The following is a 144,179-nucleotide window of genomic DNA, read 5'->3' as shown; positions in this document are numbered from 1 at the left end:
TACCCAAAGAATACGAAAATGCTGATTCAAAGGGATACATGCACCCCAAATGTATAGCAGCACTTATAGCAGCACTAACAAAAATAGCTGAAATATGGAAAGAGCCCAAATGACCACCGACTGATGAATGGATAAAGAAGATATGGGGTGTGTGTGTGTGTGTGTGTGTGTGTGTGTGTGTGTGTGATGGAATACTACTCAGCAATCAAAAAGAATGAAATTTTGCCATTTCCAACGAAGTGGATGAAACTAGAGGGTAATACTGCTAAGCAATATAAGTTATAGAAAGACAAATATCATATGATTTCACTCATAAGGAATTTAAGAAACGTAACAGATGAACATAGGGGAAGGGAAGGAAAATTAAGATAAAAACAGAGAGGGAGGCAAACTATAAGAGTCTTAAATACAGAGAAGAAGCTGAGGTTTGCTGTAGGGGAGGTTGGTAGGGGGATGGGCTAAATGGGTGATGGGCATTAAGGAGGGCACTTGTTGGGATGAACACCGCGTATTATATGGAAGTGATGAATCACTGGGTTCTACTCCTGAAATCAATACTATACTGTATGTTAACTAACTTGAATTTAAATAAGTAAAATTTTAAAAAGTGAATAATTCCCTATAAATATACCCAAATACAATAAATTTCTTAAAATACTCAAGAACATACAGCTTTCCTCACTTTCCATCACTTTCAAAAAACAGCAAGATATTTAAGAAAGATGGAAGTTTAAAAATGAACCAGGAAAATTATATTTGCCTCAAAGTGAAAGGCTCAAAAATTTTTTAATTTCCTTATTAATAAAACAATTTTAATATATTAAAAGAAAAACTACAGAAGCCAGATATGAAATTCAATTCATAAAGTCATGATTTTTTAATCACAATAAAATGCTGCTCAGTGCTAGTTATTCATTACACATGCTATATTTTTTTCTGACCTTCCTAAATATTCTACTATGTGTGTCAGACTGTCTTTTCATTAGTCTTTTATTCTATTGTTTGTATACAAGACGAAATCTCCACAAAATCCATACAAAGAAACTTTCATCACTGTTCAAAAGGAAATATTAAATGGATATAGACTTAAAAAAAAATGCTACATTCCACTAGCTCTTGCATCATACCTGTCAGCAGATTTCTAGGACTTGGTATGGCTTTATAAAAATATATATCCCTAGTACAGACTCTTTAGGTACTTTTAATTCAGCATGGAGTATGGTTTCAGTGTAGCACCATAGTATTTATATTGTACTGGGTTCTTTATGACTTATCATTAACAAATGCAGAAATGTTCTAATCTATCCTTCAATTCAGTGAAGTCTATCACTCTATTGGTTATAGGACATTTCGCATGTTTACCACACGAGGCTAATGTCTCTGTAGAGAATAAGCAGAGAACACAGATTATTCCAATAGTTCAGATGAGATAATAAGGGCCTAAAGTAAAGCTAAATATAAACTGCCTGAAAGCCAGCACAGATGAAGATATAGGAAAACAGGTATTCTTATAAACTACTGTGGGAATATAAAATTAGTAGCCTCTCAAAATGAAAGTGCATGCATTATTTGATGGAGCAATCCTCCCACCACTAATATACACATTTACATGAAGATAGTACATGAAGATAGCAAGAAAGAATATAAATGTTACTAACGGGAAAATGAAAAAAAAAAAGTATTCTCTAGGCAGACAGTGAAATATAACAAAATAACACAAAAGAGGAAGTATAGCAAAATACCCAAAATATATTAATTCTTTTTAAAATTTTAAGAATATATTATGCTAATCCCATTGCTATATGTTTTTAAATAAATATTTTTGGTGCGTGCCTAAAACTTTTCTGGAAGAATATACAATAAAGTATTAACAGTTTCCCCTATAGAATTAAAATGTGGGTGAGCCATGGAAAGGGATTTCCTTCTTATTTTGCACTTTTCTGAAAAGTTTCAATTTACCAAGTACAAAAATTACATTTTGTTTTTTTTTTTTTTAAATGTTTTATTTATTTCCAGAAGAGAGAGAGAGAGAGAGACAGCGTGAGCAGGGGAGAGTCAGAGAGAGAGGGAGTCACAGACTGAAACAGGCTCCAGGCTCTGAGCTGGCAGTCAGCACAGAGCCTGACGCGGGGCTCGAACCCACGAACCGCGNCACAGACTGAAACAGGCTCCAGGCTCTGAGCTGGCAGTCAGCACAGAGCCCGACGCGGGGCTCGAACCCACGAACCGCGAGATCATGACCTAAGTGAAAGTCGGACGCCCAACCGACTAAGCCACCCAGGCGCCCCCAAAAATTACATTTTGAAGTAAAGTATAATTAAAAAATTAAGGAGCACCTGAGTGGTTCAATTGGTTAAGTGTCTAACTTCAGTTCAGGTCATGATCTTGTGGTTCTTGGGTTCAAGCCCCATGTCAGGCTCTGTGCTGAGAGCCTGGATCCTGCTTCAGATTCTGTGTGTGTCTCTCTGACCCATTCATGCCCTGTCTCTCTCTCTCAAAAAAAAAAAGAAAAAGAAAAAAACATCGAAAAAAAATTTTTTTAATTAAAAATGTGGCCAGAGAGATACAAACCTACACATTTAAGTTTTCATTCTCTGTAAAAGGAAGAAACAAAAAAATGTGTTGGATTACAGAAATCATTTGAGCAATTGCATCATGAAGACTTATCCTGAGAGAACTGAACAAAGGACAAAGAAGAACAGTAAGGAAGGACTGCCACGTGGCTTAGACGTTAGAAAGGCACCTGCTGGCTGAGCAGAGACAAAGGCATCCATAGAAGGATGATAAGTCTATACAAGACAAAAAATAGGAACATCAGAGAAGGAAAACTGAAGAACTCAAATCAGATAGATCCACACTAGAGATGTCATTTAAGGAAAAGTACTAAACCATATTAGCATTCTGAGGACAAATGTGATGGAGAGGATACCTCAGGAAAAAGATGTTCTTGGGACAACGTGAAGTCATTACCGGAGAGCCCAACAAAAGTCATACAGAAAGCCATGCTTGACTCTCTATTCACTGCATAGTCGGCAAGCATTTCGTCTAACAGTGGTGCCAAGAAAAGATAGGGGTGTCCTCCTTCAAGTCAATCTCAACAGAAACATACCCCCAAAACGGGAATCCCCAATCTTGACTGCACTTTGCAGTCCTGCCAGAGCCTTCTAAAATATGCATACTAAGTCAACTCCTAGAAATTTTTATTTATTTGGTGTGGGACGCAACCTAAGCATCTGGAAATTTCAAAGTTCCCCAAGAGATTCTTTTCCTTTAATATTTTGAAGTTTATTTATATTGAGAGAGAGAGAGTGTGTGTGCGAGCTCACGAGCAGGGAAGGGGCAGAGAGAGAGGGAGAGAGAGAATCCCTGACATGAGGTTCGACCTGAGCCAAAATCAAGACTTGGACACTTAACTAACTGAGCCACCCAGGTGCTCCTAAAGTTCCCCAAGAGAGTTTAATGTGCAACTGAAGTTGAGAACAACCACCCTAAGACAGCATACCTCTCACATTCACACAGTCATTTAAAAAACTTTCATATTTTAAGCTTGTCCTGCCTCTCAAGATACCCAGACTTTTAAATTTTAATAGAAATATATTTCAATCAGACTCTCCATTTTTTGTCCCACAATAATGACAGATTGCTTCATTGGTGGATCTCAGCAACAAGTATCTGGGGGGGATTCTCTCCTTTGTGTATCCCTCTCTCCTCTGACACTGGGCTTGGTCACAGGACTTGCATTGGCTAAGAGATAGGCAAACACTTATGCTTAGGGGCTTCTTCTCTTGGAAATCCTATCTTGGTACCCATCTGTCATGCTTGAAGTAAACCCAGCTGGAGAGGGAGCCCACATAGAAGAAAACTAAGAAGCCCCAGCTAAGCCCAGCTGAACACAGCTAGAATGAGCCTCAAATGTAACCATGTGGAACAAAGAGCCAACTAGTTAACCCCCAGGTTTGTGAGATAACAAAGAGTCATTGACTTACACCACTAAGTTTTAAGTGGTTTTTCAGCCAATAGATTATTAAAACATTTGCCACCTGGGACCTTTACAGTTGGTTCTTAAACAGTGCCTTATCTCCACCAGTATCCCCTCTGCAACATTTTATATGCCCAACTCTCATGCTTCCAAATTTCATCACCTTGTTTCTAATGCCTCTTATCTCTGTTCGTCTCCCTAGAATAGTGTTTCTCCAACTTTCAGAGATCTGGACTACTTAACAAATGTTCATCACACACAGATATCAACCTATTATTAAAAGAGTCATTAGAATTTTTAAGTAAATTTAGAGTTTAAAATAAACTAAAATAAAATAAAAGTTTTATACCAATGAGAGGTGATTTGCTAGTTTGCAGTATTTCACTACGGCATCTTTATCTGACATGAGCTAAAGGTCAGACTCCCCATCTATTCAGTTTATTTTCTTACTCATTTCATCTAAATTAGAAAGTCATTTTGTTATCACTAAAGGACATTAGAAATAACAGCAACTGGTTGGTTGGCTCTCAGAGTTCAGGATATTTGAAGCAAATGGAGATTGGAGAAATTTCTCATTCATATCTGCTTTCAGATGGTTGGAACACCTATCACAGTTAATGTGAAGCTGACCAGAGGGTTCCTTGGAGGCTTAGTCAGTTAAGTGTCTGACCTCAGCTCAGGTGATGATCTAGCGGTTTGTGAGTTCAAGCCCCACATGGGACTCTGTGCTGACAGCTCAGAGCCTGAAGCCTGCTTTGAATTCTCTGTCTCCTCTCTCTTTCCCCCTTCCCCCCTTGTGCTCATGTGTGAGCTCACTCTTGCTCTCTCTTAAAAATAAACATTTGAAATATAAATAAATAAAGTAAGGCTGGCCATTTCTTCCAACATGAAGTAATCTTTATATTCTGCTGCAGCATTTCTATCAATTTTTTAATAGGTCATCCAATTTTTTCATCTAAGTAAAGAAAACTGTCAACTAATGGAGAAAGGTGAATTTCTTGGTAGAAACCATCTGTAGCTAGTCTCCTTGAAACCACCAAAAACTTACCCTCCATGTTTACCACTGTGATAATGCAGGCATAATTTATTCAAGAAACTGAGTATCATAGAGAAATGCCAACCATGCAAGCCACTTGAAATAACATGAATAAATGAATCCTCTGCAGAGAAGAAATGTTTTTATTCTATGTTTCTGATAGAGCCCCCTTTTGCCACTAGGCAGCCAACCATCGTTCCTCATCAGGGAAGAAATCAGTCTTCTATGCTGTCCATCACACAAAGATATATACTCAGTGACTGAAACTCCATGCTAGTCACACTTTTCACTGCTTTCTTTATCCCTAATTCATAGCAGGAGGCATATTTTGAACAGCAACTGTCCATGAAGAGTGACAAAGAGGATGGACAAGTATCTGAGTAAAAGTCTTATTTATAAAGCAAAAGCCAGCCTTGCTATTTATAAAACAAAATGTCCTCCCTCAAAACTGTTTTTACTTTCTCTTGATTTCAGTGGATCCTAGTCCACCTTATTCTGTCTACATAAAAATCCCCAGTCTCTATCTTTTCCTTGTAGCACAGGATCTTAAGTAATAAATAATGCTAGATGGGTGTCTGGATGGCTCAGTTGGCTTAGCATCTGACTCTTGATTTCGGCTCAGGCTCTGGTCATGATCTCAGGGTCATGAGAAGGAGCCCTGTGTAGGGCTCCATACTCAGCATGGAGCCTGCTTAAGATTCTCTCTCTCTTCATCTCCCTCTGTCTTTCCCCTGCTTACATTGTATCTCAAACAACAACAAAAATAATGCTAGAAACAGTTCTGATAAACTGTTTTCTCAGAGAACAGAAGTTCTATGAAGGCAAGAGCTTCATCTCTTGTTCACTACCATATTTCCAATGTCTGAACCAATTCTCCACATGGCATGAGCTCTGAAAAATTATTTGCCAAGTGGAGGAATACATGTATTTTATATTTTCCGAATTGTTTCAGCCTCTACAGATCAGTTCTTTTGCCTCACTGTGAGGAAAGTGTTAGTATACAAACAATGAATGTTCTTTTGCACATTGATGGCCACTGATATGTAATCTATCATTTAACAAATAGATTTTTGCCAATAATTAATCTGCTTCCTCTCTATACACATTTGTCATAGTGTTTTGACTAGTTGGTAAGGTTCACTTGTGTCACAAAAAGCATTGAAATTTTCAATGATATTTCTAGGGTTTTAGCTTCTGTCTTCAGGAGGAAAGAAGATCATTAATTTCATATTGGAAAGACTTATTTTGGCAGTTTCATAACAGGTGGATGGAGTCAATGATCACCAGTCCAATAAAATCTGAATGCTAGATATTTTTTTTTACCATACTTCCTATTCACGTCTTATTATTCAGAAGTCTCTAGTAATTTATGACACCAGAAGAGTCCCTACCAATTTATTTAAGTTAAAATTCAGTGCTTGAAATGGAGTTTTGATGCTAATATTTTAATTCTATTTTTGTCATTTAATTAATCATTTTTGAGGCATCAACCTATTTTTGTATACATGGCAATTAAAATAACACAACGGGTAATGACATACTGAATATTGAAAAATGTAAATCATGTGCAAATAATATGTTTTAGGAAAGAACCTGCACCTTAACTGAGAAAATAAGAACCCAGTCTTCTAAACGTAGTAATATTTATATAGAGAGGCTAGTTGTTTTCCAATATACTGTCTCACTGTCAATAATAAAACCACCACTTTGGATTCATCACATAACCCTCCCCACCCCCAGATCAGAAGCACATTTTACATTTCCTTCTGAAGCTTAGTTTGGCCTTGCAGTTAAGTTCTGGTCAATAAGATGTAAGCCAAATGGTCATGTGTGACCTCTAAAACTCGTGCTTAAAGGAAAGGGGCATCTCCCTTTTGTCCTGGCTGGATGGAAAACAAACAAGGTGACATAGCATCCATTTTGGACCCTGAGGTGGAAAACAACCTGTTGAAACTGGCAGCAGCAGCAACAACAACAACAAAACAAAAATAAAGCTTGTCCCTAACACCACATATCATTGGCTACCTATGGATTTTCTTTTTAATATCTGAGAGAAATAAGCTACCAGCTTAAGTCTCTATTTTAGGATTTTCAGCTATTTGTGCCCAAATCAGTTTCTTTTAAATCAGAATTTTTTAAGTGTAATTGACACCCATTCCGCTAGTTTCGAGGGTACAACACAGTGATTCTACTTCAGTACACTTCGTGTTATGCTCACAAGTTGAGCTACATTTGTCACCAAATGACACATTTGCTGACCAGGTTCTTTATGTTGTGTCCTTTATTCTCGTGTCTTATTCATTCTCTAATTGGAAACTGCCATCTCCCACTCTGCTTCACCCACCAAATCAATTCTTAATTGATAATAAAACATTAAAAACATTAAAATAATGTAATGGTAATAATGACAATAGATAACATTTATATAATATATACTATGTGTCAGAACTTACTTATTCTAAATGCTTTAATGATACATCAATCCTCACAACAACCTTATAAATTAGGCCCCATATTTTATATATGAGGAAACTGAGGCACACAGAGGTTAGGCAACTTGCTCAAAATCACACAAAAACTGAGAGACAGTGCTTTTTAACACAGGAAAACTGGCTCCCGAGTGTCCTCTCTTAACTAGAATGGGTCCTATTGCCTCTCACAACTATTCATAGTTAAATATGCTATCCTGCCCGTCATAATTATTAGCATTTAAAATTTGTGAAATGTATGCGAACAAAGTTGTCTCCGTTTTTCTTTTCCTCCCCATCTGTCAAACCACCTGTGAAGTACTTGCTGGTCCCTCGTGGACCAGAGAAGTTCATGAACCCCACGGTGAGGTTCTCAAGTCATTTTACCCCTCAGTGGAATCGAAATGGTGTCGCAGTAGCATGGTTTTCCCAAATGCTATCCTCACAGCTGGAATCCTCGCAGGCAAGCAGAAAAAGCCACAGAAATTTCACAGATGCCCACATCAGCGTGGCCCCAAGTGCAACTGCAGGCTGAGGCTTGCTTTTGGCACATAAACCGAGCCTACTTAACCATCAATTATAGACTATGGGACAAAAGTTCTGCAAGAATGTTGATATTGGGTACTGTCTTCAAATGTCCAATGAATAACTCAGATTATATGTAACTGAACTTCATTCCTGACCACTGGATTGATTCCAGGGACTGATACTTAATGATATTGCCTATCTGATTTTGAATAAAGCATTTTATAGCATGCTGCTTCATGACAATAGAATCAAAGCCTGTTAGACTTGAAAGAGAAATTAGAAATGCACTTGAACCGAACCTTCTTCATTTTACAGATGAGAAGATCAAGGCATACAGAGATTTATTTGCTCCAAATCGCTTAGCTGTTGAGTGACATAGCTGGGACTAGGCTAAGGGTCTTCTGGTCAAGTATCAGTATTTAACTTGGGAGCTAAGTACACCACCCTTTCACAATTCTAAGCTGCAGATGCTCAAAATTTTCCTTAATAACAAGCGAACTAAAAATTCCTAAACATAAGTTAGAATTTGTTAGTATCTACATGCAGTATTCTCAGCTGTAAATACATAGAACTTTGTGACTCTTCATTTTTTTTTCTGCCTCTGATGACTTGTTTCTGTCAGACAGACAAATTTCCTTAATAATGAATCATTCATAATACCATTTAGTAGTAGAACATTTTCAACACATTTGGGACCACCTAGCTATAATGTAAAAGGAAAGCTAAAGAGATAGAAAATACAGTATTTCCAGCTTACAAAATATTAGGTAATAAAAATGTGATTAACTACATCTTTCAATGGCAATTTCTCACTTCCAGGAAGAATGAAAATCTCATTTAATGGTGATCGATTTACTCAAATATAAATACAAGCAAGTAAACAAGCCAAATGCCTGAAGATTTTAACAAAACTGTGTTTTATACCTCCCATACAGTATTTGGCTCAGAAACACTGAAAAGGACTACTGATTTTGCCTCAAAGTTACCCCCAAATGTACCAGTTTTCTAAGTATATGCATTTAGCAAGCAGACATTAACTTTTACTCTTCAAGCCAGTGTCAGAAGATGAAATATTCTTATAAAATTAGCCTTTTTGGTGCACTATGGAAGGTCTGAGATACTGTGCGGCATTGACCACTCTCCCAATAAAGTCTAGGAAGAATCCATGCTGCAACTAAAACCTCACAGGTGAGAACTATATGTAACTAAACAAGATAAAGTTGTTAATGGGGATGGGAAAGAGATCATTTTATGTAATTATTGCCATTCTGAAAGGCTTGGCAGTGATTTATGGATTCAGATGGCATGAAATGAGAAATTAAAGGATCAGAGTATAGGGATCACCAGAAGAAAGCAAGGTAGTCATTCTCAGACTTGAAGAAATTACACCATTGGAATGATGAATTTTGCTCTAAGCTTACTGGTATCTAAGGCAGAAATGAAAACAGGTTGGGTTACACAGTTCCAATTTTCTGATTAAGGAAAACATTCAAGTTTATAAAGACACCAATTTTTATTCATTTATTAAAAGGCAGAATTTATCAGATGTGTACTTGTATAATGTTGAATCAGTGGCTAAACAACAATTGCAGCAATAGGTAAATACTTAGAAGTGCTCATTATCTTCCACTTCATCACACACCCCACATCCATTACACCACTTAGTCATTTGAGAATTGTAAACAACCTCCATTTATAGAGGAGAAACTGGAATCACAAAGACAAAAAGATACTCCAATGGCACAGTTAAGAAGTGATATACTCAAAGCCACTGGTCCTAGCACCAAAATCCACACTAGTAAAGATAGTCTTTCTGAATATGGAACATTAGTATATTTTCTAAATGTTTTACATTGGATATAAGAGGGTGACCTTGTTGTAATAGTGATCACAATTATTTTAGATTCCAAAGCCTCTATTTTTAGGCACAACACTTCTCTGCCTAGCTGGCAAATATCTAATAAGACACACTAGCCACTGAATCAACAAAGTAGATACATGGTCCTTGACATCCTGGATCTGGCAGACAACATGTATAATGTAATATATGATAGAGAAGTACAATTCCAATAGATGGTTCTCCTATTGAGCCTGTATAACACATAACATTAAATTTTAAGAAAGTGATTATATCTCTCTAGGAATGTGATTTCAGATATTTTGCTCACTGGTACACTACTTTAATCTACATTAAAACATGGGGGGAAATCCAATAAATTGCCAACAAGGTCCATGTCACAGTTTCTCTCAATTTTCAACAACTTTGGCTAAATACTAGATTTTGGTCAATTCATAACTGACCAATTAAAATAGACACACTCAGCAAGTTTCCTTTGAAAATTTCTGGTTGTAGTTGATGATTTGTAAATCAGTAAAGAAAGTATGATGGAAATTCTGTTATAGAAGCAAAACTTCTATTACATTGGGGATGAAGGTGTGAAAAATTTGTCCATATCTGGAAGAACCTTGGAGGCCACCTCATGCCCACAGGTAAATTCCTCCTTTCTGCCCAAAAGGTAATACGGATTTACCTTGAAGTGAGGAGAAGCTTACATTTTTTTTAAAGTTTACTTATTTATCTTGAGAGACAGACAGACAGACAGACAGACAGGGGTAGAGAGAGGAGGAGACACAGAATCCCAAGCAGGATCCCAGCTGTCAGCCCAGAGCCCAATGCGGCATCTCAAACTCACAAATTGCGAGATCATGACCTGAAGTCAGATGCTTAACTGACTGAGCCACCCAGGCATCCCTGAGAAGCTTCCATTTAAGGGCCCCTCCTGCCAGTAACTTTTCCAGCGCGCTAGGGGGAATCCAATGCTTTCACTTAGGCAGAAGTACGTTTTTTCCTAAAGAACCCCCAAATTATGTATGCTTCAGATGCCACTAAACCTGACTATGGCCCTGCCTGCTTACCTTAGGAAGGAACCCTTTCAAACTTTGATCATCATAATTAGTCAAGACCCAAATGGCACACATCACTATACAAAGTAAGAAGCTACATCCACTTTTCTTCAGAAAGTTACTTCAGTATGAATCCCTTTCACTGCAATTCCCTTCCACCTCTTACTGACAGTTGGTAGCACTTTTAATCAAACTCACAGGATGACAGAAAAATGAATATTAACTTTTCCAGAGGCATACAATATAACCTTGTTTTTATGTGAAATCCAACTTTTGAAACATGGTAAGAACTGTCTCAGTACATCAGCTGTTTGCCTATGGTGAAGGAGTATGCCCAAAGATTTGTAAGAGTTCATCAAATTACACAATTTTAATCTTTCTCAATTCTTTTTTTAACAATTTCAATAAAGTTAAACAAAATCATCCAGCTGTAGATACTTGAAATGAGGGAATGAGTATTTATCTGCCCTTAGAAAAGCAAATTACGGGGGTACCTGGGTGGCTCAGTAGGTTAAGTGTCTGACTTCAGCTCAGATCAGAATATCCTGGTTTGGGAGTTCAAGCCCCGTGTCGGGTTCTGTGCTGACAGCTCAGAGCCTGCAGTATGCCTCAGATTCTGAGTCTCTGTCTTTCTCTGTCCCCACCCCTGCTCATGCACTGTCTCTCAAAAATAAACAAACATTTTAAAAAAGCTTTAAAGAAAAGCAAATTACTAAAGATAGTCCCCCCTTTTTTACTAGAAAGTTAGATGATACTGTGACTATTTTAAAGAAATAAACTATTTCTTCAGAATCACATCTTCGAGGACCATCTTTCAACTCTTAGCTTTAAAATGATAATGCTTAGATTTACAAATAATACCTGAAAAAGTTTAGTTATTGAGAGGTAGAAAATTCTTATTTAAGTCTTGTACTACCAAATAAAACACTAACATCAGAAACTTTTTCAAAGCTACATTTATTAGCTCCTCTATGGGTATCATAGTGGAGCCATCCTTTGAAAATAGTTCCATATCAAATCTCTTTTCCTTTCACACATTTCAACCCAATTAGAGACAAGAGAGATGAGTGTTAACAAGACAGTTAATTTTAGAAAATATATGCAAAAAAGCCAAATGTTTTTAATTACTTTAATGTTTACCACATGTAGAACTTTATCTTATTAGGCATTAAAACAATATCTAAAAAGGAAAAATCAGAGCCATCAGCAGTCTGTATGAGGTGATCAGCTGGACACAAATTAATATTTATGTTCAGAAACTTCCTCTATGAATTATCAGGTAATTGTGTAGAGAGTATTACATTAGAACTTTCTTAAGCAGTTAACCCACATGCTTTTATCAGGTAAATATGTGAGGTTCTTACAGATGTTCTGGTTATTCACTAAACCATATCAAGAGCCAGGGAAAAATACAATTCAGATATCTTTGTTCTTTGTTTAAAACATGTTTTCCAGAGTGGCTTTATTTTTGGAATAGAGAAGAGATAAAGCCTACTTCTTGATGTCATTAAACTTTAATTGATGGGTTGCAAGATAAGGAAACATAAATCCCAACAATGAACCAACTATTTGACAATTTATATTCTCCATGAACATAGAATCTTTCCCAAAATGCAATCTATTAAGAATATTTGAGAGACCTCTTTTATTGTGATATCTCCTGAAGAGAAAACCATAAAACATTTCTTAGAGCTCAATGCTATACACTGAAAGTGGATAGCACACCAAATATATTCTCCTAGACCAAAAACCTAGACCAAAAATTAATACAAGAGGTCCATTACATGGGAGAAAAAGTCATTAAAATGAGCTATTTCAATGCCCTTAGAAACCATGTCTCTTAAACATTGAATTAGTTGAGAAATTATTCATTTTATATTCAAATGGCCCTCAATGGGGGCCTATCATTCCAAACATAGAGGCTGGAATCTTTGCACTTTCATACTTCAGATAATTAATACATCAGTTTTGGGGAAAACAAAAATTCCCCCCGAAATCATAGAATTTCAATTAATTATGAATTTAACACAGGTTATACGAAATTTATATTTGATATCATCAGTAATAAAGAGGTTGGTTCAAGAACACAAAAGCATAAGCATGATTATCAAGGCTGCTAGAAACAAATGATCCTTCCCAACAAAACAAAAAAAATCCTATCAGATCTATCTTTGGATCCACTCTGAATCATTAGCTTGCTAGGGAGGACATGCGTATATGAAAAACAAGGAAATTTCTGAAAAAAAAAAAAAAAAAAAACAACAATATAAGGCTTTCTTCTAATTTATATTTGTGAAAATTAATACAGGGAAACCTCACTAAAGCGGAGGAGAGACAGTAAAAGAGGAGCCTTGCCAATCAATGTCAATTATAGGAAGATTTGTCAATTAAAAACCCTAACAGAATAATCATCAACGGGAAAGAATAATCAGTTAAAAGCCTCAACAAGAAGAAATGTACACTGAATTTCTACAACAAATAGACTATCCCTGCAACTCAGCCCATAAGAAACCATCATTACCTAAGCCATCATTACCCTAAACCACTATTACCCTTGCTTTTCTCCAATGGACTTGCATTCAGAACAACCACTCTCCATAAAATAATATTCCTCTCCTGTGTTTGTTGGATTTGCCCATGATTTTGCCCTACCTTGCATATCTCCACCTGTAATTCTCTGCTATTCCAGAATAAGCCCATTTTGCTGGTAAAATAATTGGCTGATTTTTAAAGTTAACAGACTGTTAACAATATTTTGAAATTATCACCCAATATAATTTTATTTCCTGTCTGGAGAGCAGTGGCTCCCAAAGTGTGGACTCTGACCAGCAGCACCACATTAAAGACTTGTTAAAAATGCCAGGGTTCCTGGGTGGCTCAGTTGGTTGAGCATCTGACTTCGGCTCGGGTCATGATCTCATGGTTCGTGTGTTCGAGCCCCGCATCGGGCTCTGTGCTGACAGTTAGCTCAGAGCCTGGAGGCTGCTTCGGATTCTGTGTCACCCTCTCCCTCTTGACCCTCCCCTGCTCACACTGGCGTGCGCACGCTCTCTCTGTCTCTCAGAAATAAATAAAACATTAAAAAAGGCAATTTGTCAGGGGCATCTGGGTAGCTTAGTTGGGTATGCATCCAACTCTTAGTTTTGGCTCATATCATGATCTCATGGTTCTTGTGACTGAGCCCCACATCAGGCTCTGCACTGACAGCATGGAGCCTGCTTGGGACTCTCTCCCTCTGCCCCTTCCCTGCTTGCTCTCTCTCAAAATACACATTTAAAAAATGCCATTGTCAGGCTCCACTCCAGATCCAGACTCATTCAAAAAGTACTCAAACAGAGAAGGGAAAAAAAAAAAAAAAAAAGAAGTTTCCATTGCCATCCCACAGACTTAATATCCTCCACTTACCTTTACACAGGCTGCCTTAGTGAATATGGGATGTTCTCAGTCCTAAATCTGGCTCTGCAAAGAGTTGAACTCTTAGCCCAAAAAACTGCAGCAGCTGATTTCCAAAACTCAGACCACTGCACTCAGATCCATCTTACTGCTGCTCCCAGGCTGAAGTTCTTGCTATTTTGCTGTGACATTTTCTACTCATCTTCAGCTGCCAATGTTTAAAGTTTGGCTTGTAAGTGTATTTGCATTCTGATTCTTCTTTAATTCAGCACTGTATTCGGTCACATTGTTTTAAACCTCATGGAAGTGGTTTTACTTTGCTTACATTGGCAGATATCATAAGAACTCAAAATGCACTGCTCTTTTTTTCTGAAGAGTGTTCTTGAGGATGCTGTTTATCACGTTACACAGGGCCTGTCATCCCCTGTAGTGAGAGTAGTATTCTTCTGAGGGACTAGTTTATCTATCAACCCAGAGTGTTAGATAACATGGTTTTCCTTCAGTCTTTGCTCTTAAAATGTTAAAAGGCAAATTGTATAGCCTCAGCCTAGTAAATGTGCTAAAACTAATACCATGAGTTTCTATACAAACCCACCCTTGATGTTATTTTTTTCTAATTTTTTACTTATTACACTTTTACTTCTCATTTTTTTAAATCCTGATTTATTTCATGATTTTTTCGTTACTTATAAATCCTTCTTCAGAACAAAGAAACACAGAAATAAAGGAATGGAGAACAAAGCATAAAAGGAAGGAGTTGGGGGTAAAAGTCTCAGGGGAGATTCCAGAAGTAAACAGTGCTTGGATTGACAGTCGACATACCTCAGTTTAAATGCCATCTCCAGGATTTACCAGCTGTATCATCTTGGACATTTTACTTGTGTTGGCTCAACTCTTTTCAAGAATAAAATAAAAATGACAGTATCTACCTTGCAGTGTTACTATAATCATTAAAAATAAACATTTGCAAATTTGGTAACGATGCCCAGCACAGAATAAGCAATCATGAAATGGTAGCTATTGTTATTAATGTCCATGTGGACAGCCCACTTAAAAGCCCAATATTGAAGTTCCCTACCCTTTCCCAAAGGAGTTGAGAATCACTGTAAAAATGACTGCCCATAACCTGGACCTTAGCATTTCCCAGAATGGGTTTACCTCGACCATCATCAATTCTGAAATTCTATCTTCCAAATCTCTATCATTGAGTGTGAGCTAAGACCACTGAGAACCTCAAGTTCTTAAAGCTCTCCTGTTCCTCAATGTTTCTGCCCCTTGATGTTTCATTTCCTTCCCTACTCAGACTAGACCCCACAACTAAGCACTTTTACTCTCTCACTTGCCAACTATCTTTATTTGGCCTCTTTTTCCTCTGTCCTGCTACATCTGATTCAACAGTCCCACCCTGGATGAGTCAATCACCTGCTCTCCTCACTCCTGAAAAGAAAATGCTGAATTCTGGGGAGAATAGAGAAGTACCTCTTGGTCCAAATACTGGAATTAAGAGCTTCAGTCTCACCTCAGAAATCTCTTAATGTACTCATTGTTCTATTTTGCACCTCAGTTACCATGAAGCTCACCATTTTTGTATAGGCCCCTTCCTTCTCCTATCACTCTTAGTTGCCATCCTCACCTGCATTCAGGAAATAAGTGTGTCAGTTCCAAAAGCTGACATGATAGTCACATGAAACCCCTTGGTCTAGAGAACAATTGGTCTCTTCTGCTCAAGGCAAAAGCTACATCTGACTAGCCCTGAACTTGTTTCTTCTTGGATCCTCTTGGACTCTGTTTCTGCCATTAAACCCTCCATTTCATTCATATTCTTTCCACTGCTTCCTCCCACAGCTTCTCATTCCTCACTGATTAAAAACATTCACTTGTCTCTCCCATCCTGAAAAACAAGACCTTATAATTTGAAAATGAAATTAATAATAGGGAAAATATGACACAAAACTCAGAAAAGGTCTGTAGCAATTAAAATCGCGAACCTCAGGTTTTCATTGTGGGACTCAGCTTGAGTCAGAGCAGACAGGACCTCTGAGAAGAAGGCGGCTACTGAGGGCCCACCTTGTGGTCTGTTGTGAACCCCATTTCCTATCTCCACTGCATCAGGTGCAAGGGAAAATATAATTCAAGTTGAGCCAATCTTAGTAACTCTTCTGTGATACAAAAAAAATCTTAGTTCAGTCAGACCTAGTCTTAAGAAAGTAGATAATGTTGCCTTTCAATTACTCTGGTTTACTCATCTTTGCCTAATCAACTGCAAGGTGAAGAAAAGATGGAGCAGACATATGGGTTGAGAAAGGGAGAGAACCTGGCTTCCTGAGAACTTACCTTCGCAAGGTCTGGGCTTACCACTGCTTCCTCCTGGGTTCTGTTAGACTCGGTAACCAAGTTTTGCTTAAAATAGTCTTAGTGGATTGTTATTACTACCAAACACAAAGTCAACAGCACTTTGCAGCAAAAGAAACTAGGACTTCTCCCTGTGTTGCCCCATCCACACTACCTTCTGAAATGCAACCCTGTCCACTGAGTAGGGGTTAATGGGAGTGGAAGAGACCTGGAAATGGCCTGAGATTACCTTAGGTGATAACTCAGTAGTGTGAGACCCGTGGGAGTAATTAAGAATGAGCATACCATGGAAAGCAGAAATGTGAGGATATTAAGGAAAGAATAACTTGAAATGCCACTTAGGAAGCTACGGGGAGCCGCAATTAGGAAAGTCAGGAACTCAAATGAGTCTGCTATTTTAAAAAATCTGTTGGAAGCACCTGGGTGGCTCAGTTGGTTAAGCATCCAACTCTTGGTACGGGTTCACACTTTAGGCTCTGCACTGACAGAGCCTCTTTCTCACTCTCAAAATAAATAAACAAACTTAAAAAAAAAAACTTTTTAAAAAAAGTCTGGTGAAGTTCTTGCCATTTTTTAAAAAAGCCACTAAAGCAATATAAGTTTTTTTTTTCTTCCATGTGCACATGATGGGAAACGTTAGCAGTTAAATGCCATAGTATACAAGAGTTTTAAACAGCACATTTTTCAAGACATGCACATGCAATCTATCCTAGGGTAGAGATTGCTTTAAATTCTTTCCATTTAAGGGGCACCTTAAAGTGCCCCTTAATTTAAGTGGCTCAGTTGTTTAAGCATCCAACTCCTTTTTTTCTTAATTTTTTTTAATGTTTTATTTCTGAGAGAGAGAGAGAGAGAGAGAGAGAGAGAGACAGCATGAGCAGGTGAGGGTCAGAGAGAGAGGGAGACACAGAATCTGAAATAGGCTCCAGGCTCTGAACTGGCTGTCAGCACAGAGACTGATGCAGGGCTCGAACTCACGAACCATGAGATCATGACCTAAGCCGAAGTTGGACGTTTAACCGACTGAGCCACCTAGGCACCCCTAGACATCCAACTCTTGATTTCAGTGCACATCATGATCTCACAGCTCATGGGACTGAGCCCTGCATAAATTTTAAGAATTTAAAAAAAGAGAGATCAATATTTAGCTACAAAAATAAAATACTAAAATCAACTTAGAGCAGTAGCATAAATAATCTTTACATGCCCCTTTCTAACATAGAAGCGCTCTCAAAAAAAGCTTACACTAAATTAACATACCCAACATACATGTGTTCAACCATTATTTAGTGGGCACTTAGTATGAGTACATATACCAAACCTAAAGACAATATTTTTATTTTTTTAATGTTTATATATTTTTGAGGGAGAGAGGATGGGAGGGGAAGAGCAAAAGCATGCACGCAAGTGGGAGAGGTTAGAGAGGGAGACACAGAATCTAAAGCAGGCTCCAGGCTATTAGCTGTCAGCACAGAATCGAAAGGGGGACTTGAACCTCTGAACTGTGAGATCATGACCTGAGCCAAAGTTGGACACTTAATCAACTGAGCCACCCAGGTTCCTCTAAAGACAACATTTTTAAAGGCTATATTGAAATTTTGAATACATTATTTTTCCAAAAATATCAACCGAGAAATCTAAAACAGAGTTAATTTACTCAAAGCCACATTGCTTCCCAAGCGACTACTAAACAGGAAGTGTGTATTTCCAATAGGATGAAATCTAAGAAGCTTTTTGAAAGGAAACAATGTAAATGAAATCCCTTTAACTTAATGAAACCATGCTCAGCTCAAGAAAGCAACTGATGCCTTTGGACACCACCTCTGTATCTAATTTGACAGCAGGAACACACCATCATCTACATATTACAGGACTACAATGTATCCTACTTATTGTATCTTTATCATACTGTGTAGAACACAGTTTCATAATCACATTAGTGGTGATGAAGATCACAGTAATGATAATTGTGCCATCATTCAAAAATGCTATCTTATTTTACTGTAGGAATGAGTTTATACAGAGTTAAAAGCAAAGGTAGTTCTTGACCATCTGGAGATTAAGCCAACCATGGAAAGAAGTTCATCCTTATGCTGGAAGGGAACAAACCTCACCAAAACCGTAGAGCAGAGCTCACCATTCCCTCTTTTCCCACTTAGTCATCACCCTGATGATGTTCTCAGCCGAGCTCCCAGTACAATTTATATACTTAGATTCTGCCCATCTCTTTCTCCTCACCTTCTTCCCACTCCTGGTCTGTCAATCTCCAGCTCCACCCTAGTCTACTTCTGTCTTCATTATCTTATGATTTTCTTTATTTCTAACTCAAAATCAGGAGACAACAATGGCAAAGTGGTCTCTTTTTTTAACAAACAAAAGAAAAATATATGTTGATGTGTATATACACATACACCTATCGCATGTAATAAATGGTTATCGCATGTAACCATTTAAAATGATACACTAAACGGTGTTATGTAGATAATAAATAATACTGATGCAGGATAAGAAAGTGAAACTGGTGCTAAACGCTAACGTCTTAATGAAATTCTTAGACAGTAGTTCTTAAACTTTGCATGAGTATCCCCTGCCTGGACTGTTAAACCTAGTTTGCTGGAGCCCAAACCCAGAGCTTTTGAGTAAGCAGGCCTATGGGTGAGGCCAAAGAACACGCATCTGTAACAAGTTCCCAGCTAATACTGATGCTGTTGGGTCCAGGGGCCACACTGAGAACCTCTGGGCTTTGAGTGGTGGCATCACTTAATCCTTTTGTTCTAGCTCCGAGTTTCACTAAATCCTTGAAAAACTGCTTTGAGAAAAACTCAATATGTAATAAGTAGAAAGATGTTGGGAGGAAGACCAGGATTCTCTGAAGCCAGAGAGCCTGTGTCCTCATTGGTACAACCCCCTAAAAGGACTTCACATTCTATCTGCTAGGTGTCAACAAACAAAATGTAAAAGCCATGATGGTAAAGACTAACAGCGCAAAAATAAAAAAAACAAGAGGTGGTATTTCTTATAAGGGTGGCAGAAATGGAAGGCAAACCCAGAATTTTCAAGACTTTTCTCCTCAAATTAGTAACAAAAAAGAAAGTCTTAATAAATAATATTGGGAGAATATGGGGCTCTAAGTGGAAACATGGCGCTTCAAATGTGAGAAAATACTGATTAACGAACAAAGAGTGTATCATCAGTTTTGTGACAGGAACCATACTGAACTAGTTGCTAGAAGACATTTCTGTTGATTCAAGTCCCAGGAAGACTTAGGTGAAGTCCTAATTTTCTGAGGTCTGGCACAGGAGTAAAGACTGAACTAGCCATCATCAGATCTCACTTTTAGGTAACAAGAAAGAGTTATGCTTTCTCTTCTGTGCAAAAGCCAAGAACAGGGGCAAGAGTAGGTAATTTTATAAAATACTGATTTATCTTTTTTCTATTATATCACTACCTCATAATGCTTTCCATTCTCCTATTTCCGAAAGTTGTTACCTAGCTTCTCTACAAAATTCTACCAGTTCATTGGTGATAAGACAGGAATATAGCAAAACCTGCCATATTTAATCATGCTGTAATCTTCTTAAAGTTAAAAAAAACTATGCATTATTCAAATTAATGCCAATTATTTTGAAAGTAAAAATGCAACATAGCTATGAATTATATAATATATATTTTCCATCCATCCAAGAGTCTCAATTTTATGATACAGAAGTCATAGTTGCTTTTTCTCTAGAGATAAAACCATAACTTATAATATCTGAACACGCTTTAAGATAGTTATGCAAAATGCCAACTACCAAATATGGAAAATTTTGGAACATGTGTAATTTAAAATAAGAGTTTTAGATGAACACTCAGTTGTGCTGAGAGCTTTCAGCTGACATATAAGAAAACTGACCACCCTGAGGTTACCATAATATGAGGAAGCTCAAAACATGTGCAGAGTCATATGAGTCACTCTGGTTGACAATCCCAGCTGAGCCCAGCCTTTGAGTTCTCTCAACCCAGATGAGAGTTGAGGCCTCTAGATGGTAACAGGACTTGACCAACTCCTGGCTGTTGAAGTCATCCCAGCTGAGGCCACAGATATTGTGAAGTAGAGACAGGGCATCCCTGCTGTGCCCTGCCTGAACTCCTGAACCACCAAATCCATGAGCGTAATAAAATGGTTTTAGTGTTCTACTATTATGGTTGAGCTGGCCTATCAGCAGAATAGGTATCTGGAGCAGGCTAGCCATAAAGTTATTGGTGGACTGGATCTGATACAGAGCTATTTGAAAAGAAATATGGAAAATACAGAAGGAATTAAAATTCAGGAAACACATCTGAAATTAACACAAAGCACTACAGAAAAAGCATTGTATATACTTGTATATATATCCATTATAACTGTTGCTTTTTCTTTAAGTGTTACAATGACAAAATAGAGAAGCTCCCTTCTCTTAAAAAGCAATGCCTGCCCTCTTACATAGCATTAAAACCAAAAGCTCTTGTAATTACAATATCTATTTCTCTATTACAAATAGATAAAACAGACATAATTCATCATTACAAAAAATATTTTGTCTACTAGAAATCAAAGTGGAAATTCTTAAGCAAAATTCTAAGAGCGGTCCCAACGATACTCACTCTTGCAAATCTTCCCTATTTTAGCATTGGTGAGAATCTGTATCTGATGGCATATCATCCCCATAATTATGTTATGGTAGATGATTATGCCATAGTTGACCTTAAGATACAGATTCCTGGGGAGCCATATCTAATTACACCAGAACATTAAAAGGTGAGTTTTCTCTTGATGGTAGCACAGGAGGAAATGAGAGAGAGAGTATAATAAAAATTTGATGTTCCTGGTCTGTACACAGACAGTACAGGTGGACTCCAGGAACAGAAACTACCCTGATGGCCAGCCAATAAGGACATAAGGACCTCAGAACTAGAATCCCCCTGAACTGAATTCTGCCCAGAGAGCATTGCAGAAAGAACCCACCAACCTATCTTGACCCCTTGATTTTGGCCTTCTGAGACCCTAAGCTAAGTCTACCTGGAGTGCTGTGCTATAGAACTATGAGCTAATGAACTGATCTTGTTTTAAGCAGCTGAGTTTGTACTAAGTTGTCACAAAGCAATTATCAATCTAATGCATTAGCCTGGGACTTTTAATCTCTGTCTCAGAGAAAATCAGAGGTACAATTTTCAGCCTTTATTTTAACTAGCTATCTTTAATTTAAAAATAAACTTATAGTACTCAAAGATTTCCACTCTATGAAGAAATATAACTCTTTACTATTAACTATGGGTTTGATGAGGACAAGAAGGAGGTTTCTTCTTCAATGGTCATATTGACTTCCATGGTTGTATCTCTTCAGAACTAAAAGTTTCAGGGTTTCTTGAGGTACACTAGTTTTCTATCTATCCATCCAAACTATGTTTCTGAAAAGGAGACTATAAACCTTTTTATCTTTGTATCAAAAACTTTTAAGCATGTAGAAAAGAGTAAAATTAATGATCATATGCCCTCCACCTGGACTGTATGATTCTGTCCCAGTTGCTTTATCTACATGTGGGTTATGTCACTCCTTTTATTTCTGAACCAAAGTTTAAGACAACATGACACTACACTATGCTTTTCCTAAAAAGTAGAACATTCTCGTCATAACCACAACACTATTGTCACACCAAAAATTCAACAAAAAATTCAATAAAATATTGTATCTTATGGCCCATTCCATGTTTTCAAAATTTCCCACTTGCCCTAAAATGTCTTTTGTAACTTTCTTCCGAATCAGAATCCACTCAAGTTTCACACATTCCATTTGATGGTTTGTTTTGACTCTCCAGATCTAGAACAGTTCCCCCCAGGAAGGCTGGGGTTGTTTGTCGTTGTTGTTTGTTTCTGATATAACTCTTTGAAGAGTCCAATCCAACTGTGTTGTAGAATGTCCTACATCTGGAATTTAGCCAACTACTTGTGGTGTCATTAAACTTGTTCCTCTATCCCTCATATTTCCCACAAATTGAAAATTAGATTTAAGTTGGGTTTAGAGTCTAGTTAAGCCATTTGAGGAAGAACCTCCATTGGGATGTACACATCAAGAAGCTCACAGTACCAGGTTGTCCACGGCTGCTGCTGGGAATTTTGATAACAGGCATGGATACCATAGGAAACGCACATTTTACCCAATAAAAGTAGTCAACACTACTATATTATCTTTGTAAATGTCTTCTTCTCCAATAATGTCCCCAAATGGTATTGGCAGGCCTGAGGATCCTTGAATCAACTGCCACTTTAGGAATTTTTAAATGGTAATCTTATGAATCCTTTAATTCCTCCTAAATTTATGACTTGGCAGACTACTAAAGGGTAGTAGGAGACTAGGGTTTTTTCACACTTTTTTTCATAGCACTATGGTCTTACTTTTGAAGAGCTCTAATTAAGAATAATTTATAGACAATAAAATTCACCTATTTCAGTGGTGAAGTTTGAGTTTTGACAAATGTATATAGTTGTGCAACTATCACCACAGTCAAGATATAAAACATTTCTACAACTCAAAGAGTTCCCTCTTGCTCCTTTGCAGTTAATTCCTTCACTCCACCTCCATAAACCACTGATCTAATTTGTAAGATTACAGTTTTGCCCTTTTAGAATTTCATTTAATACAATCATATTATAGTGTGCAGTCTTTGATGTCTGGCTTCTTTCACTTTGCAAAATGCTTCTGAGATTCATTCATGCTTCTGCATATAAAAATAGTTCCAATTTATTGAGGAGAATTTCATTGTGCGGATATAGCACAATTTGTTGGTTGTTTCCAGTCTAGGTCTATTATGAATAAAGTTGCTTGAACACTTACATACAAGTATTTGTGTAAAGATATATTTATTCTGGGTGTACCTTAAGAATGGAATGGCTGAGCAAACCTACGTTTAACTTAAGAAAATGTCAAACTGTTTTCCAAAAAGACTGTACCCTTCAACGGCACCTGGGTGGCTCATTTGGTTGAGCTTCTGGCTCTTGACTTTGGCTCAGGTCATATCTCATGGTTTGTGGGATTGAGCCCTGCATCGGGCTCTGCAATGACAGTGTTAAGCCTACTTGGGATTCTCTCTCTCTCTGCCCCTCCCTGCTTGTGCATGCATGTCCTCCCTTCCCTCCCCCATCCCCCAAAAGAATAAACCCAAAAGAAATGATTGTACCATTCTGAATTACAACCAACAACATAAGAGTTCTAGTTTTGCACCCTTGCCAATATTAGCTAATTTCACTTTTTTTTTAATTTTAGCTTTTTCACTAGATATTGTCAGATCAATGTGGTTTTAATTTTTCATTTCTAATGACCAGAGATAAGGCACACCTTTTCATGTGCTTATTTGCTCTTTGCTCTTTGTACATCTTTGGTGATATGTTTATTCAAATCTTTTGTCCATTTTTTAAACAGGGTGACTTCTTGTATTAAATCATTAGAGTTATTTGTATATGCTAGATACACATCCTTTATCAAATATATGTTTTGCAAATATTCTCTCCTAGTCTGTGGCTTCCCTTATCACTTTATTATTAGTGTCTTTTGAAGAACTAAAGTTTCCCATTTTGATAAATCCAATTTATATTTTTCTTTTATGATTCAAAGGTTATATATAGAAATCTTTGTTTAACCTAAAATTGAAAATATTTCTCCAATGCTTTCTTGTAGAAATTTTATAAATCTATAATCCCTATTAAATACATTTTTGCATATAGATGGAGATTTTTTTGCATATAAATATGCAATTTTACCAAAAGTATTTATTGGCAAGACTCCTTTTCCCCATTTAATTACCAGAGTGGGTACCTTTGTCAAAACTTGACATATAAAAATGATATACTTCTGAATTCAACTCATTGATCTGTTTTTCTATCCTAATGTGAACACATTTTTTTTTTTTTTTAACTTAAGTCACTTTAGAGGAAGCTTATTCTTGAAATTAGGTAATGTAAGTTTACATTTCTTGTTCTAAACTGCTTTCACCATCCTAGGTATTTATATTTCTGTATAAATTTTACTGCCACTGGGGCTCCTGAGTGTCTCAGTTAAGTGGTCGACTTTGGCTCAGGTCATGATCTCACAGTTCGTGAGTTCAAGCCCCATGTCGGGCTCTGTGCTGACAGCTCAGAACCTGGAGCCTGCTTCGGATTCTGTGTCTCCCTCTCTCTTTGCCTCTCTCCAGCTCATGCTCTGTCTCCCTCTTTCAAAAAAAATTTTTTTAAATAAATGAAATTTTACCATCAGCTTATCAATGCCTACAAAAACAAAAGGGGGGAAACCTCTTGGTTTTTGTTGGGATTGCACTGAGTCTATAAAAAGTCAATTGAGAAAGAGTACTATTTTTGTATATTTATTTTATTTTTTGAGAGACAGAGCACAAGTGGGGGAGGGACAGAGAGAGAGGGAGAGACAGAATCAGAAACAGGGTCCAGGGTCCGAGTTGTCAGCACAGAATCTGACGAGCTCAAACCACGAGATCATGACCTGAGGCAAAGTCGGACACTTAACCAACTGAGCCACCAAGTCACCCCAGAGAGTACCATTTTAATGACACAGCAGTCTTCATTGTTTCAAGTCAGCCTTTTGTTTGTCAACAATCTTATGTACTTTGCACTTTACAGATCTTGCACATACTTTGCCACACTTATCTCTAAAATTTTCATGTTGCTGATATAAGTGGTTTTGTTGCCTTATCACTATGTATTTCACTTTCTCAATCCTTTTTATTCAATATTTTACAATCTGTTATAGTCTATTCTCTTCTTTTCAGGCTCACAAATCCAAAATCTCCCCAGGGTAAGCCCTGTCCAGCTGGCTCCTGATTCCTTCTGAGGTGACTTCACTGTCTTGAGGGTCTTCTAGGTTAAGGACACAACAAGAGTCACCAAGCCTGCCTGTCTCTGTGCTGTGTGAATTCCTTCAACATCTTGAATGTTTAACAAACACTAATTAAAATAAAAAAAATAAAAAATAAAAAAACCTGTGACAGGCACCACAATGGCAGGTGCCCTGGTAGGAATGGAACGGACACTTGAGGGAAGGTCATGGTTAATGTGCCATTTGTCCCATCACTGCCATGTCAGGACAGAAAGGCAGAAATTCAGGTGATATTGGAGAACCTTTGTATTATATCAGGCATTTTTATCCAATATTCTACCCTCAAAATAAATCTCACAGGTTTCCAAAGATGACTATCTAAATACTAAGATTTACCTGGTTCAAAAACCTATAGGGGCGCCTGGGTGGCTCAGTCAGTTAAGTATTCGACTTCGGCTCAGGTCATGATCTCATGGTTCATGGGTTCGAGCCCCGCGTCAGGCTCTGTGCTGACAGTTAGCTCAGAGCCTGGAGCCTGTTTCAGATTCTGTATCTCTCTCTCTCTCTGACCCTCCCCTGCTCATGCTGTCTCTATCTCTCTCTCAGAAATAAATAAAACATTAAAAAAAAACCAACCTATAATTTAGATAGGTCACTCAACCCTCAATGTAAAAAAGAAGGTTTTACATAAGCCAAATGCATTCTAACACTTCTACTAATTGCTTAAATCCGCAAAAGTCTCCAGAGGAGGAGAAAATTTTAAAAATCCTCCTTTCTTTTTTGTAACTAGAGGTATCGCAATAAATTAATGGTCTCTTATCAATAGTTTCCTTTCCCACATCAGAGTATGAGGCCATGGAGAATGTTCAGAGAAAATCACGGCAAGAGCAAACTGATGCCATCTGCCCTCCCACTGCCCCCTTGAGACCCTAATCTTGTTACCAACGTTTTGCCAAATAGGTCCTGAAAGTGATCCTCTGTCTAGAAATGAAGGTCAGGTTTCTGAGACCCATCCCTTCTCCTTTGCACATATGCTTGTGGGTGGCAATGGATTCATGTATGTACAATAAGAAAGGTAGTGTTTTCCTGACTTTTTATCAAGTTACACATTGCTAAACATGACAACTTCATTTCTTTATTTTGCAAATCATTTTTTTTAAAAGACACATATTTTTTATGTTCAAAAGAAGATGGAGAGTTAGGGTAAGTTAGCTGGCTTATAGAAAACAAGCAACCTCACTACAAGCGAAGACTGCAAAGGAGAACTTGCTGGTTCAACATAGTCTAGTCCTATGAAAAAGAGAAGGGAAGTAAGTTTGGAAAAATGAAAAGGGTGTCACAGAATTCAGGTCATTCACCTACAGTGCTCAAAGCTAAGGAAGTAGTGCAGGGGGACCTGGGTGGCTCAGTCAGTTAAGTGTCCAACTTCAGCTCAGGTCACGATCTCAGGGTCCGTGGTTTCCAGCCTTGCATTGGCTTCTGTGCTGACAGCTCAGAGCCTGGAGCCTGCTTCAGATTCTGTTTCTCCCTCTCTCTCTGCCCCTCCCCCACTAACATTCTCTCCCTTTCTCTCAAAAAGCAAAATTAAATGTTAAAATTTTTTAAAAAGAAAATGAAAGTAGTGGAGCAGAAGTGCAACCCAGTCTGGTCAGAACAGGTTCTAAGTGGACTACACTATCCAATAACTCAAAACCAAATGTAGTTTTCGGCTTGATCACACACATTTGTATATTTAACTTCAATTTAAATCATTTAATTGTATTCAACTTTAACCCAAAGAGCTCCAAGTTTTACTTGGTTAAATATTTCACCCACATTTCTCATGACTGCATCCTGCACTCAGGTAATTCACAGGTGATTCTATTATGATGCACCCTGAAGAGTTCTGCCCAATACAGTCCTCTACTAATCTAGGGAAAAGTCATCTCCTGCATCCGTATTTTGTGACAACAGATAAACTCCAAAGTGGGTCTAAATTGCTTTTACATAATTTGGGGGCAAATATTAAAACTTAATAATTTATAAGCCTTCTATCACTGATTCATAATTCATATAAGGAACGTTCTTTTGTTAGTAAAATGTAATCTAACTTTGTTTTGATTTTAATCACAGACAGTGGTAGACAATAAAGGAACACAGGTTATTGCAAGACTGAAGAGCCAATAAATCTTTTGATTTGTCTTAAAATAGACAAATTGCGTAAGTGGTGATAAAGCATTGTAAACCAAGTTTTGGAATCCACAATGAAGTAAGAGTCCTAAAGCAGTATAACCACCATTCATGTCTTCACTGGGTGAGAACCAAGCGTTAATTGTTTATTATTATTTTGCTACAAGCAATAGTAAAAACAAAAATGGCAAAACAAAACTAGGAAGACCTTTCCATAACTACAGGGAGAGATGGATGGTCAGAGCTTACAAAGCACCGTATTTGCAACCAACCTTCACCCTCCAGAATACGTGGAGGTGTGTCAACTAACTTGTCGGCCTCCTCTTACACTTCCAATTTCTTAGAATTCCATTTCTCTTTTCAAGCTGTTGCTACTAAAATCGGGACAAAGACTGATCTGTGGTCAAACACATTCTCTGCTAAACAAGTCCACAAATCCCAAAGAAAGAAAAATCACAGCGGAGAGAATTTGCCATCCTCTGTAGCACCAGATGGCATAGATAAAGGGACATCGTGCACTCCAACTCAACAAAGAGGTAGTTTTATCAATGTCGTTTACACATGCCCCAAAGGTGCACAATTCACGCTAATGTGGAGATTCTTCAGTGACAGCTGAGACTGAAATATTCCATCTGTGTTTAATACAGAGATTACATCCTTTATTCTCCGATGAGAGCCTTTCAGAGGATCACTATGCAATTTTTTTCTTCTGAAAGACAACAGCCTTCCACTATTTTTTTTTTTTTTTTTTTTTTGCCTTGCATCTGTTTGCAAGATCACTTTTGGGACAATCATAGAAGTTGAAGGAAGAAAGATAACTACCCTCCCGTCTTGAGTTTTAACATCAGTTAGAAGAGCCTTGCAAATCCAACAGTAATTTTGCTACGTATGGCAAAATGCTAGGGTACAGGAAACCTGCTTACTAAGCAGTTGAACTATGCTGTAGAAATTAGCCATTTAAAACCCAAAGCATGGTCAACATTTAGATATAGATATGTATATACATATATCCTTATGTATACTTGTATATGTGTGTGTATATATAGATACATATTTATGTATACATACACACACACACACACACACAGTCTAATTGGAAAGAGAAATAAAAAGAGAATCTGTAAAACAGGAAAAAAACAAAAGAGGAATCGATTAGAGAGGCCAGGACCCTATAGATACCAATTTGGTTTTTCAATTTATTTATACTTTCAGAGTGGAAAACAACACAAACAAAAAATAAAAGATTAATAGTTAACCCAAGGGGTTAAATTGTTCAAAGTAAATAAGAATGTTGGTCATTGTGAGATTATAAAATATATCATATAAGAGGGTATTCTAGTGGTTTTTAAAAATGTGACGACAGCATTTATCAAATGGCTAAACAGTGCTCCACTACATGATACAGCAATGCATCTTTCATCCTCTGGGGTTCATAATTTAATAGTAACCAAAGAGGATAATTTAAGAAACAAAGTTGTAATACCTACATTATTGATATTGTAGCATTTTGTGATTTGGGGAGGTCTGCTAGTCATGACATTTAAAGACCATACAAAATCACACCTTAACCATCTGTGAGATAGACCATCATTTGCAGGTTTCTGAATGAGAGTATTATCATTACGGGAATGAGAGCGCCTAGGGAATGAACCAGTTAATGACTCCAGAAGCACAATTTGCCTCTTCTCATTGACAAAGTAGGCAAGAGTCCAAGAAACATGGTGAGAGTTTACAAGTCTCTAAGTTCTTTACCCTGAAAGACCTAGTTCTGAAAGAAACATCAGGATCAATGTAGGAAAAACCTGGCAACCAAAGGAGCCAAGTGCTTCATTTTTATATTTCAATGATCCATGAAGACTGGCAAACAGTAGTCACGAACACACAGTTGCATGACTATTTAAAACCCAATTAAAACTTTCAGCCAAGCGGATTATTTTGCATCATCATCAGAGAATGTTCATGAAAGGCTCTGTGTCAGGCTTTACCTGAACTGTATGGGATGCAACCTAGCCCCATGTCCAACAAGATTCTTAACACCTTTTAAATCCCAGACCCTATATTCAACCTGCCAATCTTTTCTGAAATAACAGAGAATATCTCTTTTCCTCTTTAAAGGTACCAGCAGCACCCACCACCACCTTCTAGAACCCATTCTAAGTACTGAGCGATGTGGTCTTCAGAATCAGTTTTCCCTTTCCCAATATCTTCTCTCTCATTTTCTTCAGAAGTTCCTTTCATCCTGCCTTTGTTATCAAACGAGTTAAAAAGAAAGCAACTCATAAAGCAGAATGATCTTAAGAGTAAAGATAACCTCCCTTCAACAACCAGTTCAGCTACTCTCTATTTCCATGGTCTGTGCAACTCACACCTTGAAACAATAAAATGGGGATAACAGTAACAATTCTGCTCTTATCTAATAGGATCTTCAAGAGGATAAGAGGAAAAAGCACATACAAAACATTCTTTGCAAGTTGTGGAGTACAAATATGTAATATATAGTGAACCCTTTACAAGACCAAGATCATTCCAACAAATATCCAACTTCTCCTTTATATTTCACAGCTAAACTTCTCAAGCTTTTTTGTTTTTGAATTGCACACATGGACTACCTCGGCCTTAACACCTCTTACTCTGTTAAAGCAAGCCCTTCGGGCCCTCACCACAGCCTGGGGGCCAACTCCACAAGCAATTGTGCAGGTCCTTCCTAGGTCTTCCATCCCCGTTCCCGTTCTGCCATCTGTCTCCCCTAACCTCTTCTGAGTTTCCATCTCCTTGATCACTGTAATAATCAAGTTATGCTAGTCACTTACCCGAAAACTCTCTGGTACTAAGTTGAGAACAAACGGCACACAAACGGATAAAGATATCCCACAGATAATCCTTGTGTCTGTTTGCTGTGGTAAAATTATAGAAAAACCATGACTGAAAATAGGGGACCCATCTATATTTAGAAACCAATTCATCCACATGGAGTTTCCTATATAACTAACTGCTTTAGGGATTCTGGACAGAGTTTAAGTTTATGGAGTTTCAAGCATGCCTGAGGAAGCCTATTAAAAAATTGAGCCTTGACCCTTAATAAATGCTTAGGTGTGGTCATTTAAATGGAATGAAGGATACAAACACCAAAGCAAAGAGACAAAAACAAAGTGAGGGGTAAGAAAAAATACTGAATACCAAGGGCTGCCTTACTTACCTACCTACCTGGCTAGTCAGGGCCCATCAGCTAGGACAAAGTCTCCTATTCTGACCTAATGATCTCCTCATTTTAGAATACTTCCTGTCACTACAGCCCCTGATGAACTTTTCACATTGTCAGAGGAGTTTCAGTGAATTCTAAGTGCAGAAACCGGAATAGCAGGACGAGGGGGTGAAGTGAGATCATCATGTTCTCCTTTAAACAACTCATTTAAGAACTTGCCTAAGGAGAGAGAGAGAGGACTAGGGAATTGCAGAGAAAAAAAAAGCGAGGAGGAATCACAGGAAGATTTGGTTTGTTATTCACTTGGTTTTAAGAACACAGAACTGAGTTGAGTCAGTACAGTAGAGAGGGTGAAAACAGGAGACAGAGTGGCTGATGAAGCTAAAATGACTGGAGGTAGAAGGAAGGAAATGAGATTGAAAAAGCAAATGGGAGAATTGGTCTTGCATAGGAAAAGCAATTTCAAGTCTCAAGGGCAGAAATTAATAATTTCTTAAACAATAAGGTGAGGAACTGAGAAAGTTTATTCAAGCCTCAAGGCCTTTGATTTTTTTTCTATAAAGCAATGAGAAAGATGATAAACTGAGAGTTAAGAGGGCAGAGACAGGGTTGGGGCTTAACAAGCATAGTGAGGTTTTAAAACCACAACCAAAGAAATAGAGGGAGGAAGCCAAGTGAAAACACTCAGTTTGGTGATTTTTCTCCAGGAGTGCTCAGCAGCTGCTGGTGACAACAGCAAAAGCAGATGACATCACCATGATTTTATTCTCACAGTATACCAGCCATTCATCCCATAGGGCTGCCATCTTGAACATGTGTGAGATCAGGGATGAATGAGGATGAACCAGCAGCTGAGTTGGTAATCCATTTTAAGTGATGCTATTTGTGATGGCTCAACAACCCTTCACAGTCAAGGTCAAATTCACATCAAAATTGCATCACTTTCCATAATACAAGGCATATTCCTTACCTGCCAACATTTCCAACACTAGTAGGAAAAGGAACTTAAACATCTCTTCCCTCTTACTGAGCGAAGGTCCCACAGACAGTAAAGAACTCCCTATGTGGACAGTGTGGCAAAGCAACTGAAGCGTGGCCCACAGCTCTCACAGTACTCAATCTGTCTGTTAGTTAATGTTAACAGCCACTGTTTGTATAGGCCGCCACTGTGGCATTCTGCTGAGCCTCCTGGTTGGCATGACATTTTTCTTCCAACTGAGCTAGTCCATCTCTGATCTGCTGTGTCAACATGCTCTGCCAGCTACTGTCAGTTCCCAGATGCCAGTGGCTATGTGACACCCATGGGGATGTCAGAACTGTCCTTGAAACACTGTTACCTCCCTCAAGTTTATAGAGTTGGCAAAGGGGGAATTTCTTTGGTTTTCTGGTGTCTTCTTTGAAATTATCATTGGGCTATCCTAATAAGAGAAGCCTACGGCTTACTAAATACTGGACAAATAACATTCCAGAGCTCCACACTCATGTTTATGCCTGGCTGCCTGAATACATAAAATATGTAGAGATTTCGCAGACTCTCAACTAACATCCTGAAGGCCAGTGGATATTAAATCAAATGGCAACATTATGGAGGAAAAAAAAAGGTAGGTCTTCAGACTTAACCATAGTTCCAAGGTATTTTTTTTAATCTTAAAATGTTGCAAACTATGAATTCAAATGATTAGAAGTAATATGTAGCAAATTAAGCAGATTATAGCAGTTAAAATAAGTAAAATCACATTTTTTTCTATGATGTTTACTAAATTGAGAACATTAAAATACATTTGCATATCTGTGTTCAAGGTTCTTAGTCTCTTGCTTTTCCCAGGTTAAAAAAAAAAAAAATTCACCTCTTTCTCAGAGAATTCCTTATTCTTTAATATTCTTAAATGTGTCTGCCAAACTACCTCTTTATGCCCCACAAAAAGTTCCCTCTCCTGATTAAGTAAAATTTTGAAATACCCAGAGTTCAAATGAAAGAGGGAAACTTCTAGTAAGAAAACCTAGATTTGTCTATATTTCTTCATATTCAATTTCCTCATATTCAATCTCTATTTTTAAATGTATTTCTGGGGCACCTGGGTGGCTCAGTCAGTTGGGTGTCCAACTCTTGATATCAGCTCAGGTCATGATCTCACAGTTCCTGGGATCAAACCCCAAGGTGGGTGGGCTCTGCACTGACAGCCTGGAGCCTGCTTGGGAGCCTCTCCCTCTCTCTCTGCCTCTCCCCTGCTTGCACATGCGCTCTCTCTTACAAAATAAATATATAAACGTTAAAACAAATAAATGAATGTATTCACCACTACACTCAGTATAGAGATTTCAATCACTTGGGAGTTATTCAGGATAGTATGTCACTTTCCCAATTTTCAATTTCCCCTCCCCCTTGTCCTGCCTGGCAGCCCAGTCAAATTCTATTATAAATAGATGGATCTGTCTTAGCTTCCTTAATTTTTTTAACTTCTTCTTCTTGTGCTCATCCACACCCATCCTATAGCACACATGGCCTCTATTACTTCTTTGGGCACATGACCAGACCTCTAAGCATACCCTATCTTTACCATAAGATCATGAACTCCTTGAATGCAAAGATAGTATTTTCTACTAATTTGGATCTCCTGCTATTCCCCTTCCACATAGTCACTCCATAAATAATTAATAAACTGAATATCAAAGGGCCACCTCTCCAAGTAATGCAGCCTGCCTATTATTCAAACCAAAATGTTGCTGATAATCAGAGGGAATTCCTGGAAGGGAATTTTAACTATCCACCAATGACAGAGGTCACACCAAAAACAGTGAAAAGCAAATTTATACTGAATAAAAAAGCAATAATTTAATAGTGAGGGAATACCTGGATGAATGACACAAATAATTAATTCTTAAGTGCATTCTTGCGATGAATACATTACTGAGTATTGCTCCATGTGGGGCATGAAAGCCACGAAAGATTTCACTATGAATCAACCGTAAGACTGGGGGACATTATATTTTTTAACATTATATTACTTATTTGCCTGTATTTTCTAAGGAAACTGCAAGTTGAAATGCAAAAGCCAAGCTAAAAATTACAACTTTGTTTAGCCAACAATACATAAGAAAAAGGCATGATTGTCGATCAAACTTTCCTTAATGAAAGTAGCTATAGCTACTGCTCTTTTAAGGTGAATGGAGACAGAGCGTAATGGAAAGTACTTTAGAATGCCAAACGTAATATCAAGGCTTCCAGTACAAGAAGCACATAAGGGGTTTCTGACCACGAAGAGAATATAATGAGACAGTATTACGCAAAGGCATTAGCCATAAAATTGGTATTTGTAAGAATAACAGTTTCCGTGTTCTTGTTTTGTGTCCAGAAGGCATACAAAAAATCAGAATCAGCAAATGTATTACCTGCATAGGGAAAAAATATCCCTATTTCTTGCCAGAAAAAAATTGAAATCTGTGCTCAGGTCATATAAGTAATTAGGTTAGAGCAACACGTCAATCACAACATGCTGCCCTCCCTCAAAACTCCTACTATCAAACCTTTCATTTACTGCCACCATGCCCACTTTCTCCTACAAATTACCATGACCTTTATCATTCCACCATCCTGTTCTGCACCCCGGATTCTCAACCCCTTTCTAGCAAATGACGTATCACACTGCCCTCTCCTCTATTTCTGATTTCCAGCCCATCTGCAATTACAAGAAGTCACTACTTTTGATTTCCCTTAAAAGAAGAAACTGGCTTTAAACTCTGAGATTCTGAATGCTAAACATGGAACAGAGGAATTCCCTTCAGAACACGTAGTGAAGCATTTAAAAAAATGTTTATTGTCTTCTGACTAGTGTTATAGAGAATAATAAAAAATCCAACAAACCAAATGGTAAAATCTTCCTTTTTGTCCTTTGACAAATCTGCAAGAATACAGATAAATGTCTTTGGTTAACTGAGAAACGTAATCAAGCTAAATTTTTTTCACAAATTACAAAATGTATGTATTGTGGCTAAAAGAAATGTCAACTAATTCAGAGAAATTTATCAATTCTCCATAAATATATCATTCTTATTTTAAATTTAATACATTTATTGAACATAAAATGAAGTGAATCATTATCAGTCGCTAAGTCACCCTAAAACCTGCCTATACTTAACTATGTTTAAAAAAATATCCTTAAAAAAAGGGGGGGCCTGGGTGGCTTAGTTAAGCATCCAATTATGGCTCAGGTAATGATCTCGAGTTCATGAGTCTGAGCCCCGCATCGGGCTCCGTGTTGACAGCTCAGAGCCTGGAGCCTGCTTCAGATTCTGTCTTCCTCTCTCTCTGTCTGTCCCCACTCATGTTTGGTCTCTCTGTTTCAAAAATAAATAAACATTTAAAAAAATGAATTTATGGGGCACCTGGGTGGCTCAGTCCATTAAGTGTCCGACTTCAGCTCAGGTCATGATCTCACAGTCTGTAAGTTCAAGCCTTGCAGGCTCTGTGCTGACAGCTCAAAGCCTGGAGTCTACTTCAGATTTTGTGTCTCCCTCTCTTTTTCTCTCTCTCTCTCTCTGCCCCTCCCCCACTCGCGTCCTCTCTCAAAAGGAAACATTAAGAAAAATTTTTAATTTTTAAATATGAATTTATAACAACTCTTTCAAAATATTAGAGTAGCTGATTCAGGAGTATTTTCCTACATATTTAGAAGTGGCCAACTGGTTGTATATGGAATATCTACTAATCATTTCCTGGAAATAGGTAAAGTGTCACAGCATTGGCATTTATAAAACTTACGTCTCTATTGCTAACTTCTGATGAAACAACCACCCCGTCTATGCTAATTCCTGACCACTGTCTTTGACACACCACTTTTAGCCAAAGGAAACAGCAGGAGGCAGAGGGTGGGGTGGGAGTGAAATGCAGATACCACAGGCTGTTACTCTTCAAATAACCAAAGGGGCAGAGGGACAGCCCCCCTCCAGTATTCAGAAGAGCTCTCTCCAGAGCTCTACACAATGAAAATGCCCTGTAAACATGTTATTTGAGGATTTTAAACATTCACAAAAGTCCTGATATTTCCCCATCCTAATTAACAAGGATCAAAAAATATTACTATTTGAAGTCAATAAAAGAGATTAATTACAGTACCTCTTCATTTCTGGAGCATTTACCAGCCTTCAGGTGTCTTCTCAGTAGTCTAGCATTTGAGACAAAGTCTCTAATAGTGTCAGCTTCCATAAAAGGAATGCATTTGACCAATGGGTACGTGGTAACCAAACTGTGATTATTCTGAGAAATATCTAAGGGTCTTAATTTTAATTTAAATGACAGCAAGCAAGCCAATACAGTACAATAGTACTCTCATCCGCAAAGTTGCCACTTCCAAAGCACTGGACAACCACATATTACCAGATAGACAATCTCATCCCAAGACACAAGATGTCTAACTTATATCTAAAGATACAAGACATCTTTAGAAATGTTACATCATTATAAAGTCGCGCCAAATTCCATTTCATAGAATAATGTATTGACCAACCAAGCAGAAGAGTTACCTTTCTACCAAGTAATTAATTCAATCTGTAAAGTCGATATTTGTCAATAAAAAGCTGAATTTAAAAAAAACCCACGATTGAAAGAAAGCTTAATTCAGTCTAGTTTATAAAAACTGAAGAAAATAACAATATGTCAAATATTTCTTATTTGTGGTTTCCCACTGACAGTGATATAATTGAAATCAATAGCATTTTTGTCTTAAGGACAGAGCACTAATGATTACTTAACAAAGGTATTACTTATTCTGCATTTATTCACTGGGTGGGTCTGTGCCAGGCACTACAGTTATCAATACAATGTCATACAGGTTACAGAGCTCCTCTGATACAGACGTAGCTCCTGATGAATGGGACACAAAGTGGAGAGCCACAAATTTCACAAAATCACTGTTAAAAACACCCACAATTTGTAAACTTATTCCACTGAAGTTCATCCACAAGTAGACTTCTACAAGCATCACTGAAAAATATCAAATTGAGTATACTAACTTGGGAATACTAAAGTACCACATATACTTTTACTAAAAGGGATACTTACTGTCTATTAATATATCTTTTATTGCTTTGTTTTTACCAAGTTTCTTTATACATTTTTTTCAACAGAATGAATTTTGAGGAACAGGAGTCACTGAGAAAAAAGGTGTGTCTTCTAAATGTGCCCCGGTGTCAACTCTACTTAATATATAAATACAGTGCCATAAAATTGAGGTCAGAATTTGTAATTAAGTGGCTCTTAATCCGTATTCAATTTAGAAACATGGGAACTTTAGCTGACATTTCAATAAAGCATCAAGCTTTCTGTGTGGATCTGTGAAAACCTAGTCCACTTTCCTAAACGGCAACGACTGGTAGAGCTGCTGCTTTAAAGAAGCCCCTCCACTTGGGAGGATCTGACCCCTTCTACTGATTATACTCTTCCGGGCCTCAGTCTGCCCCTCCTGTAGGCACTCAGTGTGGCACCATCCCCATGTTCCTTATGCTAAGAGACCTCACTCCATCCGTGTTTCTTCTCTACCAGTTGACCTTAGAGCATTATAGTGAGTGTTTCAAACTGTAATTCACAGGTCAAACACTAGTCATCTACAATATCTACCTTCTTTTCAGTAATAAAACCAAGCTTTAGCTGCCCACTTCCTGCATCTAGAGCTATGTTTTCTAGCCTCCCTTACAACTAGGAAAGGTCTTATCACTGAATCCTGTCCACAGATTCAGTAGGTTTGGGATGGTATTAATTCTCAGAGACTACGTTATAATCTGAGATAATGCCCAGGATGGTTTTTTGGTTTTCTTTTTAAGCTCCCTAGATGAATCTCATGTGTGGACAAGATTAAGAAACACTGCTAAAGCATGGTAGAGTAGTGAGAAAGACCTCTGGGTGCAGATGTGCTTGGTTTCCAGTCCCCAAATCACCTTCAGCTCTGACGACTTCTACATGAGATAGAAAAAACTTTATACTTTGTTTAAGCCACTATTGTATGGTCTCTGGAAAAGCAGTTAAACTCAGAACCTAACTGATGTAACAGGCATCGTTGACAACCCTCCTGGTCAGCCCTGAAACCTCAGGATACTAAGCTGAAGTTCTTGTACCTATTGCTTGCTGACAAAACCCAACTTTGCATGGTCTGATCAAGATCTCTTGACAAATGACTTTTTATTTTTCCCTTTTGCTTTTGTCTTCTGCTTCAAGAGCCTGCTGAAAAAACAAGACATCAATTTCTTCTTTTTCCAATCATGAACCCTCTGATTCTTTTCCCATATATTGTAAATTATTTAATGTTCTCCTTTCTCCCACTGATTGATAACTTCCAGTGTTATTTGAATGTTAAATAATAAGTAGGTTTTACCTTGATTCGAGTATTTTAGTGTTATCTGATCACATATTGATTTTTAAAAGGCCCAACACCACCATCATACCATTCAAATTTGGGCGGATCACAGACTAAAAAAAGAAAAAGTTACAGTTAAGACTATGAAAGCTACATGGTAGCCTGTGGCAAGAGCAGCAGGAATTCCCACGTGGCAATGACCCTGATGTGGCTTCCATTTGTTCTCATATGACTCCAAGTAAGTGATGTGATCCAATACGTGAATATTTTCATTGCTTCACAGTAACTTAAAATTTTAAGAATACCAATTATCACGGTAGCATAACTAATCCAAACACCAGTTAATCTACTACTAAATAAAAGGGTTAACTGTATTCTCATGTGACCTTTATAAGAATCCTGTAAAAGCAGGCAGCATGTTTAATTGCCTCTTGCAGATACTGACAAAGAAAACTTTAAAAAGGAAGTCACTTCAAGAGGCAAACACTTAAAAATTTTAGTTCTACAGAAAAAAGCAGAGAAACAGAATATAAATGGACACATTTTTCCTGGAATTTATTCACAACTAAAGAATAGCATTTAAATAATTGGAGTTCCTTATTCTTATATATTCTCACAACAGAGTCTTGGGTAGTTACTTATTTCCTAAGGGGTAAAAAGTATTTACCTAACTCAGAAGTACATGAAAAATGATTGTGTAGATCATCCTGAAATTCATGGTTATAAAAAAAAGACATAAGTAATATTAATTATGGTTCTTATTTAATTATTATTTTAATGTAATTGAAAATAAGGAGTTAAAAGAAAGTTTGGAACTATCTGAAAACTGTGTCAAAGGCAAAATGAAATAGCCAGACTAGAACATGTGGTTAAATTTTGCATATTTTCATCAAAATTACAAGTTTTTAAGTAAAAACACATCACTTCACATTACAGTGAATTAAATTAGCAGTTAATTTACACTTTAAAGATATCTACTATTAAGATGATCAAAGATTTTCATCACTCATATTTTCTGTCTATTCAAATATCAGCTTTAATTTCAAAAATGAAAAGACCAGCATTTGAAGGTACTTGGCCCTAATTCCTCAGCTCTTTGCTAATTCACTAGGTTTTGAAAACATACCTCAGTCTACAAATACTACACATTAGCCTTGTTTGCCATGAATAATTACTCCATAATAACCAATGTAACAAAATACTTTCAACCAAACTAATCCACAAGATGTGCTTTGGAAAAGATTCATCAGAAGCATGTCTTTATAAAATGAGGTCAGATAATAAGTAGGAAGTTCAAGAGAATCATAAAATACAATAATACACATATTCTATTTTCAAAATCCCAGGGAATAATCTGTTTTGGTTAATTGGCTATTGTGTCCCTGCTGGATTATCAATTCTCCCCAAATATATTTTATTCATGGTTGTAAATTCTACCAAATGTATCTTGAAAAGCATCAGAGCTGTACAAGTGTTGGTTAACTAAACATATCATGAGTAATCATGAAAATGCAGTGACAAATACATATTTTACTACCTGATGCTCCTTCCATCTCTGAGGGAAGCAGGCTTACATGTCATATGACCTATGCCAAACTGAACACAGCTGATTGACTAGGGATGCAATCTGTATCTCTCAAAGACAACCAAGCACTTGTCTGTCTTGGCTTACTAAAGAAACTGGTACTCTCACTCCCTTTTGATTTTGACCAAAGACACCTGACACTACTGCCACTCACCAGTGGATACTGAACCTAATAAGTCATGACAATGTTTGGGATGGAGGCCATGTTCAAGGTCAGGAAGCAGTGAAAACTAATCATGGGGAAAAGGAAAGAGAAACAGAATCAGAATCAGAGACAGAGCGACTGCATCCTCCAGAGGAACATACAGATGAATAAAACCAAGTAAATCCTGAGAGAATAATTGCTTCAGGTCCTGAAAACGTTTCCATTCCTGCTTTCATTTCTCACGAGGCCTGTCGTTCTGCCCTCGGCTTCCCTGAAATTTCCATGTATCATTACAATAACACATCTTCGACTAGTTTGAGTGAGATTCTGCCCCTTGAAACCGAAAGTGCCATAATTAGAACATTCACTTAACATTAAAAGACATGCAATACATGCAGATTTGGTCTGAGGTGATTCAGCCGAACTGTCGCCACAGATGTCAATCACTGTGGCCATGGAGCATATGGCTGACCTAACCTACTGAGTGGAAGTGCTGTCGTCCTGGCTGAGGCAGCTGACAGACACCAGCAGCCACGCCAGTGCTACCGCAGCTCCGGCTACCTGAGACACACGTGCCATCTTTCTGGGAGCTTCAGCTACCCTCCAGTTCTGAGTCGGGCTCCCTGGCAAGCTGCCCATCTGTCTGCAAGCCACACAGGGATCGCTGTGATTCTCTCTGCTCGCTTTCGAACGGTATCTTTACTTCAACTGCTCATCTTCCTTCGGAGGTCTGTTGGGCTGCTCAACTCCTTAGCCCCCCGTGCTAATCTTCCCTTCAATCCATGCCACTGCTCAACTCCTCAGAACCCCAAAACTAGCTGAACTGAAATCAAAGAGAGACTTTCACCTGCTTGCACCGCAGAGCTGAGATGGGGTCAAAAATGGGAGGAGCACTTTAAAGAGGAGAAAAAAGGAGAAAATTCAAGTGACATTTTCTTAGCGTTTACAAGTAGATTCAATTAAGAGGAAAACCCAATGGAAGTCATTAACAGTTTCTACTTACTCATGTAGGCATATTGACTGAACTTAAAAAAGTTAGAGATCTTTTAATATTAAACCAAACGTCTCAGGCCTGTGTACCCAACTCTCAGGATTCCCTTGAATGTTATTTCCTATAGAGTGAAATGTTTAGCTCTCCATGAAGATACTTTATGCTTTTAAATCTTACATCATCTTATTAGGCCTGCAATAACTGTTAACTGGCTCACTTTGCAATAATTAAGGGAACAAGATAAAGAGTCTATTGTATAAAATCCTGGAGGAAAAGGTGGAAGAATAGCATTTCTCTCTAGTGTCCCAACCCAACCACTTTAATATAAGGGCATCAGGTAGCTTTATTCACACATGCTTCTCCTACAGCACGTTACAGTCTATGTAGCCATCCATTCCCACTTCCTTCTCAAAGCATACAACCTTTCAATATATATCTTCTAGTGATTAAAGCTCTATGCTTTGGGGGCACCTAGGTGGCTCAGTTCATTAAGTGTCTGACTCTTGATCTCAGCTCAGGTTCAATCTCATGGTTCATGAGTTCAAGCCATTGGTCGGGTTCTGCACTAAAGACGGGGAGCTTACACTGGATTCTGTCTCTCCCCCTCTCTGCCTCTCCCCTACTCATGTTCACGCATGTTCTCTCTCTTGCAAAATAAATAAATAAACTTAATAATAGTAAAGTTCTGTTATCTCATTGAACACTCTTTGTCTAATGGATTAAAATCCTGCCCACGATCTTCCAGAGTGCATAACTCCAGCCCTATATGAGTGCTTCTTTCATTTTAATGTGCATACAAATCACTATAGCTGTTTGTTATAATGAAGACTTTTTTTTTAATGTTTTATTTATTTCTAGGAGAGAGAGAGAGAGAGACAGCGTGAGCAGGGGAGGGTCAGAGAGAGAGGGAGACACAGACTCTGAAACAGGCTCCAGGCCCTGAGCTGGCAATCAGCACAGAGCCCAATGTAGGGCTCGAACCCATGAACCGTGAGATCCTGACCTAAGCGAAAGTCGGACGCTTAACCGACTAAGCCACCCAGGCGCCCCTACAATGAAGACTTTGATTTAGTAAGAATGGTGCCCAAGATACTGCATCTGGGTGATGCAGTTGTAGCTGGTTCATGGACCACACACTGAGTATAAAGGCACTACTATCCTTAACTCAGTACCAAATACAAGTAAGCAAACAGCAACCAGACTGGAGATGATGATTACCTCTTAGTACAGGGTTCCATATCTTGTTTAGTCTTTGCAAGCACTTAGTGATCTAATGAATACAAAGCACTGAGATACAATACAATTAAGAAGTATTCACTTTGATGCGATAATGTTCCAATGTTAGGAAGTGGAAGAATTTTCTGTAGTGCTTGTTAAAAACGTAAATTCATGGCCTACCTGCCTGAGACAAAGCTTCATTATGTCAGAGTCAAATCCCACGAATGTGCTTGCCAGGCATGTGTGATGGTCCACAGTGAAACGTACTGCTTTAGTGGAGCAGGCAGACAATTACAAAACTAGAGGACAGGTTGAATGAGTCAATGTGATGTGGAATAGGAGCTCAAAGGATAGGGCTCTGAATAGGAGCACATTCAGACAATGTATAGGATTCTGCCTGCCAACAGAGAGAGGGAGGAGCATATAAAAAAGGTCAAGAGTAAAAATTACAGTTCAAGTCCAGGGAAAAGTGAAAGCCAGATCTGGACAGAGCTGAGAAAGAAGAAGGGGGAGGAAGGTGTGTGGAGAAAATAAGTTGGAAAGACTAACTGAGGCCATATTCCAGAGGCTCATGACTCTTGATCATTTAGGTCTTGGGAAGCTAATTCAAGGTACAAAGGGAGATGCCTCAATAAGGCTGCACAAACATGAGCATTCCAAAGACCTTTCTCTTTCAGAGAGGACCATCTTCTTCGCTAAAATATCTTGCATATCCGAAACTGGGGACCATGACTGAGTTCTTCCCATATGCTTTGCACAGAAATCTGGTTAAAAGCAAAGTACCCTGGGTTACAATTTACGTTTTAATTGATCAAGTGCCAGAAATACTCTGTTTCATAGTCAACAGTAGCAGAAAAGAAACAGCATTTGCTTTTTTAAAAAATGAATAAACTGAAATAGCTTTAAAAAGCAGATTTTTTAAATGACACCAAAATTCTCGTCTAGCGAAATCTACAGGAAAAGAATCCACCCACTAGAAAAACGATTCCAAAAGCACATCAAAAAAAACTTTGGTTCTTCATATGTGTTAGTGTCACAGGGAATTAAACTACGAGGATTAAATACAAAGTGTTCATTAGAGACACAGATCCCATATTAAATTAAAATTTTAAAAATCATTGGGTAATAACCACTAATCTATTTCAATTATTTTATTATCTTCAATAGTTCTTCCCTCTTGATCTGTGAACACTAGGATTTCTAAAGAACATTCCTTTCAAAAGCAACTATAACTTCAATTCAAAGAGTTCAGTAGATTAGCAAGGCATATTCCATATTCACTTCGAGGATGCCTTGTTGGCAAAGCTTTTAAAAGCCAGTTCTTTATGAGTGTCCTGTAATTTTGTTTTTAAAGGATAATTTGCCACCTCTCATTGCTTAGGATACCTCTAATTGTAACATGGAAGCCATTCAGCCATTAAATGTACTATCATTTCTGTTGTATAGCTTAAAATGAAAATTATAGCACATCACTGCAACATATTGTCAAATTGAAAAGTGAATGGTAAATCCACAAGCAAAGTGATGAGGTATTAGATACTGATGATCTGCCATGAGTTTATGCTGAGGTTTTGGTGGCAGCATTTTTGTTGTTGTTGTTTTGTTTTGGGGTTTTGTTTTGTTTTGTTTTGTTTTTTGTTTGTTTTTTTTTTTTTTGAGGGAGACGGGGGACTGTAGTAAATTACAGCGAAGAAAGAAGGTATCAGAGCTTTTGTTTTATATGATTTGATATCATAGAGCTAACTAGACAGAGTAACAGAGTGTTCTCCAATAATCTGGAGTATTTATCTGCATATTCTCATTGCATCTGGTTCCTCTTCCTGAAATAAAATCCTTATGGCAGAAGAGTTTCTTCCTAGTGTTCTTTTCTGGGATGGCAGAGCTGACTGACCCATCCTCTGCTTTTGTCAGGACAGTCTGGTGACAAGTGACAGATGATCAAAATAATTCAGGCAAAGTGAAGAATTTATTGGCTCATCTAACTATTTCTCAGAAAGGGGAGGGACCTTAAAGGATTTGACACAAACTAAAAACATTACTTAAAAATCATAAAACAGGGAAATATGAATATTTTCTAGGTATTGATGATGCTTAGAGAATGTTTGGCATTTTCTTTTTCTGGTCTATAAAAGTATCATGGCTATGCTCAAAAAGAGTATTTAAGTACACAAATACTGTACTCTAGCCAGTAAATCTTCTTTTTAGAGGGGTATGGGGTAGCAAATCCGTTAACGACATTATATATATATAATATTGAGAAAATAAGTATATACTATAAATAATGATAGCCCGATCTCTGATTCTCAGAGCAAGGATAGAAGGAAAGCTGGAATCAGTCCTACAGTTATGGACTGCAATCAGAGGCATCAGTAAGACCTCAGGGATTTTAATAAATAAATATACAGATGGCTAAGAATAAACATGCACGTGTTCCTAAACACATGTCTCCCAATTCTCTATACTGAGAGGGCCTGGAAACACATCAGGGATAATGAGTGCACTCAGTACCTAGAGCTTTCCAAATACCACGCTCGATAAAATGAACCAGAACTTTCTGGAGAAATTACTGACTCCAGGGCTGGATAGTAAAAGAAACACAAGATGATCCCTGAACACCACTGATGGATGAACAGATTAACAAATGCGGTAAGTACATATTACAGGTCTTCAGCTTTCAAAGAGGAAAGAAATAATTATGACACAAGTTTCAAGAGGACTTTGAAGATACTGTTCTAAGTGAAATAAGCCAGCCTCAAAATGACAAATATTATATGACCCCACTTACATGAGGTTCCCCAAAACAATCAAACTCACAGACACTGATATAGAATGGTAATTGTCAGAGGCTGGAGGGGGAGAGGGCAGGGAAATGGGGAGTCAGTGTTTAACAGGTACAGAGTTGCAGCTGGGGAAAACAGAAAAGTTTCAAGGACAGTTGGTGGGGATGGCTGTACAACAATATGAATGTACTTATGCCATTGAATGATATACTTAAACTGGTGAAGATGGTAAATATACATCCTGTATATTTTACCACAATAAAAAATAAGAGGGGGAAATAGAAGCAATGGAAACCGGCATGCCTACCTTGGAAAACAATTTGGCATAATTTTGGAAATGATGAAAATATTTCTCTCAATAAACATTTATTGGAATATGTTTTCCATCCTTATATCTTAGATACATTCTTGCACATGTGCTTCATATACAAAATATGAATGTTCAATAATAAAATGAAATAGAAGAAATTATATACAGTCCAAAAGTGCTTCAATAGAAGAATGACAAACAAAGATTAATGAACTCTAGGGTCCCCTGTGTGGTTCAGTCGGTTCAGAGGCCAACTCCTGCTTTCAGCTCATGATCTCACAGTTGTGTGTGAGATCAAGCCCCACATCAGGATCCATGGAATGGAGCCTGCATAGGATTCTCTCTCTCCTTCTGCCCTTTTTGTGATTTCTCACTCTCAAAAAAATAAAAATAAAAACAAAATTTAAAAAACCTAACAGTGTTGAAACTCTGTCCTGTTGACAATGCACCATACTTACATGCATGAATGTGGTAGGAACTCAACAATATACTGATTGAGAAAAACAAATCACAAAGGAATATATACAATAACACAAGGCCCACAGAGTCCTAAAAGACATAAAATTACTATATGGGGATAAATATCCATTCTGTTAAGTCAGTAGAATGATAAACACTTTAGGATGGGAAGAGGATAGGCATGACTGTGGAGAAGCAATTAGGTGGTGATTTAAAGAGTACTATTCTATTTTTTAAGCTGTGCAGTAAATACATTACACATGATTTTTCCTCCACTGCTGTATCATTAGATAATTATTCTTTTATATAGATGATACGGCTCTTAAAAATATTTTAAAACGAAAAAAACTGAAAAACATTAATTTTCCTCATCAAAGATAATACAAGTCCATGAGTCCCCATCAAAACAGAGTTTCTTCAGAGTCATGAATGGTAACAGTATACAAAACCATTCCTACTTTCCAAATATCTGTAACTTTCTCTACCCCGGCACCCTACACCTATCAATTGTCTGGTTCAGAGAATCTAAGACTTTTAATCCACCTTTGACCAGCGTTCTATAGTTGAAGATTCAGGTCTTTAAAAGACCAAAATATACCTAATCTCTAGGCCACTCACTTATTATTTCCTTTTACTAATGTCAGAATGGCTAAGTGGTTCCTGAAAATGTTAAGCTCTGGTGAAGTAAAGCCAATTTTTAAACCAGAATTTTCAAGCATTCTTTGTGGAATACACAAATCTCTAAAGATTTTTATTAGTAATCAGTTTCTCTTAATAAATATAACTTAGGAATGTAGAGTTCAAATGCTCCTTATAAATGATATAATGTCTTCTACAAAATGATAAAGACTATTTACTGTACAACCTGAATTCATCATAAAATAGGGGATCAAAGAGTTGATTTTCATTACTAACAACAAAGCTTTTACATCTAGTCTACATTATTCAAATCACAGGTGTTACAAGCATGGACGGTGGAGTCAGGCTGCCTTGGTTTAAGTTCCAGTTCCACCTTTTCTAACCACAGGAACTTGACTGAGACTTAACCCCTTGGCACCTCTGTTTCCCAACTATAAAATGGAGATAAAAGTAGTACTTGTCTCAGTGAGTTTTCAGAAGTGCTAAATAAAGTAATATATATGATGTGCTTAGAATAATACCTAAATATAATTCACTTTTATTATGAGACAATTACAGATTCACATACAGTCATAAGAAATAACAGAAATAATGACAGGGAAGGAATAACAGAATTAACAGAGAGATCGCATATACCACCTATACATATATTATATTACCTTTATTAAAAAAACTACTCTCTCATACAGCACTTATTGCCAAATACACAGCAAACTACTGAAAAGGCAATAAAAATCAACACAGTCTTTTAAATTCTCATTTTTCTTTATAAACTCCTTTGAAATTGTTATTTCGGAAACATGGAGAAAGGAGAAAAATCAAACACAATTTTATGACTGGCTCAGCATTATAAAATAAATAACTGTTTCTAATCAAAGAATGTGTGTGTGTGTAATTTTTACTCCTCAATCTTGAGAACTAGTTATAGTAAACAGATTAAACTGGTTAAGCTTTCTATTAGTCATAATGGCCATACTATCAACGTTACATTAAAAAATTTAGAGAAATGATTTTCTTGATTCTAAAGAGGTACTGACTGATTAAAGGGCCTTTGAATAGGTCAAAAGAAAATTCCTCTGATCTAGTATCATCCTCCTTTTCATCATCAAAATCACCAAGTCAGGCTTCCAAATCCCTTAGGCTAGAATTTCAGCATATGACGAACTATTGTTAGATTTCAGCTCAACAGATTTCACTCGTGTCAGTGACAGCAGTTGGAGGAGAGAAAACAAAAACTAGGCACCAACAAAATAGGATAGGACTCCACACAGATTACAGGGCCTCAACTCAGACAATGTGGCAAGAATCTGTGTGAGCTCTGTACCACCTTCTAGTGGAATCACTCCTCAGACCAGTGAGTAGCACCGATGCTGGTGCAACCCCTTAAAGATTACAAAGAAGAAAGAGGGAGGCCCAGGAAGATGGAAAGACACAAAGAGAATCACCCAGTTGGTTACTGGTACATGGAGCCCAAATAAGTTCCCCAGAGTTCGATCCCACATCTAAAACTCTACCCCATGAGCATGCCCCACAGGTCTTCAAATACTTTAAAATACAGCTTTTAAATAATCTATAAAATATATATCAAAATATAGACTAGTCTAACAATTTCTTGCCAGGGTACAGATTTTGAACCTGCTTTGAAAGACATCAAGAAACCAATGCCTGTCTGGAGTAAGGTACAATATAATGAACACACCTTTTCCATCATCACTGTCCCTCCTCGTCAGAGTATATGGGAAGATTATTTCTTTTATTTTCTAATCTTTTCTTCAAGTTTTTTATTTAAATTTCACTTAGTTAACATACAGTGTAATATTAGTTTCAGGTGTAAAATTTAGTGATTTGGAAACAGTATTTCTTTCATCTATTTGGGTAGCATTCACTGGTCAATCAAATGCTTAGCTGAAATATTTCTAGTATCCCAAGTTCTCGACCCCCAGGAATTGAATCCAGCATGGCAGTTTCTTCCCAAATATGAACTACTTCAACCAACCTTTCAAGGTCAACTTAAGAACGGAGACCTGATAACTTTTCTAGTAGAGTTTTTCTGAAATGTTACTAAAACTTTTTTTTTCTGTTTTTGGAGATGGCTTATTTTCCTTGTGGAGTTAAAAATATTACTTTTGTAGCATCTTCAAAATAAAAAGATGAAACTTTAAAAAATGCACTTACCATTATTCTCCAATCACTTAAATATTAAGAATAATTTAAAGTTAACAATCATTTAGTTAGCAAGCGCCTAACTCCTGAGGCAAATTTAAAGTTTAAGCATGCCAAGGTATAATGACCCTTAAATTTTGGTCTATAATTTCCAAATTTTGGCCCATAATTTCCATAAAATCTGGAAATCTTTACATTTTGCCTGATTTCAATTTCTTTAAGATTCTTCAATGTTCAACCTCAGCAAATTAGGAGCAACCTTATATAGAGACGTAGTCAATAAGTGAACACACTGAATGTATGACACCACCACAGAGAAGGCATATGCTTCACCAGGCTCTAAGCAGATAACACACTGTGTTCAACAGCAGCTGAGCTACAAAGAAAAGTGAAGGTAGCGTGTGCTATGATACTTCAACTGAAGATCACAGGAGAGAATAAGTAGAATAATACACATGGTAAGACTAATGGTCTCAAGACTGATCTTTTCAACATGAGAAAACCCAGTTCTGGAATGAGAAAAGTTAGCCTCAAACTCACAGAAAATCCCTAATATCCAGGGAGAAATTCATTTACATTTACCCTCTTGTTCACTTTTTTCTCCATGTAAAACACTGTAGTGTATGGTGCACCTTGCAAATAGTATTTTATTACTCAAGTGATTTAAGTCCAAACCTTTTTTTTCTGGACTCTACCAAATTAATGGGGATATTCAAATGTTTGGGAGCACCTTACAATTCTGGAAACCAGGCATTTTTTAATGGGTAAGAAAATTTAGGAATAATATAACAGAAATGTAACAAAATTATTTTCACATTCTTATAGTAAATATCTTGCTCCAAAGCAACATTATTTTTATTTCAACTGAGTTTCAGCCACCTTCTATATTCAAGGGTAAAAGGCTAAATTAGAAGATCCCACCCACCAGATATGACTCTCTTTTCAATTGATCAGCTCCAAAGCAAAAAACCAAACAAACAAACAAATGGCTAAGAAGAATATGTATTTTATCATTCAATAGTCCAGGTGGATGCATTAAATCACTTAAGAAAAATAGAAGAGCATGCAACTCTAGATCTCTGGGTTGAGCCCATGTTGCATGTAGAGATTACTAAATAAGCTTTTAAAAATATATTTTTTAAAAGATTTACATGGAATGACTACCAATGTGGCTGACAATTGATTACAGCTTTTTTTAAAAGAAGTAACACCATGCAAAACTTTTGGAGTTTCTGACCTAAAACAACATTGGAAACAAAAGGATAGACCATGCCCTTAAGAAGGCATTTTAACATACACAGTTATTCTGGTACAATTCTATAAGAGAAGATATTCACAATAGACTTAAGAAGTAAATCCCTAGAAATAAAAATCCTAAATCATCTGGTATGAAAAATATATAAAGGTCTCAGAAATATTTAGAGTTTTTCAGAGTATTTTATACTATTAAAGGTGACATAATTATTCCACCACTGTAATGATTCGATCGACCAATTCCTAAACCTAAATTATCTTTATCTACATCTGCATCATTGCTGGAAGATCATTTCTGAAATCTAATGACCAAAATGTTTAAGTGCATGATTTATGATGTTAAATTCTTATGTAACTCTTCCATAATCACAAAGTGTATCATAAACACAAGTCTGAAAGTCTGTCTTCATACTTAGAATACATTCTTTACTTATTTATTGTTTAATTTATATCCAAGTTAGTTAGCATATGGTTCAACAATGATTTCAAGAGTAGATTCCTTAATGCCCCTTACCTATTTAGACCAGAAAAAAATATATTCTACACTCATCTGAGGAATTTAAGATACAAAACAGATGAACATAGAATATATTCTTTTCATATAGCCAAAAAAATTCTCCAGTTATAAAAGGGGAGTTATACTTCTCAGTTCAGAGACCTTGAGTCGTGAGTTCTATCCTAGCCCTGCTGAGAGTTTTTGACCATGGAAATGGTGACAAGAAGACGAAGTTTCCAAAGGACACTCTCAGACTGTCCCCCCACTGCCCCCTGGACTCCCACACCCAAGGTCCCTCCAGTGACCCCTCAGTGTAGCACTTCACAATTTTCAATATAGAGTGTTTTCAAAGTGAAATAAAACCTGAAAGATTACATTCATAAAACTTTTGGTTTTTTCCCTATTAACACTTTTTTAAAATTCTAATAGTAAGAATTCATTACTTAGCATTTAGGTTATATTCACTTGACATTTTACAAAATTGATTACAAAATCATCTAGGACAAATCCCCATTAAGATAAAAATTCTATATGTGTGAAATTACAATGTTGGAAACTTAATTATAATCCTGTTTGAAAACTATACAGTCAAAAAGTTTGTGCACACACAGGAAAAATACAAAAGGAGTAATTCATTTATTTAGTCATAACTCACATTGAAGTAATATTTCCTAAATCTACTGTTAGATTCACTTTTGTAATCATCAACCACCTTCTATGTGGTTCAATACCACATAGTTCAAAGTTCAAACACTTCCAAGGAAGTGTTAATTTTAGGAAAGGAAATCCATTAAAGAATAAATTTCACTAAGACCAAAAGGCATTCCAGAGGTCTCTTCAAGAAGTCCCCCAAAGCCCCATTAACTTTATCTGTTCTTCAACCCTCAAACTTCAAACCATATGCTCTTCTCACAATGTAAGCTCCTCAAACGCCAGTGGAACACATTCCTGTCAGTAATGGTAACAAGATAAATTTCTGTCGTATTCTGGCTTAGTCTGCCCCAGATCACCATTCAGGTTGCTGGGTATCACCCTGTGCACACAGAGAGAGGGCATTCAAGGCACAGGAACATGGTGATAGAGTTCAATGACCAACCACTCTCCCATCCTGAACATCACAGCAGCTAACCCTAAATGCTCCCCTGCTCAAAACATCCTGCTTCTTTTCAAATCTTAAATACCTTGATCCTTCTCAATCACCCCTGCAAACAAAACCAGACAATACAAATTGCACAGATCTGCAATGCCTTATCCATCATTCCAATATCCAAAATGCTCTGAAAACCCATTTGATTGGGTTTTTTCCTTCTTTCTTTTTCTTTCTTTTTTTTTTTTTTTTGGTTTGCTTTTTATAAATTTGGTACAAACTATGCTGAGTGGAGACCATTTATCATCTCTATCTCCATAAGAGTAAATAGTAATTAATAGGTTTTGCTAGAGAAATATTAATGTGTATCATTATAGGTTATTGCACAAGACTTATGGGGGTACACAGTACTTAGGACATAGTACATGCATCTATTGCCTTCCTAAAATCTGAAAACTTCAAAATTCTGAACCTGTCTGTATCAGCTTCCAATCCCTCTTCATTTCAGATGGTTCCTTTTTCCCTTCACTAATACTGTGACCTTGACCTTCACCGTAGACTTCAACTACATCTCAACATCTGTCTTCACCTATCCAACCCCACTTATTTTTTCTCCTGTTTTTGAAAGGAAAATGTCACTCCAAATGTATCAAGGTCAACCACTAGCTGGGATGCTGGCCATTCTCTACCTAATTCTCTGGACTCATCTTCTGTCACTCATCTAATTTGCATCCTGACTTCTTCCTCTCCCTTGTCTCCTTCTCCAGCCTTGGTGGCTTTTTCCCCACTCGAAAATAAATTTCACCCTTACAAGTGCATGTAAGCTATTCTTTTTTCTGCAAAACCTTATTTCTAGGAATTGGAAGGTATTATGCTAAGTGAAATAAGTCAGAGAAAGACAGATACCATATGTTTTCTTGAGAAACTTAACAGAAGACCATGGGGGAGGGTAAGGGGGGAAAAAAGTTACAGGGTTGGGGGGAGGTAAACCATAAGAGACTTTTAAAGACTGAGAACAAACTGAGGGTTGATGGGGGGTGATGGAGAGGGGAAAGAAGGTGATGGACACTGAGGTGGGCACCTGTTGGGATGAGCACTGGAACAACAACAATTTGACAATAAATCATATTTTTAAAAACTAAATGAAATTTTAAAAAACCTTATTTCTAAAAAGCATGAAGTCTTTCTGTCTTCATTCCCTTACTCATTCACCCAAAAAGCCTTTACTGACTACTTATTATGCACTGAATATTAAATTAAAATATGGTCATAACAGAACGACCTCATAGGATTAGCTGGGGAGAGGCAAGGGGTTGCATTTAAGAGACAAAACTATAGACCATCAGCATATAATGCACTTTCCTAGTATTTGGACAAACAGAAGAATGTGCTATTTCCCACACACTTCATTGCTTTGGACCCCCTGTTTCTCTTCTCAGGAAACTACAATAATTGACACTGAATTGTAACTTTCTTGAAGGTAGAGATACATCCTTTATCTCTTCTCCCCCTCAGTTCATTATCTACTCAGTGCTTTGTATAGGATAGAAATTTAACAAAACTCTATTAAACAGAATATTACTATGTTTGCTTATTTAACAGCCTACTTTATAGTTACTTCTGTTCTATTCTATTAGTTATTTTTGTTCATACTATGTAAAGTATAGAAGAGGTATGTATATGCTTACCATTCAATTTTATGTAATTAATGTTTCAAGATGAACTTCATTCATGGTTATTCTCAAATGTCACATCATCAGAAGATCCTCCTTTAACTACTTTATTTAAAATACCCTTTCATGAGATGACTGGGTGGCTTAGCCGGTTGAGTTCCCGACTCTTGACAGTAGTTCAGGTCATGATCTCACAGTTCATGTGTTGAGCCCCATGCACTGACAGTGCAGAGCCTTCTCGGGATTCTCTCTTCCTCCCTCGATCTTGACCCTTCCCCCATGCTCAGGCATTCTCTCTCTCTCTGTCTCAATAAATAAACTAATCTAAAACAATAAAATGCCCTTTCCCTCATGCCCTCAACGTTACTTCCTTACTCTGCTACATTGGTCTTCATAACACTTGCCATGCTTAGCTTGCTGTGTGATTGTTGCTGCTCAGCTTATGGTCATTCTTCCCCACCCCCCGCCCCACCCCCACCCAAGAATATGGGCTCCCTGAAGACAGAATCTGGTCTTTCCCATTTCCCTCACATCGCCAGTGCCTAGCACATAACAGGTGCCCAAAACTGAACATAATGAAAATAAATCAAGAACAACATCTGCCGTGCTCAGGACATCCCTGAAAATAAGATGCTGAGTTTCAGTGCAAGTCGGTGACTAATTTTCAATTAATTCCAGCCTTCCTGCATTATATTTGACAGTGCTGCATGCAACATGCAGTTTTTCCTCCCACTTTTGTGCCAGAACAGCTTAACCTTTTATTTAAGTGTCTCTGGTCCAAAAAACATTAAAATTGGGCAGCTCTAATAAATACTACCACATAATGACTCGCTCCAGTTCTCTGCAGTAATTAGTACTCTGGTGATGAAATGTACCTCTGAGGTTCAAAATTTTATAATGTTTTGACAGTTGGAATCTTACCAAGCATGAAATGAACCAATAAAAAATTCTTTTTCGTTATCATTCTCCAAGTATTAGAAAAAAATATATGTATTCTCAACATATAATAGTAGTACTCTTAGAAGAAAAATAGTGACCCCCTCTCCTCAGATTCAAAGGGGAGGGCTTATGTAGCATTCAAATAAAGAGGAGAGAAATGTAAAATCTGGTAACTCAAAGTCAAAAGCAACTTTAACAAGCAAGTGCATCTCAATCACCTTGATTAGCAAAGCAAGATAATATGCATTAAAATCTTCATGCCAGTCAAAAATCTCAGACACCGTATTTTCTTTTCCTTCATTAACTGTTTGATGATCTTCAATCACCTCAAATGGCTCTTCATAAGATTGTTTTTATATGAATACAGTTTTCCTCTCAATGTCCTTGCATCCCAAAGAATATAATCATGGCCCTGACAATATTTCAAACTCAGGGCAAAGATTTCATTTGTATCAGTGGAAGTAACAAAAGCTACAATTCCAAAGTTAATTTTTACATAAATTTAAAAGTCAAAAGAGTTTTAAAGGTTCTAGGAATTTCTACAAATCCAAATATATTCTCAATGATATCTGCACTATTTTATGCAAAATTAAAAATATCCATATCATGAGGAGTCCTGGAGATGGATAGTGGTGATGGCTATACACCACTGTGAACATACTTAGTGCCTGTGACTCTTATGCTCTGACATGTGATTAAAATGGAAAATTGTGGGGGTACCTGAGTGGCTCAGTCAGTTAATCATCCAACTTCAGCTCAGGTCATGATTTCACAGTTCATGACTTTGAGCCCCACATCAGGCTCTGTGCTGACAGCTCAGAGCTAGAGCCTGTTTCACATTCTGTATCTCCCTCTCTCTCTGCCCCTCAACCACTTGCACCCTGCCTCTGTCTCTCTCAAAAATAAATAAAACATTAAAAGTTTTAAAATAAAAAAATGGTAAACAGTTATGTTTTACCACAATAAAAGCCAACCTCCTTTATGAGCTGCCTCTTTTGCTGGAACATTAATTTCCTTATATTTTATTCTGAAACATTTATGCTTTATTTGAAGGAATTTTGCTATTCGTTTCCTAAATGTATGCTCCGACACCATGTATAACAGGTTCCAATGAACTTTTTTACATTTGGCACGCATTTACCAACTTCCTTCAATTTTTAAGAAGCCAAGAAAGTTGAAGAAATTCTTAGAAATGTTCCTTATTCTATAGCATCAAATTTGCCACCATAAAATATGAACTTTCTTTATAGACTATGCAGCAATAGAGGATAAGGTATGTGGCACACAGTGGTGAACACTCTCGGTAAGAGCTGGGACACGAGGCAGAATCCAGAAGTACTTCAGTAAGTGATACTGTAACCATATCCCTCTAAAATGAAATGCCATGCTTAGAAATTGGTTATTTTTTAATGATTAAGCTAACGAGTTCTGAACTTTTAACCTATATGGGCTTCATAATTACACAGCTTGAAATCCTCATCAGAAAATCTGTCTGCTCCTGAAATTCAAATCATTTTATAATCTTGAATAATGCATGGCAACTCTACAGAAATTAAAACATTTCACAGAAGAAATCTGCAACCTATTTTTTTTTTTACCAGAGCATAAAGCAACAGAAATTAGTTGTTGCTTCCTTGAGTCAGCCCAGCCCCTCTATACACGCACCCCCAGCTCTTTAACAAGAGGCAACTTACTGCTTTTTTTTTTATCAATTACATAATGGACATGGATTCATGGCATAACCCCTTTCATACATGAGCCTGTGCAGAGACCATTCAGCAGAGTTCCAAAAAAAGACTGCAAATATGGAAAAACGAGCTCAAAGCACTGTAGTTAAGAACTCTGGCTTCTTGGGAAGAGTTGGAATCCCTGGCTCAGTGACGGTGGGCAAACCACTTATTTCTGCTCTGTCAACACTAGACTCTTCATCTCTAAAATGGAGACAAAGATCTACCTTGCTGTAATCCTGAAGATTCTATGAAATTAGGTAAGTAATGCTTTTAGCAGTGTGCCTCACACTTGGTTAAACTCTCAATCAGATAAATTCTGATTAGAATCATAAATACTAGTCTAATTATAATCTTACAACTCTGTAATAACAATTTTCATGTATACAAAGGCTTCCTCAGTAGAAGACATCTGCAAATGCTTTTGTTTCCTTTCCACTGGTGAAAAAAAACTGTATTCTGTGATATCAATAAAATGATCAACAATAGGTAAATCCACAACAAAATAACACTCAGCATAGCACTCAACATACTTTTTTAAAACAATACAGATTTAAGATTTTTTTAAAAGTTAGACTTGCCTTTAAACTTTTTATATATGCATTTCAAAGCAGAAATGTTTTTAAAGTAAATTATAGCTAATAACTTACCATTAATCTCTTGTAAAACAAATGGAAACTTTTCCTCTAAACATGAGAACAGGGACCAGAGCCAATATATAGCTGCCTAGGGAAGCAATCACCTCAGTAAGCTCCATTAACGTAGTCATTTACTTATACTTTTCTAGACAGGAATTCTATGCTGTACTTAAAATGATGAAACTCATTTTCTAAAACACCCCAAGATTTTTATGCTGAAAATACAGCTTGCTTTTAAAATTCACCTACAGTAACTAGAGTACGTACTGTCCAGAATTACAGCAAAAACTTTAAAGGCTTTTAAAATCTTTAAAAATCTTTAAATCTTTTAAAATCTTTAAAAATCTTTAAATCTTTTAAAATCTTTAAAAATCTTTAAATCTTTTAAAATCTTTAAAAATCCCTCTTGGGGAGGCTAAAAATCCCCAAACAAGGAGACAACACCATGCCAGCATTAAAAATCACTCCTTATAATTTATTTATTTTGAGAGAACATGCACAGGTGGGCAGAAAGAGAGGGTGAGAGAGGGAATCCCAAGCAGACTCTGCACTGCCAGCACAGAGCCTAATGAGGGGCTCGGACTCACAAACCGTGAGATCATGAACTGAACAGAAACCAAGAGTCTGAGGCTTAACAGATGAAGCCACCCAGTGCCCCTAAAAATCACTTTCAAAGAATAAAAGCATAGCAAAATCATGTAATTCAAAGAAAAGCATATAACAGTATCAGTTTTGTATGAAAAAATATATATGCCATATTTATGTTTGAGTAAATCTATGAAAGAAATTATGTACCTCGATTCTAATAATGATTACATCTGCTGATGTGATTACAGATGACTATGGCGTTCTTTGCATTTTACTGTCTTTTAAATTTTGAAATGTAACAGGTATCAATATTGGAGTTGTAACATCATTTTAAATAGTTTTAAACCAAAGGAAAAGTCCTACAAAGGTGCTTTTAGAACTCCTGTCCTAACACCTTTTGTTCTTAAAATATAGTTTGTTTTGACACTATCTGTGTGTCATTCAAATGCCAACAACAAAGTTACATATAAAGATTGTCCAGCCTTAGACAAATTTTTTTTTTTAATGTTTGTTTATTTTTGACAGAGAGAGTGACAGACAGAATGTGAGTAGGAGAGGGGCAGAGAGAGAGGGAGACAGAATTGAAGCAGGTTCCAGGCTGCCAGCACAGAGCCCAATGCGGTGCTCAAACTCACACCGCAAGATCATGACCTGAGCCAAAGTCAGATGAGTAAACAAATGAGCCACCCAAGTGCCCCAGCCTTAGACAAATTCCTAAAACACCGCATTCAGACTGTACTTTAAACACTATAACCACGCCACTGGCATTGTCCCAAAGTCAATGATGGGGAGTATAAAGCGGATGCCAGGTTTTATGCACGCTTGCAGCTCCAGACCTAATGGACAGTGAAAGGAGATATTTTAACACAATGATTTGGCTGAAGAATTCATCAACTAGATGTCATAATAAAAGATTATGTGTCAAAAATTCAATCCCGAGCTGCATTCCTCTCCTTATATGGAGACACTATCCAACTTTTAAAATCTATGTTATTTATTCCATGTAAAGTGCATTACTGTCAAAATTGTACTCAGAATATTCTAGCCATAATTATTTCCACTGTTGAAAAAGTACATTTTACAATAAAGTTGCAACTAAAATTTAAAAATCTCTAAATCCCCAAATTATTTTCACTTTTGGTGACATTAGGCCATCAGATACTACAATTGAATAAAAGAAGCATTTTTCCATTTAAGAGGAAGATATTTAGTTTTGGAAAAATCTAAGCAGTATGTGGGATAAAATAGCCAGGGAACAGACTTCCCTGATATTCGTTTCAATAAATCTGCTGTTTATTTTCAGCTTCTAACTTCCAAAGAACAATAAAGATTTAAACGCAGTACTTTAGCACAGTTAATGTTCTACTTTTACTTGAATATTCATTTCAAACATCAATGTAGCAGGAAATATAAAAGTTTCTTGAAACAGGCCAACTCCGTAAGTTTTCTTTGTATATAAATATACACAAAAGATACTAAAGTTTAAAATTAAAACTTGGCCAACCAGAAGGGGTATTCCATATTTTGATGCATTATATATGAGCACCAGATAACATTTCAGATTGAAGTCTCTGTCAAGTGCAAAATATTTCATATTATGTTCTATCATTGGGGTTAAATACTTAACTTCCTTAAATAATAGCTTCCATTTGGAAAAGAAACATCTAAATACTTTCAGCATTTATGCCCTTGACATTAGGTTTCCCTGAGGAAATGTCAACATTTTCATCATTTTTCTATCACTTTTCTTATTCGTATTATTCTTTGCTGCTTGTTTTATTTTGGTGTTTATCATAGCACCTCTTTTTTTTCAAGTCAACAGCACACTGAATCTGTGAGTTATTTTTCTAACCAGTCACATTCACGCCCCCAACCCCAACACTCCTCACTTAACCTCCAAACTTCCAAAATATTCCCTGTAGTTTGAGGAGAAGGGGCTAGTTCTCTAGAAAACCCAAACAACTGATGTAGCTACTTTGGGAAAAAATAATTTAAATCTCACAATGTAAAAAAAGTCCTTTTATTACTTAGGTATGAATCACATTGGCTTTATCACAAAAATATTCCTAAGGTCCATACTAGGAGTACTCCTTCTAGCTTGATGATAGAAAAAACACCCCGATTCTGCTCCACTTAGGGGCTGAGGGCCACCGGGGAGTCTCTAGGTGCCCCCAAGAACACCTAGACCTATCTGTGTAACTTGGATATGGGGTAGGAGAAAAACAACAACGGGTCAGGTCAATATCTCCAGTTCTTTCTAGAGGGTGAGGAAAGATTCTGAAAATTAGCAAAACTTAACTATCCAGGGGAAACAAGAAGCCGTACTATTATCTCATACCACTGGAAAATTATTTAAAAGATTACTTCTGGGATGCCTGGGTGGCTCAGATGGTTAAGTGTCCAACTATTGATCTCAGCTGGGTCATGATCTCATGGTTCATGGGTTTGAGGTCTATATTGGGCTCTGTGCTGATGGTGCAGAGCCTGGTTGGGATTCTCTCTCTCTCTCTCTCTCTCTCTCTCTCTCTCTCACACACACACACACACAGTAAATAAACATAAAAAATAAAGATTACTACACTGTACATCTTAAATTGCCTGAGAGTTTTGTTTTGTTTTGGATTTTTTTTCACTTTAAACGCAATTTCCAGATTTTTAATGTAAAATAAGATTCCATCTAGTGAAAGAGAAATCCCAACATTTCAAGATTAGCAGTGAATATTTCTTCCACGTTATTAAAATAAAAATTAGGAAGGCTTGATCAAGAAAGGACCCCTAGGAAAAACAACTTTCATGTTCCTCTGTGAGATACACATCAAGTTAACCACTTATGTTTTAAGTAAAGCCAAAAACAGAACTCCTTCTGATCCCCTAATCCCTAGAATACTGACTGCAATATATAATTTCTTATAGAGAATGAGTGAAATAGCAAGAGTTCATGTTTAATTGTTTAATATTATGTGTTGCTTCCGTCTAGGAAAAACACAATCAACAATCAGAGATAAAAATTTATTTAAATATATAATTCTCACCAAATGGAAACATCCCAAGTCAATCTTATTTATTAAATCAAAGTAATGCAAAACAGATAATTGAAATATACACTTTAACCTTAAGGGGCTTAAATCTTTCACCAACAAATCAAAATCCTGAAAAAAAGGAGCTATGTAACTTGGCAGAACCATCAACACATTTCAGAAGACTTTTCAAATTAACGATGTAGAAAATGAAGAGGCAAGAACGCATGTGCCCTAGTCACAAATGAATGAAGAGAAGTGGGAGACTCCTACAACAGTGGGTAAGACCTTGGAACCTTGTCTCTGTGAGTCCCAGAGAAGTGCAACAGGCTCAAATATCAGGTAATATATGACTCATATCAATGGAGGGCCCAAGTTTGGATAGGCTTCAGCATAGACTGAATCCCCTGGCTCTGCAGCCATTTCTTGGAGACCTGGGGGTCTGGCTCTCCTCACAGCAACTTCTACCACATGCTGGAACTGGAAGGCTATAGCGGGTCTAAGGCTCTCAGAGTAAAATTCAAGGGAACTTCTCCCACAAGACCAAGTAAAGAGCTTTCCGAGATGGCCTCAGCCAACTGCTCTTTGAGCATCTTTTGCACGAACTCAGTCACGTGACCATTCTCAAAGTAATCACTGGCACAGGGAACTAGATGGCAGCTGAGGGACCACCCAGACTCACCCTTGCGGGTGGGTGATCACAGAGACCAAACCATATAGGGTGCATGTTGAAGGAGTTGCCTGAACAAGTGTGGAGTTCTTCTAGGAAGGCAGAAGTGAAGAATGGACATTAGATAAGCAAACAATACTAAAACTGTACAGGAATCAGCTATGTAGGCCAACAGTGTATTTCTGGATTGAAATGCATGCCTAATAGGCTCACAGTTGGCCTGCCGAGGGTCAAACCACACTCCAGACCTGAAAGGGGAATTCCAGTTACATGTTTGCTCAACTCTTGCTTATGTTCTCTCAATGACTAAGAGTCTGTGTTTCACACAGCAGCATATGATTCACTGAAGAGCTATCTGTTATATGGAACTGTTAGGTACTTCCTTCCTTAAAACTTCATTGGACCAACTTCTTGGGATACAGCTGATGAATTTATCCCTTCTTTCCTGATTTCACAAATACTTGAGGACAGTTAGCAACTTCCCTTGCACCCTCTCTTCTCAGATGCAGTCCCAAGCTCTTCAGTCTCTGCAACATTAGATATTTCTATTTTTATATAAAAACAGAGATGTAAGGCAAATCATAAGAGACTCTTAAATAGAGAACAAACTGAGGGTTGTTGGAGAGGTGGTGGATGGGGGGATGAGCTAAATGGGTGATGGGCATTAAGAAAGGCATTCTTGAGGATCAGCATTGGGTAAATCAATAAATTCTACTCCTGAAACCATAATTTAAAAATATAATAAAATACATAAATACATAAATTAATAAATAAGTTCTAAATCAATCATTCAACTAAGAACTTTGTAAGATTTCCATTTAAAAAGTAAGCTATTTAGGAGCACCTGGGTGGCTCAGTTGGTTGTCTGACTCTTGGTTTCAGCTTAAGCCATGATCCTAGGGCTTTGGAATCTACCCCCTCATCCTTTGGAATCTAGCCCGTCATCCAGCTCTGTGCTGAGTGTGGAGCCTGCTTAAGATTCATTTATTTATTCATTCATTCATTCATTCATTCTCTCCCTCTCTCTCTCTCTCTCCCTCTCTCTCTCCCCCTACCCTTGCCCCTTTCCCCTCCTTCTCTCTGTCCCTAAAGAATAAAAAATAAAAGGAAAAAAGAGATGAAAGGTGAGCTATTTAGACCACCACATTATTCCATCATATTAGATTCATTCTGAACTGGTACACAGTGGCTACACTAAGCCAGTAGTCTGGTGTCAAGAACTAAGAGATTCTTCAACTTTTTGTTTATATGTATAACTGCATATTTCAGATAGTTGAGCAATAGGAATCATCTCAAATCATTATTTTTCAGCCTTTCTGTTCTGTTTGTGGTTAAATGTAAATATGTGTGTTTCACTCATAACATATTTTGGATTAAGATTAATAAACATTATATATGAGCAACAGTCTATGCTCTTTTACCTCTCTAAGTCTGCCCAAGGAGTATTTTTTTTATTGTTAAGGAAATGTCATTGGATCCTTCAAAATTGATTCATAACATCAGAAAAGAGGAAGCTAAAAAGAGAACTTAAAAAGTTAAAGCAGTAAACATAAAGTTCAATAATCCTGCCAAAATCCTCTAAGTGAAGTTTCCATATTTACGATGGGGAAGTACACTTTATTTTTAACAGAACATTATATACTTATGGGACTTTAAAAAGCTACAATTTTTAAAAGCCAAATTTAATGAAACTCTTATTTACTAAAAATGAATCTATAAACGTAATGCATCTATATATGTAAATGGAATTTGGAGCAAGTACGTCAAAGAAATGTTATAAACATTAATTTGATTCCAAGAGCAGCTCCAAAAAAGTCCATCTGATTCACAATGTAGCTAATTAATAACATAAAGTGAGCCTGAGCTCCCACATCCTGTGAGATTAACAAGGAGTCTAGTACATGGCTAGTCTCATGAAACTGTTGAATGGCTCACAGTCTCTTGGTCAAATATCAAGGAGCTAAAATATAAATAGTTACTTCTCTAAGCTTGTCAGTACTGAGAAGTATCCCTATTGGTGGTAGGGGTGGTGGGGATGGGGGTGGTGGGGGTTCCCTTAAACCAGGGGATCCAGGTATTCATGTACTTTTCTTTCCATAACATTTAATCTGATTTCTTGGGATCTCTCCAAAGACAGTGAATACTTCCCCTTCTCTTCACAGAAGCACCCAATTCCCTTCCACTTCAAGAAACCTACTGCCCATCAATAAAGCAAGAACCAGAGAGTGAATATATACACACAAATGTTAACAGCTTCTAGAGTCTTCGCAAGCTCTGGGAAACTGTTGTTGTACTGTAGGTTATGCCTCCCTTTTTTGTCTGTATGTGGAAGCCCTAGTAGCTTTTCTTCCCACCAGTTAAATTCCCAAGGGTAAATTTAATCTTCTGCCTTTCAGTAACTGGCCTCTTCCTACAACCCTCACAGCTGCCCTCTTTCCTGGTTAAAGAGCCACCTCCCCCACCCCTTTTTTTTTCCTGGACACTTCACTAGATATGAAGACTTCTCTTTCCACCTAACCAGCTTCCTTCTTTCCAAACCGCTCTCATATCTGTCCCCCCTGGTTTAGTATCCTTCTCTACAGCACGTCCCTCCTGGACTACAAGTCAATTTAATGTTTGGTCAAACACCTAAGGACCACTAATACAAGGGGTAGGAAGAAAGGGCTCTATTCGTTTGGTAATCTCAGTTCAAACTGTTACTGTATATTTAATTTCATTCGATCCTCCCATGAACCCCGTGATGCCAGCAAGACAGGGGTACCTGATTTTACAAATGAGAAAAGTGAGGTTGAGCAAAGTTAGAATAGTAAGACAATCCTGAATTCAAACCATCAAAGCCCAGTGCTCTCGAATATAAGACTCTACAGCATTCCTTTGCTGAAGCTGGTTTTAGCTAGATGTGAGGGGAATGCAATCCGATTGAATTGATATATACTTACACAAGGATGATGTGATGCCCACTTAGCACCCCCAGGCTTTTGCATTTTTCAAAGAGGATGTTTTATAACTGAAGTGCTTTCTACCTGGTGTAATTTCAGGTATTTTAATGAAATTGCCATGTATAAGCTATATAAGTCAAAAACAGATGTGTTTAAAAATAGTAATGGTCCCATACCTCTTAGGCATAGATAGCTTCAAAAGAAGCTGATGAGAGAGAGAATATTGGTAGACCTGGGTCCAATAACATATGGCTAAAGGCATGCTGAAATGGTGAAAATGTTCATTGATTCTTTTCTTTTTTTTTTTTAGAATTACATTTTTAGCTCTAAGTAAAGCATTAATGTAATCTCAAGTGTCATTGGCTTTTTCCCTCCAACCAAACTTGAAATTTTACATATATATCGGACATTTCTTATGTTTATTCTTCACTGTACTCAAATCCCCCAAGTTAAGAGTACCACCGAGCTTGATAATTTCTTTTCTTTCCAACCTGTAATGAAACCTTCACATCACAGATGCACACTACAAACAAGCACGTTCAGGACAAGTACAGAACACTCTGTACACACATAGGTGCACACAGATTCTCTCTCATACACACACACACACGCACACACGCACGCACTACAGATGCGAACCAGCTAAACTGCACCAGACACCAGGGAAAACATATTTGACATGGCCATTATCTGAATTACTTTGCTTGAAGTTACTAACTCCCAACACCATTTGTCTTTGCCACAGTAAGGTCACAAAGGCATGGATTCCAAAGTGCTCCTTTGAGGTTGAAACGTGCCCACAAACTCCCTTCTAATGAAATATTTAGAAGATACAACATAATTTGGTGGAGAAAAAGAAGGACAATTAGAAATCTTCTATTCTAGCTCCAGCTCTCCATTAACTAAAATCAGATGTGCTTATTGAACACTAAACCACAGGTAACCAGTCAGTTGTTAAAAAAACATTTTAAAAGGCCATCTCAGTCGTAAAGGAGCACAGAAGACATTTGGGAAGACAAAATTAAGGCATAAGTTAAACCATAAAATCCTTTTATTTTCTTTCGTTTTGGTTTTTTAGAGTGTTTGTTGTATTATCTCTTATGAATAAGCTTTACAACCAATGTGGGGCTTCAACATATGACCCCAAGATCAAGAGTCACACGTTCCACAGACGAGCCAGTCAGGTGCCCCAAACCACAAAATTGTTAAGAGTTTTAAGATGGCAACTGATAAATATAACTAGGCAATAGCAGTTTTTAAGAGACTGCTAGGTGATTTCAATAAAATTATAGATCACGGGCAATTTACTTATAATTGGGATTGCAATTGGTCTGCAAACATTGACTAGGAAAAAACTACAATTTTATCTGGCTCTTGAAAGATTGATAAAAACTAAGCAGCAGGAATAAGTATATTCTTTAAGTGTGCATAGTACTTTATAATGTCCCTTGTATTTTTATATACAACTTACCAATCTTTCCAATGACACTATGAGAAAGAGTTAATTGATCACTCTCATTTATCAAGAAAAAAAAGCACAGTTTAGAGTTACTAACAGGTGACTAAAGACCTGAAAACATACACACTTAAGCATTCATTCATTCCCTCCTCTATTCCACTCTACAGCCATCTGAACAGCTACGACACACTATGCACTGGCACAAGCACTAGGAACACAGCAGTGGACGACACAAATGCCCTCTTCTCATTGAGCTTACATTTTGTAACACACAGTGGACTCTTGAACCTCAAAGTCAGTCAGGGGCACTAACTGGCCCTGCTGTAGTCCAAAATCCATGTTTAACTTTTGACTACCCTCCAAACTTAACTACTAACAGCCTAGTGTTGAACAGAAGCCTCACCAAGAACACAGTCAATTAACACACATTTTGTACATTATATACTGTATCTTTACAATAAAGTAAGCTAGACAAAAGAAAATGTTTTTAAGAAAATCACAAGAAAAAACACATTTACAGTATTATACTGTATTTACCAAAAAAAAAAAAAAATCCATGTTTAAGTGGATCGACATTGTTCAAGGGTCAACTACAGAACAAATCTTGGACAGGCAGGGGGTAGGGACAAGGACACACTACACAAGTGAAATATGAAGAAATTTCTGAAGGAAGTGCATGGTACATAAGAGAACAAGACACACAGCTTCATTACTGGTGAGGTTTGAGAGGGTTGAGTTTGAGAAAGATAGTTTGGTGGCATTCAGAAGCTGCTGAATATAATATATGGCTATGAAGTTTGGAATGGATTCATTATCCACTGAAGCAAATTGTAGGACTTAACCAATACTACATAGAAATAATAGTATATCACATAGTAGTAACACAGTAGTATAGTATAGAATAGCGATAGTTCATTATATACAAAACAGTAGAATAGTAATTATAATAGCACCTAACCCTCACTGATGACTTACTACAGGACAGGTACTCTCCTAACTACTTTACAAGGATTAACTTGTAAAATTTAGTAGGTTTCTTAGCTCCAATTGCCCATGAGGAAACTAAGGACAAAGAGATTAAGTAACTTGCCCAAAGCCACATGAATAGCAGAGACAAGAAATGAAAGGATTCTCTCTGTCAAGAATCCAAGCTCTTAGCCACTCCACTTGCATTCAAGGCACAGAACAGGGAGGTGGGATGAAAGGGAGGCTCCAGCCAAGACCACTAATTCCTTATCAATTACGTAGCATTGCCTGAGAGTTTACAGATTTAAATTTGGTAGCTAGAAAAAGGCAAAGAGAGGAACAAACACATGAGACAGGTTAAAGAAAAGAATACATAGGATTTACTGACCATTTTTTTTAGCCAACTGCAATTCAAGCCTAGAAGACTAGGAGAAGATACACCTATCAGTAGAAATAAGGAAGCCAAATGGAAGAAGCCACCTTGGAGGGGGAAACTCAGTGGTTTTAATGTTATCAGCATTCTAGAAAAGAAATGCAGAAAGGGACCCAGGGAAGACATCAATTGGAAATATGTACCTCTCTAAACTCTTCCTGGTTTAGATATTCCTCTTTTGCAAGAGAATGGGGTTAGGCCAAATGACTGCTGAGGTCTCTTCTGGTTCTATGACTCCATAATTCTATAATTCCATAAGCACAGAATATCTATCCTTAGAAAGTTTAAGGTGGAGTTTCTTGGCCAACGTAATCTTTGGGGGCTTCTTCATGGACTTCTGAAACATTCTGCAAACTTCCTCTCAAATATGGTTTCGAAACTTCAACATCTATGAACCAAAGAAAAACTTTAGAAGAAAAAAAAAAAAAAAAACACCATATTTTAATTTAAAAAAATAAGGGCTTAAAATAGGTGCTTCCCTTGAAATGGGAGTCTAACTGACAAAATGACTCAAAAATGAAGTAATTAATTCAGGACCTTTTTTAAGTTCTCACTTAATTAACCATCCCCTATCTGCAGAAAAACACAATATATTGCATGAATTGTTCAACTACATACTCAAAAAGTTACATACTTCATCACAACCAGCCATTAACCTTTCAACGAGTGAACAGCAAGATGGAAAGAAGGCTAAACCAAAAACAGGTTTATAAATGCAAAGATTTTGCTTTAACCCTTCTAAGACTCATAAAAGCCAAGGTCAATATTGGTATGGTTGCGAACCATGAAGAAATGACAACCACTGGTTGAAATATACACTCTGATTTTACGATGCACTACTCTGTCGAAGCTGTGCCAAAAATACAGTAAAATTCAGAATGAAATAGAGCCAAATGCATCATCACATTCAGGGAGTATCTCCTGCAAGCTGTTTTCCAGGTAGCTGTGGATTCCACTAGAGGGCAACAGAGCGTGCTCGGAGAGCAACTTGGGCTTAAGGACAGTGTCTGGCTTTAGGTCACCAGTTCAGTGTGCAAAACGGTCTCCATTTCAAAACCACACTGGATCCCTGAATGCCTCTTCTGATAAAAGGATTCTGTTCTGATAAAAGGATTCCTGTTTTAAAGTTAAAGTTAGTCAAACTGACATTTTGATTTCTTAAACAACACATAAATCCAAATATTTTGCCATAATCAAGTATCTTCCCATCAAACTAATAAACAATTTAATAACTTTCTAATTTAATAAAGTTTTTAAAAAACATAATGTACTGTAGCCTTTGATATTTTAATACTTAGATATAATGGTTAAATCAAAACACACAAGTAAAAAGTACACTAATAACACTACCATAATATTACTTTAACAGCTAGCATTTGAGCACTTTACATCCTGTCCTGAAAACTTAATACAGATTTTCAGACACTAACCGTGTAAGATAAAAACTAACATTATACCCATCTTTCAAATGGGCAAGTTAAGGCTAATAGATATGAAATTTACCCAAGGACACATAGCTTAAAAAAAAAAAAAAAAGGATAAAGTTGAAATGACACTTTAAAATTTGAGTACCAGTTATCACATGAGATCTCGGAGGCCAACCCACCATCACTAGAATTGGAGATTTGGGCACTTCTTCAAAACGGACCCTTATGGCAGTCAAAGTGTCCTCAAAGATAGAAACATTCTTTCGTTGTACCTTACCACATAATAAAATTTTACGGTTGCACGTGTACTATTTGTAAAAACCATGTCGGTAATCCCATTTACATAACAGAAGTTATACATTGCTTTATCTCAGTATTATATTGCAACTGTCTTCTACAAACAAGAAATACTAACAAGGAAAACAATTATAAAAGTTCAATAATCAGGTTCTCACACTAAAAAAATATCAGCTAATGATAAGCTTTGCAGTGACTTATTAAATGTCAGTCTTTAGACTTCTTAGAGTCGTTATGTATCATAAAGAGAAAGTGGTAAGTAAATATTACATAGCTTGAGTGTGTGATCCTGACAGCATTTCTACACAAGACAAGAGCATGACATTGAAGTCCTAAAGAATGAGGGCTCACCCAGTGAATGGAGATTCAATTTGTGTTGTACTCTGCAGAGAATGCACAGTGATTGACTAATCTGAAATGTAAGATTTCTTCTTGTTCTACAAAATCTTAAAGCTCAGTTAGTATGAAACTTTAAAATACGAGACACTCACTGCATTAGTGTCCTGCTGTGGTAACAAATTACTACAAGCATAGGAGCTTCAAGTAACACAAATTTATCTTACAATTCTGGAGGTGAGGAGTTTGAAATGGGTCTCACCAGGCTACAACCAAGAGGTCAGCAGGGCTGTATTCCTTCCAGAAGCTCTATAGGAGAATCCATTCCTTTACCTTTTCCAGCTTCTAGAAGGTACCTGCATTCTTTGGCTCCATTTTTTTCAAGCCACCAGTGGACAGTCAACTCTCTCTCACATTATATCTCTCTAATAGGGACTTCTCCTGTCTTCCTCTTTCAATTATAAGGACCCATGTGATTACACTGGGCCCACCCAAATAATCCAGAATAATCTCTCCATTTTAAGGTCCTTAAATTTGCAAAAATCACATTTGCAAAAATCCTTTTCTCATGTACCATACATCTCATTGGTTCTGGGGATTAGGATTAGACATCTTTAGAGGCCATTACTCTGCCCACTACAGACAGAACAGACTATAATTTGTGCATTTGGCAATCCTTCTGAGAAGCAGTTACTGGAATACAGAATGTATTTTCCTACAAAACAGCATATAGTTGTTAGACAAGTGTAGTCTACAAAGTCCTGAAAGGAGTAATCTGGGACCTGAGGAAAAGGATGTAAGGATGGCAACACAGGTAAGACACCTTTACAATAAATAAGGTGCAGCCTTCAGGCAAAGAGAATTGAATTTATATTTGCATGATATACTAATTTTAAATTATTTTTATTATACTCCATAGTTCTATTACTTACCCTTTCTTAACAACGGTGCTAACTATGTAAAAACGAGTTCATGCTTAGTTATACTTCATGAGTTTTCATAACTAGAAATTATAAACAAAAACAGCCAGCACATGCTTGGCACTTTGTAGAAGAACAAAGGAGGATAGAAATGTCAACTGTAGTCTGATTCTAATACTTTACTACCTGTGTGACCTTCAGCAAGTCACTGACAATTTCTGGGGCAATTCTCAGAAATTAAAAGCAGGGATAATAAATAGTTCTCACCTGCAGGGTTGCTCTAAAGTAAAATAGAATATATAACCACCAAAAAACATTCTGGGACACTGTTGGTGTTCCGTAAAATGTTAAATAGTTGTCGTTGGGTAAACTACCTCAGTAGCTTTGGGAAGACAAAGACGCATTAGTGAAACGCTATAAATTTTTAGATACTTATCCCAAAGAACCTGAATCATCAGACAGATACATAAAACAGGAAAATTTTAAGAATGCCTGTTACAACTGCATAATTGAGTTACACCATAAGATATTATACAAACACCCATTATCATAAGATGCAAAATTTCAAAGCTGCTCCAGTAATATTTTGACAAAATATAGGACAGACATAGTGCAACATGGTAAAAACTCGGCTCCCTGTGAAGGGTCCTCTACTGGGTAAGCAAGTTAACGCAACAAACCTCCCAAAGAGGCACCATGTAGAAGCCCATGGCATGCTGGCCCAAGGAATAACCAAGATAAGCCCACAGACAAACCACTTCCAGGACCATAAGTTTTGAAAGTCATTTACTTAAAGAGCTGATTCAAGTATATTATCCCATTGTCTGACTGTGAGTAGAATACCATGTAGCCCCCAATTTCAGTCCTTACAGAAGGGTACTGGATGGTTCCTCTCTAGCCTCACCAAATGACCTCAGCCTACACCGCTTTCTGAGTCTAAATTGGTTTCTCCTGCTTCATCCTTTCCAGCTGGGCCATCAGTGGTTCCTAATTGCCATTTTCGCATGTAATACGAATCTTTCTTAGGAGCTGAGGTAAGTGAGCATTGGCCAAGGGTTACATACATACATCCATCCCTCTTTGGGTTTGCATTCTATATTCTAAATGTAAGATATTATTAGATGGCCAATTTGAAAATAGGTGAATTGTAATTTTATCTAAGCTTCATATTATCTCTAAGACTACTGGATGAATTTGATATATCACTAAACATTTAGAAGTATCATGTGTAATTACTTCTTAATCTAAACTTTAAAAAAGTAATAAAGCAAAGTTTTATTTATAAGTAATAAAACAAACTTATGTCCACACTGGATACATAAACTATCAGGAAAACTTAAAAGACTACAGAATGTTGAGCTGGGGGGGGCGGGGAGGACGGAGAGTAAGACTCTCATTTTCACTTACATTATTTTTGAAAAGGAAAAAGGGGAGCACATTTTTTTCTGACAATATCCGAAGTGTATATTCTCATCTACTCTGCAAAACAATATCAATTAAGCTTCATATTTAATGCAAAAGTACATTAAAGAAATGGGGGAACCTTCACCCAAAGAGCCCTAATCCATTGCTACGATTTTAACGGACTACCTCACTTTTTCACCTTACTCACTAGTGGTGAAGTCCCTTTAAAAGAGAAATTACATATAATAATTTCTCTGTCTAGTAAATGGATTATAGTTTAAAAGGGCACTGCCAGGATAGTTATAAAGTATTTTTCAAACGGAAGAGCTCTGTAGGACAAATGATTTCCCTGAGTATTGTTCATGGAAACATCCTTCCTGTAATTAGGTCTCACATAAGGCTGGATGAGACATTCTCTTCTAGCCTTTCTTCTTCTTCTTTTTTTAATGTTTACTTCTTTTTGAGAGAGAGAGGGCAAGTACAAGTGGGGGAGGGGCAGAGAAAGAGGGAGATACGGAATCCAAAGCAGACTCCAGGCTCTGAGCTGTCAGCACAGAACCCAACATGGGGCTCCAGCTTGTGAACCACAAGATCATGACCTGAACCAAAATAACCAACTTAACCAACTGAGCCACCCAGGTATCCCTCTTCTAGCCTTTCTTTTCTTTTCTTTTTTTTTTTTTTAACCTTTCTTAAACTTGCTACATTTTGGCTTTGAATTTTAATACACCAGACACCAACGAAATCTGAGAAGGGAAGACTTTCTTCATTTGCAAAACAGACCAAATGCCTAGACTATTTCAAAACAAGAAGATGACTGCAGACAAGTAGAAAGTGAAACAGAAATACAAAAGTCAGTCCTTTAAAGTTATGAACATGAACAATACGTTTTTACTGTGAGACCAAACAATACAAAGTATGCATCAAAATCATGTAGAGCAGGAGTCAAGTGCAGAGAGTAAAGGTTTCTTTTTCACTCATGAATTCAGTAAGTGTTCTTTGAGAATTAAGTTTGGGTAAGAGATATTACTAATACAAGGAACACAAAGGAAATAAAAATCTTCTGGTCCTTGTCCTCTAGGAACTTACAATCTAGGAAGATTATGAAATAGGATATTTTAATGCAAAGCAAACCAGCACACCAGAGTTGAGTTCCAAAAGAAAATAAGGGGGAAAAATGGGTAGAATATCTGCAAAAACTGATGTAAATTTGAACAGTCCAAAAAGATCTCACAGAAAAGGAAAAAGGTAAATTTTACCCGAGTTCAATAAATCACTTTTCCACATTCCGGTACAATTGGTTGACGCATGCCCACGCGCGCGCGTGCGCGCGCGCACACACACACACACACACCCCTCCCTGAGAGTGCAGAAAAACAAAAGAGAAACATAGATACATGCATAAATTAGCCTGGAACAAACAGCGCTAAGGATGCACAGGAGAAGAAACTCTAAATCCAGGATCGCTCGGGGAGGGCTGTAGTTCAATTAGGGACAACACATTCACCAGGGCTAAGAACCCAACACCAAAGTCATACACAATGTGTCTCCACAGCAAAAATCCAGTGTATGGCCAGTGAATAGTTACTTTCATACTTTTCCAGTTTACAATCAGAAGAAAAATCTTATTAAAACAAGATATTTGCAGTGGGATTATTCTCAAGTAGTTGGCAAAATATGTTCAAACTTTTTGGAGTAGTCAATTTAGTGGGTTTTGTTTGTTTTTGTTAGTTTTTTTTGTTTTGTTTTGTTTTTACTTTAGCAATGGAAACAAAGACTATCACAAAAGACCGTTGTTTGCCAGCTACTTTAAAAAATAAAAGATTTCACCATAGTTCTTTGTAAGACTTTTCTCCCCACTGTATGCTCTAGTTTGAAACACATTCAAATCACAAGCACTGAGCTGAATATTTAGCAAGGGCCAAGAATAAACCCCAGAGCCAACAATGGCAATGAAAACTCCAACAGCCTCAGAGCCTGATGCTAATTTACTAAGACGCATCAGGAACTCTTGGGAATGAAGTGTCTGCTAATTAGGCCACCATAAACAGATTCCCAAACCTTGACAAAGTTTTTCCAAACATCTGATGAACAACTTTGATTTATAGGCTGTTCAGGTGAAACCTGAGCAGATGGTATCTCTTAGTAATAACCGACACATGAGTTTGTTAAGGATCTCAATCTCTAGGAAACAACACAGCTCTACAGATGAAAACAATGAGGAACAGTTTGAGTCGTCTACCTTATCTTTGTCTTCAACGACATCTGCCAAAACATCATCTGGATCCAGAATTCCTCCATCCGTGTATTCTAAGTGATGGATCTTCACCCAGTAACCAGGATCCTGTGGTAGAACAATCAACAAGTTTCATGACTCAAGCTTTTTGAAAATACATTTGAATGTAAAAAAATAAGTTGACTCATTAAAAATAGGCACTGGTAATAAAATGTTTGAACACCATAAAGAAATGTTACCTCTTTATTTCAATAAACGGTTGGTATTTTTATCTTATTTCAAGAAAATCAGTAAGTCAAAGTATGCATACTTCATCAATTATCTTGGAAGATAAATCGCAATGCAAAAATAAAGTCTCACTGTTATTTGAGAAGCAATTTCAAGGAAGTTTTTATAACTTCAGTTTAGGTAATCCCAAGAATATTTGGGGAGGGGAGGCGCGGAATATCTTCTTGATGGTACTCTTTGAAATGGGCTTAGAAATTCAAATTCAGATTCCCAAAGCTATAGAGGAGGGGAAAAAAATCAAAGGGCAGAAATCTTTGATGGCAATCATTGTCACTTTAGAATCTATCAAGTGGAATGGTGTAAGCACAGACCTCTTCATCTTTTAAATCTCTAGGCTCTATGCATGTCCTCAACTCCAAGATTTGAGATCACATCTGGAGCAAGAGCTCTGCAGGGCAGCACATCAAACTGGGTTTGGAGTTGGACAAGTTCACTCAACCGCAGTAGTGATTTAGGATATTTCCAAGTAATGTCTTAAAAACCTATTCAGGAATGTAAGGCCTAAGGAACAAAAGCATTTTCCTAACTCGAAATGTGGCTACATACTCTGATGCTACAACTCAAAATTAGAGGATATGTAGCTCATTGGGTTATTTATGTATTGCCTATTTCCAGAAAAGATATGAAAGTCAACCGTAATAATGAGACAAGAACAGGAACAAATGAATGAAGAAAAATAATAGTAAGCTTTTTATCGAATACCCAAGGTATCATCAATTTGGCTCTGTGATTCTCAGAAAGCTTCTCAAAGTGGGAAAGTTTTGAGCTTTATATAACGCACACAAAAAACAAATACACGCCAGTTTACAAGAAGGAAATTCTTCTAGGATAAAGCCTTAAGCCTTTACCATATGAGTCTTTATAAAGGATAAGAACTAACATAGCCCACAGAATTCAACTGCAATATTATAAAAACTGATAGAAATGGCTGTCACACAGCCTCCCCTTTACCTGCTCCCCCAATAAAAAGCAAGAACATACTATATTAAATAAGAGTAAGGCTTTTAAAGCATATTTTCAGAGGGCCACTGAAAGGTGACCCAAAAACATAGCTTTTCAGTAATCTGACTAAATAAAATCATAGTCTTAAAAATCCAAAGGAAGTATCCTTAGGTAGGCTTTTGACACTTCAAAATTAAATTTTCTGTAGAGTATCTGATGAGCTAGTCCAAGTAAAATGAAAAGAATTTCATTGCATCTAATATTAGACTTATAGGTGGAAACACATCATTAGGAAACCTTAAGTGCCTGGTTCTCTTGCCCCAAGAGATTGAAAAAACAAACAAACAAAAAAAGCAGACAGTGTATAACCAGGTAAGAATAGCAGAGCACACCCATCAGTCAGATTCTTTAATCAGAGATCTATAGCAGCTCAAGGTCATTGTATTATAAAAGGTGAGCTAAGTACAATAGAATAGATTCTAATTGAGGAGAATGCCAGAGTAGACAAAACACTATATAAAGCCACTGGACCATACAGAAAATAAAGAAATCCCCCGGTAATCTTTGGGAATTCAGTCTTTTGGCTATGGCCATGCTACAAGCAACACATTTTTTCTAAATATATCCAAGACTTACAATTGAAATCTCTAGGGTATTACATGTTCCTTGTAAAAACGGCCTTCTTTCAAAGGGAGTTCAAATTAATTAATTTCTATTAATGTCCACTGAATTGGTTTTTGATATATGACAGCACTATAGATGAAATCTGTTGATTTTAACAATGTTTGTAAAAGGTGATGTATTCTAAAGAGTTCTAAAAAGTTTGCTTTTTTACATATTCAATTACTTAAATGACCTCTATTAAGTTGTCTGCTTTTTTCTCATGCTCAGTTTGTAGAAGCCAATTTTATCACCTAAAACTGTAGTAAACAACTACCCCCAGCAATTGTGGTGTAAGTTAAAAGATGCCTGTTTTCCTGTCTAGAGGGAGGAACAGGGAAAAGAAAACCAAACACTCTGATTTAAAATAGGGGAACTCAGGAAGTAACAAAGGACAGGATCTAATCAGTAGCAAAGGGAGCAGACAAGAGGCGACGTGATGGGTCTGTTAAGTCACACAGCATTCTGCTACCACACACATCGGGCTCTAAGACATTCTGGAAAATAAGTCTTAGGAGCTGCAACTAAGACATTTATGTCTAATTCTCTAATTGTGATTTGAAAGAGTACAGGATTTAAAAGTTTCACAGAACTAAATCGAGTAATAAAGTTATTTTGATAGATTTTGGAATCATATATTCAATCAAAAAACATTTAAGTGAAATACATGGTGCCAGAATATAAAAGGACTGTTTGCAAATCTAACATTACCATCTCACTTTGACACTGCCATTTTATACACCTCAGCAAAGAGTAGACTAATGATGAGCACACATCTAATCCTAAACTAAAACAGACAAGCTATATGAAAGGAGTCTGTTAATATTTTACATGTCCAAGGGAGGTAAATCAAAAAACACAGCACGTACCAACTGTGATTTTGTCCCCACAGTATTTTGGCCATGGTGCTATAGATCACTTTAAGAATATACATACAATATTACCAGCCAACAGCCATTATAAGACCATAAATTCACCCTGACTCCTTTATGCAGGTAAAAACTTCAACCATTACCTTGCAGTCAAGATTCTGCATTTCATTTACTTAGTTTTATTACCATCAGGAATAAAACTGATCAAACATGAAAAGATGTTCACATATGCATCTTGTTTCACTCACTCATTTGGAAAAGTTTACTGTATTTTTCAGAGTTGTGACATTAATTTACCTTTCTATTGCATAAATATCTGAAATACATAAAACTTAAATTATTTCAAAAAAATCTCTAGTAAAAGTATTACACCATAAATCTTAGGACTTAAGCTCCTTGGCTCTTAAAGTATTGAAAAATAACATAGCACACATTATTTCCTCTATTTCTGATAGTTTCTTATCATTATTTTTAAATGATAATACTTAAATACTACTAGAACTTTAAAACTAAAAATAGCCACAAGGATGAATTGGAAAAGGAAACAAAAATATACACATAATGGAAAGACCAGTTACAAAAAACTTATAACTGATCAATGTAGAAATTGTTCCAAATAGGCACTGATATTAACAGCAACAAATATTCTTCACTGTGGGTAGATGGCATGAAATTTGACCCTATAACCTTAGAAAATCTCTATTAGCCAGAGTTCTGAAGAAAAATAATTTTCATCTGCAGTATCAGGAGGAATAGACTGACAAGCCAGATACTAAGATGCTGTGACTACCAAGGACTGAAACAGTGTCAATATTCAAAAGGGGGAAAACATGGATGTTTCTAAGCTAGATGCCTCTGGTCCAAGAAAGAGAAAAAATAGCCTGCAATGGCAGCAGGTCCAAAAGTAAGGCAAGCACTATGGAGGAAAAGCCAGTGTTGGAAAAGAGCTGTATTTATCAGTGGTGATAATTACAGAGTTCAGAAATGCAAATGGTTTTTTGGTGACTTTATGTTGTCACACAAATAATCGTACCCAGTGGAATATAAGAACAATTGCAAAATTATAAAGTTATTGGAAAGTTAAAATTTTCTGTGTAGAATTTAATTTCAGGAATTTGGTGGAATATACCCATAAAGTAACATTTCACAATTTGATCACCAACATCATCACAGCAGATAATTTTAGTGGTTACTATAGGGCAGGAACTACAGGTACTATGAGTTTTATATGATTAGCATGTTTAACCTCAAACAGGCTCATGAAATAGTAATCAATCCATTTTACAGATGAGGAAAGCCAGGCATGGACACGTGAATGGAATTACCCAAGGATAAATGCTTAATAAACAGCAGGCTCAAAATGTGCTTTTTAAACACAGCAAACAAGAGTTGGATTTTTTTTTTCTTAATTAAAAAATATTAACAGGGGATTCGGGTGGCTCAGTGGTTAAGAGTCCTGATTTTGGCTCAGGTCATGTTCTCACAGTTCATGGGTTCAAGCCCCATGTCACTAACAGTGTGCTTGGGATTCTCTCTCTCTCTCCCTCTCTCTGTGCCCTTTCCCTGCTCATGCTTGCACTTGCTCTCTCTCTCTCTCAAAATAAATAAACTTAAAGAAAATTTAACAAAAATTACAGGTACCTAAGAATAAGGCAGGGCATCAAATCCATGTCTGTTGCTAGTTAAGTATAAGGATGCAAACAAGTCACCACTACTCTGGCCCTTAGTTGCTTTATCATTAGTGAACATGGAGGCTCTTTGGTCCTCTGCACAATGCAGCACATGCGAGTCAAAGTGTAGAGGACACGACAGGGCAATAGTGCAAGACCCCAAAATATTTCCCTAAGTGTGTCCAGTGCTTCCCAGGTGAGAGAAGCTTCAGAACATAATTCCTCATAATCATGGAATTAAACGTTAGAGAAGAAATGGAAAAAAAAAGATCTTCCTGCCAAGAGCAGAGAGGAAGCTTGAGACATGAGAAATTAAATAGAGGATCATTAAGTTTTTCATCCATGCACATTTTAACTACTGCTAGGTATTCTCTCAGCCACTCCAGATTAAAAGAGAGTAAGATACCCCCAAACAGCACCCAGGAAGGAGACAGTAGTCAGAACAGGTGCAGAGACCGTTTGGGGGCAGGTAGAAAGCAGGAGTCTCTGAATAACCAACCACAGACACTGTAGGTTTCAGGAACCAAGCAGTTCCTGAAAATGATGCCTGAGCAAAGCCTAGCAGAGCAGGACTGACAGCTGAAGGACAGAATGAAGCCAGAAAAGGAAGTAATAAATCTTGATATTATGAGCTGGCCCTGACTTCAGAACACTCCTCCAATTTCCTGAAAAAGATTAACCAAGTGCATGACAGGAACACGAGTGATGCCACTTTAATCAAATATGTTTCTAAAGAACTCAAGGGAACTCGAATTGCACCAAGGGTTTTTATGCTGGGGTAAAAGTAATACCCACAAACTCAACAGAATTATACACCTCAATTTATATGAAAAAATGAAGGTAAATCAGTAAATTTACTCCCAGATTTAATTAAACTTTTTAATGTTTTATTTATTTCTGAGAGAGAGAGCGTGAACAGGGGAGGGTCGGAGAGGGAGACATAGAATCCAAAACAGGCTCCAGGCTCTGAGCTAGCTGTCAGCACGGAGCCCAATGCGGGGCTCGAACTCATGAACCACAAGATCATGACCTGAGCCGAAGTCGGACACTCAACCGACTGAGCCACTCAGGTGCCCCTACTCCCAACTTTAAAAATCTATGAACCTACCAAAAGAAACTTGATATAGCCATACCAACATCAGATAAAGGAGATTTTAAGAAACACTGCTAAAGATAAATAGGAACATTTCATGATGATAAAAGGATCAATCCAATGGAAAGAAAGCAATTCTAAACCTAAGCACCTGATAATTTCACCACATATGCTGCCAAAATGGACAGATATTAAAAATAAATGAATAAACAAATAAATTTAATTATAGAGAACAAACTGAGGGTTGATGGGGGTTGGTAGGTGGGGAGATGCCTTCAATGGGTGATGACTATTAAGGAGGGCACTTGTTGCGATGACCACTGGGTGTTGTATGCAAGTGATAGATCATTAAATTCTATACTTGAAACTAATATTATAGTGTGTGTTAAACTTAAAATAAATCTTGAGGAGGAAAAAAACAATCTTTAAAAATAAATCCAAAATCACAGTGAGACTTTTGGTAGGAAACAAAGATATAAATCACCTGACCAACACAGTTAATAAACTGATCTAACTTATATTCCATACATATAAGACACTGCATCAAAAAAGATTAGAAAATACATTCTCTACAAGTGCACATAGAATATACACCCAATTTCAAAAGTCCAGAATAACTGAGAATATGTTCTCTGACCAAAGTCAGAGTCAATTCCAGAAATGCACCTATAAAATGTCAATCTGTTTGGAAATACAGTTCTGAAAAATCTAATTTGAAAAATATGTCTCAACATAAAATAATTAAAACAGCATACCAAAAATTGTGAGATGCAGCTAAAGCAGTGCTTAATGGCAAATTTATGGCCTTTAATGCAAATATCAGCAAAAAAGAAAAGCTAAACCCAAGAAGCTAGAAAAAGAACAACTATTCAAATCCAAACACAGAGAGAAGGAAATTAAGAAAAAAAAAAAATAGAATAAAGTTGGTTCTATGAAAAGCTTGATAAAATTGGCAAATACCTAGCAAAACTGATTTTTAAAAAAATGAATTTCCACTATCAAGGAAAAAAATACCATCTTAGATTTTACAGTTACTAAAAATATATGGTAAAAATTTAGACCTATAAAATTAACAATGAAATGAACATTTTAAAAAACTTTTTAATGTTTTACTTATTTTTGAGAGAGACAGCATGAACAGGGGAGGGTCAGAGAGAGAGGGAGACACAGAATCAGAAGCAGGCTCCAGGCTCTGAGCTAGCTGTCAGCACAGAGCCGGACGCGGGGCTCAAACCCACGAACCATGAGATCATGACCTGAGCTGAAGTCAGATGCTTAAACTGACTGAACCACCCAGGTCCCCCTGAAATGAACATTTAAAAAAATACAACTTACCAAAACTGGCAAAAAATAGAAATACAAAGACAACAATTAAATTTTAAAACTTCCTCATAAAGAACCAAACTCAGAATACTTCACAGATAATATCTTCCTGATGTTTAGGGAAGAAAAGGTGTCAATCTCATACAAATACTTCTAGAAACTAGAAGAGAAAAATTTCCCATCCCTTTTTTTTAAGTTCATTTTTACTTATTTTGAGAGAGAGGGAAGGAGAGAGAGATAGCAAACAGAGAACAGAGCAGAGAGAAAGGGAGACAGAATCCCAAGCAGGCTCTGCACTGCCAGCACAGAGCCCGATTCAAGGCTCAGGCTCACATAACCATGAGATATGACCTGAGCCTAAGTCAAGAGTCAGATGCTTAACTGACAGGTGCCCTTCCATCCCTTTTCATGAGGACAGTGTAACATAGACACAAACACCTTACAAGGGCATTATACAAAAATTATAAAATTTACAAATTTTGCCTATGGATAAATATGCAAAAATCTTAGATAAAATATGTGTAAATCAAAATTAGGTGACGTGTGTAAAGGATTTATTCCCTTAACGCAAGAGTGGTTTAAAATTCAAAAATCAATTTAAGTAGTCACCTAATGAGTAAGGGAAAAAGGATAAAAATTAGATGATGATCACAATGGATGCACTTGAGAATATTCACCACCAATTCACAAAATGTATCTTAACAACCCAGGCAAACCTGTAATTAAGGCAAACTATTAATAGAAAACTCAAAAATTAAAAAATGGTAACATTTATAGCAGCATCATAAAATCAAGTATTTAGGAATAAGTCTAACAAAAATACATAAAACCTTTATGCTAAAACTTACCAACTTTTAGGAAAAATTAAAGAAGAGTTTTAAGGATTAACGGACTCCCTATTATGAAGATGTTCATCTTGCCCAAATTGAATAAGGATTGAGTTGGGATTATGACCAACCAGAATTCTCAGACACTGATCATGGGAGCATATGTTTTATTAAAAACTGGCAGTGTCTGAACATAAACATCACACAGACTTGACCATAAACATCCTACATAGCTTAGCAATTCCCCTCCTAAATATATATCCAACAGAAGTATACAGAATTACCAAAACACACATCCTGTAAGATTCATAGGAGAATTGTTCCTAATATCTAAAAATCTGGAAATAGCCCAAATAGTCATCACCAGTAGAATAAATAAGGACCATGTCCATGGAGTGAAATACTAAATATCAACAAGACTGAACGAACTACAACTTTCTGCAACAATGTGGGTAAATCTCACAGCATAACACTGATCAGAGCCAAATATCAAAAAAAGTACATACTCTGATTCCATGAATAAGCTCAAAAATAGGCATATTTATTTCACCATCTTAGAAGTTAGGAGACCCATTACCCCTTGAGAGGGAAAGGGCAGTGAGAAAAAAAGGTCACAACGGGGCTTCTGGACTAATGTTTTATTTCTGGACATACTGGCTGCACTTGCTTGTACACTTTTCTGTATGTGTGGTATACTTTGAAAATGTTTTCATAATTTAAGAACTCTCTGCTTCAAAAAGTATGATTTCCGTTTTCAAACTGAAATATGTGATGGTTCCATTTACACATGACCATGTCTACAAATAATTAAATAAGACCTACACAAAGCTGTTTAGAACTAGTTTCCTTAAAATTATAAGAACAAATATTAAGGCAAATAAAAGTCAGGAACGTAAAAGTCCCAAAAGGCAGCAGGCTGTTTCTCCCACTCACAAAAAATTTAGCTTACTGACCATCAATTATTCAAAACTTGTAAAACCCAGAGAGGAGGCTTAATGAACCACAGGCTTAAATGAGTCAATAGTGTGACAAATACATTAAAAATGTTACCACTATCTTGGGCCATGATAATAACACTGGGTCCAAAACAGAGCAAGTAATAATCTCATTCTATACTAAGTGGACACACTACATTTAAAGTATTTTCTTCAAAATTTCAGAGGTGGTCACTAACGACCTGGAGAACACCAATATGGGTGATGGAAAAAGGTCAGCTCATTTGTTTTAAGACATGATTTAGGTTTGCTTAAACTGGAGAACACAAAGGGAAACATTTTTGCTATTTCAAACATAGCAGAACCACAGTTTACACAGGACTAAAGTCTTCAAATTATCAGACAAAAATCTCTTATTGTTAAGTTATCACTGGTAATCTCTCAGGATGACACCATACGAGACGGACATCTCTCTCAAATCCAACACTACCTGCTTTTCAACCAGGACTGGCAAATTACTGTATTTTCAGTCAAGCATCAAAGTATCTGAATTATACTGGAGACAAAGTTCTGTGAAAAATACTGACCTTCAACACTTAAAATCATACTCAGGCCAGAGATAGACTCCCACTACCATAAGCATATGGGAATTGAAACAACAGAGGTAGGAGCAGTCATTTGTGCTTTCTCTGGAATACATGTCCATTGCTCATATAAGTCAAATTAACTACGGTACTCGAATTTTTAACCCCTTGTTTTTTCTTTGGTTGAGCTTTTATAGGGTGAATTTGTGAAAGTTAAATGACCATATCAGAGTCCCATCAAATTAACAGGCTGCCATGCACAACAAGCAAGATTTGGCTTGTTCTGTATCGCCCCACAGGAGTTACAGAAACAAGAGTGGTTAGACGGAATCTCAGTATTAGAAAGGTCTCTCAAAAAGGGCTGTGTAAGAGTGGAGTGGGCTATATGATGAAATAGTGATGAATAGTGTCCTTACAGGACTCCATCCCTGTAAGGAGTCAAGCCAAGGCTAGACTGCCATCTCTCAAGGAGGCTACAGGCTATGAAGTGAGAATTATGTAATCCTAAAGAACCCTTCAAACTCTCAAACCTATAACATCTAGAACCTCAAAGTTCTTTTGGGCGTTGAACCTAAAGTTAGAGAAACTTCTTGAAAGAAGAAATCTCTGGGGTATTATAAGGATAATGCTTTCTGGGGCGCCGGGGTGGCTCTGTCGGTTAAGCATCCAACTTCCAGCTCAGGTCATGATCTCACGGTTCGTGGGTTCAAGCCCTGCATTGGGCTCTATGCTGACAGCTAGCTCAGAGCCTGGAACTTGGTTCAGATTCTGTGTCTCCCTCTCTCTCTGACCCTCCCCTGCTCATGCTGTCTCTCTCTCTCAGAAATAAATAAAACATTAAAAAAAAAAAAAAGAATAATGCTTCCCACATAGGGAATAGAGTCAATGGTGTAACAGAGTATAGTGACAGATGGTAGCTACACTGGTGTGCATAATGTACAGAGCTGTTGCATCACTATTTTGTATACTTAAAACTAATGTAACATTGTGTATCAACTACACTTCAGTTAAAAAAAAAAGTTTTCAGAAGTTCAGCATGATTCCACAATTATCCTGCATCTCTAAGCAGAACATCTAAGCAAAACAAATCTCATATGACTCAATCGATCAGTTATTCTGTGTCTTGTTGTATAACCTGAAAAGTCACTAATTTATGAACATATTTAAAGAAAAGAGTCTTCTATATTCAAGGTAACAGAATTACTCTGGTAGAGAAATAAAATAAAAACCTGAAAATTTTATATTACTTACCTTTATAAATAGGCTAATTTCTCACTCTAAAACAACATTTCCCTACCGACAACCCCTAATGTGGGGTTTTCCATCCTTGACTAGTAAATTCATAAGTTTAGAAACTCTTAAGAATCTACTGGCTTACAGACCACCTAGACCAGTCCTCCCTCTTACTGGGGGAGAGGTGTGGGGACAGCAGAATAAAAGATTCAGCCACAATGAAAGTTTTGGTTGGCTTGTGCTATCCCATCTTAAACAAAAGTAGTCTCCATATAAGAGCACAAACAGGGGCTCCTCGGTGGCTCAGTCCATTAAGCATCCAACTTTGGCGCGGGTCATGATCTCACAGTTTGTGGTTTCGAGCCTCTGCATCAGGCTCTGTGCTGGCAGCTCAGAGCCGAGCCTGCTTTGGATTCTGTGTCTCCTTCTCTCTGTGTTCCTCCCTGCTCGTGCTCGGTCTCTCAAAGATAAATATTTTTAAAAAATTAAAAAGCACCAACTCCAGGTAAGTTTTTTTATTTTATCTCAGAATCCAAGTTTTGATAATACTATTTATTCTCCTTTTCAAGTAGGAAGAAAAATATTTAAGCATCAAGGCTTCACTTTCTAATTCATTTATCAACTAAATATTCAAAAAGAATGTTAATCACCTCATGTCATTTCTCATTCAGCTTCATGAAGTAACCATAATCTCGGTTTTCTTTATATAAAGGAATTTAAAGGTTCATTTTCTCATTCTGGCATTAACCTAAATTTATTTGAGGAAAAAAAAGTCCAGATATCTAAGTTCTTTTTTTGTTAAATAAAGGACAATTTTTAATTATTTTCAAATCTACTGCCTACATCATCACAGTTCATTCTCTTTACAAAAATATGGAAATTTCCTTTTTCTATGGATCTAAGAATTAAATGCACAAAAGCATAAGTCTTACATAAATCTTCAGGACTAAATATATTCTAATCTTAAAATCAAAGTTCTATCAGGAAAATCAAATGTTAAAGTCCGAAATTAACAAAAATTGCACTTACTTTTAATTGATACATCTATTTCAAAAGTTTCCCAGTATGAAAGACTTCCAAAACATTAAACCATTACTAATTTAGTAATGCTGAAATACATGGTTTCAAAACAATTTTAAAGAAAACAGCTGATTTTTTTAATCCTGTTTTCCGTTAATTGTTTTCAATGAAATTTTATAGTCCAAAGACCTGGATGCCAAGGTTTTAGAAGCCTGTGTGGTCCAAAGGAATGCAAAGCCCACAGCCAAAGAATGGAAGCAGCCACATCCCCAAAGACCAGGAGAAGCTATTACTTTTTAAATAATTTATTAAGAAACCCTAAAAAGCATTCTGCTACAAAATGAATTTTAATAGGAATTTGAGAATGCAAATTCATATAACTCAAGCTTTACTTAATGCAGCCAATTAAATCCCAACATTATTGCTGCTATGATGCTAGCATCTTTGTATGATAGTTCCAAAGTACAGCTTTGACAGATAATGTTAATTTGTGTATCTTTATGGTTATGAACAAATGAATGAATGAATGAATGAATGGAGGGTTTAAAGTATTCTACAAGTACCCAGATGGCCTCCAGATCTTTACTCAAATACAGAAAGTTTTATGCTCCATTACTGAAGAAATTAAGACATAGAAAAGAGAATTCTAATTTACATCAGAAGAGGTACTGCTGTCAGTGTTTATAAAAACATGTAACTCTAAGAGAAACATAAAGACTTCATCAACTTTATTCCTGCTTACTGTTTACAAAACTTCTTTTCAGTATGGCAATCATAGGAATGGTGAAGGATTAGCAGTCTCTGATTTTCAGAAGTACTGAGATACTATTACCGCTACTGTTAACTCTTTTTCTCCGACAACAGGGCCATTCCTCCAGAATCCAACTAATGGAACACTGACGAAGCTAAATAAAACACAGAAAGCACAGGAAAGGAAGCAGTACTGAACTCAAGTTCCCTGTGTTCAGAGCATTCGAATCTTGCTACCCCATCCAACCCCAGAAAGCTAGTGGTCTTCCTCCCCAGCCATTCTTCATAGGCATTTAGGGAACTATATGCCTAGAAAACAAGGATACAGGCAACAGAGGACTCAACACTTAGGACATGAGAAAGGAATTCCCCCTAAAACTTAGTGGTAGCAATTAGTATTGTAGCCATGCAGGAGCTTAGGGAGCAATAGATCTTGACAGGATCAGCACAATGAAGGGCTTCAAGAGTGAGGTTATCAAGGAACCCAGACAAAACTGTTATATTTTATGGCAGACTTAAATCCAAAGGAAACGGTACTACAGAGTCATTTCCTACAACTATTAGGAGAGAAAAGAAATCATGAGACGCCAAGAAAACTAAGCAAACGAAATAGACTGATTCCAGGAAAACAAAAATTTGCACAAGACAGGAAGGAATCATAGCTATTGGCTCAAGAGTAAACATCTGCATGGTTACCGTAGGAAAAACACTGGATATAGAGTTAACCAAAAATTCCGACAATTTTGGGCAACCATGGGGTAGAAAAACTGAAAAAGGTGTAAGAAAGTTATAATTTTCAGGTACCCTAATAGGATATAAACAGGGTGATGAATAAAGAGATAGCAGTAAGTTCTTTTTTATAAATAAAAGCACACTGCCATCCCTTGATTCACAAATTATTTAGAATTATGGAGGGAAGTACCTAAAAAAGACAGCTAAAAAAGGCTGAAGGTGGTGCTTCTTAGAAGTAGCATGGGGGGAGAATCAACACACCCCTGTTTTTAGTTATGGACCTTTTGGCACTATTTGACTTTCAAACTAGAAATGGGCAAACTATGGGCCACAGGCCAAATCCTGCCCCTCATCTTTTTTATAAATTAAGTTTAGTGAAACAGCCATGCTCATTCATGTGGGTACTGTGAATGGCTGCTTTCACACAATGGCAGCGGTGTCATACAGCATACGAAGGCTAAAATATTTACAACCTAGCTCTTTACAAAAAGAGTTTGCCAACTCCTGCTTTAAACCATGTATAAGAATTACGTTGATTGTAAAAATTAAATGGTACAGAGGGGTGGTCCACAGTATTCTCCAGAAGCAACTCTTTCAGGCATCTGTTTTAGTCTATTTGACTGTTAACGTCTCTCTAAATGAGCATTTCTCATGGTCTCCATGACTTTAGAAATCACCTTTTGACATTGACATCATGATGGCAACGAAGTGTAGAGTCCTCCAACTTTCCCATCCTTCTTTCTCCCAATGTTGTTATTCAAATATATGTCCTTTAAAGGCTACTTTTATCTTCAGTGAATAACTTAAACCTCTATTTTTAATTCTATCATCTAATGGCTGCATTTCTTCACTCCTCAGAGTAAAAGAGATCACAGCTCTTACTTTTCTCTCCTTTTGCCCTTTTACTTTCCATATCTGTCATCTCTACTTTTACTTATACATTATCAAAGTGGAAAACATTTGCATTCTCCTCTGTAATGATAACCATACTTTGTCTATAATTGGATTCCAAAAGGTGAAAGCCAATGGCTGGTATTGACAATTATGGCAGCCAAAGGAATAGTGTTCTCTGACGAACCAAACAGGAGATGACCGTCTGTCATTCCTTATGGTGCTAATGTCAGAACCCCTAGGCCATTCCAATAAGAATGTTCAAATACATGTTCCTTGTTACAATCTACCTTTTGCCAAAAATAACATTAGGTTACTTTAATATGTAAGCTAGAAGAGTTGACCTCAATATCAAAAAATGTGTAGTAAATTAATCCAAAATATATTTTTATAGTATTTTCTATATATGCTATTTATACAATTACATATGTGTGTATATATGTATATATGGTCATAAAATGCAGGTGGATATAACCACATTCAATAGTAAAACAAACTATGCCCTATTTTATATAGGCAAGAAATATTACTTTCTTTCAAAATGAGCATGGCTGCCTTTGATAAAATGGAAATAGGCTAATTTTTCTAGGAAAATTATAAATGCCCGGTATCTAGACTATGAGAAGTATTTCCTATAGCCCAATAGTAATAAATAAGAATACTATGCATTTCCTATTCCTCCTAGAACAAATTGTCACTAACTTAGTACCTTAAATAAATTTATTATCTTATAGTTCTATAAGTCTTAAGTCTGAAGCAATTCTCACTGCACTAAAATCAAGCCATCAATGGTGCTGAATTCCTAGTCTGGGGGCTCTTGAGCAGAATCTGTTCCTTGGCCTTCTCTAGCCTCTAGCAGCTTCCAAATTCTTTGGGTTAAGGCCTTCCTTCTACCTTTAAAGCTAGGAATGGCCAGCCTAGTCTGACCTCTTCTGAGTCATTCTTCCACATACAAGGATTCTTGTGATTGTAGTGGGCCCATCAGATTCCTGCAGGACAATCTTCCCATCTCCAAGTTAACTGATGAGCAGTCTTAATTCGAATGCCACCCGAATTCTCATTTGCCATGGAACATAATATATACACAGGTTCTGACACCTGAGAAGTGGACAACTTTGGGAAGCCATTATTTTGCCTAGAACAGATGTCAAATATAGAATACTGTCTTTTATTTAAGTTCTTAACAGCTCTATTACTCCAAATTAAATACAAGTGAAAATTAGTGCATTAGAAGAACCATCTCAGAGTTGTGTTTGGAATGAAAAGAGTTATAATTTAGGTTAAGTAAGTAACTAGAAGGAACATTTTCAGAAATTTTCAGTGTTAATTTAGAAGCGCAGCCATCACAAAATGTCGGGTCACATTCACTTTTGGCCTAACATTCCAGAGAATGTTACCCAAGAACAGCATTAGTTTATAGTTTTTTAAATGTTTATTATTTTGAGAGACAGAGCACAAGTCGAGGAGGGGCAGAGAGAAAGGGAGACACAGAACCCCTGGAGAGCTGACTCCAGGCTCTGAGCTATCATCACAGAGCCACCATGTGTGGCTCAAACCCACAGACTGTAAAATCATGACCTGAGCTGAAGTTGGCTGCTTAACCAACTGAACCACCCAGGCATCCAACAGCATTAGTTTTTAAACAGTCCAAGAGACGATAAAAATATAAAATAGAGATAGAAAATCTGGGATTGAAATAAAATCTAAAATTGGGTCCATGATAATTCAAAAACTTAGTAATCTGAAGTACAAAGGCACTAACCAATCAGAACAGATGCCAGCTAAGGAAGGCCAATCTGATGTCACCTGTTGGCTATGTCAGCCCACTCATTTGACCTCAAGAGCCACACATACTAATGGGAAAGTATTTCCAGCTGAACTTTCTCTCCTCTATAGCGTTCACTCAATCCTTTCAGATTGGAAAAATTACTAGATCCTAGATCACCTCCATAGCGAGTAATGCTTCATAAACTTGGAAGAAGTCTTATTTATTTATATCTCTTTCCACAATGGACATGGAAGTTTATCAGCAAATCATCCCTTGCTTTCTTTTTTCTATACAAGAATAACAAAAATTTTTCTTTCTTCTTACCTACCTCATTAAGTATTTCCTTACTCTTCTCCAAAATTTTTACAAGTCCTTCACATACTAAAAGACAGAGTCCACAATATAAAAGAGAATACCAAGACTCTACTACTTTTCATTATTTGTGACTCCCCATGGAAGGCAGAGACTGACAAAAAAAAAAGAAAAAGAAAAGAAAGAAAGAAACAAGCAAACAATACAAATAGGTAATACTTGGGAGTCAAGAAAATACAAGACATCTGGAGAATCAGAGGAAAAATTACACAATGGATCAAAAGCAGTGCTTTGAGGAAATTCATAGCATTGAATTTCTATTAAAAGAAAAATAGATCGGGGCGCCTAGGTGGCTCAGTCGGTTAAGCGTCCGACTTTGGCTCAGGTCATGACCTCACGGTTCCTGGGTTCGAGCCCCGCGTTGGGCTCTGTGCTGACAGCTAGCTCAGAACCTGGAGCCTGCTTCAGATTCTGTGTCTCCCTCTCTCTCTGTAACCCTCCCCCGCTCACACTGTCTTTCTCTGACTCACAAAAATAGATAAAAAACATTTAAAAAATAATCATTAAAAAAAAAGAAAGAAAAATAGATCTAAAATGAATAATCTAAATTTCCACTTCAGGAAACTAAAAAAAAAAAAAGGAGTAAATACAAAATTAAAAAAATTACAGCACAAATCAATGAAACTGACAATGAATAATCAGTAAAGAAATATCAATAAATTCAAACCGATTCTTTATGAATACCAATTAAATTGTTAAGCCCCTAACTATGCTAAGAAAAAAGGGAGGACTCAAATTACCAGTATCAGAAATGAAAGAAAGGACATCACTATAGCTCCCATGGACATTAGAAAAATAAGGGAATAATGAAAAACACTAAATCCACACATTTGATAACCTTGATGAAATGGACCAATTCTTTGAAAAGCCAATCTGCCAAAACTCACACAAGAAGAAATACACAATATGACTAGACCTGTGCCTATTAAGATGAACTGATAATTGATAACCTTCCAGAACAAAAAGCACCAGGTCAAGGTGGGTTCACTGATGAATTTTGACAAATATTTAAGAAAGAAATGATACAAATTATCTTTAAAAATCATACAAATTCTTTTCAATCACTGTCAGAGGATAAAACCAGAGGGAATACATCCTAACTCATTCCGTGAGGCCAGCATTACCCTAATACTAAAATGAGATGAAAACACCAAAGAAAACCGACCAATCTCTCTGATAAATAAATATATGTATATATATATACACACACACACAACAAAACATTAGCAAACTAAATACAACTGTGAATGAAAATAACTGTACACCACTACCATCAACTAAGATTTACTGTAGGTATGCCAAGCTGGTTTACATTTCATAATCAATTAACATAATCCAGCAGATCAATATGCAAAGATCACATGATTAAGTCAAGAAAGCAGAAAAAAAAATATACAAAATACAATACCCATTCATGACAAAAAACTCCAAGTAAATTAGGATTAGAGAGGAACTTCTTCAATTTCATAAATAATATCTACAAAAAATCTACAGTTCACATCATACTTGGTGGTGAGAAAGTGGAAGCTTCCCAATATTAAATACAAGGCAAAGGAATGGCTGGGCTCAGTCAGTTGAGCATCTGACTCTTGATTTTAGATCAGATCATGATCTCAGGGTTGTGAGATCGAGCCCTGTGTCAGTCTCCATGCTGAGCATGGAGTTTGCTTGGAATTCTCTCCCTCCCTCCCTCCCTCCCTCCTTCTCTCTCTCTCTCTCTGCCTCTCTCCTACTCATATGCAGGCACACACACTCTCTCTCTCAAAATAAACACTTAAAAAAATTGGCCAAAACCCTTCACAGTTAACCTCACCAAAGATCACCAAAGAATATACACAGATGACCTTTAAAAACCACATAAAAAGTGCTCTACATCATTATGTCAGGGAAATGCAAATTACTACAATGAGATACCACTACAAACCTATTAGAATGGCCAAAATACAGAACACTGGCGATACCAAATGCTGACATATATGTGGAAAAACATGAAATCTCATTCACTGGTGGGAATGTAAAATGGTACAGACACTTTGGGAGACAATTTGGTGGTTTCTTACAAAACTAAACCTACCTTTATCATATGATTCAGTAATCAAGCTCCTTGGTGCTTACCCAAAGGAGTTGAAAATGTATGTCCACATGGAAACCTGCACATGGATGTTTATAGCAGTATTATTAATAATTGCCAAAACCCAGAAGCCACCAAGAAGCCATTCAGGAAATGGATAAAAAAAATAAACTGTGGTATGTTGAGATAATGGAATATTATTCAGCACTAAGATAAGCTACCAAGCCATGAAAAGACTTAGAGGATCCTTAAATGTATATTACTAAGTGAAAGCCAACAAAGGCTACATACAATATGATTCCAATGTTATATACATTCTGGAAAAGGCAAAACCAGAGGGAGAGTTAAAAAAAAAAAAATCAGTGGTTGCCAGAGGTTGGGACAGAGGAGGGATGAACAGGCAGAGCACAGAATTTTTAGGGCAATGAAAAGACAGGTGTACATTCTATATGTCTGGACAAAAGTATGACAACACCAAGAATGAACCGTAATGTGGACTATGGACTATGGGATTATGATGAGCAATGTAGGTTCATCAGTTATAACAAATGTACCACTCTGGTAAGTGTTGATAATAGGGAAGGCTATTCATGGGGGAGAGAGTAAAAGTTTATGGGAAATCTCTGTAACTTTCCCTCAATTTTGCTGTGAACTTTAAACTGCTACAAAAATATAAAGTCATAATTTTTTTTAAGTAGATGGCTCCCAAACACATCTCTACCAAGACTTATTACTGAGATCCACTGTGACATCTCAACATAGACACTTTATAGATGCTTTAAACCTACATGCTTGAAACTGAGCACATGCATGACCTTTCACAGCCTACACATTTCTTTTCTCAGTGAATGGCAGTACTTTTGCAGTTCTGTGAGCTAAAAGTTTAGGATTCATCTATACCCATCTCCCTAGCCCCTCTATGAAATCCATCCACAAATTCTGTCAATTGTTTTTTTTTTTTCTAAATCTACTTCCAAGTCTGTTCATTTTCCTCACTTCCACAACTACCTCCCTCGTAAAGTTAACCACCCTCTTTTGTCCACATTACAGCAGCAGTCAACTAATGGTCTACATTTACTCTCTTTTCTTCAAATACATAGTGGCCTTCCTAGAGTCATGTACTTAGAATCATGGACTGCTTCAATCCAAAAAGCTCTTCTTCCTTGCTTAAAATGACCTTTCTTCCTTCTCTCCCTATATAAACTTAGCTATCATTTCTCTAGGTCCAACTCAGATACTTCCTCATCTTACATGTAAATCTTTCCCCAATCCCCCAGCAGAATTTCTTCCTCTACAAAGCCCTCGTTACCTCGTTCACACTCTGCTCATATAGGTTTCATTTTGCCTCAATGATCAGTTGTTTGTATGTTTCAACTCAAGTGTATGGGCAATGTTTTCATCACCTTAATATGCTTCCTTTACTTCCCCACTCAAGAGCCCAACCCAGCATTATAAACCCAGCACGAGCTCAACAAGCAGCACACTCAATTACTGGATTATTATATGCACAATATCTTCTTGAGACAAAAGACAAAGGGTTAGGGCCAGAGTAAGTTCAAGAAAGGAAAACTGTACCAGTCAACAACAGGAAACAATCATCATTCAGTAAATAATTACTGAACAAACAGCTTCAGGCTCTGTGCAAGGCCAACGCACAGTCACTAAATTCTTTAAGAGTCTGTCACCTCTTCCACATTGCCCCAGATGTTCCTCCAGTGTCCTTGATATCCTCCTCTAAAACTTGTTAAGAAATGTGCCAATCAACGTCAATGCTAAACCTTATTTATCCCAGTAATTTCTACATCCTTGCAATACAGCTTTATTATGAGTATAGAAAAATTACCAGTTAGAGATCACAAACTGTTTCATTAAAAAAGAACTGTAATCAAGTTGTTTCAATTTGCAGCTGAGGAAACTGAGGCCCAGAGTAGTTGAACGTATTCCCTGAAGTCACAAAATTGGCCAGTGGCAAAGCCAGGATTATAGCACAATTTTCCAGAGCCTGAATCTAATGAGTTGGCACTTGATGATCTATGATCTGTGTAGAGCAGAAGGGGCCACAGGCACAGATAATTGGAATGGTTGGAATTTTTCATCCACCAGTTGAAGAATGTGGCTCTCTGCTTCCAAAGTAAGAAAATCTGCCATTGGGTGTGGGGCCACAGCTCTGAACCAGATGGCACAGAAGAGCCAATGCCAGGAAGAATATCATTCTGCTGGCAGAGGCCCTGTAAGCCCTTTCAAGAGGAGCCAAACAGCTGTAGGGTGGGGCATTCCTGGACAGGACTCCACCTTCCATATGGTCAATACCCACAGCCTATCCTTCAAGGCTATACCAACACCTTTCAAAAATTTTATACTTCTTAATCATTTTTGAAAACAATGAAGTGGGGACATTTTGTACGTTTTAAATAATTTTAAAAGCCTGGCTTAAAGAACAAAGTAAAAAATATCAAGAAAGTCCCAGCCATAAACATGGTTAACACAATGCAGGATGCTGAAAAGCCACTCCCCCAAATTCCTAACATTTCTAAATCAGCACAAACATCCTCCCCGGTCCTCTTCGTAAGGGCAATGAAAAAGCAAATGAAAACTGAACCCAGCAAACACTCACATCAAATATTTACATATGCCAAAGTTCCTATTAAACATAAGGCTTTTAAACTAATGCCCAATAAACAAGAAGAATACGTAAAAAAGAAAGGGAAGAGCGCTAAAATATACTGATTGGTCCTTGGACTGCCTCATTCTACCTCATCCTGTATGTATTCACTAATGAGCACAGGAGACCAATTCTTACTACGCCTGCTCTCTGACATTCACATACTCACCAAAACTATTATCAGGAAATGGAGCCAAAGGACTAAGCCCTGCTAATGAGTCCAAATTCTCAGAAGCTATTTGCCTTAAGTTCTTCAGAACGGATTTTAACAGAGCCAATGTGCACTTATAAGGAAAGTTCCTTAAAAACCAGAATCAATTTTTAAAAGTAGAAATAAAAATATCCTTTCATAGTAAGTGCTTGTATACGCTGCATTACCTTTCACTATCATGTCCAACAGGAAAATCAGCATTCTTCACCACATTAGATCAACGATCAAAAGTTTGCCTTTAATAACTAACTTACAAGGAGAGTGGCAAGCATTTAGTTATGCCCCAGCTGCCAGGACTTTTATTTGCTTTATGTATTTGCAGACCACAACTTCTACAGCTCATTTGGTATACACAAACACAATAGATATTCCCAGATGAAATATAGGTATTTCTCCATTTCTTAAAAAAAAAATCTAGCATCAGTGCACAAGCAACTGATATCAGTTTTATTCTATATTCAATTTTATCACCCCATTTTCTTTTTTAATTTTCATATTATGTATATACCTTTTTTCTTAAATAGTTTATTGTCAAGTTGGTTTCCATATAACACCCAGTGCTCATCCCAACAAGTGCCCTCCTCCATGCCCATCATACCACTTCCCCTCTTCACCTCCCCCATCAGCCCTCAGTTTGTTCACAGCACTCAAGAGTCTCTCATAGTTTGCCTCCCTCCCTCTCCCCAACTATTTTTCCCCTTCTTCTCCCCCATGGTCCTCTGTTAAGTTCCTCCTAATCCTCCTGTAAGTGCAAACATATGGTATCTGTCCTCTGCCTGGCTTATTTTGCTCAGCAGAGCACCCTCAAGTTCCATCCATGTTGCTACAAATAGACAGATTTCATTCTTTCTCATTGCCATGTAGTTTTCCATTGTACAGATGAACCACATCTTCTTGATCCATTCATCAGTTGATGGACACTTGGGCTCTTTCCATGTTTTGGCTATTGTTGAGAGTGCTACTATGAACGTTGGGGTACGTGTGCCCCTATGCATCAGCACTCCTGTATCCCTTGGGTAAATTCCTAGCAGTGCTATTGCTGGGTCATAGGAGAGTTCTACTGTTAATTTTCTGAGGAACCTCCACACTGTTTTCCAGAGGAAAACAGCAACAGTTTACATTCCCACCAACAGTGTAGGAGGGTGTCCCTTTCTCCACATCCTCATCAGCATCTAGAGTCTCCTGATTTGTTATTTTAGCCACTCTGACTAGCGTGAGGTGGTATCTCAGTGTCGTTTTGATGTGTATTTCCCTGATGATGAGGGACGTTGAACATCATTTCATGTGTCTGTTGGCCATCTGTATGTCCTCTTTGGGAGAAGTGTCTGCTCATGTCTTCTGCCCATTTCTTCACTGGATTGTTTGTTTTTCAGGTATGGAGCTTGGAGAGTTCCTTATACATTTTGGATACTCGCCCTTTATCTGATATGTCATTTGCAACTATCTTTTCCCATTCCATCAGTTGCCTATTAGTTTCATGGATTGTTTCCTTTGCTATGCAGAAGCTTTTTATCTTGATGAGGTCCCAATAGTTCATTTTTGCTCTTGATTCCCTTGCCTTTGGGGATGTGTCAAGTAAAAAATTGCTGTGGTTGAGGTCGAGGAGGGGGTTTCCTGCTTTCTCCTCTAGGGTTTTGATGGTTTCCTGTCTCACATTTAGTTCCTTTAGCCATTTTGAGTTTATTTTTGGTGTACGGTGTGAGAAAATGATCTAGTTTCATTCTTCTGCATGTTGCTGTCCAGTTCTCCCAGCAGCATCTGTTAAAGGGGCTGTCTTTTTTCCATTGGATATTCTTTACCGCTTTGTCAAAGATTAGTTAGCCATACATTTGTGGGTCCAATTCTGAGTTCTCTATTCTATTCCGTTGGTCTATGTGTCTATTTTTGTGACAATACCACACTGTCTTGATGATTACAGCTTTGTAGTAGAGGCTAAAGTCTGGGATGGTGAGGCCTCCCGCTTTGGTTTTCTTCTTCAATATTACTTTGGCTATTTAGGGCCTACTAGAACTGATCCATGAATTCAACAAAGTTGCAGGGTACAAAATCAACGTACAGAAATCAGTTGCATTTTTATACACCAATAATGAAGCAACAGAAAGAGAAATCAAGAAACTGATCCCATTCACAACTGCACAAAAAAAACATAAAATACCTAGGAATAAACCTAACCAAAGATATAGGAGATCCGTATGATGAAAACTATAGAAAACTTATGAAGGAAATTGAAGAAGACACAAAGAAATGGAAAAACATTCCATGCTCATGGATCAGAAGAATAAATATTGTTAAAATGTCAGTACTACCTGAAGCAATCTACACATTCAATGCAATCCCAATCAAAATTGCACCAGCATTCTTCTCGAAACTAGAACTATCCTAAAATTTGAATGGAACCACCCCAGACATTTTCTTCCTTGTCATCTACCTTTGATTGCTGAATAAAGAATTTGAGATTCAGGGATGTACTGTAGAGCACAATGACAAGAGGTAAAAATACTTACCTGTGCATTTTTTTAAGTCAGTAAGAGACCAGATCTTAAAAGTTCTCATCACAAAAATAATTTGTAACTATGGTGACAGAAGTTAACAAGACTTGCTGTGACTATTTCACAACATATGCAAATATTACATTGTACACCTAAAACTACCTCAATTAAAAAAGCAGAGATTAGCAGAATAAAACCTATTCATTGATGTAACAAACCAATAAGCAAGTCATTAATGAGGTTATCGTGTCAAAGCAATAATTTTAACTTCCAACTATGAATCAAATAAAAATCTCACCAAATTAGAGACCCTACAGTTTGAACAAGATGAATCTGTCCTGTTTGAATATTGAAAATAAGATTTTTCATTGTTTTGTATGTGCTGTCCATTACTTGTACCCTTAATGTTTCCTCCAACTTCAGCTAAGGTACACGTGTCAAAAAACAAACAAACAAACAAAAAACCACAACTATTCTGAGGGCACCATTTCATTCTAGAATAGTGACAATGTATATGACTGCTAAAATTAGAACTGGTAAAAGTGTAGGTTCCAAATAATAAATTATAATTTTAAAAACAGTTGCTATCTACTACATGTGACACATTTGGCAGCTACTTTGTACATAATGACATTAGTCTTTACAGGTGAACATTACTAACTCTGTACACAGATGAGGATAAGGCTCCAAGATGTAGCATACCTCACAGAAGGTCCAGGAGCTGGTGAGTCAAAGAACCACACCTGCAATTTACAAGCTCAGGTCAACTCAGGCTTATATTTTAAAATCAGAACTAGTGAAATGATATCTTTCATTTGGTAAAAAGTCAGTAGGCTTAGTAAAGAGTTTAGCTTCCAGAAGTGGGCTGAACCTTAACCCTTATATTTCATTGTTTAGATTAAGTTCAGCAAATAAGTACTGACACTCTAAGAGAGGACAGGAGTGAAATTTTTGCCAACACAGGAGTAAATTCAATAGAAAGTTATCTCAGTGCAGAGTTCAGGATAGGCTATTGGGAACCTCAAAAAGCTAAGGGAAACTCTTTTTTGTTACAAATAGTTTATTGTCAAATTAGTTTCCACATAATACTCAGTGCTCATCCCCACAAGTGTCCTCCTCCATGCCCATCCCTCCTCCCCCCCACATCCATCAGTCAAAAGAATGACAGGATGGGCAAAGATGGGCAAGAGATATGTGAGTCAACAAGTAGGACCAGACTGGAAAAATGGTACTGAGGCTAGAGCTTGAATTAGGCTCATCTCACTTACTCCCCTAATAGTACATTTAAATAAGGAATGACTAAACTATGGCTAATGTAAGGATTAACTATTTGCTTAGTTTGGATGCTTGGATAAAGAAGGAACAGTAGCAAAGCTCTGCTTCATAGGCCAACAGTGATGTTTCTCATATGAGTGTGCATCTCATAATGCAATCCATGCAGTTAGAACATATGTACTAGAGCAGTAGTTCTCAAAGTTGGCTCACAGACTTCTGAGCATCCTCGAGATATTTTCAGAAAATCCAAGATGTCAAAGCTACTTCCATGATTATAGATTTGCCATATATGATATGTTGCCCTTGGGACTGATGTTGGGTAAAACTGCTGGTGCCTTAGCATGAATAATGGTAGAGGCAATACACATTACAAATAGTGGTTTTATTTTCACAACTGATTTCTAGCTTTAAAAAAAAAAAAAAGCAGTTTCACTGAAACAGTAAGCATTGTAAAATTTATTAAATCTCCTCTCCTGAATATACATCTTTAATATTCTGTGTGACCAAATAGGAAATATGCATAAAGCCCTATTGATACAGAATTTTTCATTTTTAATGTTTATTTTTGAGAGAAAGACATAGAGAAAGAGAGAGCAAGCACAGGGGAGGGGCAGACAAAGAGGGGAGGGACACAGAATCCAAAGTAGGCTCCAGGCTCTCAGCTATCAGTAGAGAGACTGACGCAGAACACGAACTCATGAACCCTGAGATCGTGACCTGAACTGAAGTCGGACACCTAACCACTGAGCCACCCAAACACCCTAGAATTTTCTTGAAATGAAGGAAGAAGGAAGGGAGGGAGGAAGGGGAGGAGAGGAAGATAGGGAGGGAGAGAGGGAGGGAGGGAGGGAGGGAGGGATGGAAGGAAGGAAGGAAGGAAGGAAGGAAGGAAGGAAGGAAGGAAGGAAGGAAGGAAGGAAGGAAGAAAGAGAGAGAGGGAGACAGGAAGGAAGGAAGGAAGGAGACCTTGTACAATTAGGTTGCAAGGTGAAATAGCTGTTTTCATGGTGCATTTTTACTTGAAAGAATGATAGACAAACTATGATTTTCCAGACTTCAGTTTCTGTCAGACTTTTAGTTGATTTTAATTCCAGTAGCATTAACACACAATGCTATATTAGTTTCAGGTGCTCCATACAGACTTTTTAAAAATAAAGTAAATCTGTCACTTAAAGGAAAACTGATAGGATTTTTAGTCAAATTCCAGGTACTGGACAAAAATTAGAATGGTGGGTAACTTGTATCCCCCACCATGAGCTTGACAGTTTCCCAGTACTTAAAGACGGTTCTGATGGGATCAGTGGTGGTATTTATGAGTGTGAGAATTCCAATACACAACAAACTGTGGTGATATTTACATAATATCTATCAATATTTTCCAAGAGACAATGTATGATGTCAGAAAATCATCTGAGTAAAAAATTCATTCAAAATGCAAGATATACAATGGGCTTTTACTTAACAGTATTTAAGTTTCATTAATATGGTTTCAGTTTCTTTGCAAAAAAAAACCACATTAAGCTATCACTTGTCAAGCTATGGTATAATATTAAAAAGTAACATACACAATTTTCCAACTACATTCTCTGTGTAAATTGCACACTTCTTCATAACCATCAGCCAAAGATCCTATCAAAACTGACAAAATGCAGAAAGAGACTAGAGACTCCAGTCACCTTCCATTAAGTTAGACAAAGAGATGTGGAAATGTAATATAGCACTTTCCTCACTAACGGTTTTGCTTTGAAAAATAGTTACTTCTCAGAAAAATGTTATTTGTGTGAGCATGTAATAGGCTCATTTATGAATGAAGTTTTAATATTTTAGGTGCCCCCTTCTAATGTCTAATCTAAAATATTGATAAATATAAACCACATAAACTTAAGCGCATTGAAGTCCCCAAGGATTTGAGAGAGAAGAGGTCCTGAGCTCCAGTGTTTGAACATCCCTGCAGCAGAGTACTACATTCCAAGTAGAGATGAGAAAAGGTATCTGAGTATCACGACTTACTATGCCTCTAGTCATGAAGTACTTGGTTTGAAAATAAAAAAATTTAAAAAAAAAAAAAACCACCTCTCAACAAGACATTTAAGGGAAAGCAAACTGCAGATGGGGTTTGCTCCTTGGGCTAGGGAGATGGTAACGCCTTCAACAGCCAGATTTCTTGACACTCCTTCCAGGTATTCCTGTTCACAGGATGGGAAACACAAACAAATGGGAATGGAAAAATCATCGGTCAGCACTAGGATAATGGCTGGTGGAAAAGCTAAGTACTCCTATCCAGAGTGAACCCTTTCCTGGAACATTCAGAAGAATATGGGGGCCAGCGAGATGAGGGAAGAAGAAAGCTTACCACTTGTTTCTAAAATAACTCAACAAACATATGACTGAAGAGGAACGGAGTGCCTAAAAGGTTATTGGAACTGCCAATTTTTACTGGGAAGAAGAGTAACTGCTAAATCTAGCCTGATCTATGGGAATTCCTGACCTGCAGGAACAGCAAGGCAATTAGTTGGCAATGTTCCCTGGGTGAAGCACCCACATGACCACTAGGCCACAAGAAAGTATCCAGGTTCTGGGAAAGAAGGAAACTAGGGTTTAAAGTCATACTGAGTTGCTCCCAAAACAGTATGACAATTTGGGGATTAATGGCTTCATTTTTGACATATTCCACAAAGCAACATTGCATGCTCTATACATTCAAAACTTTAAAGATATATAGAGTTAAGATCAAGTTACATTTTTGTAGCATTTTTCTTTAGTATTTCTTCAGGAGTTATAGAATATACAATTGCTATCATTAGCCAAATTAGTAAGTTATATTCTGTAAAGTAATTACAGGACAAAAATTTTCACTGGGGTGATGGTGGTGGTGAGGCAGGAGGGTGGGGATCACTGAACACAAAAAGCAGGAACTTATCAAAGTTTAGTACTGAAGTAGGCACTTCAGAAATATAGTTCTGTAACCTTAGAGAGCCCAGATCAGCACTTAACTAGACATTGGCTTGACCCACTAATGATTTCTTATACATTGTCCGCGCTCCTTTCAGAAACACTATTGACAGAACAGTAAATTAGCATCTTTTTTAAAGAGCATACATTTCTGTGTCTTATTTATTTTCATACTCCTCTCCGATTTTGCTTATTACCTGGTAAGCTATGGGTATTCAATAAAATAGCTATTTTTAGATATTCTAAATGTTTAATAGCTGGGGATGGGAAAGAAAAACATTTCACTTCAGGAAACTTGAAGAGTCCAGTTGTTGCAGAGAACAGTTGCAAGGAGATGGTTAATTGAAATAATCAACATGGTTGAAATGGAAACTATTGACTGAAGGAAAAACCTTTAGACCAAGGAAAACAACACAGGGGATGGAAATTGATAATTTACAAGGACCAATACTCAAAAAAAAAATTGTTGAATGGCATCTTCCCTAAGGGGAACAGATGAAAACGAAGTACATTACCTGGAGATCTCACTGAGAATAATATGCACAGATTTCACACCTCTTCCTGATTCAAGGAGCTTTAAAGTTGGGGTGAGTTATCTTGTAGAGGTTTTTTCAAATAAACGCACATTGCTTTGAGATCCACACATAGACAGAAAATGGATTTAGCTTAGAATATTCCAACAGTAGAAAGAGAATGGCACTGCGGCACCTGGGTGGCTCAGAGGATTAAGTGTCTGACTTCAGCTCAGGTCACGATCTTGCAGTTCATGGGTTTGCACCCCCCCATCGGGCTCTGTGCTGACAGCTCAGAGGCTGGAGCCTGCTTCAGATTCTGTGTCTCCCTCTCTCTCTGTCCCTCCTCCACTCTATGCTCTGTCTCTCACAAAAATAAACATTTAAAAAAATTCTTTTTAAAGAAAGAGAAGTAATGCCAGAATTATACAGTAATGGTTGCCAGTCAATGCTTAGTGCAAAAAGGAACTCTGCTTGAGCATAGGTAGTTGTATTGTAATATTTTTCATAAATAGTATCTGTTGTTTAGAAAGACAGATTGATGTTATTTCAATGCCATTTTTAAATAATGTATGAAGGTATTTAAGCTGCTGATAAAATGGTCTCAACAGCATGTTCCACACGTAGGAAAGTCTAGGCCATGCTGCAAACCATAGCCTGACCCATAAAAGTGTTTTGACTTACATAGTATTTTTTTAATTTATTTTTATTTTGACTTGCACAGTATTTTAAAGATGGGAAATGTTGCATAGAAATCTAGTTTACTAGCTCCTCTCAGGGGGAGGGAAAAAATACATAATCTGTCAAAAGTGGGCTTGCAATCCAGTGTAATCAGCTGGATAGGACATGATACACAACACACAAACACACACACTGTACCCTCTCCTCTTGGCCAGTCTCCACCACCACCACCCCTTGCCTTCATGGAGCCCACCCTCACTTATTTGATTTCTCTGTCCTGTTCCACTGGTGGTTGAGTGAAAAACTCCTGACCAGCCAGCTGTTTCATACAGAATATTTCAGGGGATCCCTCTCATGAGTGCCAGCTACCTAAAGCACAGGTTACAGAAGAAAATGACTTCTTGGGGCTACTTTTATGAGCCAACTATTAATTTAAGGGAAAATAGCACAATTGTCCACTTTTGTCAAAATGACTAGGATTCTTCCAGCAAAGTAATAGGAAGTTAAAATCTCTGTTATTGATTACTTTGCAGGTCAAGAGCACTTGATAACACTCAATAAAGCAGTAACATGTCTAAGAATGCAAATTGGGGAGTTAGCATTTTCTGAGATCAGCATATCCATACTGCTATTACAGTCAGAGAATGCTAAAACATCTGGATCAACATTATATCTGGCTTGACTACTTAAACTTTCAAGGACTAAGACATTTGCTATACATATGCCGAAATAAATGGAACCAAGGTAGTGCATTTTAATATCTCTAAAGCTCCTAAGTGTCTACAAAGATCATGAGGATTGATTGGGCACTTGACTATTTCTTTGCATAAGTTATTAGAAAAGAATAAAATCCCCCTAGACACATTGGTAGTAACAGATCATGCCCTGGAAATAAGAGTTGGGATCCTTAAATATGACACATTTGTTGGATCCTGGAGCCAATTTTTTTTTAATACAAAAAGTTAATATAATGGAAATGAATAAAAATTATGTGAAACTCATGTGAGCTTTACCTGTAATTTCTAGAAATTTATTTAATGATGAAAATAGCATCTGTCAGTCTCTGCTTAACCCGTATTAAACTCTCCAAGGTTTGGAAAGGAAAGAAGAAAATTGTTGAATGCATATACTGGAGGTTACTCAACATTTTTCCTTTTACCACTCCTCAACTTTGAGTTAATTGGCAAAAAAGAACAGTCACTCACTTTCCAAAGAGGTTTATGGCTTGCACAATAGTTATAAACAATGAATACCCTCCTAGATTTTTGGTTCAGTCTATTTATTGTGACCAATAGAGGTTTTAAAAATGTAATGGCAACAATTAATAAAACTTTCTATGTTCTTATTCTAAGTTCATTTATTTTTGAGTGAGAGAGAGCATGGACACACACATAGCCAGGGGAGGGGCAAAGAGAGAAAGGGAGACACAGAATCCAAATCAGGCCTCAGGCTCTGACATGTCAAAAGTCAAATGTCAATGTTTAACCCACTTAGCCACCTAGGCACCCCAATACTTTCTATGTTCTTAAGCTACAGAATCCAGTTACTTAAGAAGTTTATAGGAATGTGAAAGAAAATGAATAAACCAACTTTATACCTAGTACTCAAATATAAACTTATTATGTAAAGCAATTCTAGTTTGCCTGTTCCCTTCTGAGATAGTTTGACTTAAAAGATTTTAATAGGGTAGGGTTTTTTTCTTTTTAAGCTTTTAGTCTTCCAAGTATCTTAGAGTAAAGGTCAAAATATAAAATTCTAGCATATCCCAAATGCAAAATGGAAAATTAATGTCAGCTAGCAGTCAGAAAAAATGATCTGCCAATAGTGAAGCACTTTAATAGTTGCACATTTGTCTTTCTTTGCCAGACAGATTGGGATCAGAGCTAAGTTATCACTGTATCATCCACAGCATCAAGCACAAGGCTTTTCACCCAAAGGTATCAGTAAACACTTGAACACTAAAGCTATAGAAAATATGAAAATCAAATGTGTATTTGTCAAAAATATCTTATTTTTTTAATTTAAAAAATTAAGTATTTTAGACTCCTGGAGTTTTAGTAGCATGTAACCATGGCTCAGCAAAGTATATCAAAATAATGTAACAGGTCATACACTAAAAACTCAGTGAAGAAGTATTTCAATTCATATTTCTATTTAAGCATAATATTCAGACAAATATTCATATGTAAGTGAGTAATCATGTTTTCATTTGTTTTATGTCATTACTTGAACATGTAGAGCCTATCAAAACCAAGCCTGAAGAAAAAAATAAAGGTTTCACACAGCCTTCATAAAGCAATCAACCAAATTATAGTCTCTTCATAGTGCCTCAGTTTCTCCAGAAGGAAAGTAGTTATGAATCACAGGTCTTATAGTGGGTTAAGTGTGAAATGATAAGGGGCACACCTGAAGGAGTTTCCTCTTTCTCCTCCAGATCTCTATACAGCTAACAACAGAAGCAAGGGACAGAGCAATGAAATGTAATATGTGGGTCACACAGTACTGTCTTGAACTCAGCCTGCGACAATCACTTGATCCTGGTCCCCAAAATGCAGCAATCTAAAATTATTCATAAGACTAGGGCAGTCAATGCTGAGTATCCAGAGATACCAACAACCCGTGTTGCAACCTCAGATCTTCAGAGCATACCTAGAACACACTTTGCCACCTCAAAGAAGCCTGGTTACCCATTAAAGGCCTAATTCAAGTCATTTCCTTTGTGGTGCAATGACTGATTGTAAAAATGGCCCAAATTATTCCCCTCTGGACCCACAACCTCTGTCATCTAACTTTGTAGCACTTCTCATCAAATAGAGGATTCTATTTCCATTTCTTCTGAACACTGGTTGTCATTGTGGCTGCTGGACAGAATGCTACAGAAAGGACCGCGTGCCAGTTTTCAACCTAGAACTCAAAGGGCCTTGTGCACGTTTACTCGATTCATGAAAGGTCATCTGAGAAAAAGCCCTGACTAGCCTGCTGGAGAAGGAGAAACCACCAGAGAGAAGTCTTCCCAGCGAAAACCATTCCACTTAAGTCTCCACCCAGCTGACCCCCTAATACCTGGAAGAGCCCAGCGAAGCCCTGCAGAGATATTCCTAACATGTGGCTTTTTGCCTACTGTAGGCAAATGCATAAACACAACAGAAGCCAGAAGAGCCCAGCAGAACCACAGACTGGTAGCCAGCAATAACCGCTCATTGTTTTAAGCTGCCGAGTTGTGTGATGCTTTGTTACACATTATTACCTAATACAGATGTATACACTGACTTTCTCTATGGCTCCCTACCAGATTGAACCACCTCTTCTGTGTCCCCACAGGACACGTTCATACAGCTAGCATAACGCTTATCACATCATAGAACAGTTAAACATAGGCATGTCCTGGGTCATGATCACAAGGAACACTTTGAAATTATCTTCATATCCCCCAACCCCTACAGACTGCATAGAGGCTTAGCACATGTTGAATAAAAATGAACAAATGAAACACAATTTCTGAACACAGAATAAGGAAAGGGTGCTTGAAACTTCTGCAAGGTGGAATGGCTTTTCTACTTAGGAAGTAGCAAGAGTAAAACCGCTGGGAAAGCAACAAAGGGCACGACTTGAGGAGAACAGACAAGCGCAGGGTTAGGCAGGGAGAAGACAGGGTTCTGAATAAGCAAGGAACAGAGTTAGGACATAGAAATTTACATAGTATCACATAACTTTAGGGAGAAGTAGAAGTTGACTGAAGCCTCGCACAATCTGCAGTCTTGAATGTAAAAGTAACGCTTTGGGACAGAATCATCCAAGAGAAGAGATTTACTGATACCTGGAGAAGGAATTTAGCTACAGAACTACAGGAAGAATCAACAGCAAGAAATCCATATTTCCAACAAATGAAATGTCAAGTCTCTGAAGTCATGAGGCATGTCTTGTAAGAGCTACATAAGAGCTTGTAAGAGCTCTTTCAGGTAAGAGCTACAGTCACTACAACCAGGAGTAAAGGCATCAGATCCAATGATTTCAGGGGAAAAGGGGGTGTTGCTCTCTTAGAGTTGCTATTCCACAGCAGTGCATCTCCAGGTCCTCTCGTGTCGGAGAGGTCACCAAAAGTTCTGTTCTGTGTTTGACAGTCCTCTCGGTCCACTGGGGTTTTGAATATCTACCATTTTCTTTCATGAATAAACTTACCCCCTTAGGCACTGTGCTCAGAAACTTACACAAATTAAAGAACTTATTCCTATTCAAATGTTATGTTTCAATCTCCAAAATGAACAAAGAGAAACAATACTGATTTCCAGTTTCTTACAAATCACTTCCCTCAAAAGGCCCCTCCCAAAATCTCCACTTAAGTGCATAACTATCCTTTACAATTACCACCCCCCTACCCAAGCTTATCCATGCTCCAGTGGAAAGGAAAACCCACTATATGTATATTTTTGAAAACACTGTCATAACCTCCACAGCACCAGAAATTGCTACCTGCCGAAAGCCCAGCACTTCAAGTCAGCTAAGATGGCGGAATAACCCAATGTAACTAAATTCAGTTTTATTCCCCAGCACAGTCCTTCATTGTCAGGTGGCCAGAGTTTACCAAGGTGGTACTCAAGGTCTCTCACTGAGGAACACCCCAAAATAAATGCACCCACCCATGATACCAGGAAGAAATCCTTCTGTTTATAGTTCTACCTCAGAGCTAGAAACTAATCCCTTTTATTCAAGAACCTGTATTAGGCTGCCATAATACTTTCTTGCTCAGATAGTTTTCCTCAGTCCAGGGGATCATCTTGTCTGCCTTCTAAGAAGAGAAGTGGATAAGGGCAGGAACCCAGCATAAGTTAGGTGAGAAGCAAGTGCCCGCCTTTCTTTTCCAAGCTTTACAATTTGCGAGAGGAGCCTCATGACAGGACTTGGCTACGGAAAGAGTAAAGAGGCCTGGAATTACAAATTACAACTACAATCAGATGTCACTACACATTCATCCAAATAGCAAAAGCAGTAACTAATAAGCACAGGCTGTGGAAGAACCAGAACTCAGATGACGAAAATGTGAACTGGCACAACTAATATGTAAAATGACTTTCGTTATCTGGTGAAGTTGATAATGAGTCTAACTCATCTATACATGAAGGAAAACAGTCTACCTACAAACTGGGACACCGGTGTAAGCATGTTCACTGCAACCATGCTCATAATAGCCTCCAACTCAAAACAATGCAAACAATCAAGAGAATGGATAACTAGACTGTTATATTATTGAGGGAATTTCATGTAACTATGAAAATTCACAAACTACAGCTTCATGCAATAACATGGATGTATTTCACAATGTTGAATGAAAGCATTCGGGCCAAAAAAAAAAAAAAAAAACCTGTTATGAGTACTTTCATTTAAAGTTCAAAAATCATGAGAAACTAAACAGTTTAGAATTCTATATTTAGGTAGTAAAGAAAAACGAAGAATAATAATCACAAAATCAGGATACTGGTTTCCTCCATATCAGGGGAAAAGAATTTTAGCAGGGACACTTGAGGATTTCTGGGGAGCAGGCAACATTCCATTCTAGCTTTGGCTAGAACCAAAAAGCATCCTTGAAAAGAAAGAGAAACACTATTGCAGTTACTGTTAATGATAAAAGCCATTGAAAAAAACAAACAAACATAAAAGACCTGGACTATCCAGAAAAGAAATCTTCAATCATGTTATGCTGTCAAGTTCAGAGAGCAAACAAGCATGATTGAAGTGTTCTCTTCGAATGCTTTGGGAATTTGAAATTACCCACCTTTGATGTTTAGTGAGATTTTGTAACCAAAATTTGGCTGCTAACTTAGAGGCTGATGAACTGTAATATCTACAAGCAAATGTTTAAAAGGCCTGAAGTTCGAATACACAGGAAAATTCCTTGTACGATAGGTCATATTAAAGCAAGAGCAGAGGTTGTTGCTTAAGAAATCAAGAAAGCCAAAAATTTCTTTTCCCCTTCACATCATTAGCAAGGTGCTTGAGGAAAATAAATAGATAGGAGGATTTCTCTTGAATAACCTCAGTTATGAAAAGGATCAGAAAAGAAAATATGTAAGTCACTGCCTAAATTCCACACAGAACTATCAATGTACACACTTTATAACTTTATTTTTTTTCTTATAAATTACTGTGCTCAAAGAACTGCATTTTTTTTTATATCACAGAGCCTATGGTTTTCACATCTTTACTTAATAGTTTAGCAAATAGCATAGAGCCGATGTAGTAACAGTTTGCTTCATCTCAGCCTCAGTGACTGAGTATGGATAGTTTCAAATACACATGACTTTGAATCATTTACATTCTCACACCTTTAACATCAAATAAGAGTTCTCCAGAATCCTGTTCAGAATCTAAAGACACCAGCATTTCTCGATAAATCCTGCCTAAACCATCCAAGATTTTAAGATGTGGTCAAATCAACCACTTTCACTGGGTATCTCTATCTCAAGGAAGCACCAGCAAAGGACAGAAACATAATTTTCCTGGCTCCTAATCCTTAAACAGGGAGTTCACATCTGCCATTTTATGTTTATTCCAAGTTCTTTGGGGAGGAATATTTTTGTTTTGTAAAATTATCACAGGAGTATCTGGCAAATTCATGCAGATCTAACTCTTCACATGAGTTATAAGTTCATGTACAAGAAACCTCAGTTGTGAGTCAACGTATTCTAAAAAATTTAAATTACATATTCTCAAAGGGAAAAAAACCTGCTTTAGAAATAACCGTAAGGGAAACCCTCTTTTTCTCTCTTTAACAAATTAGTATATATAAATGCTCAATTAAATATTTTTAAAAATTCTTCAAACCATCTATAGGGAGAGATTTCTAATTTTGAAAAAGACAACATATTTCACATTTATTATTAAAATAATCAGTGTTGGGGCACCCAGGTGGCTCAGTTGGTTAAGTATCCAACTCTTGATTTAGGCTCAGGTCATGATCTCACAGTTCATAAGCTCCAGGCCCAAGACGGGTTCTGTACTAACCGTGCGGAGCCTGCTTAAGATTCTCTCTTCTCTTTCTCTCTGCCCTTCCCCCACTTGTTTTCTCTTTCTCTCCTTCTCTCAAAATAAATTTAAAAACTTAAAAAAATAATAATCACAGGGGAATTATTCTTTTTATTTTCAGTTAACACAGCAATAAGTAAGAGTTTACTTTGGTATGTAAAAATATTTGCGAAAATCACACATGAAGGACTGAGACACAAGAAAGGAAAGAAAGAAAGGAAGGGAAAGAAGGGAAGGAAGGAAAGACGGAAGGAAGGAAAGACAGAAGGAAGGAAAGACAGAAGGAAGGAAAGACAGAAGGAAGGAAAGATGGAAGGAAGGAAGGACAGAAGGAAGGAAGGACAGAAGGACGGATGGAAGGGAAGGAGAAGATTATCCAAAAGTACTTGCTGGATATGTAGCCTTTGTCCTCTGGACCCTGAAATAAAGGATTGTCTCTGTCCTCAGAGATCTTTCAGTCTCTAAATAGAGAAATGTGTCCTCATGAAAAAAATAACACTGTAATATGACATTTGAAAAACAGACATCCAAGAGACATAATTTCAACTTTAGGGGAGGTACGACTTGGCTGAGATTTAAAGGGTAAACAAGGGGTGCCTGGGTGGCTCAGTACATTAAGTGGCCAACTCTTGATTTCGGTTCAGGTTGTGATCTCAGGGTCATGATCTCAGGGTTGTGAGACGGAGTCCCACTTCAGGCTCATTGCGGGGCAAGGAGCCTGCTTAAGATCCTCTCTCCCCCCTTCCCCCTCCCATCTCCCTCTGCCACTCCCCCACTATCACTTTCTCTTTTAAAAAATAAAAATAAATAAAGGATAAGCAAAGGTCACTGAGTGAGGAGAGTAGGGGAGACAGGTTGCATAACCAGAGGAGTAGAGAAAAAGACAAGTCTCCCCTGGAGGACCAACAAGTAAACTGGTGTTACTAACCCAGACACAGACTACTGCACAGTGAGCCTTTGACTTCATCCTCTGGCTCAGGGTTATTTTTGCTTTTAATATCATATCTTTGGATTGGCTCCAAGAGGAGCTAAGTAATCCACCCTGAATTTCATGTATAGACCTGTATATGTGAACTTCTGCTGGGGAAGATGTCCAGAAGAATTTTCAGTTCCTAATCTGAAGAAGTAGGCAATCAGTAGCATCCCTACAACTCTTAAGTTATATAAGAAGTCAAATTTGCGGAAGATAGTGATTTCTGTTTTAGACACTGGAGCTATGTTGGAGGTGACAGTGAAATATTCAAGCAGTACTGTCCAGTAAGTGTTGAGATAAGGGACAAAGGCCAGGACAAGACTTTAGCCTTCACTGCAGGGACAGAAGAGCTGAATCCCTGGAAATGGAGGGACAAATAGATGAAGTTATACTATTCTCTAGAAGAACAATGAGATAGTCTTTTTGTCCTACCACATGAAATAGCTTTTTCAATCTCTAGATAAAACGATTCATTTTCTGATAGCTACAGCCTCATAGATATCCTTATGCTAATATTACCGTTGACAGCAATCAGAAATTTCCCTAGTATCAGGACCAACTATAGAGTTTTCCATGTAATTTTGGTGTTGAATTAGCAATCTTCCCTGTGATGATATCCAATTACTCACTAGGAAAAGCATACATCATTAAATTCCTACACATAGTTAATAAAAAGCAGCACTATAACGAATTTTGAGTTTATGCAATGGCCTGGTAAAAGCCTATACACACACTACATTGCCTGCAATGCTTATATTCTCTTTTCACGGCCCCCTCCTCCATTGGTCTAATGGCTTTATTCTGGGCCTAATTATTATGCCAGGGCCTAAGTATAGCAAAGACCAACACACCGATATTTCAACAGAGAAAAGCTTAGGTAGAATTCCACATAGCTTTACAAGATATATGGTAAACCAAGAGGAGCCATAGGAACAAATGGGCTGACCAAAGTCGATCGGTTGTTCTATCTGTCTCTCTCTCTCTCCCTCTCTCTCTCTCTCTCTCTACGAGAGAGAGCTCCACCCCACCCCTAGGTTTATGTTTGTACCACCCTAATCTCTAAATAAGGCAACTCATATCCTTAAGGCTCAAGACTGTTTTTTCTCAAAAAGCTTTATGATTTCTTCTTCCTTCTCCGTAATTCTAAATAGAAGAACATTAAATCTTTTCTGTGACTATTCCTTTTGATTTAAAGTTTTCCTTTTCAGGTTCTACAAAAAGCTTACATCTCTAAAAGGAGAATTTTATTAGACATCAGTTTTGTTTTGAAGTACAATAGAAGCTGATTTCTTAGAAATTCAAGCGTTGGAAAAATCACTGTGACAACTGGTACTAAGCACACTTATTTTCAGTATTCTAAATACTGGAATAGTTCCCAAAGAATGGATTTTATTGCTGTAATTACAAAGTAATGATAATTATATATGAAAGTGTTGTTAAACCAAGAGTATGAATTACAACCATGGTGTGTCCAAACACAACTGCAGGCCTGACACACAGAGTAAATAGATACTCAAAACCAGCTTCCTCTCCAAAAAATGACTAGTCTAGGCATTATTACTTACCTCAAACCAGTTTTTATTTACAAGCATGAACCACCACAAATATAACACTAACTTGGATACAAAATTTTTTTTCACAAAATCAAGATTAAAAACAACAACAACAAAAAAATAGGTCACTAGAATGGGATAGAAAGCCCAGAAACAAACCCACAATTATATGGTCAATTAATCTTCAACAAAGGAGGCAAGAATATGCAATGGGAAAAAGACAATCTCTTCAACAAATGGTGTTGGGGAAACTGTACAGCTACACGCATAAGACTGAAACTGGACCACTCTGTTACACAATAAATGAGAATAAACTCAAAATAGATTAAGGACCTAAATGTAAGACCTGAAACCATAAAAATCCTAGAAGACAGCACAGGCAGTAATTTCTCTGACATTGGCCATAGTAACAGTTTTTTTTTTTTTTTTTAATGTGTATTTTTTAGAGAAAGACAGAGTGCAAGCAGGAGGAGGGGCAGAGAGAGAGGGAGACACAGAATCTGTGCTGATAGCTCAGAGCCTGACACAGTGCTCAAACTCACAAACAGAAGATCACAACCTAAGCCAAAATCAGATGATTAACCAACTGAGCCACCCAGGTGCCCTGCAACATTTTTCTAGATAGGTCTCCTCAGGCAAGGAAAATAAAAGCAAAAACAAATTATTGAGACTACATCAAAATAAAAAGCTTCTGCACACAGAAGGAAGCAATCAATAAAACTAAAAGACAACCTACTGAATAGGAGAATATATTTGCAAATGATATATCTAATAATGGGTTAATATCAAAAATACATAAAGAACTTGTACAATACCAAAAAATAATTAAGAAAGGTGAAGGGGCATGTAGGTGGCTCAGATGGTTAAGCATCTGACTTCAACTCAGGTCATGATCTCAACGTTCATGAGTTTGAGTCCCTCATTGGGCTCTGTGCTGATAGCTCGGAGGCTGGAACCTGCTTCAAATTCTGTGTCTCCCTCTCTCTCTGCCCTCCTCCGCCACCTTTCCATCCCTCCCTCTCTCTCTCTCTCTCTCAAAAATAAACATTAAAAAAAAGAAAGAAATGGGCAGAAGACATGAACAGACATTTCTCCAAAGACGACATCTAGATGGTCAACAGATACCTAGAAAGATGCTCAACATCACTCATCTGGGAAATGTAAATCAAAACTGCAATGAAGTGGGGTGCCTGGGTGGCTCGGTTGGTTGAGCGTCTGACTTCGGCTCAGGTCATGATCTTGCAGTTGGTGGATTCAAGCCCCACGTCGGGCTCTGTGCTGACAGCTCAGACCCTGGAGCCTGTCTTCAGATTCTGTGTCTCCCTCTCTCTCTGACCCTCCCCTGCTCACACTGTCTGTCTGTCTCTCTCTCTCTCTCTTTCAAAAATAAATAAAACATTAAAAAAAATTTTTAAATGCAATGAAGTATCACCTCACACCTGTAAGAAGGGCTAAAATCAATAACACAAGAAACAAGTGTTGGCAAGGATGGGGGAAAAAGGATCCCTCATGCACTGCTGGTGGGAAGGCACATTTGTGCAGCCACTGTGGAAAACAGTATGAAGGTTCCTCAAAAAACTGAAAATAGAACAACCCTATGGTCCAACAACCAAAAATTACAAAACATTTCTAAAGGATACATGCAAGATGTTCAGTGCAACACTATTTATAATAGCCAAATTATGGAAGCAACCCAAGTGTCCTCAATAGATGAATGGATAAAGAAATGGAGTATGTGTGTATATATATTACATATATATAATGGAACATTACTCAGCCATAAAAAGGAATGAAATCTTGCCATTTGCAACAACATGGATGAAGTAGAGAGTATAATGCTAAGCAAAATAAGCTAGTCAGAGAGAGACAAATACTGTATGATTTCACTCACACATGGAATTTAAGAAACAAATTGACAAACCAGAAACAGACTCTTAACTATATAGAAAAAACTAATGGTCACCAGAGGGGAGGTGGGTGGGGGGATGGTTGAAATACATGATGGGTTCCAAATAGTACACTTACCGTGATGAGCACAGAGTAATGTATACAATTGCTGAATCACTATCTTGTACTCTAGAAACTAATATAACACTGTGTTAATTATACTTGAATTAAAATTAAAAACTTTATTTAAAAAAATAATAAAGTGCTTTGCAGCATAAGTGTGCATCTCTCTTGCCCCCCACTATTCCCTCACAGAAGCCCATTAGCTCTACCTAGACTCCTACAGTCTTTATTCCCAGAACACATCTTGAAAATGCTTCTACCATTTTGAAGAAATTGCACCAACTCCAACTAAGCACCCACTCATGCCTTCTGCTGCCAGCCACATTGCTCTCCGAGCTCTAAGGTCAAGTTGCATTTAGCCCATGCTGCCTTTTATTATATTTTAAATGCACGATCTTCCTAGATAACCTTTTTCCCCACAGGGTGCAAACCCCTTGGCTTCTACCTCTTCAGGCTACTGCACCCAGTGCAGTACCTCATGCTCTTTAGGTACTTCATATTTGCTGACTGCCTAAAATTCAGACACTCATTTTAATATGGTTCATTTGCTCAAAAGAGGAGAACCAGTGTATCGGTTAGGGTTCTGTCAGGCAGAGATGGCACATGACAATAGCGTAACTCATGAGAATTTAAATAAAACATATGGAAGGGGTCCCTGGAAACCAAAAAGGGGCAGGGCAATATGCCAGGTGTAGTAACACCAAGAACTGATTGCTTCCTGAAGGGACAAGGAGAGAGAACAGAACCCTAGAAAGGGCTCTCTGACAGCAGGGGTGGCATACATCACCAGCCTGGCAGGGAGGGAACAGATAATGCCCACTCTATCCACTCTCTCGTTTGCCATGCATTCTCCCTTCACTGTACTTCCCACTGGCTGATCTGTTCTGGAAGCCAGTAGGCAAGGGAAACTGTTAGTTTCAGTCTAGGAGGAGGACTATCCTTTCCTGGACAAGGGTGGAGAGAAGAGTAAGCAAGGAGGGCATTTGGAAGGACAAACACAAGAAACACAGCTCAGACAGTGGGAGCAGTTAAGCAACTTTCCCTGGATTCTGACAGCTTGAATCCCTATCTCCTGCTCACCACGTGGGCAAATAGCACTGAACCTTTCTGGTGTTGGCTTCCTCATCTGATAAATACCAATCCTGAAAAAGTGCCATTGACAGAATTAATTGGATTATATACATACAAGGACCTACCACAGTTCCCGGTACAGATGAAGTACTGAACTAAAATCATTAATACCAATCAGAATAGTTGTTTTCAGCCTCATTAAAATTATAGTTTCCTAAAAATTCTTTTTTGGATATTGTGGTCTTCCAACCAACAAAAACACCTATAATATCTGATTTCTATGTTCTACCCCACCTTCTACTATAAATGCCTACCTGAATCAGACTTGAATTTTAAGACTGTATTTGCAATGTTGCCCTCCAACCTCTACCCCATAGAGGAAAGATTTCGGCTGTTCAGCTTCCCCAGTCTCTAAACCCTAAGACTTGGTACCTGACTGCTCCCTGCCCACACTAACTAGCTAGAGGTCCCAGAATACTGTTGGCACCAATTTGTCAGGGACAGCAAACTAGGTTTTACTGGGATTTACAACTTACTAATCATAAAGTCGACCACAGAAGGGTTAAGAAGACATTTTCCAAGGACATATGGCTGATGAGTACCCAATCAGGGCTGGGTAACTAACAATAGGGAAACCTAAAGGCTTAATTAAGAGGAGCTGACTGGGCCCTACATTTAAAAGATGATACCGTCCACCTCAATGAGTCTGAAATTCTGCAAAACAGCCTGCTATAAATGATATATTCTCATCTCCATCAAGTTACAGATTGAGTATTGTAGAACAAAGCACTCACAAGGAATACATACTAAGCCTGGGGAATAATTAATGCATAGTCATTTGAAGGCCAAAAATATCTTAGCAGAGCATCTGATGGCAGAGCCAATAGAATAATGAAATTGTTTAATGTTACATTCAACATGTCGACTTTCATTAGTACTCTTTAAAATGTGCTTACTATAGTCTTGAACCACTGACAGAGACACTACCTGTGAAGTCCAGTTTGCTTTAGATAACAAAATTACTCTTGGTGAAAGCCAGCTTAAATATAGTGAGCAGTGAGACTCCATATATAAATATCAGTTCACACGCTGCAGGGCTAGATCATGACTGGTTCTTTATCTATGCACAACACCTTCATTCAGACAAATATTGAGATGCCTAATGACCACTACATACACTAGTAGATGCTATCCATGAAATTATTTAATAAATTTAGCAGGGTTGCTCAGCAATGCAGGTTCTTAGCCAATTTACTGGGGAATGGCAAATTTCCACTTTTTTGTATAACTGACACAGTAGGTTCCTGACTATGAAGCCAAGTTACAGTATCTCAAGTATACAAGTCATAATCTGTTCTTTATAAACTTAGAGATCATTGCTTGCTGCTTTTTAATTTTTTCCATGAGAAAATGCACAGCTTGATTGCTAAGGATCTCACTTTTTCATTTGAAAAGCCTAGTCACAGGTATTCCTTAGCATAGGACATTGACACTTTTATAGCTTAGAAATAGCTTACCTAGAAGAATGCCAAAAAGCGGGAAAAATCTATTTCAGTTTTATTTTGCCACCCTCCCCACCACCACCTCTTCCTGTCAGGGTCTTCGATGCCCCTACATCTCCTTTGCCTCACTGCAGTAAACTGTTCATTCTCCTTTCCAAAAGCCAATGGGCCTTCTCAAGCAGTGACTTGAACTGTTCAGAACCTAAAGGAAATATTAAACCTCAAAGAAATGAAGTAGTGGGGGCGGGGGGGGACATTGTGGTAGGGGAGAATTGCCCATGGAGGGGAGAAGGGAGAAACTATACAAAAGAGAAAACTCTAATTAATTTGCTAAAGGCATCATCAACTGTTACAACCCTCGTGGAAGGCTACTGAGGAATTTAAATCGAGTAGTAAAAATATTACTTGAACCTTGTTACATTATTTCTGGAATTCTAAATAAATAATCCAAAATGTGGAAAACCTGTGTGTGAAAAAATATTCACCCTGTTCACCATAGTAAAAATGTTAGAAATTAGTATATGTCTCATAGGGAAACAATTCAACATGTTATGCATACATCTCAGATGTTACACATTCTTTAAACTGATGGTTCCATTAAATCTGGAAGGAAATACAATGAACTGTTAATGGGACAGAAGTGCAGTACTCCGAAACTCTGTTCAACTTTAAATAATGTAGTTATCTTAAAAAAAAAAACTACTCTCCATCAAAATAGACAATAAACTTACTAAAATTTGCCTTTCAGTGTTAGTTATAAATCCTGTAGAAGGGTACACAAAATATTTTCTGCTTATCATGAGTTTATTGGAGCCTGAGTCTGAAAGACAGAAAATCTACTCCAGCACAACAATGTACAAAAATTAATGGTAATGGGACAAGGTAGAAAAAACATTACCAATAGTGAGTTTGGAAGAGTAATAGGCTTATGTCCTTTATTTTTCAAGGTTTTGTTATATAATTTTTATTTTATGCTAGAAATAGTTACATATAACACCAATGTTTATAAAGTTATAGAGACATAATTGTTAGTAAAAGGCAAATGAGCACTGTAAATCTCTACATGGAGAACTGTAAAGGGGTTTTAGAAACCCATATTGCAGGAACAAGCTAATGGCAATTGCAAGGATTGGCTAAACATGCAGAAAGCAATAGAATACAGCTGTAAAATAACAAAATGTGAGTTTTAAAAAAATTATCATTGACACATGGGAAAAAAACTTAGAAAGTTAAACACAAATAATCTAGACTAGAATCATGAAAGGCTACACAACTAGGTTTAAGGCTTACTTCAGGGCCTTAAGAGCACAAGATGGCAGGAGGGGAATAAAAATAGGGATCCTAAAGGCAGGGCCAAGCAAGCACTACTACAGTTAAGAGAAGTCACGCTGGCCACTTTTCTATCAGATTTCAAGTGAGTAAACATGGCACCAAAATTAAAATAAAGCAAAACCCTGTTTGAGACTATAAAAAGAAAAATTGAAAGGGGTGGGGTTTTAGCTAAGATTGCTCTGTGAGCCAAATAAAGATGATAAAGGAGCCTAGCAACACCAAGCATGTAACACTCATATCCAGATGACTAACTTGACCTGTGCTTGTCATTGGTTTCCTTGTTATGAATTCCGCACTGTGAAGTTAGGTCCTGCCAGGTAAGGTTACATACACACACACACACACACACACACACACACAAGTACACCTCTGGGGTCTATAATACTCCTATCAAAAACAAGCAACAGGCTTTGATGAAAAAGTCCCGTTGGCTTTGATCCTTTCTTAATCCACTTTCTTATAAATTAATTAAAACAAAAATATTTAATATTTAAGCCAAACAAATATTTAAGCCATCAACTATTCACCTCAGGAAAAGCCTACAAAAGTATACATTTAACTATAAAGACGAAGATCCATTAAAGAAGATAATTAGGAAGACTATCCTAGCAACTTAAAAAAGAAAAATGCCCTGTAATAATAAACAAATCTCAACAACAAAAAAAAGCTAATCAAAAGTCCAGTGATTCAAGACTATCTCATTATTTTTTCATCAGATGGGAAAATGATTTCTATTATGATACATTAATAATTTACAATGCATTTCCACATATATTATCTTTCATAAAAGGCTTGGAATGTAGATTATTATTATTACCCCTTTTTTATAAGACAAGGAAACAAGCAATGGGTAAATCAGCAGAGCCAGACATAAATCCAGTACCCATTCTATTATTCGCTCTAGTTACTGGTCTTTAAAAACTCCCTATAGTGATGTGACACGTGGAACACTTCTCAGATGTCTACCCCTCGTTGAGAGTGAACTTGAAGTTCCTTTTCAACATGTAGCCTCAAAACCTGTGAATTAGTGCTCTACCTCTTAAGGAAGAACAGACAACATTTTCAAGCAAATCATGTTAATCTTTTAGGAAGATATGTTAGAGAATATGCAAATATAAAATCAAGTAAAACAATATAACCCTTTATTGGAAATGTATAAACTCATGAGGATGTGTGTGTGTGTGTGTGTGTGTGTGTGTGTGTGTGTAACTCTACTGACTGAAAAATTCTAGACACGATGACCAATCTAGTAAAAACCACCACTTCTAGCATCCAAATCAGGGTTCTCAAGGTACTATTTCCCACTGAAAGAAATCACAGCTCCATGGACGAGCTGATCCTGGACTGAGGTAGGAAAAGTACAAACTGAACCTAGAAAATTCTGTCATAGAAGAAAGAAAGAAAACGAAGGAAGGAAGGAAGGAAGGAAGGAAGGAAGGAAGGAAGGAAGGAAGGAAGGAAGCCTTCAAAGAGACTGTCAACCTGAATATGTTCCCACTGGCTAAAACATGAAGAAACTTCAGCAAAGAGAATAATAACTGTTAAACCCAAATAGATTTATATCTGTGTGTTCTATATAAAACACCTAGTCATCTGAGGATTCTAGGGAACCAACCCATTTTTCTGAACTAGCAAAAAGATGGAAAGAACCAAGCATTAAATTCACCTTTCCCCTACAATCCTGTCCTTCAGAGTAAGCAAATACTTGATGGAAATCTCTCTTTAGATTAGTACCAACTAATAAAGAATGGAATATTACTATTTTGCAAACTCAATGAAACAATGGTTCTACCCAATGATCATTTATAGCCATGAACATTGAAAAGTAACTGCATTATGTGATTCCCAGAGTGTACAAAACAGCTATGAAATATTCCTCCCCAGGGGGGGGGGGGGGAAAGAACTTTTAGATCTAAAATCAATTTAAAGAAATAGAGAACAGAAAAAAAAATGTTGACCCCACCATGGAATGCACTCTGCAAAACACAGACTAGAGAACAACAGAGAACAAATGATCCTATTTTCTCAACAAATAAAAGAATAAAAAGGAGAGGGAGGGAAGACCATACATCAAAGAAACTTAGGAGACATGAATCAAATTCAATGTGTGTACCTGGTCTGAATCCTGATTCAAGAAACACTGTAGAAATACATGTATGAGAACCAATGAAATTTAAATCTTGACTTAACCATCAATGATATTAAATTGTGAATTATTTTTAGGTTTGATAAGAACATAGCGTCATTTTTTAAAGAATCATTTTTCTGGGGCACCTGGGTATCTCAGTCGGTTAAAGTCATGACTTCGAAGTTAGGTCCAACTTCGGCTCAGGTCATGATCTCATGGTTCGTGGGTTCAAGCCCCGTGTCGGGCTCTGTGCTGACAGCTCGCTCAGAGCCTGGAGTCTGTTTCGGATACTGTGTCTTCCTCTGTCTTTGACCCTCCCCTGTTCATGCTGTCTCTCGCTCTCTCAGAAATAAATAAAAACAGTTTTAAAAATTTAAAGAATCATTTTTCTGAGATACATGCAGAAATATTTATGAATGAAATAAGATATCTGAGATTTGCTTCAAAATACTCAAAGGAGGGTTGCCTCAGTAGCTCAGTCAGTTAAGCCTCCAACTCTTGGGTTTGGCTGTGGTCATGATCTCATGGCTTCATGGGTTTGAGCCCTGCACTGGGCTCTGTGCTGGCAGAGAAATAATAATAATTAAAAAAAAAAATACTCAAAGGATACTGGGGCACAGTTTTCATACTCAAACACCAAAATCTGAAAGAGACTACAATCATTGTTGTCCTCTAATCTACATGTTTTGATGCATGGAATTTACCATTATTTAAAAAAACACTTTGTTTAAAATTCTTCCAGCTACTATAACTATTTACCCTTTATTCTAAACTTAGTAAAAATAAATAAACCCTCTTGTACTGAGGGCTTTTATTTTTAACATGGTCATCAATTTTACCTCCAAAATGAAAAACTTAATACATTTTCATCAACAAAAACATTAAAATATCAATGAAAGCATGAACATTAATAGAAAACTTCCTATTATATAACATCGATATTAATATATCCTTCCCACAAGAAAATAAAAATCATAACCAAATGCTGAAAGATATACATATGCAATACATGAAAATTTTGAGGAAACATACAATGAGGAACAAATGACTATAAAAATGTAGTTTTTTACCTAAACCAAGATATCTATATGTAAGATGAGATGAACAAAGATTTTAGAAAACACAAATCTCCACAAATATTTTCCCATTACCTCTTTGCTGTAAAATTTGCCATTCAAATCATAGGTTTCCAAAATTCTTCAAAGTGCCATAAGCACGAAGTTCAATGCATTTTTAAACCACTCTTTCATACCCCATACAATATCCTTACACTATAATTATGCACACTCAAACCCACTACCCTTGCTTTCCACTACAGCATTTCTTCATAAGCACATCTGCTGATACTATTTAAGATAGTTAATAAAAGCCAGTTTGGGTCAGATTGGCAACACTATTAACAAAGGATAGAGACTACTAGATAGAAATCTAATTTATATTGTCTATGCTAATCATGATCTCCAGAATTTAAGCTCTCATCTCAAGGCACTGAAAGGTAAACAGGGTTGCAGAATTCCTAGTTTCAAGTACACAGAAACTAGCAGCATATACACTCTAGATCCATAACTTCATTCTCAACTTTGGAGACATCTTATTAAATATAATGCTACATCCACATCAAGAATTCAGTATATTCATTAAACATTTCTTAACATGACCAGGGAAAAGTCTACAGTGTTTGGTATATAGTTGTATTAAGAAATAATGGATAAATCAGTATATTCTTTTTAGAGACAAATTTCAGTAAGGTATTAGCTTAATTTAAAATAGCATATAATTGGGGCGACTGGGTGGCTTAGTTGGTTAAGCATCCGACTTTTGCTTAGGTCATGATCTCACGGTTCGTGGGTTCGAGCCCCATGTCAGACTCTGTGCTGACTGCCAGCTCAGAGCCTGGAGCCTGTTTCAGTCTGTGACTCCCTCTCTCTCTGACCCTCCCCTGCTCACGCTGTCTCTCTCTCTCTGTCTCCTAGAAATAAATAAAACATTTAAAAAAAATAAATAAAATAAAATAGCATATAATTCAAAATCACTGCTCCTCAGGCAGCGAAACATATTAGACATAATACTGCTTACATTATAGAGACGTAGTATATTTTAATGATATTTCATTAAAGTGCTTAGAACCATACCTGTCCCAGGGGTGCCTGGGTGGCTCAGTTGGGTAAGCGTCTGACTTTGGCTCAGGTCACGATCTCACGGTTTGTGGGTTCAAGACTGCGTTCGGCTCTGTGCTGACGGCTCAGAGCCTGGAGCCTGCTTTGGATTCTGTGTCTCCTCTCTGCCTCTTCCCCACTCGTACTCTGTCTCTCTTTCTCTCTCTCTCTCTCTCTCTCTCTCTCTCTCAAAAATAAATATTTTTAAAATATTTTTTAAAAGAATTATGTCTGTCCCAGAGTGACACTATCCGGTATCGCTTCTTGTTGCCTCTACTGCTTCTCCTCGCAGGCGTGTGGTCACTGACTACCAAACTACTTCTCAGGAAACCAGTCATGAACAAGAAGAGGATGTAAAAGGTACAGAAATAGTACAGAGGAGGTAGAAGATTTAATCCATCGGCAGTTAATTCTGAAGAAATGGAAGGGGTAAGCGCGACTTGATTGTCAATGGGATACCTATCCAAGGTTTTGAAAGATGACTGAATGTAGGATGGTGCTTCCAATCAAAAGCAAGAACACAAGTAGAGAGCAGAAAGTAAAATGATTTGCACGAACAGCAATGCAAGTTATTCTGCAGAAGCTTAAGATGTAAAAAAAATAAATAAATAAAAAGTAAAACAGTAGGCAGGGGGCAAATTTCTAATTCTTAGCTAATTTTGTTGTTGCTCTTATGCACACATTTTCAAAGATCATCATCTCTCCACTTGAAGTTCTCTGTAGGATTTCAAAGTCATTACTCTTTTCTTCCTGCTTCTCTTTGAGCAGCTACAAGTTTGATCATATCTTTTGTTCTTCTGTAAAAGCTCTGGAGAGTATCCAACTTTATGAGGTCTTTTTGAAGCAAGTTTAGGCAATGGGACACATATCCTGCTGGAACGGTATACACATATTTACCAACTATCATCCCCCAACTACCTCCAAGTAAATATACTGTCAGTCAGGCAAATACTCACCCATCCTTATTATATATTCTACAACTGCTATAGTTTATTGGATGTCCGCTTCCCCACCCCCACCCCATCTCTATTCTACTAAAGAAACATGGGGCACTTGGCCAGCTCAGTCAGAAGAGCACGTGACTCCTGATCTTTGGGTTGTACATTCGAGCCCCATGTCGGGCGTAGAGACTACTTAAATAAATAAACTTTTAAAAAATTCTTTCTCCATACAAATTTGCTTAATCAAAATATGAAGACACTTTGCTATATTTATTTTCTATCCACAGATAACACTACCAATGCACGTTCAAATTTTTAAAGAACAGGATTCAAAGGCAGCCTTTCGGGTAAACCAGCGATCTCAGTAGCCTCAAAAATGCATACTGGAAAGAAGGTTTCAGTCATGTAAAATGTGTTAAAAATATGATGGATTATAAGTACATTCAACTCTCCCTAAACTTGAGTGTCAGATGGTCAAAAGAAAGTCACTGATCAGTACTGAATATAGTTTCTAATGTGCAATTCACTTAAGAACACTGATTAAATGATTTCATGATGTTGCAGGAGAATGATCAGCAGAAAAACTGCAAACCCTTTTTTAAAAAAGCTATCTGCCTTTTTCCCCGATCTTTAGTTTGTGCATGTATACACCATCCTTATGGCATGCGAAGTGTTTGCAAAACTGTTTGCTAAACCTACTTGTTTACCAACATTACCACCAACAATCCCAAAACAACCTGTTTCACAGACTAAAAACTAACCTTACATTGTTTCCATAAAGAAAAACAAGTGACTGGCATTTAAGTCCAAGTCTATAAACACTGTACAGACTTCAAGGTGTCATTTCCTGAGACGATCCTAACGTGGCGGGAAAGGGGGAAGCAGGTACCAATGGCCTTTGGTCATCAGAGGGAAGAATTCTTGAATAAAAGTGCAAAAATTTTGCTCAAGTCAGCCGGCCAAGTTAAACATAGACTCAAACATCAAGATTATAAAATTTACATACAAATGTTACCGTTTTCAAAATTATAGTTAAGAGGTAACTGTATAGGAGAGTAGAGTTTTCAATGAAATGCTACAGCTAAAATCTTCAAAATGCATCTCCTGGAATCTTAGGTACCCATCAATAGGAGGCTAAACAAGCTAATATACTCATACAAGGAAATAATACTTCTCAATAAAAAGGAACAACTCATACACATGCATTATGAATAGATTTCAAAGACATTATGCTGAATAAATGAAACCAGATACTAAAGAGTATATATTCTAGGATTCCTTTAATACCAACTTCCAAAACTGGCAAACTAATTTCTGGGAAATAGGGACTGATAGAACTTCCTGGAATGACAATAGTGTTATAGAACTTGATACTAATTAGTTACAAAGGTGCACACTTATCAAATCTTAGCTACTGTTCACAAGATTTCTGAATTCTACTATCTAGGTTTTAAAAATAAAAGTGTTGAGGGGTGCCTGGGTGACTTAGTTAAGCACCAGACTTTGGCTCAGGTCATGATTTCACAGTTGAGGAGTTTGAACCCCGCATTAGGCTGTCTGCTGTCAGCACAGAGCCAGCTTTGGATCCTCTGTCTCCCCGCTCTCTCTCTCTGCCCCTCCCCCACTCATGTTCTCTCTAAAAAAGACACATTTTTTTAATTGTTGAAAATTAATTTACATATTAAATATCTATACTTGGAAACACATCTAAATATAAGATGTTTTAACAAATAGAATCTAGATGTTGGTGCTCCTGTAAAATTCCTTTAACTTTGCTCTACTTTTGAAACTTTTCATCAGAATATGTTGGTGGGGGAAGTGGAGCTGATTTTCCTAAGATGCATGGGAGGGAAGCTAAGTAGTAAAATATGGACACATCATAAAATTTTGTCATTATTATCAAAAAGGTCAACTGGGTTTATCAAAAGTTTGAGAGACCAAGGTGGTGATTTTTTTGAGATTCTAAAAATATAGAGAGAAAAAAACATTTACGCTAGATTTTTGCATTATGTTTTAGAGCTTCGTATTTCAACAGGTTTGATTTTCATCTGGGTTTGTTTTTCGAATATGTTAAAAAAAAAAAACGCATACATGATAAGCAAAGTTATCTTCTACCTATATCCAAAAATCATGGCCATGTCCACTTCATGAATATGTGTATGCATGTGCATGTAGGACACTTGAATATGAAAGTAAAGTTACATTGTTTCTCAGTAAACAGACTCACAGGAAAAATAAGGGCAAAGAAACTGGCAGGAATTCATGCGTAAATATTCTTAACTAACCTGGCTTGCCAAACATTCAATATGGTTCCAGTTACCTGTACTTAGAGGAGGGTACTGCAAACATTATCTGCTGCCCATTTCTCCAAATTCACCCAAGTTATCTACGGGGATTACATTTCTAACTGTTCAATTACCGAACTCTAAGTAGTTCTATAAAACTAGACCAATTTTTCAAACTTTAATTTTTCCTGAAATTTTCACATCTTTAGGGCAGAAATATTAAAGCTGTCATATATCTATCTCACATAAGAAAACTAGAATTTTCTACTCCCTAATTCAAAATAGTATGTTCTAAATATATAGATGAACTAATTTCAATGTAATTTTTATAATTTTGTGTATATTCACAGTCTCAACATTCAAAGTGTATAGAAAGGTACTATAGCTATAAACGAGGCATCAATAAATCCTTGTGAACTTGTAAAAAAGAGAATTAGTTTTCATTATATTATGGTATATGCAGGGGGAAAAATTGTAGGAAATGAGTGTTCAAATTTAATAAAAGTTAAAATCTATAAAATAAGCTATTCAAAAGCAAAGGTTAGATCAGTCTTCATTGTAAATGTCATTTCAAGGCATGTGTTATAAATATACCTAGAGCTAATAGCAATGTATTGCTTTAATTAGAAGGGTTTAATTAGAAAGAACAAAGCTGAGGCAGGCATGAGATGTCTGAAATCATCTGGTACCAATGCCATCTCTTTTATTTATTACCTTCGTTGCTGAGTCTTTGTCAAGAGATTCAGTGTACTAAGTTGACAATAATCCCCCACTCTGGCAGGGATCCATGGTGATTTTTTTGCTTTTACTAAGTAGCAACACAATATTCTCGGATACAAATGGTGGATGGCCCTCTCCAGCTACATCGAAAAAGAACACATTCCTTGTCTGTCCCTGGAAGAGCTAGAGAATCAAAGTGGGTGCTTCAGTAAATGACACTCTTTCTTCCAACACAGTGGACTATGAATTTCCCACAGAGTAGAAGGCAGGCAGAGCTGGCATCATTCAACATTTTTTTCTTTTTTTTTTTTTGTAATGTTTATTTATTTTTGAGAGAGAGAGAGACAGAGTATGAGTAAGAGAGGGACAGAGAGAGAGGGACACACAAAATCCAAAGCAGGCTTCAGGCTCTGAGCTGTCAGCACAGAGCCCGACATGGAGCTCAAACCCACAGACTGTGAGATCATGACCTGAGCCGAAGTCAGATGCTCAAGCAACTGAGCCATCCAGGCACCCCAACATTATTTTTCTTTTTAATCCACAGTTATGGCCCTAGCAAAGGATCCACCTCTAGCTTATAAAAAAATATTTTAATGTTTTATTTATTTCTGAGAGAGAGAGAGCAAGAGAGAGAGAGAGAGAGAGAACGTGAGCAGGGGAGGGTCAGGGAGAAAGGGAGGTACAGAATCTGAAACAGGCTCCAGGGTCTGAGCTAGCTGTCAGAACACAGCCCGACACAGGGCTCGAACCCACGAACTGTGAGATCATGACCTGAGCCAAAGTCAGACGCTTAACCAACTGAGCCACCCAGGCGCCCCTCACCTCTGGCTTAAAATGGGGATCAAAACATCAAAAAAAAAACCAAAAACACAAAGTTACAGACTAGGATAAAACATTTGCAAATTCTACATCAGACAAAGAATTCATATAAAGAACCCTCAAAACTGAATGGTGAAAAACAGACAATCCAATTAGAGCACAGTTATCTTCTTCATGAAGAGACATTTGACTGAGGGCAAATCAGCACATGAAAAGAGGTGCAACATCTCTATTCATTAGGGAAATGTAAATCAAGGCCACAATGAGATGTCACTGCACACCTACTAGAATTGCTACAGAAAAACAACACTGATAACAGCAAATGCTAGCAAGGATGTAGAGAAAATGAATCTCTTATACATGGCTGGTAGGAGCACAAAATCGTACAGTGACTCTAGAAAACAGTTTGACAATTTAAAACTTGAACGTACACAACATAAGGCCTTGCAGTAACATTCAGACTTTTGTGCCTAAGCAATGAAGACTGTGTCCTTTGTTCACACAAACCTGTACACAGTGGTTCCTGACAGCTTTATTTGTAATAACTAAAAACTGGAAGTAACCAAAGCCTCTTCAATAGGTAAATGGCCAAATAAACTGTGGTACATCCATGCCGTGGAATACTACATAGCAACAAAAATGAAGTACTATGGATACATGCAGCAACTTGGATAAGTCTCAAAGGCACGGTAGACAGTAAGGGGGGAAAAAATCCAATCTCAATAGGTCACATACTGTATGAATCCATTATGCATTCTTGAAATGACAAAATTGTAGCATGAGCAAAGATTGCTAGTTGCAAGGAAAAAGATACAGGTCAGGTAGAGGACCCACAGGGTATGGATGGAATTGTAGAGGGGTAATATGAAGGAGATTTTTGTGGGAAGAATTTAGTTCTGTATACTGACAGTGGTGGTCACTACATAACTCTATGTATGATAAAATAATGTAGTCCTAAACACACACTTCCTACCAATGCCAATTTCCTGGTTTTGATATTGTATCACAGCTATTTAAGATTAAGCCAATGGAAGAGACTGAGTGAATGCTATTTAGCACCTCTCTGTGCCAGCTTTGAAACATCCTGTAAATATGTAATTTATAAAATAAAGAGCTCCTTTGTTTAAATAAAAATTACCATCTAAGATTACAGCCATAGACTACTAGTATACAGTGTGAAAAAGTAATTGGAAGCCTGGTAATTCAGAAGTGAAGATGAAATGTACAGTCTACCATCTCTGAGGAAGGGCTGCCAAAGCAAATGAGAGGCGCATAATGTAATGGGAACCATCAAACAGATCTCTGTATTTGCCTGCTTTGACGGAATTTATGTACATTTCAATCTTAAGCTATAGAGTTTCTACCCACAAGCTCATTACACATTAAAGAAATTCTGGCACTAATTCAAATGTGGATTATCTACTAAATACAACAGTCTCTGTGGAACATAAGGTTGAAACCTAAAATAGTTTTTAAGGTTAAAGAGTTGGATGGTCTGTATTCAAAAATTGGCCCAGCCACTAGTATGCCATCTTAAACAAGTTGCTTATCCTCTTTACAACTAGTTTGCCATCTGTAAAATGGCAGTAATGCAATAAATATGTAGCATAGATATGGCTTAGGTAAGTATAATTACATAAATAAAACTAAGACAAAATACACTATGCTCTAATCAAATCTTATGATTAAATGAAGTAATCCACATGACCCGTTTAACCTAACCACCAGAACATAGAAAGACTAAAAACTGTGAGCTATTTTTAATCTCAAAAAAACTTCTGATGAATCGAGGCAGCAAGTTATACCCAGTTGTCTATGCAATTAAGGGGCTGACTATGCTCTAGAGAGAAAGGCACACAGGGAGCACACGTGTGTTATGGGAGTTTAGAAGGCAGATCATTTCAGATACAACAGAGCAATGTTGGTTCCTAAAAGATGTACAAGTTTTCAACCGACAGATATGCTGGGTCGGGTCTTTCCAGCCAGGGGACACCACACACATGGTACCGAGAAGGGGAGAACCGGAGAGGCATGCTCACGCTGGCAAGTCTTGCTAATTGCAAGGTTCCACCTGAGCAGAAGGAGTCCGACTGGAATTTCACAGGGTCCTAGACTGGCCATTGCCAAGTATTTCCCCTGCAAAGTGTCACTGTGTGTTCGAGACCATTAAGTGGGGTTTTTTTTGGCCTTCTGAAGCTCACCTCCTTTTGAGAGAGAACTGCTAAGACCTATGTGAGAGTTGAAATAACCAGTTCTCCCTAAATAAGTACAGAGATGAACTGATTAAAATGAGAACAATGACTACACATATTGCTAAGTTCAACCCCCAAAGTATTTGACAGCCACCTGGCTGAAACTAAGACATAGCCTGCCAACACAGATCTCACTGACCACTGTTTATTAGTATAAACTATGCATAAATAAGGTCTAATTTAGAATGAGAGTTTTTCTTTTCTTTCCCCTGACTCAAAAAAACAAAGCCTCAGTTTGAGATCATGAGGACAGGACATAAAAAAGTATTTAGGAAAAACTAGTTAAAGATGTCTGGGAATGTTTACCAGAATAAAATTACACAGTGAAATATATGACTTTGTCTATAAGAAATTGCAAGGAGGCAATATAATATTAAAAATAGAGAAAAGTCAGGTTGATGGTTAGAGACTATTTTATTCTACCTCTCCATTCCTCAGATATTTTGAGCAGAGCCAAAATTAATTCAAGGAGATTATAAGCTGGGTATCTGGAACTAGACTGCATTATTAGTAGAAATGTCACGCAAGAGATTAGTTTCTAGAATTCAGGCACAGTGCTCAAGAGGTTTGAAAGTGTAGATGGGAGAAAAAATACACAGCATACTGAGTAACTTACTCAGTGCAAAGGAAAAATATGTATGTATTAATACATATAATAAATGTAATAAATTACATAACACATAATAAAAATTTTATATAATACCTTATATATTAGATGTCCTTCATTTGTTTAGTAATTTTCTTCTCCTAACCCTAACCCTTTTGTAGTTAATATTCCCTATTGCTTTAAGTATTTCTTTAGCTACTGTTTAAATTTTCTGGGAAACACTATATACTTTTACATTAGAGCACTTAACAGCCTTTTGTAATCCATTCACTAAATATTTATTGAATACCTACTATGTGCTATTGGAGTTGGAATTCTTTTCAAACTCTAATTTTAAAAAAAAGTACATGCAGGCTTGGACTTCCTCTTGTTTTGATGTACAAATCACACACATCTGGGATGGCACTTAAACTCTAAACAGTGTCCTTGAAGCTTGAAATAGCAGGAGTAACCTTATCCAGATGGGGGCTTTGAAGAGTTGTCTGGTTGGAGCTGTACATTCTGGCTTGGTGGGGGCTCCCAGAACATTATGAGAGCTCACTTTCTCTCCCACCACTACCAACTATGGGACATAGATTGTTTGAAGGTGACTAGGCAGCGGGTGGCTGGAATGGAGCTAAACTGGAAAGAGATTGGAAGAGGTATCAATGCAAAAGGGGCCACATCGATCACCTATGTAGAAGAGGCCTAGGGGGAGGGTGTTAAATCTTACAAAGTAGCATTTCCTACCCTAACAAAGCCAGTGTGCATGACAAGGGCAATGAAAGCTCTCCCTAATTCTGTGAACCAAACCAGAGCTGGAGGGAGGAGGGACTACAATTTTTGAGAAGAGCATCTAGAACCAGTACCACATAGTACCGTTGCTACTGAAGAATCCAGATTTGTCCCCGCCTGGGTCATCCTAGTGCTCAACTACTTGTTTTCTCACCACTGAAAAAACGGTGGCTCCCAAACTGCCTCTCTATTCTTTCCTTGTCTAAGGTGGAAGAAAGCAATCAAAGAACTTCTTTAACCTGCCATGAGCTAAGAAAAGTTCAGAGAATCCTTTTCAAGATTGTAAAGATTAAGTGCAAGAAATACTTGCAACAAAAACAGGTTATAAAGCTACAACTCTCATTAATGAGTTTTCACCATATACCTACTGAATTGTTAAGTTGGACAGCACCAAATGTTACAGAGGGTAAAGCATCCAGAACTTCCATTCATGGCTGCTGAGTATGTAACATGGTACGATCACTTTGGAAAACTACTTGATGGCTTGTTTCTGTTTTATTTTAAGTTCAACATTTATCTGTCCAATTACTCTGCAAATCTACTTGTAGTTATCTCTCAAAGAGAAATGAAAACCTATGTCCACAAGAAAAAAAAAAAAAAGAACTTGTCAGGATGTTCACAGAAGCTTGAGTCATAATAGCCAAAACCAGAAACAGCCCATATATTTGATGAGAGAATATATAAATCACATATACAGTATAATCATACAATTGAATACTACTTAGCAATAAAAAGGAATGGCCTACTAATACACAGAATAGCAGAAACGAATGTCAAAACTATGCTGAGCAAAAGAGGGCAGATAGAAGGAGGAGGAGAAAGGAGGAGGAGGAGAAGGAAGTAGGGAGGGAGGGAGGGAGGAAGAGGCATGTGTGTATGTGTATATATGTGTCTGACTCCACCTACATCAAATCCTAAAATAATCAAAACTAACCCATGGTGAGAAAATCAGAGTAGTGCTCCCTATGTGGGGTAGGAGTTAGGAAGAAACAGGAGACAACTTTGTGGGTGATGGAAATGTTCTTGAAGGTTCATATACTTGATAGTATTGTTTCTCTTGGCATTATAAAGTTTCAAATATGAGCCAGCTACTTGTCATATGGAAACACAAGCCCTATGTCCAGATGTTCTTGAAAGTGTCACAAATGCTGGGCACCGGAGAGAAAAAGCCTGGAAATAAAAAGGTAGATGGATGGGCCACAAGACTAAAAAGGGTGAGGAGCCAAGTTTGTAAAAGGAAAGAAGAGTGAGAATAGGAGGTATACCTTCTCCTAACCGAATACAACTTCTGAACAATGGAGAGGATATCCACTGACTTTTTTACCCCTGTATAACGGACACCTTTCATGCTCTGCAATATTCTAATCCATCTACTTCAGGCGCTGATAGAAATGATATAGAAATAAAACCCACTGCAAGTAACCACAAAGTTAGACAATTCAATGGGGTCATTTCTGGAACATATCATTTAATTTCTGGAGTCCAACCTAGCAGGGTTTTCATACCTTACTGTAAAGATCATGGAAGCCTGTGTTGACATGGAGAAAACCACCCTACAAGTGTCACTTTGATCCAAAAGATTATATGAATGAAAAATAAACCTCTGTTAAGACACTGAGCTATTGAGGTTGTTACCACAGCATAAGCTAGATTATCCTTACTAACATGGCCTATTTTTTTTTTTAACACATCTTGAAAAATCAGATTATTTCTTTTGACTAGATGAGTTAACAACTTCATATTAGAAACCATGTTAGGTCCATTAAAAGACCCCCAAAATAACAGGATTTAATCCTCACGTTCAAGGTGGTTTGTAGTCTGATAACAGAGAAATGGCATGTACTGGCAATGACCCAGATACACTAGTGTGAAACAGGAGGTATTAAGTGAGCACTACGGGAGGTCTAGCCCAACATCAGTGTCCTCCTCTCTAAGCTAGAGCAAACCACAGCTGTTCATGTTTCTAAACAATTAAAACAGCTATACATGTCACTTGCTATAAATGTAAATCAAAGTTTATCAACATAGAGAAAAGACCTTCAGAATAACCCATAGAACCACTTTAACTTACTCTCTTGCATTCCTCATTGCCCCAGCACTTTCAGATGCACCAGAACAGAGACTTCTTGTCATAGTAAGCCACAACTACTGTCATACGCACATGGCTCAAATGTCCCTGCAAAGCTAACATACAACACAGGGCTAAGTATACAGTTCCTGGTCCCACACACTTTTTGTGTTAACCTATGCAGGTGTCTCATGAGTTCAGATCTGGCTTTAATGGCCTTTCATGTCTTCCTGCATTGTTAGCATTACTTCAGTGTATCACCTTATGGCAGACATTGGTGCCGTTCACAAAAATACCAGTTCTGGACCTTCCTAGCCCATGGTAACACTGAACTTCCCTTTCCTCCTGAATGGTGCTATGACTTGCTTAGGCCAATACACAGCAAGGACGTATATCACTTTTGAGCTGTGGCCTGTATGAGCCAATATGTTAATCAACATAGTATTTTTCCTCCATCCGTGTTAGGAAAGGCTATGCCAAGTTGGAATGCTGTCAGCCAGGTGATGACCAGATCAGTAGAAATCCTTTCCCAACTTATATGGATACCTAGAGTAAACAGAAAATAAAACTTGATTGTGGAAAGTCATTGGGGCTCATTATTCAAAAGTAACTTGGGACTATGTGCATATAACACTCTTCTGTTATTTCTCAACTGTTACCTTCTGCTGGCATTCTTTTCTGTACAAGATTCTAGACTTCTTTGCCTCCTGCCTCTCCCTTGTATTAAGAAAAAAATGACACCGTCAAAATTACTAACAAATTAGAGGATTCTTTGTTCTTTTCAAAGGACTTGATCCAGTGGACATAACATCTACTCTTCTGTGATGCTACACCAAAATGTTAAGTAGCTAGCTGTATACATTTAAGCTACTTATTCAGAGATATAGAGGGAGAAGAAAAAAAACAGAACGAAGGGGACTGAATAGGGGTGAACAGGTGGGAGGGATGGAGAAAGTAGTACACCTGAAAGAGTTCAAAGATTAGAGAAATTAAAAAGGGTTCTAGAAGCCTTCTACATGACAGTAAGCATCCTTCCACAGTAAACTAATACAGTATTAGTAGCCTTTATAAGTGAAAATAAAGATCAATCAAGCATGCAGATAGACTTTTGCAGGTATGCCCAGGGGCTGAAATCAAATCTAGCAGTGGGCTCACATGAAATCAGACCTTTCTGCTTCCTTCTGGTATTCCTTTTCACTCATGGTAGTCTATTTGTAAGGAATTACCAACTGTACCTGCCTCCAAAAATACTTAACCATCTTTAGCTAACACAGGGGAGAAATGAGGACAATGGAGTCTGACAGAAATGTGTACAGATAATAAGAACAAGGCATGGGAGGGCTTATAAAATATGCATTGGTCATGTAAATAGTAAAAATATGGAGATTCCACTTAGATTTGCAGTTAGGGAAGCAAAAAAGCCATCTTTATCAAGGAGACCTAAAAAATTGGAGAATGTTGTTATATGCCAAATGAAGGGAAGTGGAATATGGTTAAAAAAAGAATCTTTCAAAAGAACATGCTCTTGAAAATGAAGTAGGAATGAACTGACAAAATTTTAAGTATAATAAATAACTGAACTGTAAAAAATAGATGTATTACAGCCTCCAGGGGCTTTAGCCATACTTTATTCCCATCCATTCTGTGCCCTCACCTGAGCTCCCCAGAGTACAAAACAGTGGATGCTTAATAAATGCTTAATTAATCTAGTGCTTCAAGGTGTTTACTTCAGAAACACCGTGACCTAATCAAATACCTTTGATCACTCCATGATTTTCAGTTTTTGATGTGTCCCCATGGCATTCCAACATATGTAAACTCTCTTATAACCCAAGAGGGCAAATTACTACTAAAACATGATACGACTTTTTTGTTAGTGGCTGCAGTGAAGCAAAGCTTAGATTAATTTATCAATCCTCATTTCTCCATTGACAGTGTCTGAAATATCTTCTCTAAAAGTAAAAGTGGACCTAAAATAGAAATTCACCTTTAATAATCCTAATATATCTCAAGAATAGTAAGTTGATAAATAAAGTAGTACACTAAGGCAATTCTTAAAACCCCTGCATTAATCTAATGGAAAAACTCAAACATGTTATCTTTGTACATTAATTTTAGAAGCATACTTAATTGAATTCCCACAAGCAGTCTATCTCTTGGTTACCTCCACAGGGCAAGACTGCTTAAACAATACCACTGGCTATGCCATTTCATGAGATGTTTAGCAAGTGTGTGCAAGCCACAGATGGAGAATATTTAAAGATAGTGAAACCCTTACACCTAAGGAGAAAGACACTTGTAAAGTTAAAAACATTAGATCTTCGACAGTGCTTTCCCATTGAAGGTGGAAATCTCAGGCTTAGTAACCTATAGGTTGGTTTGCCCATCCTTAACAAAATTGGACCATTTCTGTAAAGTAATATATTAGGTGTGATTGTCTTTTTTGCTCATATAAGACATGTAGGGACTTCCGAAGGTATATAAATTTTGGGAGGAAACCATATTGCTTTTGTGGGGTATGCCAGACATGATAATGAGATTAGTTCATAGGGCTTAAGAAATGAATGCCCACAGTCATTTTCTGAAGGTAGCCTGCACTTCAAGTGGACATAAAGCAACATGACTACAATCAAGAATTCTGTCTAACTCTTATCAAAGAATCCACCTAGAGTACCCTGAAAACGCTTGGACTTTAGCCTACCATTAGACTTAGAGTCCCACCTAAGATGCCCTTTAGCTTTCATTGATCATGTCACTCACCTTGTGCTGAAGAACACTATCAACACAACTGTTTCTTACTAGTGACAACTGCCAGGCTAGAGTTTTCAAAAGGACAAAATGTCTTGAGCCTAAGAAATGAGCTAATCAGAAAGGGACAACTCTGTATTCAGCCACCAAGAACCGATGATGAAATGCCTGCCAATTAATTCTGCTGCGACCATCCCTCCACTTACACTGAGAACTTGAAGATGAGCTCAGCCCCCGTCGTGCAGGGAGGCTACTGGGCGGCACACATTTGGAATGCAGAGTGATGTCCAAATGTTGACCTTCTCCAATCTCAGCATCACAGTCCTGCTGAACAGCCACAAAAACCAGTAGTCAGTCCTCTACTAAAAGACAAAGGGGTGAGGGAGAAGCCTTCTCTACAATCAAAGAGGGCACAGGCAGATGCAAAATCCAGGGGCTTTAGGGCAGGAAACATCTCAGCAAGAAAGTACTCAGCAGGATAAAGCAAGCTCATGTAAAAGCAACTAAAACAAGAGAAAACAAAAATATTTTCTTGAGTGAAGGATTCTTAATTGCACAACTACAAGTGAACACAAGATGAGGGGAAAGAAAAAATAAAGAATACAAAAAAATATAATCCAAGAATATTAAGCAGTATGTGTAGGAGTTAAACACATACCAATCACATACAAAACAAGATACTCTTAGATGAAACTAAAGGGGTTCAAACTCTTTTTTCCTTTCCTTTCCAGTATCAACTCAGTTCTTAAGCCCTCTCCCATATCAGAAGAGCCCAATATCTCTGGATGTATTAAATTCAAGAAATTCTCTAAGTCACATTAGGAAATTAATAGTTTAATATCCTACTCCAAAGCATCAGTATTATAAAAGTAGTTGATCAGAAAAGACTCCCTACATCAAAGGAATTTCTCTAGGAGATAGGTCCCGGACCCAAGCTTCCAGGGAGTATCCCCACTACCACCAACCCAACTGAGACCATAGCCACTGAAAGGGTGATCAATGTTTCAGGCAATCTAAACAGCATCTACTCATATTTATTAATTCACTTAATCCTCACTATAACCCAATAAAGTATCATTTTATAGAAGTGAAATCAGACTGGAACAAATTACTTGTCAGAGGCCCCTCTAGTAGGAAGTGGCAGTTCTAGGTTGCCAGAGCAGGGTACTAGGGTCCCACAGTCCATGTTCTTTCCTCTACTACACATCTCATGTGACACACAGCTTCCTCAGTAAGCTGGCTGTGATCCCAGGTGGAAATCCAGTGATATGAATACAGCCCAGTAAGAACAGTAGTTCAGACGAGAAATCATTTAACAAGATATAATAGAAAACACTCTCCTCTCTCCCATGGATACTAGAAGAAATACCTTTGGGGAAATTGGGATTACGTGGTTTAAAATGCTGGATATATCCCAAAAGAATATTCTTCTGTGCTAGCTGCCATATTTTTGGTTCAGATTTGTATGCAGACTGGGTCTTGTCCATCTACCCCAAAAAGACCTATTCTATGCCTTCCAAGAGAGTATGACCAGTTTTTGCCCACAAAGGCATCAGAAAACAGGTGACATCTTAACACTGTCTTGAAGAAAAAAGAGTTGCCAGGCAGAGAAAAGCTCACTGGATCTTCTGTGATTTCACTCTATCTGCAATTACAGGCTGAAGAAGGCTCGAAAGGATCGGGTTGGGGGCAGAGTGTTAGTGAAAGAGGCCAGCTGGGTTCTACAGGAGCTCCAGGTGATACCACTTATCGGTATGACTTTATTCCATCCTTTAGCCCAATCACGAACCTTTTAAGCTTTCCAGAATGAATGGCAAGACAGCACTAAACTGTCCAAAAGAGGATTCTTGGGAAGGGGAAGGAAACATTTGACAAATCTGAAAGAATTATCCATTCTTTTTTAAGGGTAGGTATAAAAAGGTTTGGAAACAAAAACATAAAAACAAAAAATAGTTTAGAAATGACATTTTAAGGGAAGGAAGACATAGCACATATTGCACATTGATGTGCTAGCAAATCTAATGCTGGGATGATAGGTTCCTGTCAGTCCCAGTGAAGGACTCTTAACTCTAGGTGACACAACCCAAAGTGAAGTGCAGACCACTGCCTGTGGGACTTACCACATGAGCTCACAGAAAACCCAGTTTAATGGCTCTTTACTCCTTTAGCCGCACCAAGAAAGAAAAAAAAGATGGGAGGTACCTAGTGGTTGGAGATCTTTGCAGAGTAGTTTGAGTACCCTAAGGAACCCATGGAAGGCTAGGATCTTAACTGCTGGATTCCTAACAGCTGAAGAAGCTCAGTTTAACCAACAAAAGGAGAGCTACAGGTGAGAACATCGGCAGTGAGGGGGTAGATGGTCCACAAAGAACTCAAGAAGCCTGGAAGAGTCAGATTAATCATCTGCCAATCAAAGAGAGCACATTTTATGCACAAGTTTTGAATAATACTAGTTGTGAGTTTTGTTACCTAAGGTAATAAACTCATGAATGTCCCTCAAAAAAGGATTTTCTAATCCCTCAAACCCTAATTCACTGAAAGATTAATTAAGGCTACAGGGGAAAAAAAAATGAAGATTCCTAATAAGCTGATTTTAAAATGAGAGACTATCCAGAATTATCCATGTGGACCCAATTTAATCACAGGAATTCCCAAAGTAGGAGAGGGAATTGGAGAAAAGGGTCAGAGATGGTGATGTGATAGGAGAACGAGTTTGAAAATGGAGGATGGAGCCAGGAGCAAAGAGCCAAGGAATGCAGGCAGCCTCCAAAGGCTGGCAAAGACTTTCAGAGTCTACCCTAGAACATCCATAAGGAAAGCAGCCCTGGCTACACCTTGACTGTAGCCCATTGAGACAATGTTTGTCTTCTGACGTCCAGCACTATCAGATAGCTTTGTGTTAATATGTCACAGCGGCATTAGGAAATACACTGCCCTACTTGCCAGCCGTCTCCCTCCATACTCCAGCAAGGGCAGTGTGACAGCCTGAGGTTAAACTGTAGAATGAGTGATAAAAGTGAGGGAAGATAAGAAAGGCTGCCTGTACTCCGCTTCCCCCTTGCTACTGACATCCTCAGAGCAGACTTAAACTGTGCAAAGGGCATATATTAATTCTAAGTTTTCAGTTTTGACTATTACACGAGACTGTTATTAGCCACTGATAGGAGGGCACTTTATTACTTCAAGTGGACTAGAAGAGTATTGGGATTTGCTCTACATTCCATCCAAGGGCACAGGAAGAACTATCCCCATGGAATAAATTTAAAGGGACACTGGGAAACAAAAGTAAAGTTGCTGGTCAATTATCCCCCTCTCAAGACCTACTTATTCAACATGACAGCTACAAACTATTGAAAAGGAATGGGAAGCAGTGAGCTCAGAGAACAGTATAGCAGGACAGATCAGAGACTTGACACCCTGTCGTAAAACTGGAAGATTTTTACATTTGAAACGTAATGAAGACACTGTAAAGTATATTTAAAAATGAAAGATAGAAGTGTCCAAAATAATAAAGCAGGGTGCTATAAGATTGTATTAGGGATATACACACATAGAAGACTGGGAATCTGGAATTGTATAAAATCAAAGATGAGTCACCAAAATCTTCTTCAGTTGAACTCTGGTATTGACTGAATGTCTGTGTTTCCAAATAAAGTTCGTGTTGAAACCTACTGCCAAAAATGATGGTACTAGGAGGTGGGGCCTTTGGCAGGACTTTGGTCATGAGGGTAGAGCTTCACAAATAGGCTTATAAAAGTCCTATATAAGAGGCCCCACAGATTTCCCACCCCTTCCGTCGTGTGAGGACAGTGAAGACAACCATCAGTGAGGAAGAGGGCCTTCAGCAGACACTGAATCTGCCAGAGCCCTGATAATTGAGCTTTCCAGTCTATCACACTGACAAGTGCTTATAACCTACCCAGTTTATGGTACCATTGTTTTACCAGCCTGAACACACTAAGACAAACTCCAAACAGAGATTATCTCTAGATAACCCCGGTGAGTTGAACACAAGCATTCCTCTTGGCAACTTCCCTATGTGTACCGCCTCCTAAAAATAAAGGAATTTCGGGGTACCTGGGTGGCTCAGTCCACTGAACATCAGACATCGGCTCAGGTCATGATATCACAGTTTGTGAGTTTGAGCCCTGCATCAGGCTCACTGCTATCAGTGCAGAGCCTGCTTTGAATCTTCTGTCTACCTCTCTTTCTGCCCCTTCCCTGCTTGCGTACTCTCTCTCAAAAATAAAATAAATCTTTAAAAAAATAAAGGAATTTAAAACATGTCAAATCATGTACAGAGAAGTGCAAATCACCACAGATGAGATATGGCAATGCAAAATGGAAGGTTGGACGCAGGTAGATGGGTGATACCTGGCTTAAAGCAGAGACAGCAAACACCTGAGCCAGGATAGCAAGACGCCAACAAACAAAGATTTAGGACCTGGAGGCACCAGGAGCTCTGCAGGTTGAGGCAAGGGCTAAAAAGAGAGAACTGGCTGACACTCTGTACAGACACTCCTCCCTCCCATCCTAAATGGAAAACTGGAGGTTTGCTCTATGGAGAAATAAAGCAAAGGAGACTGTGAATGTGGGTTACAAACTTTGCAGACATGGAGCACAGCTGAGCAAGAGTAAACACCAAAAAATCAGGTGAAAATCTGCATTCAAAATGAATAAGCCTTCGGGGCGCCTGGGTGGCTTAGTCGGTTAAGCGTCCGACTTTCGCTTAGGTCATGATCTCACGGTTCGTGGATTCGAGCCCCACGTCGGGCTCTGTGCTGACTGCCAGCTCAGAGCCTGGAGCCTGTTTCAGAGTCTGTGACTCCCTCTCTCTCTGACCCTCCCCTGCTCACGCTGTCTCTCTCTCTCTCTCTCCTAGAAATAAATAAAACATTAAAATGGTCATAGATTTTTTAAAAAATGAATAAGGCTTCTCCTGACCCTCACCCTGACCACCCTGGACATCAGTTACCCCAGCTCACGCCTGAAGCCAAAGATCGGAGAATTCTTCTAAGACCATGGTTTTCAACATGTGGTCCACAGACTGGGGAGAAACTGAAAGGATTACAAAACTGCAATTATTTTCATAACACTATGACATTATTTGTCTTTTTGGCTTTAAAATCTGCATTAATGGTACAAAAGTGAAGGTAGGAAAAGCTGCTCATTTCTTAGCAAGAATCAAAACAATGGCACACAATTGTAGCCAGTATATTCTTCAGTATTTCAAACTCACGGATTTTTTAAAAGCTAAGATCACTTAAAGATCTTGAAGGAATGACAATTATTAAATCTACCTCTGATCACCTCTCTTTTCAATATCCTATGCGGCAAAATGAGAAGGCATACATAAAGGATAAGTGTGAGCTCCAGGAAAAGGCACATACTATTGTTTACCATGCATGCTGAACCACTACTTTTCCATGGAATACCATTTTTACCTCAAAAAAGTGACTGACAGAGCAATCATGGTAATTCAGACTTGGGTCTGAATTTAGCAGAAATTTTTGAAATAAACAATACAGTGAGCCTATCACTTCAAAAATAACTGATAGTACTTATTGCCAATAATAAAATCCAAACTTCGAAGAAAAAATTAGGGTTTGGAATAAATTATATCCACCACCATGAGCCTGACAGTTTCTCACCCTTAATTTTTCTGATGAGACTGATAGTCATATAGGGAAATGTGATATTTTGATATTGTATAATGAAATGCGTCAACACTTGGAAGTCTGGCATAACTCAATCAGTATTTTCCAAATGACCAATGCATGCCCAAAACATTAGAAACCCATGCATGGGTAAACAATCCATTCAAAGGACAAGACAAACCAATAAATTTGAAAAGTCCATTGATAGGATTTCAGATTCTACATCGCAACTATTAAGAACTAGACCACTTGTCGAGTTTTGGTATAGTATTAAAAATATCAACAGTTTTCTGAAAAGACTAACAAAATATTCCACCATTTTCCAACTACCTGAGTGGAAGAGATTTTCTTCCTTTATTTAACAAAGCAAATTGCAGGGGTGCCTGGGTGGCTCAGTCAGTTAAGCGTCCAATTCTTGGTTTTGGCTCAGGTCATGATCTTGAGGTTTTGTGGTTCAAGCAGTGTATCGAGCTCTGTGTTGGCAGCACAGAGCCTGCTTAGGATTCTTGGTCTCCCTCCCTCTCTGCCCCTCCTCCGGTTTTGCTGTCTCTGTCTCTCACTAAATAAACTTAAAAAAATTTTTGTTAAACATAAAAATAAATAAAAGAGCAAATTGCAACAAACTGAAATCAAAGATGCCTGGAGGATCCAGGTATCTTCCACTAAGCTACACATTATGGAAACCTCCAAAAACGTAAGACAGTGGCTCTCATCAAATTCTGTCTTGAAAACTTTATGTAAAGTAACTTATTTATGTTAACCTGCAATGGGTTCACTACTGTTATTTTTAAATGAAGTAATTATTTTTATGATACTTCAATTTTAGTTTCAAGTATATAAGTACTGAGAGCTATAACCCACATAAACAAAAGTTCTGAAGCTGCACTATCCAATAAGATAGTAACCAGTCTAGTGTGGCCACTGAACTCTTGAAATCTGACCAATCTGAATTGAGATATGAGGCAAGTGGAAAATATAGAGTGGATTTCAAAGACTTTGCCTTAAAAAGAACGTAAAATTTCTCAACTTCTTATATTTGATTACATGTTGAAACAATATTTTGGATTAACTGTGTTAAGTATATTAATTTCAAGCTTTTATGCAATGTAGCTACTAAGAAATTTAAAATCACACTTATAGCTTATATTTTTAACTTGCATTATATTTCTATTAAACAGCACTGGTCTTTGGTCTTTAATAGTTTTGGGTTTTTTTGTTTTTTTAAGCAAAAGAGCCACGAGACCACAGTTTTTAAAACTGCTGCTCTATGGGAAAATGAACCAGTTGAAGGGGGGAAAAAAACCAATCTATAGACTCTGACATTGAGGAAACCCAACAGGACACAGAATGACCCTACAGAGAAAAAACAACACCAGTCAATGAGGCCAGAAGACAGATTCTCTCAAATATAAAAAAGTGGTAATGCTCTCCAGACGTGCACGGAAATCCTCTAACATGAAGGTCAAAGACAAACACAAATAAAAATGAAAAATAAACATCTCTGTGAAAATACAAACAGCGTAAATAAAAAACCTTCAAAAAGATTTTAATATCCTCAGAGAGAAGAGAATACTGCATCCATGAAAAAAAGCTATGCTTAGAAATTAACATTCATAAAACTTGGAAATTTTGATGGCAGAAATAAACTCAACAGAAAAACAGATCTCAGCATCACAGAGAGTAGAAAGAGAGAAAAAGAGGAAAAAAATGGTAGGAAGTTTAAAGGAGCACTCCAGAATGGCCAACATGCAGAAGAGAAGAGGCAGAAATACCTGAAAACGGGGGGGCGCTGGAAGGAAGGGGAAATGAAGTTGCAGAAATAATGCTTCCCAAAACTGAAGGATATGTCTACAGACATAAAAACGCTAGCAAATGCCCCAAGTACCAGCACAATAAGTGATTTTAAAAACCACACACATCATGAAATTTCATAGGTTTGGAGGGGAAAAACTGGGAAGGTTTTATAAGTGCAGTGCAGATGAGTAGAGACTTTCTCAACAATAATGTTAAAAACAAAACAAAATAAAATTAATTCTTCAAAATTCTGAAGGAGAATGACTTCAACCTAGAATCTGACTTTAATAATCAAGTGTGAATGAAGAACAAAGACATTTTCAGACATAAGGGTCAAAAAATTTTTCTCAAGAAGCCTTTCCCAGAAATTTCCCAGATGTGTCTGAAATATATTGAGAAGAGTATCACTAAACAAAATGAAACCATTATTGAAACCAGGAAAATATAGGGGCGCCTGGGTGGCTCAGTCAGTTAAGCATCCAACTTTTTTTCAGGTCATGATTTCACAGTTTGTGAGTTTGAGCCCCACATCAGGCTCTGAGCTGGCAGCCCAGAGCCTGGAGCCTGCTTTGAATTCTGTGTCTCTGTCTCTCTCTGCCCCTCCCCCACTTGTGTTCGCCCTCTTGCTCTCACTCTCTCTCAAAAATAAACATTTAAAAAACAGGAAAATATAATATTTGTATAACCCAAAAATCATAATTATAGTATACTATGTGGCTCAGCTTTGAACTACATTTTATAGTCATACTAATGTAAAAAATGAATATTAAAATATATATATTGTGCACTTGAAACTAATATTAAATTGTATGTTAACTAAGTAGAATGTCTTTTTTTTTAATTTAAGTAATCTCTACCCCCAACATGGTAGAACTCTCAACCCCCAAGATCAAGAGTCACATGCTCTTCTGACTGAGCCAGCTAAGTACCTCTAACTAACTGGAATTTAAGTAAAAACTTAAAAATTTGAATGGAACCTCAGAAGATGCTGAACAGTCAAAGCAATCTTAAGAAGAACAAAGCTGAAGGTATCACACTCCCACATTTCAAGATATATTACAAAGCTGAAGTAATCAAAATGGTATTCTACTGACACAAAAATACTCTCATAGATCCTTGGAACAAAGCCCAGAAAGAAACCCATGCTTATATAGTCAATTAATCTATGACAAAGGAGCCAGGAATAAACAATGGGGAAGAGACAGTTTCTTCAACAAATGGTGCCACAAAAACTGGATCACTTTCTCACACCATAGACAAAAACTCAAATTGGATTCAAGACCTAAATGTTGGACTGGGAACCATAAAACTCCTTAGAAGGAAACACAGGCAGTAATTTGACATCAGCCTTAGCATTTTTCTAGATATATCTTCTCAAGTAAGAGAAACAAAAAATAAACTATTGTAAATCTATCAAAATAAAAAGCTTTTACACACTGAAGGAAATCATCAACAAAACAAAGAAGCAACCTACTGACTGAGAGAAAATTATCTTCTCTAGTAAAACAAAAATCTGCCCAGAGACCACCAGTTCCATCTAGGTGATAACCAATCACTGCTGAGTATGGGCGACCCACTGTCTCCCCAACACTCAGCATTACACATTCCACTCCAAATAGTGTACACGTCTCCATATGCACCCCAATAAAAGAGAAAAAGAACAGGAAGAATTCTTTTGAGAATTAGAAATAGCACATACGTTTGCAGGATCTCACTGTCTAAAATGCAACGGTGGATGTTTATTTCTCCAGTTACTTGTCCGGCCCCTTCAAAGATTGGAGTCTGACGTGCCAAGTTTAAGAGGTGATAGGCTTGAAAGAAACAAACTCAATTCATTTTCGCTATGGCCTGCAAGCTTGCATTTATAGATTTACTTTTTCCTAAATACTGCAAAGCTTTTTACATGTGATACATGCAGAAGAAATTAAAATAAGCAGATC

Source organism: Hyaena hyaena, unplaced genomic scaffold (genome assembly GCF_003009895.1).
Source record: "Hyaena hyaena isolate Hyena2069 unplaced genomic scaffold, ASM300989v1 scaffold_707, whole genome shotgun sequence".
Classification (NCBI taxonomy): domain Eukaryota; kingdom Metazoa; phylum Chordata; class Mammalia; order Carnivora; family Hyaenidae; genus Hyaena; species Hyaena hyaena.
Note: the sequence above shows the minus strand (reverse complement) of the source record.